This window comes from Ochotona princeps, chromosome 13 (genome assembly GCF_030435755.1).
Source record: "Ochotona princeps isolate mOchPri1 chromosome 13, mOchPri1.hap1, whole genome shotgun sequence".
In the NCBI taxonomy this organism is placed as follows: Eukaryota; Metazoa; Chordata; class Mammalia; order Lagomorpha; family Ochotonidae; genus Ochotona; species Ochotona princeps.
The window spans coordinates 56,326,595-56,470,773 of record NC_080844.1 but is presented as its reverse complement, the minus strand read 5'-3'; the positions used below and the strand labels follow the sequence as shown (position 1 = coordinate 56,470,773).

Here is a 144,179-nt window from a genome sequence, read left to right as displayed (position 1 = left end):
TGTTAGGTGACTGAGTGTTGCAAAACCCAGTCTATCCTATTGCCAGAACTGGAACCTGTTGGCTTCTGTGCACCTGCCAGAAAGCGACACAAGGAAGGACAGAAGTACAGTCCAGTTCCTTCTTGAAGGGCAATGAGAGGCACATGCTGATGTCATAGGAGTGATACTCCACGCTTTACAAGGACTAACAGACCGAGTGCACACCACTGCCGTCAAACGTCCTGTACGGCTCTTGAGACAGTCTTTCAAGGTCGTTTCACAGCAGAATCCTCCAACTATGTTGAGCAAACATTGCGTTGAAAGAAAAAAATTTCGGAACTTTCCAGGTGACTACGTTGAAGAAGGCCTTGCCTGTTTAGATCTAGGTCTCAGTGTGATTGTTAAGCAGTGTGTTCACTGGTAGCAATCCTTTGTCCTCTTTTGTTGGGAGTCTGCCAGTGCTAACTGATAAAGGGTTATTTGCACAGAAGTACAGACCAGAGGTCCTGGCGCACTAGCCTAGCAGCTAAAGTCCTTACCTTGCATGTACCGAGATGCCATATGGGCACCAGTTCGAATCCCGGCAACCCTGCTTTCCATCCAGCTCCCTGCTTGTGACCTGGGAAAGCAGTCGAGGACAGCCCAAAACCTTGGGACCCTTCAACCATGTGGGAGACCCTGAAGAAGCTCCTGGCTCTTGGCTTTGGATTGGTGCAGCTATGACTGTTGCAGTCACTTTGGGAGTAAATCAACAGATGGAAGATCTTCCTCTCTCTCTTCCTCTCCTCCTCTCTGTATATCCAACCTTCCAATAAGGATAAAATAAATCTTTAAAAAAATGCAGACCAGAGATGAAATAGAATGGAAGCTGAACTTGGGGCCTTTCTCCGCCCAGAGGCACATTCTCAAGGATGTTTTCCCCCAATTGTTGTTATTTATTGCTTCCATGTGTGAGGTGCTCTCTGACCTAGGCTTCCACGCCCTCTGACCCTGTTCAGAGGTTCACTGCCTGCCCTCTACTCCGATAGCTCACCGTACTCCATGTGTTCAAGCTAACTAGGCAGAACTGAATTATGCATCAGTTCAACAAAAATGTCTGCTTCTTACTGATTACACCAGTCGCATTGGTAGAAGATCAAATTCCACAGTGGCGGAACCAGATGAAATGCAGGTCTGGTTGGTTGATTGGATCGTGGGGAGCTGGGAAAGAAAGCCAAGGCAATGGATTGCCTTTGTTAGGCAAAACATTTCTAAATTCAGTAATCAGAATAAACTCAACCACTGAGATGTGAACTTTCTTTTTCTCCTTTTTAATTTTTGAGTGCAAAACACATGTTTCCCTCTGCGTCAGTAAGCAAGGCAAATGCTGAGTTTAAGGCAACCAGAGGACGTGAACTTGAACTGAAGTTTGAAAATATAGACTTTCCTAGATAGAATCTCAAGATTAGGAGTCAATTTGATATAGAGCTGAACATAAGTCTTTTCTCCTCTGTAGAACCAGTCACCCTTTGTTCTAGAAGCAGAAGGGAATAGTTTACATTTCCAGAGTGAAAAAAAAATCACAGTTTTCTCAGGACTTATGCTTTTTTTTTTTTTTTAATCTTGGGTCAGGGAGGACATCAGAACTTGATATGTTGGGTAGTGTGTTTTTAGAAGGTGAAGGTGAAGGTATAAGCCTTACTTGGAATTCTCTGACCCATAGTGATGGCGAGCTGGCTTGTGGGCCAGTGGCACTAGATGACTACAATCAACAGACTGTGCTTGGATCTTACAGCAACACAAAAGGGTCTGCTTCCAAATCAAAGTCTGGTGTCTTCAAACTGAGGCCCCAGGGAACCAGATAGCCCTGAGGGCAAGGTCCAGCCTCAAATGGGACATCCAGCCCAGTTGAACCAGGAGCCGGATGGAGCTTTGGGGAAACTCTGAGCCTCCTCTCTTGTGTGCTGAGAAAAGTGAGACCTGGAGAGGAAAGGTCTAATACCCCAGCTTCGTAGTTACTGTGCTTGTGGGGTGCTCTAATAAGCAGATGCCACACCAGGACACCCCAGAACGTTGAGTGTGAGAAAATGAGGAGCCAGCAGAAGATGACGATGCAAGCCTGCTGTAAGTGAGGGAGAAAAGGAAGCTGAGTGGAAGCTTCGCAGAGAGCTGGGCAGGCCAAGGAAGGAATTATAATGTTGTCAGGAGTCCTCTAGCCAAATTCAGCCAAGGGGAGTTTCTTGTCTCCCAGGAAGAGGACTGGCCTGTATCCCTGCATAGTCACACATGGGCCTGGAGCAGCCCCTGCAAGGCAGGGTCTCCATTACTGCCCAGAGTGAGTTTCAGGGGGGCAGCACTGGGGCCCTGGACCAATATGCCTCCTGCAGTTGGAGATCAGATCTACTCATGGCTGGCCCAGTGGCATTGATCTTGCTGTTGATCTTGGGCCTCATACTTTCCCTTCTCCCCTCTCATTCTCAATTCTCCTTACTCTCCTTACTCTCCGCTGGGACTTGCTGGTTTATCTTGTGATGTGACCCAAGCCTTTATTGATGGGGGGTGACTGAGCCTGTGAGAATGTGCCCTTCTCAGGTCAAGGTCATTGCACAAGTCTGGGCTCAGGCACACAGGGGCAAGAGAGCTGTGAGTGACCCCAAAATCAATTATAGAATTCTGTAGCACTCTCTGCTCATCACATGGAAGCAGCCCTCCTGTCCCTGGATTCCCAGGGTCAACAGTCCTTTGTAGTTCAATCATTCCTCTCCTTGCCTGCTGGTCCTCAGGTGGAAGGTATTCCTATTGCACTGGTGGCGTCAGTAAGCCATAGTCCAGCAGAACCTTGTCTGTGTCCTCTGACAAGAGTGGGTCCTTTGGGGAGACAAGAATCTTCAACCACATGGAGTTCAGAATTACGTGGGTAGGAAGTACAAAATTCTAGCCTAGTTCATCAGAAGTAGTGGTAAGTGGTTGGTTCCAGCTTCTTAGCTGTACTTCCTTCTTTCTGAAGGTGATGGTCTCTGATGCAATAAATACACTGAATCCCGAAGAAGGTGCCCAGTTCTCCCAGAGGGTCTCCTCTCAGCTGGCACCTCGGCTGCACCATTGGAAGATGTTGCCACATCCCTGGAGAAGGCTGCCCGGGAGATCACAGTGCTACCGCCAGGCTCCTAGCCATGGGAGAATGAGACACCAGTGTCTACCTCTCCAGACAGTCACAGCTTTCGAGATGGCTTTTCTAGGCTTCTGGGAAAATATTATGCTGTCTGCAATTTATGCTTAAAATACTCTACCATGCACAGTATGATATATAAGAGTACCTCAAAAAGTTCATGGAAATTGGAATGAAGATACATTTGTTTGGGTGCCAAAGAATTTGAAATCTTTGCATAATTCTTTTTCATAAATGCATTTTCATAAAAGTTTTTGAAGACTTTTCATGTTCAAGACACTGCAAAAGTTTTCTGCATCAAAATAAATTTATCTTTGGGTTCCATTTTCTGTGACTTCTTTGACACACCCTTGGTTAGGCGTGTGTTGCTGTCACACTGAACATATGAGGTACACTAGTCAGGAACGCACCCACACTCTAGGCATGGTGAATTTGCACTTGAATCTGTGATGGTCACCGTCAGCTGTGGAGTCTTGTGCTGGATGGCCTCCGGGTCCAGTCTGTGTCCTGCTCCATTCTGCTGCCTGGGGACCGAAGGCTGAGCATGATGAACTTGGTCAGCCTGGCCACCTTGATGCTGGCTTCCTGCAGGGACAGCTGGTGGGAAGAGACGGCAGGGTGGAAGCAGAGAAGCTGGGAAGCTATCCTTCATCCTCCCCTGCCACCCAACACATTCCTGTGGACGACAGAGCTGCAGTGGCTGTGCCCCTCTGCATGAGGCTGCACCTGCCACAGCCTCAATTGTATGGGCCTTCTGCGGTCTCTGGGCATCAGCTCTTCCTGTGCCCCTGAGGTGCCACGGAAGGGCCCCAGAGTGCCTCACTCTCCTTCCATCATTGATGATAACCTCAGCCACACTTTGACAACTCTCTCTTCTTTAAACTCTCTCTCATTACCTCTAGGGTGAGGCTTTCTACCAAAACTTACATTTTCAGTCAACACCCTAGAGATTGTTCAGAAACAATTTCTATAGTGATACATGAGTGATGTTCAAAATCTTAGAACAAATTGGCTAGAGGGGCCAGCATTGAGGTATAGTAAGTTAAGCTGCTACTGCTGCTGCGATGCCAGAATCCCATAAGGGTGTGTGTTTGAATCACAGCTATCCCATCTCCCATTCAGCTTCCTGGTAGTGCACCTGAGGAGGTAGTGAAAGATGGCCCAAGTGCTTGAATCCCTGTACCCTAATGAATTTCCTGGCTCCTGGCTGCTGCCAGGAAGATCTTTCTCTCTGTCTCTCTCCATCTATCTCTGTAACTCTGCTTTTCAAACAAAAAGAATTAATCTTTAAAAATGAATTTTCTAGAAATAGTGTACAAATACTTGCATTTTCACCTTCTAGAAAGTTCAAATCTATTCCTTCTGCATTGCCATTTTGGGCCTAATATTTAGTCTGTGGATCTTTAATCTACGACCACACAACTGACTGAAGCTTGTCAGAAGGATGCTCTTGCATTTGCCTAGAGAGAATCTTCTATGCCAGGTACTCATGGAGTCCAAGGAGAGATTGCTGGGACTTTATCAAGTGTACAGGCAGGTTGAGTGACTGTCTCTGTCAGTTTTGTTTTATTCTGTGCCTGCTTGCTTCTAAAGTATGTGTGTTAGAACTTGGCTGGGACTTCTGGACTGTGGGATGAGAAACATTTATCCCCCACCCCCATCTTCATACCTCTATTTAGAGCTATCTGAGGTTACCGCTATGGCTTAGCAAGTCTCTGTATGAATTGCCAGCATCATATATGGGCTCTGGCTTAAGTCCCAGCTGCTCCATTTCTGATCCAGCTCCCTGCTAATGGTCTGGGAAAGCAGAGGAGGATGGCTCAAATCCTAGGGCCTCTGCACCTGCATAGGGGACTCAGGAGAAGCTCCTGGCTCCTGGCTTTGATCATTGCAGGGTCATTGCCTTTGGGAAGTGAATCAATGGATGGAAGATCTCTCTGTTTCTCCTTCTGTCTGTTGTAACTCTGCCTTTCAAACAAATACATAAATCTTTTTTAAAAATTATTTGATGCTACAAACATCTGTAAAAACAATTCAACCAATCTGTGAGCCATCAAACCAACTTAAATCAAGCCACAAGAGGGAAAACATTTCTCCTTCCTGATGGAGAGAGAATTGTTTTACCCAAACACGGTATAGCCCCACACAGCAATGGCCGCCATGGCATGGCTCATTCTATTTCCTATGTGGACTGAATCTTAGCAAATGTTGGCATGGATTCCTGGCCCCAGAGCAGGTGATCTTATCTTGGCAGGGTCTAAAACAAGACTGTCCTCAGCTTCCAACTCTCACTACCCTTAAGGACCACAAGTAATATCAACACTTTGCTGCAATTGCTACTTCCAAAGGAAGATATCGTTGCAGGAATTCTTCAGAGAGCTCTTACTGCTAACATCCATGAATGGCAAGTGAGCGGGAGGGAAAGAGGCCCAATGAGACTTAGGCACCTGCTCAAGACCATTCTGTAAGTGACAGAGGTGGGACAGGAGGGAACCCATCGTGCTTCATACGCAACATGCCTCTGACTGACTATGCTGGGAAGCTTTGCCTACAGTTGTACGTTTAAGCTCAGGACTGAATCAGTCACCAAGCATTCACTGAATACTTACTGTGCTGTATGGGACAGGTGAGAAAGAGAAGATGCTGTCACTTCCCCAGAGAGCTTACTGTCTGGTTGGGAGATGCAAGTTACACCTAACATAGGAAAGATCAAGAAATGAACTCACAGAGGGTGGAGCAATTTGAGGGATGCAGGCGTAAAAACAAGGGTAATTCATTCCGATGATGGCTAAAATGTCTGCTCCAGATCCCAAAAGCCCCAAATAGTTCCCAGCCAGGCAAGTCACTCCATCTTTTGCTCACCTTCAGCTTGCCTATCATTTCAATAGGAATACTAGTAATATCTCTCTCATAGCTTAGTGAGAACTAAGGAAGAGTTCACCTGCTAAGATGCTTGAATGCAGAGTTGGACAACATGGCGAGTCCTCTGTCGGTAGCTTTAATATCCACTTACTTGGTAATCAAAGAGAAGCATCACTTTGCTCTTTATTATGTTAACACTGGCTATGGTGTTCCAAAATAGCCCGTTCTGGGGGCGGAACGTCCCTGAAGAATGCTAATTAGGTAACCAAAATGACCCGCCAAATAAATACAACCCAGAACCAGGATTAGCCAAGGGTCAGCCAATTATGGTGGGATTACTCTGTGGCTGCTTTGTCAGGGATGACTAAGCGACGCTCAGTATTTGGGGAGCAGCACTGAACCTGCTTTCCCACACACTTCCTCAGCTTCCGCCTCCCAATCTGCCAGAACGCAAGCGCAGTGCTAAAAATGACTAAAAAATACATCTTCAGAGCAACTGCCATGCTTCTATGCAGAAAAGGATTAATTGTTCTTAAGGGTTCTGTTTGCTAATTTCCTCACGAGCTCCAACAATGCTCTTAAGGTTTTGTTTAGTCATGGATCAGTCTATTTTAATGCATCTCCAGGGCGATTAGCATCTTGAGGCTAGCATGTGGCTCTGTCCCTGAGTTCTTCATGCGCTAATTAAAAAGGTGATCATCAGGCTGCCGCAGGTACTCGGAACCAGAAGGACTATGCCATCTGTCTAGCGCAGAGACAAACATCTCCATGTGAGGAAAACGGAGTAAAAATTCCAGACACTTGAAAAAGTAACTTTGGCTGAACATCTAGTATGATTTTAAACTGAAAGATGCTTCCAAATAAAGAACAAAGCCTTAATCCAGTCTAGACACTGGCAGGAGCCTATGGCTCAGAATCAACTGGAAAATTCAAGATATTAAACATAGTCCATTATCCAATCACTAATACTTAGAACAACTTAAGATTCTCTTAGCACCTGCAATAGGAACTAACCCAGATTCCTTTCATCAGTAGCATTAGCATTTCTACCGGGTATTTCATTTTCTCATTTACCCAGCATAAAACTGATAGAAATCTCTAAATAAATCAATGGAATAACTATTTCAAGCCTGCCAGAATAGATAACACTAAAAAAAAAAATAATAATAGTGTTGAATATGTGGAAAAGTTGGATCTGTTGTACTCTATTGTAGGACTGTAGAAGAGAACATACAGTTAGAACTATCCATTCTCTAGCAATCCCACCTCTGGATGTACACCCCTGAAGAACTGGGAAAGCTCAAGGAAATATTAGCATACATATGTTTACTGCAGCAATATTTGTAATAACCCAGTTGCCCGGCGACAGATTAATGATAAAGAAAATGTTACAGTTACATATGATGGACATCACTCAGACTTAAAGAAACCTTACCAAGTACAGCAGCACGGATGGACTTTGGGGACGTTATACTAGGTGAGATAAAGCAGTCATAAATGACAAGTGTCAGGTTCCATCAACAGTAGTCATCACACTCATAGAGTCAGAAAGTAGAGGGTGACAATCAGGACTGGGGAAGGGAAGATTTACCTAAGGGATTTGTGACACGAGTCTAGGATTGAGTTCACAACAATGTGAATATACATGACACTACCTTTAACTTACTATATGCTTGAAAAACATTCCAACAAAATACCCAAGAATAAAAAAAGACAATGTTGTCATGTACATACATGCAGCCTACATATGGCTCCTAAAATATCTACAATGTAGAAAACAGGAGGATATTTTCAAACAGCTCGGGAAAAACAGAATTAAAAGATGATAGTGAATAATTTTTCTTAAGAAGAAGTCAAGCTTTCTGAAAGATTGGAGTATTGTGAAAATAAATGAAGCTTGGGCTTGGCATGATAGCTGAGTGACTAAATCCTCTCCTTGCATGCACAGGGATCCCATACAGGGTCTGTTTTGTATCCTAGCTGCTCCACTTCCCTTCCAGCTTCCTGCTTGTGGCCTGGGAAGGCAGTTGAGAATAGCCCAAAGCTTTGGGACACTGCATCCATTTGGGAAATCCAGACGAAGCTCCTGGCTCCTGGTTTTGGATCAGCTCAGCTCTAGCTGTTGCTGCCACTGGGGAGTGGACCAACAGATGGAGGATCTTTCTCTCTGTCTCTCCTTTTCTCTGCAAATCTGACCTCCAAGAAAAATAAACAAATCTTAAATTATGCTTTAAAAAAATAAATGAAGCTTGTTGGGCAACTATTTTGTCCTTAACACTAGTAATACAATCATGTTGATTTTTAGAAACTTGGTGGCATGGAAGAGCCCAGAAGTGAACAGTAACACCTCTTCTTGGTCATCTCCCCTAAGCCCACTGGCCAGAGCTTCCTGTGGTGACTCACTCCTGTCTGTTTTTTCCTGGCAGTTGTTTCTCTATCTTTCATTAAAACACTCACACTACTTTCTGTTTTATCAACTTTGACCATAGTCTGTTGGCCTCCTGCCTCCATTTGCCTGCTGTACTTAATCTCCACCCACCACCCACTCCTCCCTCCACCCACCATCTTTATTCTTCTTTCTTACTGTCAAACGCTAAGTTTTCAAAAAAGCTCATAGGAAATGGGTATGGTGGAAAAAGCTATGCATGGCTTTGGGAATGTCTTTGCACCAAAAGAAACTTACCTTTCAATTCCATTTTCCATGGACCTTTTGAAGCACCCTTTGCCCTACTTCAGATTCCTCTACCAGCTATTTCTGCCCGTTCAAACACTTACCCAGCCCTCCACATCTTATGCCATCAACTGCCATCACCACTTCCTGATTCTCTGTAAGGTGGGGAGGTTGACTCACCTTCCATCCCTCCGACTATTCTCCAGTGGCCTTGACTTTCACATTGCTTTCTCAATCTGTGTATGTCAGACACCCGAACCTTCATGTTGAGAAGTGTTGTGCCAACAGTGAATAAACACACTGATGTTTATAATAGGCTCCTTATAAACACCCGAACTGTTGTCTATCAGGCCTGTTTGCCAACATATGCTCAGAAAACAGGTGCCTCTTTATGGCCTGCTTATCCCTGCAGGCAGATAACCAATTCATAGTGACCCCAAATGAGAACAAAGACAGTAAATACTTCACAGACTTCTTCCCATGATATTAAAAAAAGGTACAAAGTATAATATCTACATTGCATCTTTTCGGGATCTGAAAGATCTATAGAACTGCTTTCAAATGAGATTAAGGAAATTAAGGGGGCAAGTGGAACGAAACTGGGCCTAGTCAGAAGATGACCTTGACCCTCTCAGTTTGCCAAGCCGGCCCAGACCTCTTGGTTTGTGTCTTTTTCAGAAACATCACTGTGACCTGCATGTGCCAGGGCCTGAGCCCTCAGAAAGGTCTCTCCTGCTGCTGCCTTGATTTCATTCTGCCTTGATTTCCCCACTAAGTCACACCCAGCTTGAAGGCAGATACTCAAGACTCCGATAATCTTGCTTTCTCCCCAATACCACCCTTATTCCTTTCCATTGTAGCAGAGTTCAATTCTTCTGAAGTCTAGACCACCAGTTGATTCCCCACTTGTGCTCAGACTACAAACTGATCCAGTAGCTGTTCTCTCAGAAGCTGTTTACTACATGCACTGACACACACTAGCTTTCCAATGCCCTGTTGGACCCAAGACACTGCAGACAGCCTTGTCTTGGAAGAGACTGTGGGAGTGTGACAGCTTCATCTTGCTGTCTGGCACACTGAAGCACAGACACACCTATTTTTCTTATTTGATCAAAAGAGAAAGCTCAAGTTCAGAGTAATTTCATACCTTACTCCAGTTGTGCAAAACTTTGATGTTATTGCTTCATTCAACTTGAATCGACCTCTGTTCGATTCCAGCACAGATTCCTGGCCTAGAGGTAAGCAGGATAATGGTCCAATGATTTCTGCCTGCTAAGCTCCAGAACCTGTGACTGTGGCAAAAAGGACTGTGCCAATGGGATTGCGATTAAGCACTTTGAGATGAGAAGAGTCTACTGGGCATCCGCGTTGGCCCAGGCCCATGCCAAGCATCTTCACAAAGGGGGAAAACTTCCACATTAGTGAAGAGAAAGGAAAGTGACTGGAAGAAAAGGGTCAGAAGCCAAAGAGAGAAGGACTCAAACTGTCACTGTTGGCTCTCAAGTTGGTGGAAGCGGCCATGGACCAAAGAATTTGACTTGGGGAACTGGAAAATGCAAAGAGAAGTTTTCTCCCCTGGAATCTGCAGAAAACATCACAGTGCTGCCAATACCTTGATTTATGTGCAGGATGACCAACTTTAGACTCTGACCTACAGAACTGTCAGATAACAAATACGTGTTATTTGAAGCCGCCGAGATTATTGCCATTTGTTGAAGCAACACTAGACAATACACAGTGCTAGTTCAGACTGGAATACTTGCAAAGACTAAAGCAGCCAACTCCTCCTAACTACCAGGCACTTGAGAACTGTTTATGAACTACACATTGGGAAATGTCACCTGCCTGGGATTCTTGCACATTACATCAAAGTGGTAACTGAGTTTGTCTATATAGCTGAAAGCTTACTTGCAAAAAAAAAAAAATTTTTAATTTTAAACATTTTTTAAGATGAACATTTTTAACTTTTATGAAGATTCAATCTTTAACTCAGATGATCAATATAATCTCTCTATTTATACCCTATATGTAATATACATTCAAATATCATAAATACCTCCATCATTGTGTGTTTATATGTATTTCTTTACAGATCTATGGTCTATATATAGATATGTACATGAACACAAATATATTCTTATTTAAGCAGGATACATTAAACTTTATTAACATTCTCATGATACGTAAGGGAATTCTTGTATTAATTTTATTCAACACTATTGCCCTTAGAGATGACTGAATATCAGAAAGCTCCCACATGCTCCAGATTTTCTGGAAAGATTTCCATTTTCAACATTTTGCCCTACTTTCATAATTCTTTTCAGACGGCCTTTCCTGACTTTTGGCTCAGGCACCATGGTCCCTCCGGCTGTAAGAGCTGTTTGTTTTTCACCACAAACATCCCCCAAATACTAGCTAACTGGGAACCAGAGAGTGTGGATTTGCCTTGAATACATTAAAAAGAAAAGAAAATATTTTGCAACTTCCTGTTTGTTACTTTTCAGCCATGATAAACAATTTTCTGGGTGAATGTTTGTGTTTAGTAAACTCTGTGTTTACTGGCGTGGTGAAGTTAGGTGATCAAGGCCAGAAGAAGCCAACTGTTGCTTGTGCCGAGTAGCAGATCTGTGGCAGGGCCACAGGGAAAATCCCCAAAACCAAGAGGTTTTGTGGGTATGTGGATGTTTGGTCACAGCTTGGGTGCCTGCATCCAGAGTGCCTGGTTCAGTTCCTGGGTCCATGTGCCACTCCTACTATCTGCTTGTGTCCACTCTGGGAAGCAGTAGATGCTGGCTCAAGTACGTAGGAGACCCAGACTGGGTTGTGCCTGGTCCGGCCCTAACTATTGCCAGCATTTGCTGAGTGAACCAACAGATGGAAGAGATAGTCCTCCTTCACCCCCACTGCCACCACCTTTAGGATAAATGTATAAAACTTATAGAAATGATTTTTAAAAGAGATTTTTTTACTTCTGTGCTATGCTCTAGTGGATCTTTCATCCTATTTGAACTTAAGTAGTAAATCCTACAGCTGTCTCAAGGAACCCTTTAAAATCACATTACAGATTCCCGTCAAACCAATGCAGTCACCATCTTCCTTCTCCTTTCTAAAGGTTTTCTGAAGGTCTAGATCAACACAGGCCTCTTCACTCTAACCACAGTCATCTTCAAATGGTGTAAGGGATATAGCACCTGCTATCAGGCAGTCATGGGTGCTGAGGTCACCACTTATTCGTGTGACAGAGCTAGGGGGCACGTTTCCAGAGGTTGATGTGCCTGGATCCAGTTTTATGCATGAGGTCTCACAGCTTATGGGTCCTGAGCTTCAGAGCTATTTAATTAATTGAGGCCCTCTTCCACCTCTTCAATTGCTTTCTAATCACTCTTAGCACAAAGAGGCAGCAGCAAGCCTGGGTGTTCAGAGCCAGTCTCTGAGTTGGCTTAGCTTGGCCAGAGAGGAAGAGATGAGAGTGGGCATCTGTGAACATGTATGTGTGTGTGTGAACTTGTGGTGCTGTGTGAGCGCCAGCAGTATAGGAATGTACATGTTGGACTGAGCCTGATTGCAGGTGATTCTGTGTGTGCATGTGTGCCTCATATGTGTGCAGGCATATGCTGTGTGCATGTTTATGAGTGTGGTTGTATGTGGTTCTGCGAGGATGAACTTGTGTGGGGTTAGGCTGTGTGTGCATGAGTGCATTGTGTATACATGTAAGTGTGTGTCGATGCATGTAGCTGGATGAGGAACAGTGAGATAGAAGCACAGATGGAGAAGAGAGCTAACAGAAAAAGGCAGAGAGGTAGACAGATGGAGGGACAGCCACAGCAGGGAGTGGAAGAAACAAGAAGAGAGGAAGCCGAGAGCAAAGCGGAGCAGAGCACCCAGGAAAGGCCAGGGCACATTTATCCAGAGACGGCCCTGGGCTGGAGGCAAGCCGGCTCAGAAGCTCTGGGCGAGTGCCCCCATTTTCCTGCCTGGTCATCACAGTTTGTCCCAAGCGGCTATAGCTGTGTTCTGCTGCTGCTTGTTACCTGGCCTTAGTGCTGCTCCAACTTCTGCAGCCCTGAGGAGAAGGGTCGTCCAGTCACACTGAAACCCTATGGGCAAGGCTGTGGGTTTATGCTTTTTCCAACAACTTAGTAACACCAAACAAGAGGAGTCATACCTGGCCTTGGCTTCAACAAGGTAAACAGTGGCTGCCCCCGGCCAGTGCCACCCTCCCAGCACTGGGGATAGGGACAGATACAGGGCTAAAGGGACACAGTTTGGGTCTGAGACCAGTGGAAACCAAACTGGGTGCTGTGCAAGGAGAGGACGTGGCTCCAGCAGGAGGACTGGAGGAATCAAGTGTTCACGGAGATGGGAAGGGCAGAAGCCAGCTCCCCTAGCCCGACCTGCCTGGACCACTTGGAAATGCCTCTAGTCCCTGTCAGGCTGGGCCTCCTGGTGTGCGGAGGTAGGGATTCCTTGGATCAGAGATTTCCAAAGTGCCCTGGGGACTCCTGGAGGGCTCTGGAGCTCTCCTGGGGCCTTTGAACAGGATCAGGGAGTTGAAAATCCTGCCCGCACCAGCTTGAGTCATCCGTGTTTGCAGAGCAAAATCCCAATTCCCCTGAGCCAGACAATGCCTGCAGCCCTGTGGATTCCAAGGGTTTATGATGCATATAGTAGCAGTGCTCTTGGAAACCTGGGACAGAGGTGAACTTCAGCTGAGAAGGAAGCTCCTTTTTTGGTGTAACTGGGCTCTCATTGGCTGGCCACAGCATGGACGTGCCGACCAACTCAGGCGGCTTAAGGTAAGTGGGTGCTGCACCCCGCCCTGAAAGGCAGTCTTCTCTTTGTGCAGTGTCTGGGTTGGGCCAACCATTAGTTGACAGACTGGCCATAAACTAAGAGAGAAGCTACTTCCTTGAAATCCAAACCACCTTGTTGATTACAAATCCTGCCAGGAGACCAGAGCCAACACACTTGGGATGGCTCATTGGATAAAGGGGTCAGGTTCAAGTTCCTTAGGAGAGCAGGGACCATGCCTTCCTTGCAGCTGGCTGTGCTCCTTGTGTCAGGCCTCCCAGCTGGTGCAGCCCAGTTCTGGCCTTCCACACCCCATGGGAAGCCACCTACTTTGTCAACAAGCAGCTGTGATGCCTTGGCTTCTTGGGCAGAGTCATTTCGGGATTCCTGAGCAGCCTTTGATGTCACTAGCTGTTGTATATTCTGGAAGGATCAGAAAGTAGGCACCCAACAGAAAGACCAACTTGCTTTAGGATTTAGAAACAATGCAGAGAGTAAGAGGTCTGGGGTTTGGAGGGGTACCTGCCCGTGTCTGAAGAGGTTGGGTGGAGGCAGTGGACAATGACTGACAGGCTCACAGGGCAGGTGACTGGCTGGAAAAACATTACAATTGCACCCCATCCCATTTTGAGGATCCTGCCAACACAGATGCACTAGCATCTCTTCTTGGAAGAGGATGCTCACTGTGTAAACATCCTCCTGCTGCCATGTCTTATCAGAAAGACTTTGTTGGTGTTGGATTTTACGGGCAGTAAGCTTTGTATGCTGAGCTATTTTTCTCTCACTCTTAAAAAAGGGTCCAGGTCCGCACTCTACCGCTTGGCAGGCGCTATGCCACGGTCTCTGGTTACCTTAAATCTCTTTCTCCCAGGGTTCACACTGGAAAGTTCTTGGCTCTCTTGACTCCTAGCCAGAGAGAGCTCTTCACCATGGGACTGTGGTTTATTTCTGTCTCTAGGGACAACCACTTGAGATCTCCAGCGTGTGGGTGGTTTGCACGCGTGAGTCATGCAGATGTTACGCTCCTTCGGAAGAACGGGCCAGAGCCTCTCACCCGCAGGGCCTCCTCCCTGCAGTGACCTGGGAGGTTAGCAGCACCGCTGCCTGCCACCAGCAGCTGTGGGATGAAGAGGCACAAGTGCCAGTCCCTTGCTTCAGAAGAGAGCGAAGTCCCTTCATCACAACTGTTTCCCATGACACCTCTCCTTGCTGGGTCCCTCACTCCCATGGAGGGAGACTTTTCCCAAAGGATACCCCCTCAAAGATGAAGTGCCCTTGAACCTGTGTCTACCTTAGGTCCTGCTTCTGACACCTGATCTCCATGGTCCTGCACAGCTTGGCACCCCAGGACCATCACCTGTGACCTAGATGGCTCGCACCCACTGGTCCCATTTCCCAAGTTCTTTCCAGATCTTTCCTCGAGTGGCAGGGGCAGACCACAGAGCAGGGCACCCAACCAGAAAGTGCTCTGCCAAGTTACCCTAGCTGCAGCAGATGCACACACAAAGAAACAAGTCTCAGATCTGGATGAGAAGGGGACAGACGGAGAGAAACCCAGTCGCCTTGGGTGGACAATGGTGTCTGTGAATAGGCTCGCCCCTGCCAGACCTGGCTGTCAGCTGAAATTCCACAGTCAGGGACATTGCCCTTTGTGAAAGAGACACACAAGATTTACCAGGCTGTTAGCTGTCAGCAGTTGTTATGTAGATTCGTTTGTCGCATAGTCCAGTGTGAAGGTTGGTTCAGGCAGTGGTGGGAAGCGGGCAGGGAGGAAAGTTAGGACCTGAATAGGAGTTCAAGTGAAGTACAGATACTATGGGACAATGCCAGCGGCCACAGCCAAGGTCTGGCTTCTTCTTGTGCCTGGTGTTGGTGCTAGTATTGCTACAATTCTCTTTTTTTCCATGATGTGGTTTGTGGGTATAGGGACTGCCCCCTCCACCTCTCCTTCTTCCCTCTCCATTCTCTCCCCCCAATCTACTTCCCCCCATTTTATTACAAAGGTATAGTCCTTTAGCAACAGTCACAAGTCCAGCATTCTGCATATTCAAATGTATCATAGCATTATAGGTATAGGCGATGGTAGAAAATCTAGTATCCTATTGTCAGAGTATCTTTTACAGTTTCACCAGAAGTTTTTCTTTTATTTGAGAGTAAAGATGCATACCGCAACATATCTTGTATGCTAGTCTCCATTGTACAGTCCATCTATGTAGTCTCCATCTACAGTCCACCAATTTCAAGCTCTCCTTCCCCATTTCAGAATCACCCTCAAAGAAGGACTTAGACGCACCTGCTCTTCTACACAGACAAGTCCACTTGGCAGGGGTGGGGTGCCCAGAGTAGTTAGACAGAAGCCTGGTGGTTCCCAGGGGCTGTGGGAAGCAGTGGGCTTGAGGCTGTCCTGGAGACTGGTAACATAAAAGCATGAATACACTGAACACTGTGGAAACGTGCAGTAACAAACACCTGACAGCTTCCCACTGGGTGTCACAGTTAGCCACTCTGAGATGTATGATTCTTTGAGGTACTGGTCCTAGGAGCTGGGTGCTGGGTGCTTGGTAGAGTGTGTGTCTTTGGCCAGCTCCCAAACTGCAGAGCAAAGCTGAACAGAAGCAGGCACTACAAAGGCTGTGCAGCCCCTCAGCAACCTGCTTCCGGAACCTCCCGTTTTCTAGAATTTTCTCACACGGAGGTTGATTCCTATCTGTCTCCTCCTCTCCTCCAAACGCTACCCTCCCCCACTGCCCCATCCCCAATGGCCTGCACACTTCAGTCTCTCCTGTCCTCATCCCCCGCCTTCCAGATCCCTCTTTGGCCTCCAGGGCTGTTTGTTCCTTCCCCCGCTCTCATTTATCACGACTCTAACTCACTTCTCCGTCAGCAGAGACACCTGTGGAATTGACTGAGTTCTGGGCAGGTTGGGGTAGGGGTGGGGGAATTCCTATTCCTACAAAACCATCTCATAGAAAATTTTTTTAAAAATTAAAAAGAAGACTTGTTGCACCACTACCACCAACACCAGACATTTCCTGATGTGCCCTTTGTCCCCTCATCCCCCCAAATCAGGGCTTTTAGCCCTGACTCCTCAGTGCAATTTTGTGGGAATCCTTGTTCATACTCTTGGGTAGTGATGAAATGTATTTCAGTTCACCAAATTCAATAGTACTTTACTGGACTCTATGGGGGCATGCCAGCTGCTTGCCCCTGGCCTGGGTGAAGGAAACCCAGGGAAGGTGGGGATGTCTTCCTGGTCATGCACAGCCTGGGACTTGGTCAGGAAGCACACAACTTTCTATCGAACATACTGTTTTGTTAGAAGGGGTCTCTTTGCCCTGTTTTTGATGACTAGTGTTTTGTTTTTTTTTTAAAGATTTATTATTATTGGAAAGCCGGATATACAGAGAGGAGGAGAGACAGAGAGGAAGATCTTCCATCCGATGATTCACTCCCCAAGTGAGCCGCAGCGGGCCGGCACACGCCGATCCGAAGCCGGGAACCAGAAACCTCTTCCGGTCTCCCACGCGGGTGCAGGGTCCCAAAGCTTTGGGCCGTCCTCGACTGCTTTCCCAGGCCACAAGCAGGGAGCTGGATAGGAAGTGGAGCTGCCGGGATTGGAACCGGCGCCCATATGGGATCCCGGGGCTTTCAAGGCGAGGACTTTAGCCGCTAGGCCACGCCACCAGGCCCATGACTAGTGTTTTTTCAGTGGTGGTAGGCAGGGAGGTGTGTCTCTACTGACATTTGGGGCAGCACAACTCCTCACTGTGTGGGGGTTAGGGAAGGGGTGTCTCGGTAGTTTCAGGGTTTATCAACCCTGCTGCTATGCACCAGGTGCTGGAGGAATCCCCCAGCCCCTCACTGCAGCACCCTCCAGAATGCCCCCCCCCCCCAGCATTTTCCTTCCAGGGCAGTGTTGCTTGACCAAGGTCTGCTGGAGCCTAGGGACCGCTCTTCCATGCTTGGACACCAGATCCAGAACTGAGAGGCCAGTGTAGACATCAGGTTTGCTGTGGAATGCATGGTTTGGGCCAAGGGGGCCGTGCTGTGAACGCTGGCCATTCCCCACCAAAGGGTAATGCAGAGAGGTTTCCAGAGGAGTCCTTGAGAATTTTGTCCAACTCTGTTGGGGCACCCAGAGGACCAGCGTCTGCCTCAGAGAACTGGAGCCCTAGCTAAGGATATCTCCAGGCCGCAGAGGACCAGGGGTCTGGGAGGTACTGCTGGGTTGGGGGCTCCCCTCTGCCCATGCTTTGGGGACAGGAAGGTACTCCTGTGGCTTCCACAGTGCAGTTGGAACCTCACTCACAAGCCCTGACTGTTGAGAGGTGGGAGTCGTAGGGAGTGCTTAGGCCCCGATGGCCCCAGCCTCTCAGATTGGATAACTACTTGTGCAAGCACTGGGGGAGACTGCCCAGCCCCACCTTTTTTCTCTCTAGTTCCCTGGATCATAGGAGGGGCAGCAAAAGGGAACAGCGCCCGTAGACACAACCTGTGGGTCAACTCCTGCTGGGCTTCCCAGCCGCCAGAGCTGAGAGACATCAACACGACCTGGCCAATGGCATTTAGTCAAAGCAACAGGACAGAACTAAGCTGGGGTCATCAGCGTGGGTCTTATCGTTTATGGAATGGAGAGGCCGGAGGGGCCTGGAAGTGAAGCGTGGGGGTGCTGAAGGGGCCGTCTGCAGCGGATCTGTGGAGCGACTGAGAGAGGCCACCAGGGCAGCCTTCACTGTCTGCCAGGCCCAGAGCAATTCTGTTTAGGATCCAGGTTTAAGAGGAACTGCTCTTGCCCACTGCCTCTGCCTCTTTCTTCCCTCTGCAGCTCCCTCGGCAGGTGATGGAGCAGAAAGTCAAGATTAGAAGATCCCACCAGGCTTCCTACCTGCAAGAGTTCCCATCTGAGGGAGGAAGGAGGGCCCGCGGTTACCAGCTGGGCACTGTGGGCACACAGGCCTGTGTACTCAGGGGCAGATGGAATCCCACCCTCCCAATCCCTTCCCAGCCCTGGGATAAAGGTGCAAATTCAAGGACAGGGACAATTGGAAGGGTGCTTTGATCCCAATCCAAGTGTCACACGAGTTTACACAGGTTTTCAAAGACTCACCCCACCTTTAGAGTACTTACCCCAGCTTTGCGGCAATGTGCTCCATGCAAGCCACTTCAGGGAAGTGATGTTGGTTTGCTGAGATGGTGGCAGCACAGCGCCTGGCAGCAACTCAAGTTTTCGTATCACCACCCTCTTTTCCATTTCAGGCATTTGGGCCTCATCTGTCTCCATTTACAGGAGCAGGACATGTGCTGTCAACTTGGCATTGTCTGCCCAGTTGAAAAACACAACGTGTAATTTATTGTGATTGGTACTCACAGAATGCAATAGGAGAAAAGCAAATTCAAAATCCGTGGAGAACCTGCATGGAAACTGCCACCCTCGTGGCAACCAAAAGACCAGCTCCCAAGAGACCAGAGTGGACAGGGGTGAGGAGTACAGGAAACTGCGGTGAGCTCCCCATGTAGGATGGGGCTTCTAGATTTTCTAAGGAAGACAGAAGTGACTGAGTAAAGGCTCTTGGGAAGGTGGTTGAGATGGCCCTCAGGAATCTTTGGGGCAGAAAAGGTGCTGTGTGCAGCTCTCTCAGGCACATAGCAGCGAGCTGGAGAGAACCATCAGGGCCGGATGGACTCTGCACATAACATGGCAGGTGGCTCAGAGGAGTCCTACTGGGGTCAAGACTGGACTGAGGCAGCGGGTCAGCTCAGGTTGCTTTAACCAAATATACCATGAATGAGGTGGCTTAAACCGCAGTTGTTTCTTCAGTGGGGAAACTGAAGTTCAAAATCCGAAACTGGGCAGATTTCTTTCTGATGAAGTACTCCTTTGTGATTTACAGGCAGTCACCCTCTTCCTGCGTTTCACCTGACCCAGAGAGGAAGTCCTGGTCTTTCTTGCTCTGATCGCATTGTGGGGGCTGCATCCACAGGACCTCACCTAAGCCTGATTACCTCCCACAGCCCTGTCTCCCAACAGCATCACACAGGGGACTAGAGCTCCAACCTAGGACTTGCTGATGGGGATACAAAAGACATTTCATCCCACTGGGAAATGACCCTGAGTGCCAATGACAGACCCTCAGTTGGCTGATCTCTGAACGTCACCTTTTCCAACATCAAAATTTGTTCAAGAATAGAGATCCAGTCTACGCTATCTCCAGCCATCCAGGGCATGAAGTGGGAGTGCTGAGCGGGAGGAAAAACCCTTAGCTCTGGCGATCAATGAGGGCTTTCTAGTGAGTGTGCCTGTGTGTCTTGTTCCAAAAAGGATTTAAGGTGGCTTGCAATGATAAAAAATGTTAGCAGTTGATAAGAGAGATGAAGTAACAGGACAAAAGATGGGGCCAAGCCTTAAAATAGAAGGTGAATTAAATCCACTTGGCTTAAGTAGGGAACTGTGCCATGTTTTCTGGGAAGCTGATTCGGGTCCCTCTCGCTTCTAAATTCAGAGTTAAGTAGTGCTGGTCTCAGTGTAAGGACCTGCATTTCGATGAATTCCTTTTATGTTCCTCTTTTGTTTGGTTCCCTGACCTAGAATCCTCGTTTCAATAAGGAAAGCAAGTTCCATCACCGCCAGCTGAGTTTCCTTGTGACTGTCTTCCTCCCTGGAACTTTTAGTGCGGAACTTGGCAATCACACCAATAGCATAGGAAGTCCAAGCGTAAGAAAGAACTGGACAGCCTGAACAATACAGGAAAGGCACGTTTCAGAAAAGAAAACTCGCTCTACCTCCAGCATTCAATGGCTCTGGATCGATCCTTTTTCAGAACAGAATAAAACTTGGCCAGCATCCGGCCCTAGAGATGAAACGGTCATAAACAAGGCAGGATGATGGGGATAACTGACTTAGGTATGCAGGCCCAGGGAAACTGAGCGGCATTTTATTTGATTCTGTGATATTTTTATTTGGGGAACAAAAAGTATTTTTCTTTTTCAAGCCCAAGGCTTGTTTGCCAAGATTGTCTCTATCTAAACGTTTTGCATTAAGCAACACTTCGAGCCTTGGGCATAACGGCCATTTAGGAGTTAAAAACCAAAGCAAATCAAGCCCCGAGAGAGTCGAGGGAGAAGCTACAGAAATGGTACATCGATTCCATCCAGAGGCTTCTATTCTGCCTGGGCCAGGCCCGATGTCTTAGCCACAGATGAAGAGGATATGTTGCATTTTCTTCTAACTCAGGATCTCAGTTTTTCTCTAGAAACTTCCCTGCAGGGACTCTCTGCATTAGTTACAAATCTGACTGGGAATCAATGTAAATTTTCATTATATGCAGTTTCCACAAACTTTTGTATATTTGCTTGTTTTATAGCTTTTTAAAAGAGATTTATTTATTTTTATTAGAAAGTCAGATTTACAGAGAGCAAGATCTTCCATCTGCTGATTCATTTCCCAAGTGGTTACAACAGTCGGAGCTGAGCTGATCCAAAGCTAGCAGCCTGAAACTTTTTCTAGGTCTCCCACATTGATGCGGGGTCCCAAGGCTTTGGGCCGTCCTCCACTGCTATCCCAGGTGACAAGCAGGAAGCTGGACAGGAAGCTGGACAGGGGGCAGCCAAGATAGGAACTGATGTCCATAGGCAAGGACTTCAGCCACTAGGCTATCATGCTGGGCCCTATTTGTTTGTTTTAAAGGTTTATTTAATTAGTTGAAAGTCAGTGTTACCGAGAGAAAGAGAGGAGAATCTTCCATCCACTGGTTCACTGCCTTAGATGGCCACAAAGGCCAGTGCTGGGCAGCACAAAGGCAGGAGCCAGGAACTTCTTCCAGGTCTTTCACGTGAATGTCAGGGGCCCAAACACTTGGGCCATCTTCCACAGCTTTTCTAGGGCATTAGCAGGGAACTGGATAAAAAGTGGAGCAGTTGGGATTGTGATCAGTGACCAGATGGGATGCTGACATCACAGGCAGCAGATTAATCCACTATGCCACAACACCAGCACCTTTCCATGCAAATTTTGAAGACATCACATATACATGAACCTTTTTTTGTTTTGCATCGGGCCTCGGACAATGGTTCAACTGACTAAATCTTCATCTTGCAGGTGCCTGGATCCCATATGGGCACCAGTTCATGTCCCAGCTGCTCCACTTCCCATTCAGTTCCCTGCCTGAGAGAGCAGTGGAGGACAACCCAAAGCCTTGGGACCCTGCATTGCATATGAGACCCAGAAGAAGTTCCTGACTCCTGGCTTTGGTTCAGCTCAGCTCTGGCCATTGCAGCCATTTGGGGAGTGAACCAATGGATGGAAGATCTTTCTCTCTGTCTTTCCTTCTCTCTATAAAAAAAAAAATCTGTTTTTCCAATTAAAATAAATAAATCTTTAAAATTTTTTGCATCAAAATAAACATATCTTTTAAATTTTTTTACCTAATAACATATCTAATTTTTCAGAAACTCTTTTAAGTACCCTTATAGCTTAAAAAAAATTATAACTGTAAAAAAACCACCCCTAAATGCTACTACCTGGGAAGAATGACCACAAAGATGGGAAGGATTTTTCTCCCAAATTGTTTTTGGAGTATCAAGAGCTTTTTGCCATGCTGTGAGACAGCTTCTTAAAGTCACGATTAAAGCTATAATTACAATTGATTGTTTGGATTACTCTGCCCACTCATCTGTTACTAGACATGAGACTCTTTCCAGTTATTACTTTGCCATGGTAAGTACCTGGCTTGTTAACTTTCTACCTAGCACTTTGTTCAAATTTCTGAAAATCTCCTAAAGATATCCAAGTAGGACAGCACGGGGCCGTGGGAGATGCCCTTGGCAATTCTGGAGTACTGATAGCAAACTGCTCAAAGTGGATATAATTTTATATATATATATATATATATATATATATATATATAATTATATATATATATATATATATATCCAGGTATATATATTATATAATAACCAGGTGTATGTTAAGGGGCTGTCCACTGCTTAGGTTTGATAGCACCCAAAAGTAATGGGGAAAAAATGGCTTCATAAGATGGTTAGAAATTCCTGCATCATACTGGAAAGTTGATCAGGAAAAGCTCAGCTTTTCATTATTGTAATTATGATACAAATCATTATACTTGTCTTAATCAAGATACAGCTGTGAAGAGCTGAAAAATTCTAGAATTTTAATCTAGGGTAGAAAATGGAGAGAATCTTAGAGAAATCACATGCCAACTTGAGGATGGTGATGTTGAAGTCCAACGAAGCGAATTCCTGAAACTCATGGAGCTACCAGTCACAGAGCTGGCACTGCTATCCACCACTCTTGAGTCCTAGCCATACAGAGACATTTCTCTGAGGAGACTCAATAATAATGTGATCCTTTTAAGTGTTTCCTACCAGGGATATCCTGAACTCGGGTACTAAGAGATGGCTGCCTCAGCACTGTCCATTAATGGTTAACTAGGAGACCAGGAGCTTACACAGAGGATGCTGCAGTTATGTGCGTCTCCAACAGGCACAGGTGAAAACAAAGGTGCTCACCACAAAAACGGGAGAAAAACAAGCATCGGTTGCTTTCTGGAGCTTTTGACCTAGTGATCCAAGTTTGGATTTAATGTTCCTTCTCAGGACTTCTGGAATGAATAAGCAGTGGGAAGTAGAGAGAGGGGGCTATAAATCAGACTCAGCTGGACAATTTTACACACTTGGCTGACAGCTTGAATTCATGTCCCCAGTGATCCACTGTTCACTTATAGCGGACCCTGTAGCAGCCACCTGAAGGCTACCTCAAATCCACTTCCCACTCCACCTGCATGCATCACAAAGATCCTTGCCAGGGTGAGGAGCTGCAGGCAGCACTGGGGTGGGCTCAGCACTGGAACAGAATTTCATGACTGTATGCGAGGGCTTTTCTTATCAGGGACTCGTAATCAGAGTATGAAGTCTCCTCTTTCATGGAAGAATACTTTGTTTGCTTTTTCTTTTGCTTTCTGTTTTAGATGAAGTGACTTTCTGGGCAAGATGAGTGCCATTGGAGGCAAAAATCTTGCCAGTAAGAAACAAAACCTAACAGCAACAAACTGCTCCATCATACACACGCCCCACACAAGTTGTCCCACTTCAAAAGGATCCAGCAACCAGCCTGACCCCTACTGCTCCCAGTTGCCTCAGGCATGTGCAAAGACAGCTTCCAGAGAGGTCCGCTCCCTTCAATTACTCCTCCACACCAGTGCTCCATCAAAAGCAGCTGTACCCTGAGCTATCCTTGCTGATTTAGGTGGAGGTAACCTGGAAGACAGTGAGACTCCTACACTGTTAGATTCTGTGGGTGAGGAGGCCTGGAAGTTGGGAGAGGCCTGGTAACAACCATCAAATCACAGGGGGACTCAGAGAGACAGAGGGTCTTGCCCAGAGACAGCCGGTGACATAAAAGACAGAGCTGGGAACTGGATGAATTTGTGACTGGCAGTCTCAACTCTCTTCCTTTTCATTCATGAAGTGTCTGATTGTAGAACTGGAGCTTGTTCTGCAGTTTGCCGCTATAGTGGCACTTGGTATTTGTGGTAATTGGCTGTGGGGGCTCAGAGATGGAGGGGGAAGATGTCCAAAGCCTTCACCCAAGCTCACACCCGCTGCCCCTGTGCATTCTGGGTCCGGGATTTATCACTTTATCTCTCAACAGATCTTTATTGTGCCCTACTGTATGTGCTGCATGGTTCCAGCACTAGGAGCTACAAGAAGGGAGAAAATAGAAACTCCTGCTCTTGTCTTCCCCTCTAGTAAGGAAACAGATAATAAACTAAGTGAATTACAGAGCAGGTTAGAAAACAGCAAGCAGCAAAGAGGCAGGGTGGGAGGAAAGGAAGGGAGAGGGCTGGTGTCTTCAGTTGGGCTGCCGAAGTGGGAGCACACCCAGTGGTTTCAGGTGGTGGATGTACTTACTACTACTCATACGCAATTGATCACCACTTAAAAAATACATTCAGCAAATATCACACTACACCCCCATAAACAAGCACAAATGCTACATGTCATTCAGAACAACATAAATACACATGAGCTGCATGGCAAGACACACTGGGAGGGAAGAAAAAACAATGCAGTGGTTTTTGTAGGGGCGGTGGAAGTCCCTAGAACTGAGGTAACAACTTGTAAAAAAAGATTTATTTGAAGCCAGAGTTAGACAAAAGAGAATAAGGTAGAGATAGAGAGATAGATGATAAACAGATCTTCAGTTTGCTGGTTCACTCCCCAGCTGGTCACAAAAGCCAAAGGGGGCCAGACGGAGGCCAGGATCCGGAAACCTCCTTCCTGGTCTCCCACATGGGTACTGGGGTTCAAACACCTGAATATCTTCCACTGCTTTCCTAGGCACATTATCAAGGAGCTGGATCAGAAATGGAGCAGCTGGAACTCCAACTGAGATGCATGGGTTGCCAGTGTTGCAAACAGTAGCTTAATGTGCTGGGCCACAACTCCAGTTCTTGTGGTAAGGAATTAAACTGCAGATTTGATTTTGCAATTGGAAACCAGGGATAAATGTTTTGATCTTTTATAATGAAGTATGATTTTTAAAAATAGAGTGGCCAGAGAAAACCCCCTTCGTAGGGTGACATTTAAGCACAATCTTATATCTGCAATGTTTAAATAGACGCCTTGACCTTCTGCCTCTTGTAAAGTCCCAATAGCCATAATCGGGATGGACAAGCCTGCTAGAACTGTTTACTCTGCACCCTTCTAAGTTCTTTAAGTGCGTGAGATTCATCTAATCTCCTAGCTCTATGAAACGAGTGCTGTTTGTTGGCCCATTTTACAGAGTAGAAAACAGACGTAGACAAGTGCAGTGAGTCTGAGGCCATGCAGTTAGCAACCCAGGCTGATGCCAGAGCCCTCCATTGTCTCTGATTCCCCAAAAAGAAAAACACCCACACGAAAACCCGGAGCACGTGTTTCCCAGCTGAGCGTTCCTGTGACGCATGAAGGATGGCAGCGCTTCCATATTTCTGTCTCCAGGACTGGGTGACCAAATGCTGTCCAAGCATCTGTCAGCTATGAAACATCCATCCTGGAGACTGTGGCGCCAGGTGGAAAGCCAGACCCGAGGAACATATCTTTGCTTTTTCTGAAACATATTTAAGGCTGAACAGGAGGAGAAGGTAGAGTGAGAAGCCCATTTCCAGGGAGGTCAGAGAGCAGCAGGCCCAGGGTGGGGAAGCAAGAAGCAAGGAGGGTGTGACTTGGAAGGGACCAGCAGGAAGGACGAGGCACAGTATGGCTACAGACTGGGATCCTGCAAATCTCCTTAAGAGCTTGCTGATCAGAAACTGCCCCATTCTGAAGTCATTCCCGGAGCCGCGGAGATGTGGGAGTGGGAACGTGCCCCCACTCCTGGCGCTCTGTCCTGGCTTGGGGTTATGCTGGGTCATCTAAGTCATCAGCAAACCCCAGGAGAACCTGCAGTCAGTTTTTGGATCCACGCTGAGCTGACTTCCTGCTTGTTGCCTTTGGACACACGTCACACGGGCCAGGTGGGAAACCACAGCAGACAGCAAGACAATCTGACAACGGGGGAAAGGATGAACTGGGAGGAGGGAGGCGCATTTGTTCCGTGATTTACCCGGAATGTGGGACTTCAGCCTGGCTTCCTTTATCCTGGTTTCCTTGTCCATAAATGGATAATAGAATCCTTTTGCCATCGTTGCAGCTATTACAGGATGAAGTGAGCTGGGTAGACCGCTGGGCCTCTTGGGAGCCTCTCACTGCTTCCAAATGCCTGTTCTGTCCTTCAGCTCTGAGCGTTTTGCTTGCAAAGCACCCTGATTTGCAGGAGCTTGTTGGGGCTACTAACAAAGCTGCTTTTCCTGCAAACAAAGACCCAGAAGATTCTGAGGGCTCAAAACTTTTTCTGTACCCCAGGGGTCTTCAGTCAACTACAGCCCCTTGTCTAAAGTGGGGAGATGGAATATAATTTCCACTGCGGGTTTTCCCTGGGCTCAAGGGCACCAGGACTGTACCTGCAATCACACCTTGCTTGGCCTCTTGCCCTCACTCCTTGTCCTGTCCCACTCAGTCACCCCTCTCTCCTCAGTTTCTGCAAATGTAACCCTAGACAATATACAAAGTCATTGTCAGAATCTGCCAGCTGGGAGGTGTTTACTATTGGAGATGTCGTTGAACAGATAGGAAACATCTTACAGCTCTGAATTCTTGGGCTCAGGACCCAACAAGGAGCCAAAAAGAAGCCCGAAGTAGCAATCAGCTCCTGTGGTCACCACAGCCCAGCAGAGCAGGCTCCTCCATGACCAAGTCCACTGGGAACTGTCATCTTCCCCAGCCTCTGGGGGCCTCCGTGGGTTTGGCCAGCTCAGGCTGCGCTGTACTCCACCCTGGGTTGCCAGTGTATTCCCACGGCACTCCCTGCATGACCTTTCTCAGGGCTCTGGTAGTGAGGCAAAGTCCCGAGTGTCAGACAAGGGCCTGTGCTATTACACACAGCTGAGAGCTGCCGGAGGAAGGCACAGGCTTTCGGACACTGTCAAAGGGACAAACCATGAACTCGGATTTTGGATGAGCAAAAAATAGAAACGTAAACCATTTCATTGTCTCACCAGATTCAGTATTTTGAACAAGGAACACACACAGGCCTGACTCCATCAGCCCTCCAGATGTGGTTTTGTTTCTATCTCGATGAATCACCACATTCCAGGGACATCCATGGTCCAGCGAACCTAGGGAGGGGTGGGCCCATCGGTGTGCTCAGATCTCAGGATACAAAATGAAATCAATTTAGATACATTAATAGCCAAATTTACCTAACAGGATCCAGCAGCTTTGCTTTTCTGATAACTGAGTTCTTCACGCTCTATCAAGAAATCACACTTGAGCCTGCACACTTGGGTATGCAAAGCTTCCATCAGTCAGTGTGGACATACAGGGCCTCAGACTTCAGTAAGACAAGGAAGCCTTGGCTGGTGTAGTGGCTTAACAGTCTAATCCTCCACCTGCAAATGCCAGCATCCCCATGGGTGCCAGTTCATGTCTCAGCTATTCCACTGCTGATGCAACTTATGGCCTCAACTTATGGCCACAGCTCTCAACTTATGGCCTGGTAAAACAGTGGAGGATGGCCCCAAGCATTGGTACCCTGTGCCCACGTGAGAAACCTGGAAGAGACTCTTGGCTCCTGGCTTTGGATCAGCTCAGGTCTGGCCATTGTGGCCATTTGCATAGTGAGCCAGTAAATGGAAGATCTTCTGCTCGGAATCTCCTCTCTGTACACCTGCCTTTCCAATAAAAATAAAAAATAAAAGAGAGTAGCCTTACTCTGGCCTAGATCCAACTAAGACCTGCAGAAGCTATAAGAGCAGGGGTGGAGAGCAGACCCTAGAGACACTTGGGTAGGGAAGCTAGACAATAGTTCAGTTGTCCCAAATCCTGGCTGGACATGTGTGTAGGGATCTGCAGGAGCACAATCATCTGGAGTTGGAAATCACAAGGGGGCATGGTGCCATAGCCTAGTGGTTAAAGTCCTCACCTTGCATAAGCCAGGATCCCATATGGGCATCGATTTATATCCTGGCTGCTCCACTTCCCATCCAGCTTCCTGCTTGTGGTCTGAGAAAGCAGTAGAGGACGGTCCAAAGCCTTGGGACCCTGTCCCGCATGGGAGACCTGAAAGAAGCTCCTGGCTCCTGATTTCAGAGCAGTTCAGCTCTCACCATTGCAGCCAATTGGGGAGTAGATTGGTGGATGGAGAATTTTTTCTGTTTATCCTTCTCTCTGTAAATCTGCCTTTCCAATAAAAGTAAATAAATCTTTTTTAAAAAAAAGGAATAGAAAAGAAATCACCAGGTGCATCACCCCAGGCCAGCCCAGGTGGCGTCCAGGCCTGTGCACTAAGGAGCCTATCAAAGACAGGCTTGGGGTAAGTGAGGGTGAGCGAGTTTACAGGGGCAGCAGAGTATGGGACCTGGCAGACACTGCTGCTGCTGCTGCAAGAAGTTGTCCCTGAAGCCCAGAAGAAAGCTCAGATGCCAGCCTTAGAAGCAATCAGTTGGCAGGGCTGGAAGCACAGAGCACAGGTGGGGAGCACCTTGGATCCCTGCTGGAAGCAAGCCTTTCTGAAGGAGTGCAGGTGGGGAGCACCTTGGATCCCTACTGGAAGCAAACCTTTCTGAGGGAGCAAGACAGAGAGTAAGCGGACCCACGCTCAGACTCAGCTCCCCTGACTTCCAATCCAACAGCTCCGTTAAAGCAAAGGCCAGAAAATCCCGGCCCTCACAGAAAAATACCCCTGTTCCCTGTCAGCCTCCCTCAAGGGGTCAGAAAGCGTCATGTGGGTCCTGCCGGGAGGAGGAGGGCAGAGGCAACGGGCTGGATGTACATGGAACATCTCTGGACACTGAACCCGGAAAAGAGTGCCAAACACTCAGCGTGGGCAAACTAAATCAAAACCGAGCCTTGTCCATTACAGAGAAGTCAAAACAGCACAACCAACCTACACATGCAGATGTCAGAAGCTCCAGGTTCTGCTGGAATCCTTGGATGGCAAATATTGACAGAAGTTGGCCAGCCTCTGGGGGAGTCTGGTCAGTGTTTTGGTTATCTGGGAACTCAGAAGGGCTGGAGCGGAAAGAGTACAGTTGTGAGAGGTCAGGAGACCCATCTGGGTTCTTGTCCCACCTCTGTACCAACCATCAGTGTGTCCTTTGGTAAACTCTGATTCAGTGCCCACGCTTTCTCTCTGGTTTCCTCATTGTCGAGAGCAGTGGTTGGGCTAAGAGAGCTCCAGGAGCCTTTCCAGCTCTGACGACTCATGACTTGATGGTATAAATGGGGGGCACCGTGGCTAACATCATCTGATGTTAATTTGGAGTCCAACATCAATCTGGTAAATGTTTGCAGGCTCAGGAGGTTGGCCTGGCGTGCTTTCATGTGATCCCAATTGACTCCTTTCAAACCCTGAGTCTACACGAGGCTATTAGCCTTGGAGAGCCATCGGAATCTCCAGGGAGGCCAGAGGGTCCAGAATTCAGTGCCACTGACAATAAGGATTGGTGCGGATCTGGCTGGATCTTGCACTGAAGAGCTCATGGAGTGTTTTCTTTCCTTTTAGCAGGACAGGGCTCAAGTTCAAACCCAGAGCTAGAAACTCCAAATGAGTACACAAGTGTTTTAATTGGAAGTCTCGAAAGAGCAATTAAAACTCATCCAAACGATGCTCCAGACCTCAGACCATCCTGGCAGAGACCCGAGTCCCAGCTGTGGGAGGGGCTGCCCGGGCCTGATTTGGAGACACTGGAGAGGGGCAGGACAGCTCTTACATGGAAATGCTCTTGGCGGTAGCAGCATCTGACCCCATCTGAGACATCAGAAGGAAAGGGGGGTAGGGGCAAAGTATTCCTGTGCAGGGGATATCATAGCAGCTGTGGCAGGGGCTGTGCCTTCCTGTAGACTGGCCAGTGTGATCCCAGAGGGAACTCAGCTTTGCAGAAACACTGCTCACAAAAATATTTAACTCACAAAAGAAAGCTGGAAGTCTTCACTCTTCTAATTGGTTCTGACATTCCTTTGTGTAAAAAGGGCTTTCCCAACAGGCGGTTCCCAGGCAGAAAAGGACTCAGTAAGGAACAGGTGTCTGTATTCCTGATGCACAAAAGGCAGATTGACAACCATGGACATGGCTGGTTCAGGCACCGGGCCGACACTGCATGGTGATAAGGGTGATTAGCTCCCTCCAACACTCGCTAGGTAAGGCTGCCCCTTTCACGTGCACAAACATGGCATGGGGAAGACTTCCTCAGCTGTAACAGAATATATGGTGCACAGACTATGCCAGAGTTAAAAGTGGGTCTGTGGAACACTTAGACGCCTGGTTAAATGTACTCTGACTTATCCACGGTGACGGTGGTGTAGAATGATCTAGTCTATTAGCACTCTATTACCACGGCAAAAACAAAAACAAAAAAAACCTGAAACTGGGCAATGAACAAAGGAAAGAGTTTAATTCAGCTCACAGTTTTGGAACGGAAAGTCAAAGCTCAAATGGTCTGACAATGTCCCCCTTGGCTACACCGTGTCTCTTCAGTATCACCATGGAGGTTGTGTGACAGAGATCACCTGGTGAGACAGGAAGCCAAAGAGAGGAGAGGGACCCTCTTGGTCCTTTCAAACAACCTTCTTGTGAGCACCAAATAGGGTTCCACAAGAACCATGCTGAGTCCTTCTGAGGACAGCGTCCCCAGCGATCTGAGGAACTGCCCTTAATACCCACCTCTTAAAGGTCCCACCGTGTCTTTACATGATCACACTGGGAACCTGGTCCTAATACATAAACCCTTGGCCGACTCACAAATCCAATCCTTAGCAATCAGACAACTCAAACTGTACTAATAAAATAATTCCTGTCAAGCATACACTTTTGCTACCTTGTACTAGTTCTACAGTTTCATTATAGAACCACACATTTTCAGAATGAAAATATTAGTGTTTTCCCCTCTTAAAAAAGGATTGTGGTAAAACCATCCAGCATTAGGGCTCTCGTTATGGCACAGTGGTTTGAGTCCTGTGTGCTCTGCTTCTGATCCAGCTCACTGCTAATGTGCCTGGGAAGGCATGGGAAATGGCCGGAGCATCATGGACTTAGATGAACTATGTGTTTTCCCTTGGCAGGTGAGGATACTGCAATGAGGGTACTCTCACATAGAGATAAGGGTCTGGTGAAGAGGGGGCCAAGGAAAACAAGGACAGAGAGTGACCCCAGTGACTGGGATGGATGGAGCTACTTGATGGTGGCTGATGGTGGCTTCCCAGGCTGTTCTCCAAGTTCTTCATAGAGTTACGCTTCTGAATCAGGTGCCGTGGAGAACAAAGGTGGAGAGGCAGAACTTGAGAACTGGGCAGGCACAGGTGAACAGCAAGAGATCAGGAGCCAGAAGAACAGTGGGGAGGAAGGGATGGTCCACTGGGGAGAGTGGCAAAGGGTGTGGGCCTCACACATGGGTGGGGATATATATTTCGTTCTGCTATCCAAGGAAAAGGAGTTTCAGGAGGCTGAAATAGGCACTGCCCTGGTCCTGAAACTGCTGCCAACCATCTGGGGAGGAAAGGAACACACACACACACACACAGAATCCATGTGAAGGAGACAGACCAGCAATAAACTGACGCATTCAAGGACTGGCAGCAGCCCCCAGAAGCAAGGAGGAGTCAGGGGAGGATTTCTGCTTAGGAGCTTCAGAGAAGACACAGTCTTATTGACAGCTGGATTTCAGACGCCCAGCCTCCAGGCACCTGAGAGAATGAATATGCATTGCTGTAAGCCACCCGGTTGGTAGTGATTGGTTGTGGCAATACCAGCAGACTGCTACATCGTCTCTCCAGAAAGTGACTACAGGCAGCAACTTTGCCAGCGTCTGCTGTGAGTGTTGAAGAGGCTCCTAAAAATGGCTCAAGAGGGGCACTTACCCCAGGTTGGCCCCCACCTAGCAGCCCTCAGAGGCTCCCTGTAGGGTTCAGTCCTGCCTGGCCCCACCTGACCTGTACACATCCTGCTTTCCCCAATTCTGAGCTACTGGCTCTACCCCTGGGCTGCAGGAGGGGAAGAGACACACTGCGAAAATTCACTGCCTTGTGATTGCAGATGATACCCCTTACAAGACGGTCAAGCATGAGTACATGAGATTTTTCACTCTTCTTCCAAGTGGCAGGCCAAAGATAAAGATCTCTCTGTTCTTCTCCCATCTGTGTCCTTGAACCTGAATGTACTTCGCGGTTTGTTCACAGCCGCCCTGGCGGGTATGCTGAGTGTGAGTGTGTGTAGGTTTTGGTAATCCCTGTTGTTCATAAGTGCACTGGTCAGGGTTCAGCTGGACAAGGGGTGGGTGGGATTCCTGCTCCACTTTGCAGTGTCTATGAAATGTACAAATTTCCTCTTGTGGGGGGACAAATGGCTCATCTTGTGACTCATAATTAAAGTTGAAAGAGTTTTTCTTAGAATGGGACTCAAAACCACTTGCCACTGTATGTCTGCTCTGCAGAAAGCATCCTGTGTTGACCACTGCCCAGTGACTAGGGATTTTGTGATGCAGCGGTCTGCCAAACTGGAAGGAGTTTTAATGACCTTTGACAGAAATATCAAGGTGCAGACTCCCTGCAGGCCCTTCCTCATCCTCCCACCTCCCTTGTCCCAACCAGGGAGACAGAACGCTCTGCTCTCTTTCCTCTTTACTTGTCCTCTGCTATCTTCTCCTTCAATTGATTTCTAGCCATACAGTCTCTAACCCAGTATGAACTGCAGTTAAAACCATGGGTTTCAGTGGCTGATCCATCCAAATACCCATCCATCCATCCCTCTATCCATGCCATATTTACTGAGCAAATTTTTACATGTCTACTACAATGCATTATGGCTATGGAGAATATTAGGTCAAGATAATCGGAGAGAGTATAGTCTAGCCAGAGAGATAAAACTTGAGTGTGAATAGCTAGCTTCGAAGTAGCCTTCATCATTGGAATATAGACTAGTATTCCTTCTAGAAAAATGTTGGAAAAATTGGATGAAAAATCATTCATAGAGTACATGGCCAGTCTTACAGGTAAAGACGATTTTTGGCTCAGTAATTCGGAAATTTAGTGGAGAGAGTGTTAAGGAGATCTGAGCTCCTGAGCTGGAGGTGGGATGCAATTTGATTAACAGGTACTCATAAAATGCATTGCGAACATTTTCACTAGAACCTGGAACAAGTATTGGGGAAGAATAGGAGATTCTTTCATCACTTGATCTAGCACAGTCAGAGCTAGACAGGCGGTCAATGGCTGGGGCTTAGAGACTTGAACCTTTATCAGCAGGATGTATTTAAAGCCTTTGCATTTCTGTTTTTTTTTTCCAATCTAAACTTATTATTTGTTTAATTTGAGAGCAAGAATGAGAGAGAGAGAGAGAGTCCAAATGTCCACAAGGCTGGCCAGGCTGAAGCCAGAAGCCAGGACTCAATCCGGGTCTTGCACATGGACAGTAGAGACCTATTTACTTAAACCATCACCTGACGCCTCCCAGGATACACATCAGCAGAAGAGAAGCCAGGACTGGAACCCAGACTCTGCAGCACTAGAACTGTGTGTCCCAGGGGTATCTTAACAAGCAGGCAAGATGCCCACCCCTGTATTGCAGTTTTACAGGCAAAGGGTCCCTCAGTTTCTCTTTCCCAACAATTTAAAGAGAAAAACGTGGGTCTCTCTACTCAAATTAGTGCAGATATCTCCTCTCCCTGCTTGGAGACAAGCGGTCCCTTAGAAGCAAATGGCCGTTTAATCCTTGGACAAACTTAATCAGAAACTGAAGACAAGTCAGAGAATGGCCTGAAGGCCTCTGGGCCTTCATCCAGCCTGGTGGCCCTGAGACATGTTCCTTTTTATTTATTTTGCTATATGCTGTCGTTGGTTCCTCATGTTGCCTACTGGTGTTCCAACTGAATAGTCAAGGTAATTCAGAATGTTATATAATATGCTTATTTGAAGTGAATATACAGGCTTGGAATAGACTTGCTATAAATAGACATTCTCCTTCAGTAAAACTCAGTTTTTTTTTTTTTCAATCAAACACACGTTGTGCACCAACCGTATATTAAACACTCGTGGCACTAACAGATCAAGAGTCCCTGTAATGATACATGGGGAGACAGTTCTCTGGGAACAAAGCAGTACCTTTTGACCCTGAGAGCTGCTCCACAGTCTACAGCGTGAGCTTCAGGGTAAGTTCCCTTCAATGCCACACCAGGGAACTCCAGGGCATCAGCTGAGTGCTCTTCTTGAACAGTAGTGTGTATACTAAAGCTCAGAACAGCTGTTTCCAAAGGGTTTGACCTCCAGCATTTGACCTATGCTGTGGAGCTTCAAATATTTGGAGGTATTTTCTGTCTCCAGTCTTGCCTGTATAAAATGGGAAAGACTCTGGAGCCAGACCCAGAGCAGCTCTAGGTTTTGGTAGGTCCCTTGTATGAGCATTGCCTCCAACATCACAAGTGTAGCAGGGGGTTCATACCACCCAGGGCTAGGATGGACCTCAGAGAATCTGTCTGTATCAAAGCCCTCGTTTTGGGGATAAGAAACTGATTGACTGTCCACAGCTGTGGAGTCCTGGATTCTGGAAGTTGGAAGGCACTGCTGGCCTCTGGTTATCTAGTTTCACCTCCAACCCAGAGAGGAAAATGCTTTGCATGCCCCCTCTTTGCCCATGATCACCCAGCCTCTGCTGACAATATTCCAGCGATGGGGGGCGGGGGGTGAGTGCCTGGCTGTTCCTGTCCTGGAGCTCATTATTGTAAAGCTCTTCTGTATAAACAGAGGAAATTTGCCTTCCTGTTGCTTCCATTGACAGCTGCGTTCCACAGCTATCACAATCCAACCTGTTCTCTTCTGGCCCCTAAGGGTCACCCGGCCCGTGGCATCCCTTTATCTGATGGGGCCACTGGCACTGTTCCGGCTTTGTTTTTCTTGGACAATAAGGTTCAAACTGACTTCTGGGGGTATGCTTGTATTTATTAATGATAGCTACTACCTTCCACAAGCCCCACCTGCTCCCTCCTGCCCTGGCGAGGTGCACAAACTCTCAGAAGAACATCTTGAAAAGGCAGGCAGTGAAAAAAGCTCGAATGTGTTTCTGTCATCATAGCTGCTTAGAATTAATCACACTGTCATTATGAAGGCTGGATGAGTGGTTGTCAATTTTTTTTTTCCAGGGGTGGGAGATGCTTAGGAAAAAGGAATATTTAAAGTTAACTAAATGGGCCTGGCGGCGTGGCCTAGCGGCTGAGGTCCTCGCCTTGAACGCGCCGGGATCCCATATGGGCGCCGGTTCCAATCCCGGCAGCTCCACTTCCCATCCAGCTCCCTGCTTGTGGCCTGGGAAAAGCAGTCGAGAACGGCCCAATGCTTTGGGACCCTGCACCCACATGGGAGACCTGGAAGAGGTTCCTGGCTCCTGGCTTCGGATCGGCACAGCACTGGCCGTTGCGCTCACTTGGAGAGTGAATCATCGGACGGAAGATCTTCCTCTCTGTCTCTCCTCCTCTCTGTATATCTGACTTTGTAATAAAAATAAATAATATCCTTAAAACATAATAATAAAGTTAACTAAAAAGTCACGAGAGGGATAAACGTAGGCCTAAAGGACCTTATGAGAGTTCTGCATGGTTTCGAGATTGCAAACGTTGCCTTGCTTAATGGAGTTACAGTGGGGTTCCCACGAAAGCTATCGAGGACATTCTGAACTATATACCTCCTGTGGGGTGTTCACAGCCTTGTCCCATGAAGCTCTTGTTCTCTTGACTTCGAGGGCCTGCAGGTGAGGGAGGAGAAATGTAGGTGCTCGAATCCTTCCTTCAGGTGAGGCAAGGGTCCCAGGGAGGCACCCTGCTGTGAAGTCACCCATGCTGATGCCGGAGCATCTACGAGTGCTTCAGTTTTCTGTTCACCTATCAATGTTTCTTCTTGGTGCCATTGGGCTTTGTGTCTCAATGTACAGGAGACAAAGCCAGATCTTTTGTGGTCCTGACGAGGCATTCATTCAGCATGTTCCCAGTTCCAACTGGCTTCCTGGGGCCTAACCTTTGTTGCTGCACAGGCTAGCCAAGGGCAGCCACTGACCCAGCATTTGGAGGGGTGCTTTCAAGGAGGACCTGCCACCAGTGAGCCTGTACCATGGGGTTCCTCAGAGGCAAACAGGCTGCTCCAGGGGCAGACTCAGAGCCTGTAGGACATTCATGCAGCCACCCTTTCTATATTCCCAAGTTCTCACCTCAACTGACCAGCACCAATGAGATTTCAGGACTCTGGTAAGCTTGTCTTATCTTAACTTGCCCTGGCAGGTTGACTGTCGGGACCACAAGCTTCCCAGAGGCCATATTTCTATCTTTTAGTTCTCCCAGGTGCTCCCTTGCCTTACTGCTTCTTCACACGCACAGGTTAACTGAGACCACCACATCCAGGGACATCTTCAACTTGCTGCCCGGCAAAGCCCTGCTCCTCCAAAGACACAACTTTGCCCATTGAAAATCTGTCATTGTAGCAGGACTGGAGGTGATAGCAAACCAGTAGCGATTTCCCAATGAAATGTGAGCTCCCGTTCATGGACTTGCTGCTAATTTTAGACAAACAAAGTCTTAGTGGGCTTGGTTTTGAAAAACAGGCTGATGATGCTTCAAATTGAGTTATATTGTACCTGCATATGCAAAGGAGAGGGACATCAAAGAGAGTGCCTGGAGCTGGCGAAGAGAAAGAGATGCCCAGCACACACATTCAAAACAGCTGGCGTTTCTGGGGGCTTGATGTCTGTCTCTTTAGTGAGGAAAATTAGTGACTTTCATGAGAGCTGAAGGCCGCTTTGTTAAGCCAACTGGAGGACTGTGAGTTTATTTTGGAAAGCTTTTTCACAGAGGGCCGAAGGGATAGGCTGATCTAATTTGACACTCTTTACAACTGAAAACATTTTTAAATAAACAAAAGCTGCCCTAGGTAAGAAGTGAAAGCTGGCCTGAATGCATGCAGAATCAGATTTAGAGCATCGCTTAGGAAGTGCAGATTCATTACTTCTGACCTAGAGTAATAGAAAGCAGAGCGGGAGAGGGAAACCTCTTTGGGATTTGCTCAAGTGAAAATGACGTTTGTAATTAACACGTCATTGGTCTCCTGATGGACTTCGAAGTGTTTTGAATTTATGCTCAGATGCGATGCTGGCTCTGTTTCCCATGGTCTGTAGGTACCTTATCACCATCTAAAATCTATCAGACTCTAAGTCGATGACCTCAGCAAGGATGGAGGCAGAGGGCCAGGTGGGTCTGCAGTCAGCTGATCTGGGCTGGATCCTGGGTGTGCAGCCCTGGCGGTTGACATCAGCTGCCTCACTGAACTGCTCCTGGGTCCTGTTTCCCTTTGGCAAATGGGGACAACGCCAGGCCTCATTTCCTGGTGATACTGTGAAGGTGACAGAACACACATGGCCACTTCCAACAGGACTAGGCACTAACATAAAAAAATGAACTGCGATCCAGGGATTTCTGAGAAAAAGTGGTACAACAAGTCTCTGATTCACCAACCAGTGTCTGTCCTAACCTCTCTTTGCTCTATGTCACTCTTTCCTGGAGGAAATCAGAGGACAAGGACACCTCCTGCTGTGCCCAGTTTAAACCCTAAGTAAATAACAGATTTAATCTCATAGGAAGCAAGTGCATTTTGTTATGGGTACAGAAACATTTTATCAGTCTCCAGACAAAGTAAACAGCAGATGGAAGGACATCATTTTTTCCAGCTTTTCTGATGTGGAGGATGAGAGCAATGTGCAGGAGATTGCGGGTCATCCAAGGCCCCTGGGGGTACAGCATCAGGCTGCCGTCCAGCCCCGAGAGAGAGCCCTGGACGGGGATTCTGGGTGCCTGGGTTCTAAGCCCAGGTCTGTCACCATCTTAGTCGGCTCAGGACCAACAAAACCCCACAGACGGGGTGTTACATGCTGAAGCAGAATTTGGCATCCTAAACTCACGCAGGCAATTTAAACACCAAAGTCTTCAGTTAAGGGTTGACGGAGCAAAGGCAGAGACTTGATGCAACTGTGATGTCTGGGTGGTGGGCCTCGTGGAAGCTCCCTAAGTCATGGGGGTGGTCTCAAGGGTGGGCTGCACAAGCCAAGTCTGGCCCAGGTTCCCTCTCAGCTTCCTGGCTTGCTTCATGAAGCCCTCACCCTTGCACACCTTCTGCCTCCAACAGACTCCAGGCTATTGGGGCCCCGAGCCCATGGATAGCCAAAATTCTCAAAGTGTAAAGCAAGACAGGCCTCTTTCCCTTCCTAAGTAGCTCCCCCAAGGTGTTTTAGTTAAAGTAACACAAAGTTGGCTAACATAGTGGACAGTTTATAAACTCTAGAGTGCAGAGTTCGGGGCTTTGGGAAGTGTAAGGTCAAGGCACCAGCAGGCTCAGGGTGTGGTAGGGGCCTGGTCTTAGTTGGCACTTTTTGTGGCAAAGCATCCCAAGCAAGTTCCCTAGGGTATCTTCTGGAAGGGGAGAAGGGGAATTAGCCCACTCATGGCTGTGGAAGCCCCATGGCTAACTTCCCGACGAACCCCCCTCTTGATTCTATTGCATTTAGGATTTTGTTTTCCGCCTGTGAGTCTTGACGGAACATACATATTCACACCACAGCAGCCACTGACAACACAACTGTTGATAAGTCACAAGCTCTGTGGACCTTATTCCCACTAGAGACACAGTGGCTCTACTGGCTGGTACCTCCTACTGAGTCCACAAGCCAGCTCTTACAGGCTGTAGTCCCCGCTCCAGGAGATAACTAAAAGAATTACCTGACAGCACTGGCCACATCTAACAAAACCAGGTTCATTAAGAGACCTCAGGCAGGAGGTGTTTTATCTCCCAGATAGGGATATTCAGGGAAAAAGCCTCTTCCAGCCAGCTCTGGGGAGAAGTGAGGCCAGGCCGCCATGCCCTCCCAGACACACACTGGGCAGGTGCTGTTCAGTATCAGGCTGACAGGCAAGGTGGTTAAATGAGGGGTCCTCTGCTTAGTGAAGAAATAGCTTTCAGTGAGGCCTGCGGTGTTTATCCAGATGGCCTATGAAACCTAGCCAGTGCCCAATCAGAGTGTAGGAAGGTCTTTGCAGGGGGTTCTGGAACTTTCCCTATTTAGTTCCAAACTGCATGTCCTTGTCTGTATGCTGCAAGCAGGCCAGCTGTCTCTCAGTGGGAGTGTGTTTCTTCTTGAAGTAAGTTTATGTGATGCTGTCACACTACTCTACTTGAAAGTCAAGTCCACTTACCTTAGCCAGAAGCACTTAACAACCAAGCACCAGTCTCTGCCGCTATAATGTGTGTGGCTTAATTGCTCACTGGTCAAGGTGTAGATGTCATTTCAACGTGCTACATAAACAGAATAAAAGCTGGGCAACAGAGTCTCCCCCCCGCACCTCCATTAAAAACATTATTTGAAAGGCAGAGTTGGAGAGAAAAAGGCAGATATCTTCCATCTGTTAGTTTACTCCCCAAATGGCAACAATGGCCAGGGCTGGGCCAGGGTGAACGCAGGAGCTTCATCTGGGTCTCCAGCATAGGTGCAGGGCTCAGACACTTGGACCATCTTCCACTGCGTTCTCCCAGTCAACAGCAGGGGGCTAGATTAGCAGTGGAACAACTAGCACATGAACTGGTGCCCACATGGGATACTGGCGTTGCACATGATAGCTTTATTTGCTGTGCTACAATGCCCGCCCTGGAAGCAGAACTTTCCATCTGTGTTAGTTTTCTGTGCTGCAACAACAAATTGCCATCAGCCATAAGGCTTGCAAGCAGCACAGTCTTATGAGCTTGGTCCTGGAGGTCAGAGATCCAGAATGTACTCAGGGAGTTGACATCAAGGTGTGGGCAGGAGAGGTACCTTCTGGAGACTTTAGGGGGAATCTGCTTCTCGTCTTTCCCAGCTTCTACACAGAGGCTATGTTGCTCCCTGGCTTGGGGTGCCTTCCAGCTGCAGCGCCACACCCACCTCTGCCGTGAACACAACTCTTTCTCTCAGTCCTTTAAGGACTTCGTGATCGCCTGGGGTCTCTCCTGATACCACAGGATAATCGGCCCCTCTTAAGGTCCTTGACTTTGCCATTTACCAAGTCCTTCTGCCATTGCAGGGGAAAATGTTCTCAGGCTCTGGAGGATGAAAGTGGACATATTGGGTGGGGGCGGGGTGCACTATTCCATCTCCCACACAGCCAGAATAGCTGAGGGCTGCTGTGCCTGGGGGCAGGCGGGCGGGGAGGGGGGGGAGGTCTGCAGGGAAGTCACGCTCCCCTTTGATCGTTTTAGCTTTCTGTGTAAGTTGGGAACCAGAGTTTCTAGACTGTATCTGGAGCAAGCCTATCATTCCACTTCTTTCTTGCAAAACCATACAGCTGATTGTGCACTTTTCCAAGCATTAACTCAACTGACATTACAGTGACAAGGGAATATGCATGTATATAAATATTATCTATCATCATTTATAAGTCATGAAGTATACCCAGGAGACAAAAGGAAACCCTTCTTTTAAGTAAAACTAAATCTTGAATTCAGCTCATCCCTTCACCTTCACAGTTTCTTGCCAGAGTCTGGGTCTTTTGAGTAAGAGTTCGGGGAGGGTGATGATGCACAAGGCAGTGATACAAAAACATCCAAAGCAACATAGAAGGTAAGAAAGGGCTTTTCACCAACATGCTGTATCTACGTGGGTTCTGCCCACTTATGCCACTGTCCGCCTTGGCACACAGTGAACAAAACCAGGAGTTTCCTTAAGCGGAGGTCACTAGTAAACATCCCTCCAAAAACCAACCAGCAGCCCTTGCCAACCACCAAAACCAAGAGCGACAGAGCTATTCTTGTGGGTTGGGGACAATCCATATTTTTAGACAGAATATTTCCCGTTGAGGGCCTATGTTTGTCTTTAAGATTCCTTTCCTTCCTCCCTGCCTCCCCACCCACAGATCCCAGGCTCAGAGGGATGTTGTAAAAGAAGGAGGTGGGCTGGATAAATGCTCATCAGTTTCCTAGGACATTCTCACTCTGGGGGTGGGTGAGAAACAGCAGCCTGATGGAGATCAGGAGCTGATGTTCACTTATGATAATGTTTGAGGTTAGGAAAAAGCCAATTAATAGTCTATTGACAAAGACCAATGGTATGCCATTGTTTGAACCTCTAATCTGGCTACCATATGCTATCTCTGAAGGACAAATGAAAAGATCTTATTTTCAGAACAAGCTTGACTAACACTGCCAATGTGCCATAAAACGAGAGGGGCTAAAAGTAGTAGTTATATCTGAAAATAATGTTTAATAAAATGTGAGTTTCAGCAACTTTTTTCCTACAAGTATTGAAGGTGTACAAGTTGATTTGATGCACATGTATCTTGTGAAATAATCATCTTAATAAAGCTAATTAATTTATGTACATCACCTCATATAATTTACCTTCCCACCCTTTTTTGTGTGAGAACACTTAGTATCTGCTGTCTTAGTAAATTGTAGGTCTTTAGTACAGTACTGTTACCTATGGTCACCATGCTATATTTCAGTTCTCTATAACTTACTTAACTGCACAGTGAAATCTACAGCCCTTGACCAACATCTGCCTTCCCACTTTCTCCTTAGCCCCAGGTAACCTCCTTCTGCTCTCAGCTTCCATGAATTCGGCTATTTTTGAATCCACCTGTAAGACAGACCATAATATCCTAAAAGCCCAGTGCCAGGTTTTCCTTTTATTTTTTAAAATTTTCAATTAATTAATTTGATGATATAGTTCCATAGGCTCTGGGATTCCCCCTCTCCCCTCCTCTCCCCTACCCCCCATTGATTTCCTCTATATCATCACAATAGTAAAGTCCTTCAAAAACAGTCGTAAGTCCATCATTCTGCTATTTAAGCGTATCCTGACATTGTAGGTATGGACAATGGCAGAGCCCTACATCCTACTGTCAAGATATATTTAGCAACTTTATTGGGAGTCCTTTTATTTGGATGTAGAGATGCATGCTACATTGTGTCTTCACATCTCGATATGATAGTCTCTATTATACTGTTCCTCTAGATGACTGTGTGTACCTACATGTTTACTACATATCTATTAATCATATGATATTCATCCGATTGGGATTGGCTTAGTTCAGTAAGCATAATGGTCTCTAGTTGGGATTATTTTGTTGCAAGTGGTAGAATTTCATTTAAATGGTTGAATAGTATTCCATAGAGTAAATATACCGCAGTTTCTTTATCTACTCCTCTTTCAGTGGGCATCTGGCTTGTTCCCATCTTTACTATTGTAGATGGTCCTGCTGTAAATACAAGAGTACAGGTCATTTTCTTATATGCAGATTTCATTTCCTTGGGATATAGTCCCACTAGTGGGGTAGCTGGGTCATATGGCAGATCAGTTTTCAGTTGTCTTAGCACTCTCCACACTGACTTCCATAGTGGTGTGCTAACTACAATCCCACCAACAGTGAAGGAGGGTGCCTTTCTCTCCACATCTACACCAGCATTTCCTTCTTTTTAAATGCCAAATAATATTTTTTTTCGTAGAGATGCTTTATTCTGCTTATTCATTCACCCGTTGATGGACATGTAGATTTTTTTTCTCTCTCTTGGCTATCTTGTTTGACGTAATTCAACACCTTTTATGATTAAAAAAAAAACTTCTTAACAAATTAGACACAGAAGGAATGTGCCTCACCCAACGAAGGCTGGGTGTACCAAGTCCATGGTTAGCAGCAAACTCAACAGTGAGCAGATGGTTGAACCTTCTTTCCCTAAGATTAGGAAAAAAGCAGGAATGCTGACTTGCCTCTTCCATTTCCCATAGTACCGGAAGTCCTAACCAGAGTAACCAGGCAGGAAAGAAGAAACCCAAGTTGTCTAAACTGGAAAGAAGGAATGCTGTATCAGTTTGCAGATGACATAAATGGTCTTAAATCCAGAAAACTCTGAAGAATTTGAATAAATTAATTCAAAGTCAGCATTGCAGTATAGAGGGCCAAATTCCACCTGGGAAACCCTCAGTCAATATTAGAGTGTCTGGTTCAAGTACCAGCTACTCCACTTCTTCCTTTCTTTTCTTTCTTTTCTTTTTTTAAAAAGCAGATATTTCGATATTTTATTGAAAAGTAGATATACAGAGAGAAAGAACTTCCATCCACTGGTTCACTCCTCAATTGGCTGCCACAGCCAATGTTGAGCTGATCCCAAGCCAGGAGTCACAAATTTCTTCTGGGTTTCCCACACAAGTGCAGGGTCCCAAGGCTTTGGATCATCCCCGACTGCTTTCTCAGGCCACAGATAGGGAGCTGGATGGGAAGTGGGATAGCCAGGATACAAACTGGTGCCCATGTGGAATCCCTACAGATGCAAGGCAAGGATTTAGCCACTAGATTATTGCACTGGACCCCAGCTACTCTGTTTCTGATCCTGCTTCCTGATAATGCATGTGGAAGGCAGCAGATCACAAGCACCTGGATTCCAGCTGGAGTTCCTGGCTCCTGGCTTTGGCCTGGTCCAGCCCTGGATATGGTAGGCATTTGCGGAGTGAACTAGTGTTCACTCTCTCTCTCTCTGTTTTTCTCTTTGTTTCTGTCTCTTCCTGTCAATCTGCTTTTCAAATAAATCTTTAAAATAACAACAACAACGACAAAAGAGCTAATCAATGAATTGAGTAAAGTGGCAGGATGCTTGAAACTTTTAAAAGAATTATTCTGAACTGGAAAGAGAATATAACTATTACTCCTGATTCACAAACACTTAACACAAAAGAAACACACAATTTTCTTAAAGAATATACAGTTAAAATCCTTTGGTAATAATGATAGTGGCTGTAAGGTGAGGACACATCTAAATTGATAGCATTTTGGTGGTGAAATCTAAGTTGTATTATCAGTAAGCAAGCACTACCCAGTTAGAATTCAATATTGATTTTTTAAAAATTACAAATATTTGTGTAGAGTTAACTTATGTAGTTTTTCTATTGGTTTCCTAAGGTTGCTGTAACAAAGTACCACAAACTGGATGGTTCAAGGCAGAGATTTCTCTTCTGGGGAGCCCGGCTTCATACTGAGGCTCTGAGGACAAATTCCTTCTGCTTCTCTCTCCCTGACTTCTCACAGTTGTGGCACCCGGTGGCATTCTCTGCTCAGGGCGGCAGGTCCCCAGGCTCTGCCTTTCTCTGCAGTCTCCTCTTTTATGTTATGCATCTCCAGATGTTCACGCAGTATTCTCCCCTTTCAGATCTGTGTCCCATTTTCTCTCTTTCATGACACTCATTAGATCAGAATCTACCCTAAGTATGAATTCCTTTTAATTAATTACATCTGCAAAGACTCCATTTCCAAGTGAAGTGATATGCTGAGGTTCTAGGTGGACATGCTCTTTGGAGAGACACGACTCAATGCAATACGGTTTCCCTTTCACAGGCTCAGCTACAAAATGAAAATCACTCCTCATTCATTTCTGGTTTTAGTGGAATGGGTGCAATACTAATCATTCTCCAGTTAAACTCATTCTCTAGTCTTACTGTAAGGTACAGTAAGATCTAGAAGCCAAACTTTTGGAATTACTTAGATATAATCTGAAGATTATTCAACAAGGAATTTTTTTCTGTGTTATCTTTTCAGACTAGCAATGAAAAATGCATTTGGAAATACCAGTGCCTAGGAGGGGTTAGAGAGGAAAGAACGAAGATTAGGCACAACATAGGACATTTGTATAACATAGTAATAGTAGATACGCTGGTAAAAATCCCTGAAACATCTAATGCCCAGAGTGGCCCTAATGAAGCCTGAGCATGGTGGAAGATGAGGATGTGTCAGTGCAGACTCCCTGCTGATAAGCAACGCACTGCTCCACCGTGGGATGCTGAGCGGGACCGAGGCTGTGTGTGCCTGGCAGAAGGAGGTATGTAACAGCCCAGCATTTTCTGCTCTATTTTTCTGTGACCCTAAAATTCTCTTAAAAAAAAAAAGTAAAGTCTGTTTCAAAATATTCGGTAAAGGTGTGTGGCACTAGATGTTCTACCTGTTGTTTGACTACAAGGGAATGAGATTAGAACATAATAGCAGGGGAAAATGTAGGAAAACTTGCAATACATGGAAATTAAGCAACACGCTAATAAATAATACATGGGCCAAACAAGAAAGCAAAGGAGAAGCAGAGAAGAGTTTGAGGTGAACAACAGTGAGGATACTACACACCAGCATTAACGGGATGCAACTGATCCAGTGCCTAGAGGAACACGCATAGCCGCACATGCCTATTACATTTAAAAAAAAGAGAAAGATGTCAAATCAATAACCTAAATTATATGTTAAGAAACTGAAAAATTAATTTACCCCAAAATAAGAAAGGAAATAGTAAGTGAATAGTAATATTAGTGAAACCATAATGAGATGGGAAACAGAGAAAATAAAAATTTGGTTTTTTGAAACTATTAACAAACCTGACAAGCCTTACCTAGACCAAGAAGTAAAAAGAATGATTCAAACTACTTGAATCAAAAAATTAGGAACAGGCATTTAACATTCTGGCTGACAGTATGGTACCTCATCTGCCTGAGATGTCTGCTTTCCCTCCTGGAGTGCCGGGGTTCGAGTCCTGGTCCAGCCCTTGATTCCAATTTCTGATAATGCACACTGTGGGAGGCAACAGTTGATTTTCAGTTGGGTTTCTGTCTCCAACTTCATGCACCTGGATCTAGTTTCTGCCTTCTGGTGTCAACCCAGCTCAGCCTGGCTTTTTGGGGCATTTTGGGAGTGGACCAGGAGATGGGATATCTGTCTGTCTTCCTCAGCAGCATTGCCTTTCAAAATAAATAAAATAAGTAGAAACATTATTATTGACTTCATAGAAACAAGAAGGATGATTAGAGAAAACTACAAAACAACTATAGGTTAGCAAATTAGGTAATTCAAATGAAATGAACAAGTTTCCAGAAATTCCCTGATTTCCTAAGATCTCCACAATGAAGTACCACAAAACAACAGAAATATATTCCTGCAGACTTCTGGAGGCAGCAAGTCTGAAGAAAGGTGCCAGTAGGGCTGTGTTCCCTCTAAACACTCTGGTGAAGGATTTTTTTTTTTTTACGTTTCTTATCTTCACTTCATTACATTTGCAAAGAAATTTCCCAATCAGATCCCATGCACAGGTGCCACATGGACATGAACTGTGGGGATACACTACTGAACTCAAACCAGCAAATCGAGTCAAGAGGAAATAAACATCTGAATACATCTATAACAAGCAAAGAGACTGAATTTGTAATAATAATAGTAAAAAAAAAAAAGATCAACAAGAAAGTCTAGGCTTGGGTAGTGTCATTCTTAAATTTACCAAACACTTGAAAAAGAATAGCAATTCTTCACAGTATTTTTCAAAAAATAGAACACTTCTCAACTCATTTTATAAGGCCAATATTATCATATATCAAACCCAACCAATACACAGAAAACACAGCCCACTATCTTTCATGCATATGCATAGAAAAGTACCCAAACTATTATAAGCAAACCAAACCCAGCAACAAAAATAAAACAAGTGGGATTTATCTTAGGAGTGCAAAGTGGATTCTCCATCTAAAACTTAATGTGTATCAATAGAATTAAAAAATTACAGGATCATCTCAACACAGAAAATGCGTTCAACAAGATCCAACATTTCTTCATGATAAAGCTAAACAAAGGAAACAGGAAACTTCTTCAACCACCAAGAACATTTTCTATCATCAGGGATCTACATCAAAACAAGAGGAGGAGAATTCTGCTAGTAAAAACAGTATTAGCTACAAGGCTTTTCATGGATGCTGTCATCAGGTTAAGTGGGCTCCTTTCTATTCTTCGTTTGAGTGGTTTTTATCCTGAACGGTACTAGATTTTGTCAAATGAGTTCCTACATCTATTAATATGTTTACATAATGTTTGGTCTTTATTCCATTGACATGGTATATCACATTAATTGATGTTCAGATGTTAAACCAATGCTGCCTTCCTGGGATGAATATCTGTTAGCCATTATTCTGATGTCAATAGTTATACTGAGGTTGACTTCCAGCACCAATCAGCCAAAGTCACTTCACATTCCACAAGTGAAGAATCATACTGTGTGGATTTCAAGGTTGCTGAACACAGAGCTTTTATGTCTTCTTATGGAATCAGGATGGGTCCTCTTCCTGGAACATCAGAGTGTTCACCAACCAGCAAATTCCACTGATGTCAGGTTTGATTGGGATTTCAATACATAGGTATGACTTATTGAACGTAGGTCAGGTGATTAAGCTGTTTGAAGCCCCTGGATGTTGGCAGGTCAGAATGAAATTTAGCTGGTGGAGTTGAGGATGCTGGCAACCTGTCCCTCCTGGGGATGACGAAAGCCTTATGACCGGAAACTGGAGAAAAGGAAGTTTCATTTCATCACACCTGAAATGAAGCTTCCATTACTCTGATCTGGGGCAGGGAGAGAGAGGAAGTGGGTCATACCTCATGTGCCACAGACTGTTTCTCTTTTTTTAAATCAATATTTAGTAATTTGCTTTAAGAACTATTTCATGAGCTGTGTGTCCTTCAGGAGAATTCTCAGAGGCTTTAAACAGTTACTTAAAGATACTTTTCACCAGTTATGGTTGCTCACTGAAAAGAGAATTTAGCGGGTTATTCAGGATGATCTCTTAATCCCCAGCACTGATCCTTCTTATAGAATGTATGACTTCAATTCTTGGCTTTAGGACTTCAAATGGTTGTGAACAGTTCAGGCGGGCTAACATGCAAAGAAAGACTGAAAAAAGGACCTATCAGGTATGTAGGCTGAGAATTGATACTGAAGAAAATGATAAAACATGAAATAATGAGTTTTGACTAGAGGAGGTTGAGGTTGTGAAGAACAAACATACCTGCCCCATTGGGCAAGAGATAAGAGAATGACCACCATGCAGAGCCTGGTCATAGACACAACCCATGCGGACCCTCCTGGCAGTGCTCAGACGATAGCAGACACTTTTCCATTAAGTATGCAGAACTCCATTTAAGCTTCTAAAAAGGCTAGCTCCCTATCTTTACATGACTGATCTCACAAGCAGCTAAAATGCAGCTTATCATCCCATTCATTGTAGTAGAATTTCACAGATACCACTTGTAAATTTTCTGTAAAACCAGGCCCGGCGGCGTGGCCTAGCAGCTAAAGTCCTCGCCTTGAACGCCCCGGGATCCCATATGGGCGCCGGTTCTAATCCCGGCAGCTCCACTTCCCATCCAGCTCCCTGCTTGTGGCCTGGGAAAGCAGTCGAGGACGGCCCAAAGCCTTGGGACACTGCACCCACGTGGGAGACTCAGAAGAGGTTCCTGGTTACCGGCTTCGGATTGGCGCGCACCAGCCCGTTGCAGCTCACTTGGGGAGTGAATCATCGGATGGAAGATCTTCCTCTCTGTCTCTCCTCCTCTCTGTATATCCGGCTTTCCAATAATAATAAATCTTTTAAAAAAAATTTCTGTAAAACCATCTAATTTTTTAAAAATTTAGTTGAAAGGCAGTAGGAGACTGAGGGGCAATGTAGGGGGGGAAAGGAAAGAGAAAAAGAGAGAGAAAGAATGAATCTTCTATTTGCTGGTTCACTCCTAAGTACCTACAACACGCAGAGCTGGACCAGGACCAAATCAGGAGGCAGAACTCCATCTGAGTCTCACATGTAGGTGGCAGAGGTCCAAGCACTTGGACCATTACTTGCTGTCTCCCAGGAAACTGGACAAGAAGCCAAGGTATGGTGATTCAAACAAACCCTCTGATATTGGATGCAGGCATTACACGTGGTGGCTTAATCCACCACACAGAAAATTACTGCCTCAACACAAATGATCCAAATGAAGTCAGTGTTGTACATTTTACCTACAACACTGAGCACAGCCAACAACCCAGGCTCATCTTACAGATGGTAAGGTGCAAGAAGACCAAGGACTGCTAATGCCATGTGGGTAGTTTGTTCTTCCTCTAGGAAATTAAACAAATGAAAGCAGTTATCCTATTTTCTACTTGATTTCTGCAAGGCTGCCTTAGCTGTATCCCTGACTGAAGACAAGGGGGCAGGTTATCGGGTCTCATGAGCTCCTTGTAATGCTTGGATTCCTAAGTCACGTCAGTTTCCTGAACATGGGTAAGACATTGTTTGCCCCTTTCCAGGATAGTGAGATAAACTATACTTCAAATATTTATCCTTCTTATCTTGCCTAGTCTATTAAGGGACTCAGTGAAGTCATTTCAAATGAAATGCCAAATATAGAACAATTCCAATATAAAAGCATAGATGTTATGCAGAATGACTGTTTTCCAATTAAAATACCAAACATATCAGGGGAAATGAGTGCATCTCACGAGCTGGGAAGAGTTCAGCCATGCTAAGGGATCCACCCACTCTGCCACTGACAACTGAGATTCTTCAATAAGAGGAAATAACAGCAGACACATTGTACAGTGATACTATCTGTTAGCTTTTCTTAGCAACTAAATATGCGTGACATATTTTTAAATCATAATTCTCAAAGCTTAAAGCATTTATTACAGTAGTTGTTAAAGTACCCCAAGTTCTGGAATGTGACTGAGGTATCTTAGAGGAAGTCAGAAATTACAACTGGAAACACACACATACAAATGATATGTAAGGGATCTCAGAAAGCTCATGGAAATGCATGTTACCTCGTCATCCCATTGTTGTGAATTTTGATACATCTATATAAAATTGTATAAAATTGTGGCATGCATGTATAATTTAGTACATACAACTTGAATGTGTGCACATCTTATAAGAGATACAACGTTCAAAAGTCAGATAGCTTCTTTTTTATTAAATATTATTTTTGATGATTACATAATTGAGAAGTGTGAATGCCCGCGTGGACAACACATTAGGGTGGGAAGGGTTTGAAGCATAGGGGAAAGTTAATGAGACCATTGTTTCCATATTTTCTTTTTTTTCTTCCTGTGCCCGGAGTTGGGAAGAGGAGGGGAGGAGCTGCACTCAGCATCCAGACTGCATCAGTACCCAGGGGTGGGGGATGACAGTTCAAGTATTTGGGTCAACTGCATGAGAAACATGGATCAAGTTCCTGGTTCCTGGCTTTGGCCTGGCCTATCCCAGCCCCTGCTGTTGACAGGTATGTAGGTTGCTTCAACTTTTGTGCACATGTACAAGTGTTTCACTAGTTTCTACAAGTCTATAAAGTTAGAAACATGGCTGGGTAAGAAAAATCGTGGATCTGGTGTTTCTCCTTCACCTTTCCACTTTGAGTGTAGCTGGTAGAACCACCTTGGAAAACAGCGGCCAACCAGACCTCTGCACTCCAGATAGATGCAGTTACAATGTCTTTCTTATCACCCATGCTCAGTTGCGGGGCCTCTTTACAGCAGTAACCCTTTTTGTTTTCTCAGTCCTTGTTTTGTCTCTCAGCTTACAACACAAAGTTTAGGGCCTTCTTTGATTCAATCACCCATTTGACCTAGAATAATGCATTAAACAGCTGCTTCGTAGACGGCTCAGTGAATTTACACTGCATTTCCTGATTTCATGGGATTGCTCATCTTTCCCTTGCCATGCATCTCTTCTGTGATTGCATGTCCACATTCTTTGCCAATTTTCCAGCTGGGATATCCTTCTCTTAGATTCTAAAAGTTCTCCATGTGTAACCGTTTGTCCATGCTATGCTTGGAAAATACTTTCTTCTCCAGTTTTTTTCTTAGTGTTCAATTTTCATGTAGCCTTATCTGTACATGTCAATCTTTCTAGTCACTGCTTTGGGGGTTCAGATCATTCTGTTATTCTCAACTCCAGCACTGGAGATGTCCCATTAGCTTCTTTTGACATTTTTGTAGTTTCAAGTCATAATTACTTTGCAAATTTTGTGTGTATAATCTCAACTACAGATCTAATTTCTGTCCTTCTCAAATGTTTCTAATATTATTTGACTGAGTATATAGCCCTGCCCAAATATGATTTTTAGGAAATTCCTACGGCGATGATGATTGTATCATCTGAAGTATCTGCATCCAGTTTTCCAAAACACTAAATATTATGCTCTTCATTTCCCTACAAGTTGAAAGAAAGTGTGGATTATAGGTCTCCAGGTTGTAAAACTATGTCCTGGTGTACATAAAACAGGAAACACAGAAGCATGGCTTTAGATAGAAAATATTTAATCTATTTCCTGAAAAAGTGTACAAAGCTTTAGAAGAGAGACATCAGGTTCCCTCCAACACAGCACAAGTGCACTCTTGCCGAGTACGACCATATGGATTATACTTCGTTTGAGTTGGCAAAAAAGGCCCTGCAGTCTCATTCCAAACAGTTTTCTGCTCACAAATGCATTTGAAAAAGTCAGTGAAGAATACAATCTTGAAATAAATGCAGAAACAGTGTTGTATAAAAATATATTATCCTGTCTACATAGAACACTTTAAAAACGCACACTGAGTAAATTCTTGCAGGACCAGACCATGTTGAGAAACTTCAGTCTACAAACTTGTAAATTTTAGGTTTCTGTTGCAGTCTCAATCATTAATTGAATGAAAAAAGAGATAAGTCTTTGGGATAACAGGTATGAAGTCAACACAGGCGAGTAACTAGTGTCAAACACAAACCCACACACTTCAGCCACACAGACGCTGAAGAGCAGCTGTCTGTAAAACTTGACACATCTATGAAATGCTACAGTTAGAGACACTGACATAGACACACTGCAAGCACACAGCAAACTGACTTGTCTGCAACCCACATGTAAAGTCATGATAGCAATTACCTTCCTAGACTGGATTTGAATGTATCCTAAAAGTAAGAATTCAAACTTCTTTTTCTTTCATATTAGCCTGTGTAACACATAATGAGGAAGGAATGTCTTACAACAGAAAGAAATCAAACTGAAGCCACCAATTCATTGAAGATCATATCTTCCTTTGGAAACAGATATTATTAGGAAGTCTAGGGAAAAAAAGAGCCTGCCACAACCAAACAATTGTGCCCTATTTCCTCAGTGAAGCTTGCAAATGTTGAGAATAGCAAACTTAATGATTCATGACCAAATGGTAACTTACCTCTAGCACTAATTCTTCATTTAAAATAACTTATTGCCATAGGAGAAGGGAAAGGCACCTCCATGACTGAGGGAATTTTGTTATTAGAAAAATAGTAATAATGCCATGATCACTTTTCTTAAATTTCCTTACGAATTTCAGGGAAAGGATTTTACCACAAAGTTAACAAATGCCTTACTGTACCATATTACTACTTAATCAGCAAACTATTTCTTAATGGAAAGATGTTTGCTTTCTATACCTAATGTTCATGATTCATAATTCATTTCTGCTTCTTTATTTTTAATGTGCCTAATGCTGAAGTAATAGGTTGACCCCAGCAAAAAAAAAAAAAAAAAAAAGTGCTGTAGTATGGCTGAGTCATGGGGTGTGTGTGTTTCTGGGGCAGGGGTGGTGATCTACATACCAGTGTTATTTACAAAGCAAGGAAGCAGAAGACTCGACATTTCTGGAGATCATTTTGGCTAATAAAACACAATTTAAAAAAATACAAATAAGCTTGCTAGGGCCCTAGACACTCCTATGCTAAGAATTCAGTTATTCTTCACAGCAAGCTCTAAATTACCTTGAGGAACAACCAAAGACACCACTGTTAAAAATGAATGGTAGGTAGCTATTTCCTCAAGATTCTGCTTGTTAGGAAAAACCGGATGATATCTGAAAGAAAAAGTAGTATGTAAAATCTTTTTTGGAAATCAACAATTATATAGGCTTTTCCAAGAGGAGATAAAGGGAAGTCATATAATTAATTTATTTAAATAAAAAAAACCAATTATGGCTAAGACTTTTGGGGTTCTTTGGAGTAAGAAGTTATTATGTAAAACCAGTGAAGACTTAGGTTTTAAGAAATGACTTTGAGGGCTAACACAGAGTACTGAGCTGCCATGCAGGCCTGCCACGCCTGTGTGATGCTGAGCTGGCATACTGCGGACTCCCTCTGTGCCTTTTCCCTCACTGATCAAATCAGCAAAAACCGTATCTTCCTTGTAAGGTTACTGTGAGGATTAAAGAAGTTAACACCTATAAAACACTTGGGGAAGTCATGACAAAGAATAAGAGCTCTTACTCCAGTGCGAGGCTTAAGAAAGTGCCCACAGAAGCTGGGTACTCTTAATTCAGCATTGTTTTCCTTTATATATTACAGTAGGGTTAAGACCTAGCAGACCTGTACCTGAATAAAAGATTCTCGACTCACAACTCACTTGAATCATCTGACAAAAATAAGCCTTGGCTGCCACTAGACACCAGGCCTCCATTTCTGATCTTCCGATGTCACCAATTATCCCAAAGCTGCTCCCTCATCTATAAAATCGACACTTCTCTGCCCGACTTAGACGGTTACTGTAAGGACAGCATGAAAGCACCTGGAGGACCGTGTAAAGCACCATTAGAAGGAGCCTTCTAGGTTAAGATTTCAGTATTCTGGTATAAGCTGTTGGGCTGTGTCATAGGAATGTGGTTTAGACTGTATAAGCCTGGACTTTCTCAAGACAAGTTTACTACTCACAGTTCTTTCTAGAAGTTTTAATAACACTGTGAGTATGCTTCTTTATAAATATATTATTCATAAAATAGCAATATGATACATCACAAAACTGTCTTTCTATTCTTATATGCATGGAAAATATTAATGTATCAGACAGCTGATAGAGAACTGTTCACCTACAGAAAATTGCAATTGCAAAGAAAATGTCAAGTCATTTGTACCTAGGGCTATGAATTTTATTAACTAACTAAACCAATAACCAACAGTTTTGTTAATTACTAACTGCCAAATGACTTGTTAAGGCAAGTAAGTAAGCCTCATTTACAGTTAGAATCCAAACCCAGGCTCTAAACCACTGCATCACATCACATCACACAACAGAAATATTACAAGAAAAAATGCCATAATAACTTCTGACTTTACCAGGTCACATAATTAAGGAAAAAGTCAGTAGATTAAGGACACAAAAAAGTGTCTGATTTTCGGTAATAAAAAGTGACTTTAGGAAAGTTATTAGATAAATGCTTATGACTCCATTTTAAGTATTAAAAAAAATAGAGAAGTAGAATTAAAACTAAAGTCCAGCACCATGGCATGACAGGTAAAGGGGCTGCCTGTGGGCACTTGTTTCAGCCCCAGCAGTTCTACTTCCAATCTAGCTCCCTGCTAATGTAACTGAAAAAGCAGTGGAAGATGGCCCCAAATGCTTGGGTCGCTGCTACCCATGTGGGGGACCCAGAAGAAGCTCCTGGCTCCTGGCTTTGGACCAGCCCAAGAAGCCTGGCCACTGTAACCATTTGCAGAGAGAATCAGTTCAAGGATCAATCGTTTCTCTTTCAATTAATAATCTTTTTTTTTTCTTTTAAAATTAAAACATGCATATGTATATGCTTTTGGTTAACTGTATATTATTGAAATTTACTCAGTTTTGAGTACTGTTCTCGACATCAAGCCAACAATGATGGACAGACTGAAGTCTGGCTAAAAAGAAGGTGTAGTAGAAAAGAACATTATACAGGTAAGTATTATCAGCATCTTCCCTAATATTTCAGATGTTGGAAAGTAAGCAAAGGACCATTTGGATTAAAAGTATACTGTCCATAAAAATAAACCTGTGAATAGTTCCTGAACTGGTCTTTGCATTGTGTATGCATGCACATCTGCGCACAGACACACCCACACACAGTCATCCACACACATCAAACTGGCTGCATTTGAAGTTGTTTTTTTCTGAAGACCTGATAACAGTACATCTAAATATAATTCAAATAGTAAAGGGAAAACAATTCTTTCAGTCATTGAATTTTGCCAAAGTTACACTTTCAGGTGATTAAACTGGAAGGTTTTCTTTAGGGAGTAGCCTAAATATTTGCTCGAAAAAGCAAAATTCTTTACAGGGATACTATTAATCCCGAGTATAAATTCACACACACACACACACACACACACAGACAATTGTAAAATATCACAACAGGAGGAAAAAAGTGACAAATCAGCAGAATAATTTAGGGCAAAGATTCTAGGTATTGTGTCAAAGTGTGTATAATGCCACCTTTCTGAGTTTAAGGTGACCTACAGTAAAGTCTCACTCTGTTTAAACTATCACTGGCCACAACAGTTCAGGAGAGAAGAAAAGCACAAATTAAAAATATATACACAAGCTCTTACAGAAAACAGAAGCCAGACACGGACCCAGAAGCTTGAAAAACAGTGCAGCACTTCCTCTTAGGTTAATCATAGATTATAGGAACCTATTTACATTGCTTTAGTGTGATTTAGACCAAGATCACACTCATCTGTCATGAATACTTTCAATGTAAGGAAACCAACAGTGGCAGTGGGTAGGAAAATTAAGTCAATACAACTATACACTGAAAGACAAGAAATGAATAAACCTAACAATTAACCCGAAACATACAATGAATAGCTTCTAAGAATATTTTTCAACTTCTAACGTACATGCAAATATATAATACATATTGGTTTGTTTGTACATTACACTGAAGAATAGATTATTAGTTAGTTCTAAATTAGCAAGCTGAAATTCAGTACACTACTTTTAGACAGTAAAACTACTTTTGTCCTGAGACAGAAATTTGCATTCTTTTAACTGGACATGAGAAGGGTAAATCAAATGAGATTAACTAAGGCCTAGTCTCCATAAAAGAGATATAAGTGTTATATATTCTTTTATGACAAAACATTTTTTCCTGGCTGTTTGTTGAGAGAAAAAGTTTATGAGGTAATTGCTTATACATATAATTTATAATTTTACATTGATACTTGTGTCAAAAAAAAAACCAGTATTGTCAGACTACAGGGTAAATCAAAGCTGTGACTTACACGTTTAGTTTAGAGAATTAATTTTAGAATAAAATAAGTGAATACTATGTTTCAAAACTATATTTCAAAAAAATATAATGAAAGGGGCAGATGATGTAAAAAGATCACACTTCACATTCAGCACTGGTTTTGAAGGTGGGGAAGCACACCACACTGTCTATAAATATTTATTAAATAAATAAACATGGCTCACCTGGTGTTTTGAAAATCTTGTAGGCTGGCTAAATCACAAGTATGTTCAACCAGTTTCAGCAAAAAGAGAAACAGGTTTTTAAATAATTACAAGGATAAATTATAATAGAAAAAAACTTCAGTGACTATTTCTTTTGGGATTAAAAAAAAAAGAATGTCACAAAATCACTATATATTTCAGTCTTAATAGATTCAAGAGTAATATATTAGGATATATTATACTTATTGTAGTATTTTGGTATTATAGTATTTTAGCACAATAGTATAAATATATTTAACCTTGAAATTTTTCATTTAAGGAGTTAAAAAAGTGATTTTAAAAAACACAGTAAGTGGGGCCTGGCGCAATAGTTCTCACCTTGAACGCGCCAGGCTCCCAAATGAGCGCCGGTTCTAATCCCGGTAGCTCCACTTCCCATCCAGCTTCCTGCCTGTGGCCTGGGAGGGCAGTCAAGGACGGCCCAGAGCATTGGAACCCTGCACCCACATGGGAGACCTGGAAAGAAGTTCCTGGCTCCTGGCTTCAGATCGGCACAGCACCAGCCGTTGCGGCCACTTGGGGAGTGAATCATCGGACGGAAGATCTTCCTCTCTGTCTCTCCTCCTCTCTGTACATCTGTCTTTCCAATAAAAATAAATAAATCTTTAAAAAAAAAACACACAGTAAGTGATCAAAATTTCAATTCTGAACACGAGAACCACAAAAAACAAAACGCAAACTAGCAAATCTGCATTGAACATAGAAGTGAAATGTAACTCACACAACATATGTATACCCATTTACGTGAAATTCAGCTGTGCAATAAATTCTTTCACACACACAGTAATACGTCCCAATGTGTCTTTCTTTGTGGAAGTCATAATATTTCTGAAAAATCATTCACTAACTATGTATTCACTCGAAAAAGTTTAAAGAAGTGAGTCTATATGCCCTTAGAGATTTTATGTTCAACTTTTCTGTATTAAGTTACAAGATATTAATAATAGTGTATTAATACAAATAATTTACCATAAAAATAGATAAAAATTATCTTTAAAAATATCTCAGTGGAAATAAATCACATAATAAAGATCATATTTAACAGCTGTCTATTCTTTAGCTTCTACTTCTTCTACAGTGTGGGGCAGAAAAGAAACCTTACGCGTTGAATGGCAGATGTCCTTATACAAACATAGGGGCTAAGTTACTGTAAAATCTATACATTCAGGTGTGCCAACAGTTATTAATAAGGTAGCAAAAGTAGGTTAAATGCCTAGTATTACTACTATTGGTAATTACTGCAAATTTTCTTGATAATCTTCCCTGCTCTAGTGTGGACTTCAGTCTCGTGCCAAATAGCAGCACAGATTACAACACTATGGTTCCCATGATGGTCACTGGGTTAACCAGCACACAACCAGAATGAAGGAACTGGTTTATAATAACAAAAGCAAATAAGGAGCATTGCTTTATTTTAGTATCACTTGCTAGGACCGGGGAATGGGTGTCTTGATAGCCAGAGGCAGAAACATCCGTGTTTTCTCATAAGTTACAGTGACGGCGAGGGCACAAGTAGGGGCGTGGGGGAGCCTGCGGTCAGCGGTTGTTAGCTAGCTTCCTAAAATACGTATCTGAGCTCTACAGGCGCTACACAGCCTTGCTGTGTGTCGCTTATGTGCACAGGCTGCCTGAACAGAATTCCCTTCATCATGCAAGCACTGCTGTCCGCACTACAGTAATAAAGCAGAACGCTGACAGACAGAACAGCCTCAAGTGACAAGCAATGGCCGGGAACTTGCAATGAAATTGTTGGTTGATTGGAAATGTTTTCTATGTCTCCAGATGGTATCTGTCCTTGCAGAAGCCATTCGTTGCCTAGAAAATAAAGAAGTAAATTAGTAAGACTGTAGGAAATTAGAAAACATCTCATGGAGATCGGAGTCATTCAATCAACAAATATTTACGGAAAACTCCCAAGTGTGAGGCTTTCTGCTCTGTAGAAAGGACATCAATATAAACAGGACATAAAGTCCAACAGTGAGAAATTCCCAACTTGATGATTTTAAAAGCATTTATTGCAATTCTTCCCTTTGTTTGAACACTATAAAATAAATTGTATTTCTACAAAATCAAGCTAAATATTGCAAATAAGATCACAGATTCCTGAAGATCAGTTTTAGAAATAACAATGCTTGAAAAAAATAACTACTCTTATCAAATAGATAAATCTATAGGGATATTAGATAGAAAGTACAATAGACATTACATAGAGAATAGAAGTAAATTTCCTAGCTCTACAATGACCCTGTAGTTAAGTTAATGAATTACTGAACATTCAAAAGTAATAATCAAAAAGCCAGTGACTGGGGCTGGTGCCATGGGCTAATCCTCCACCTGCAAATGCTGGTTTCCCACATGGACATTTGTTTGTGTTCATCCAGCTCCCTGCTCGAGGTCAGCCAGGGATGGCCCAAAACCTTGGGACCCAGCACCCGCATGGGAGATGAGCAGGAAGCTCCTGGATCCTGGCCTTGGACTGGCTTCAGCTCCAGCTGTTGAGCCATTAGGAGAGTGAACTGGCAGATGGAAGTTCTTTCTCCCAGTCTATTCTTCTCTCTGTAATCTGCCCTTCTAATAAAGATAAATAACTCTTTAAAAATAAATACATATAATAATACAAACAGATTTTTTTTACAAACAGCTACAGTGTATACATAATTTCCATAGGTTAGCACCATCTAAAAACAGATGTTTTTCCAGTTCATTTTAATATGTAAAACTCTTCTTAGACTTAAATACACAAATTATCTACAAAAGTCTGATAAACTACTTACAGTGTTTAAGTGTTTTAGTACCAACTTTCCTTAAATTTCTTCGTTGCCTTCAAGGCTTCTCCCAGAAGGAACGCATGGCGCAGGGGAAGCGCATGTGTGACCTGACCTTGAGCCTGTGCAATGCTAGGGTTCACACGAGCACCATGTGGGAAGCGCAGGACACAATCCTGCTATTTTAACAGAGGGATCATGGAACATCGTGTAAATATTTCCAAATGCTTGGACCAGCAAAACCTAGACTGTCTCCTGAGCAGTGATGAAACAGCCACTACAGCTTAGCTCCTAGTTCTTTCCTCGGTTCTTAGGATGGGTCAACCGCAGACTCAGTTCCTGCCTCTCTCTTTTCAGTTTACTGCTTAGAGAATTCTGTTGTCTGAAAGGCAAACTTGAGCAAGATATTTTCAATAGGACTGAGAGGAAGGGTCAAGGCAACAGCCCAAGTGCAGTACTTCTACGGAGGAGTTTTTAACCAATTCTCTAAAAACTCTCTTTAAAATTCTTTGGCATGCTTAGCTTTTTTTTTGTTTCATTTAATGCTTAATTTTGCTAGTGAGAACATCAGTAGAGAACGTCTCAGATTTTAAATCAAAGTTAAGAAAATAATAAACTGTTATTCTAATGTCCAAACCAAGAAATAAAACATTAAAAATGCTTTAGTTATTTCTCATATATAGAACAGTAGGTTTGTGGAAGTGTCACTGCTGTTGCTTTTTTTTTGGCGGGGGGAGGACAAGACTTAGAAACTTTCACATATTCTAACTAAGATTATACTGAACAAAATTCAGTTAAAAATAAGTGTTTCTGTTGCTATATATAGCTAAGCAAGAGAAAATGTTCAGTTGCAAGTATACAAACTGTAAGAAATAATTTTCAAAAATGTTAATTATCTGTTTTTTTCCTGGAAGTGAATTTGTCTATATAATAAGAACAGAGCTATTATCTTGGATAAGTGATAAAACAGCTAAATATTTTCTTTATAGATTTCTTCATCTGCTTTTAATATACTATTCGTACCTTACTCCAAGGACTCATTCATGTGTATATATGACAAAGCCCAGTTAACATAAACATGCTACTTGTCAATACATACTTTTAAAACTTAATATACTACTCATGACACACACGTATGCAGTGTTTTCAGACAATACTTAAGCTGGTGGCCTAGGATATGCTGTGAACCTAGAGGGCTGAGTGGTCACAGGGCTAGCCCCAAACCTCGGAGCGCTGCCTGGTCAGCTTCACCCGCACGCAAAGTAAGAGGGGTTGGTCTTCTCATGAGCTCAGTCACTCACCCAAACCAGCCTTCTAATCTCCCAGAGCAGTTCCTCATGGTTTATCTACTACCTCTTTGGCCTGCTGGTTTGGATATGAAGTTGAGAGTTCCAAGCCAGCAGCTGCTGCTTCTGAGAATGTATGAAGGTAAGAAGGCATGAGCCAGGACTGGAGTCACGTAGAGAACCAAAGTGTGTGAGAGGGCACGAAGGAGGAGCTGGGGAGGAAATGGGAGACTGACTGAGATCGGGTGAAAGAGCGTGGGAGACGAGGGCAGAGGAAGACCATTAGACAGGCAGTTACACTCTGGAGTTCTGGACTGGAAAACTGCTGTCCACTATGTGCAGAGGGCTGGAAGGCTCAGCTACAGGCAAGCAGTATACAGACTTCCTAGCATCAGTTCATGAAAGAAGGGGCCTATTCACACTGCGATCCAAACATGGAGAAGGAAGGAAAAAAGCAATGAATAAAGGTGACTGGAAAGAGGAGAGTCCCCTCTGTTTCTCCAGATCTTTCACTTTGGGAATAAGAAGGCACTAAAGATCAAGGTTAAAATAGGGGATCAAGTACACAAAGCCCACATTCCAAGAAACAGTGCTAAGAGCTGACAAGTAAATTTTGGTGAGTTAACACTGGAGAAAGCGCTCTCCCACCCATTGTTTCATGCCCCATGGCCGCAAAGGCCAGAGCTGAGCCAAGCTGCAGCCAGGTGCTCCCTTCAGGTCTCCTGTGTAACACGGTGCAGGCCCAAGGACCTAGGCCATCTTCCACTGCTTTCCTAGCTACATTAGCAGGGAGTGGGATTAAGCTAGGTGTTATCATGGTTCTTTAAAAAAAGGGGAGGGGGAGAATCTTGAAAACAAAAGAAAAGTGTCAACGTGGCATTAGATCTCAATTTGTTTTTTCACATAATCTTCAAATTTTGCTCAATTATAGAGTAAACATGTTGCATAACAAATCGCAAAAATTACTAAAGTAAGCATCAGGAATTTATGAATTATTACTCTTGTGAAACTAATACTCATACCTTCAGCTGTCAGAAACCAGCAGCTGGGCACTCCTTCTGTTAGCTTTGCTCCCGATGGAAGGCCCAGGCTCAGCTTGAAGCGAAGGGTCTGGCCAGGACACGCTGTCACAGGGGAAAGCTTGACGCTTGCCGCTGATTTAGGCAGCTTGGGTAATGTCCTCTGTTGCTCTCTTGGGACTGGACCATCCACTACAGTATTTTCAGATCTGAAGATGGGGAGCTAAAAATAAGACAATCTGTTATTGAAACACTCCATAGTAATTGTGGAGTAAGGAAGCTTATATTCAGACCTCAGAGGAATAATGTAAGTTTTGTATCAAAGAAACCAATTGCCATTCTTCTTATAGTTTGAATGTGCTTACTTAGCATATTAAAATAAACCCTCAGGAAAAATAAACCCTCAAGATTATTTTGTAGGTAAAGAAACTATTTCATCTTAGCTAAAAGCTTATCAACACTTAGGAATGAGACAGAACTAAATTAACTGTCCAACATGTCTACACGTGATGGGAATTAAAGCTGTAAACGCAGTAGACACATACTATCTTACGTAAGTATGTTATCCATCTTACGCCAGGGATCTATGTGAAGAAATGATGCTTGTGGTGATCATCTGAACTCGTTATTTTAAAACACATATCATGCAAATTATCAGAATTTTCAGGGGGAAAAAAAACTCTTGCATTTTTTTTCAGTTTCACTAAGAGGCAACTTTTAAGATAGTTCTCCTTGAAAATTAGAGACCTTGTACTTATTTTAAAAAATTGATTGTAACATAAGTTTCTCCCAATGTTACTTTAGCTCTTAAGCTTTCGTTGGGTAATTATCTCATAATGGATGCAGCACAGTGAAAACAAAGCCCTTACATGAATCCAAGGATCACTGCAAAGACACAAAAAGCTCTACAACCCATCCCAGCATACACATTACGGGTGTGCACTGAGCTTCATGCCGTCTGCACACTGCTGAGTCCTCTGCCTTCGTTCTTCCTGAAGGCTCATCAAATTCTCTCCAACTCTCAGCAAATACAGATGGAACTTGTATTTTAAAAATAACAAGATATCCTTTAGAAAGTCCAACAGCTACAGTCATTAGAGAGAACAAATGGAGGCATCTACATCCTACTCTGTTAAGTCAATCAACTTTTGTCACTGAAGATGTCCTAACCTAAAATCCCTCCACCAGGAATCTTAGCATCAGTCTTAAAACCTCGGGATTTGGGCTCAGCACGGTAGCCTAGTGGCTAAGGTCCTCGCCTTACACATGCTGGGATCCTACATGGGTGCCAGTTCGTGTCCTGGTGGCCCCACTTCCCATCTGGCTCCCTCTTGTGGCCTGGGAAAGCAGTCGAGGACTGCCTAAGGCCTTGGGACCCTGCATCTGTGTGGGAGACCCAGAAAAGGCTCCTGGCTCCAGATCGGCTCAGCTCCAGCTGTGTTGGCCACTTGGGGAGTGAATCAACGGACAGAAGATCTTCCTGTCTCTCCTCCTCTCTATATATCTGACTTACCAATAAAGATAAACAAATCTTTAAAAAGAAAAAAAAACAACACTCAGGCTTTAAGATCTCTTACCACAGAAGTCGTCTTTGTTTCCAAATCCATCACTTTAATTTGATGATTACTGGTGTCTGCTACATAGAGTAACTGACCATTCTCTCCAACACACAGGCCTCCTGGCTCATTAAAAGTTGATTCGGTGAAACTGGAACCTGTAACATTATTTGTGTCTCCAGTTCCTGCTAACGTTGCACAACTTTTTGTTTTAGGATCCACAACTTTAATCTGAAGAACAAAAACATAAAGCTGAAGATCGCATCTTTGTGTATAACAGTATAAAGTATCAAGCAAAGCAGAGTTTCTGACTGTCATTAATATTCTTAACAAAATTTAAAAAAATGAGGTAGTTCTACTTTTTCTTTTAATGTCAAACATGAAAACTACAATCTAAGGGGAGATAAACCTATCCTAAGTGCTTAAAAACTAAAATCAGATAAATTTTCTTTTCTTTTTTCTTCTTATTTTTTGCAGTTAAATTTTGTCTTTCAGAAACAATCTTTGAGAAATGTCTTTAATCAGGAAAAGTTAAATTTTATTGTTTTTCTTTACCATTGGGATCCATTTCCAGAAATGAAATGACTTTATTTTCAAGAGCATCAAGTATTGTTCAAGGATCTGCAACCTTTGTACAACTTACTGATCGCCAGTCACGGCCCAGTTATATTAAAGCTATGGCATCTTATCAGGAAGGATTAACATTGACTAATTAAAAAAAAAAAAAAGAAAAATGCAATGAAAAGCAAAAGTGCTGAATAAACAAGAATTGTAAATACTGCTGAAAATTAAATTATTTGCTGACAGTAACTGCAACAGTTGAAAAAAATGTTCATTTGTTAGCTGACGTTAATTTCTCGGAGACCTGCAGTCTCCTTATCTACTGAACATGTCACAGTTCACAGCTTTGGTGACAGCCATGGTGGACGGTGCTTTTCCTGGAAAAGCATCACCTCCTCGCAAAGAGCAAGTGGACATGTACTGTCAAGGACCGCTGCTCCTCTGTATTTTGAAGTGGCACTTGTAGGAGAGCCACAATTTCTTCAGTACTTGAAACAGTGCACACAAAGGGCCACATGTTCCATACTTCTGTCAAGCCTTACCTTGTGATTATAGGAGTCTGCCACGTACAGTAAATTTCTTTTCTTGTCCCACGCAACTCCAAGTGGGTGCTGAAGTTTTGCATTGACTCCTACTCCATCAGCATCACCAAAAGCAAATAAATTCTATTATTTTTTTTTGAAAAAGAAAAGGAACAGCAATTATCAAGAATCCATGGTGCTTTGTAAGAGAAAATTACAATTAAAATGAGTCAATATGCTATTGAAGTTAAAGGGGGAAACCCAATCTACACAAGAAAAGCAAGGTATATAAATAGAGCTTGCTTGATTTAAACTAGTAAGAGGGCACAGAATTTTGAGCCTGTGTTAATCTGTGTAGCTTTACTGACAACAGTCACATACCTGGCCAGGAACAGGTTGGGTTGGCTGGACCTGTGCTTTTTCCAATTCACTGCCAAGTATCAAACTTATATTTGTTTCTTCTCATCAGTAATCAATATTTTATCCTTTCTCCCTGAAGCCTTAACACTTACATATAATTAAGCAGAGTCAGCTTACTCTTGCAAGATGGCTGTGCTACTTATATTTGTTTATATTCACATATTCTTTTGCTTGATTTTCATTTCAATTCATGGATAGGCCAGGAATGGTCTCTCCTAAACTGTCTTAACTCTCCACAATTGAAGAAACTGCCAACTTGGTTAGTGGACACTCTGTGATGTGCTCACCATGGGATCTCTTTCTCCTCCCACCAGGTGCTTCACAGCTCCATCTTTGAGAGAGACGGTTCTCACGGTGCTGCTCTCACTGTCGGCCACAAAGAGGCAGCTCCAGGGCTCCTCGGGGGCCAGGGAGAGGCCAGAAGGCTGGGCAAAGCCCGCCTTGTGAGGGTAGGCATTGTTCCGATTCTCTTCATTCCCACTTCCAGCAAATCGAACACAGGTTCCCTTTTTTAACTCGCTGAAAGACAAGTTCATAGATGAGGTCAACATGTGATCCGCTGTGTCCAATGCAGTTATTAAACCCATGAATGTAAATGACTGAATCAATGGTGATAGGCACTGTCATAAAAAACCAAAAACCAAAAAACAAAACTAGTGGTCTTGACCTAGCATTCACTATAGTTTTCCTAATTACTGAATTATTTAGCCACTATATAGGATCTGTTGATTTTTCTCTGAAATACATAAAACTAAAACTACTCTCAAAGACCAGACAGGAAGTCCCTGACAGGATGACAATTTTAAGGTAAGAACAATGATGAGATTACTGATGAGGCAGTTCCCTACCTTAACTTCTTGACTCCTAAGCCTCATGTGATGTTAGTTTCCAAAACAGAACTAAAAAACTAAAAAGATCATTTAGTTCTTTAGAGTGTACAGTATAAACTTTCATTCAAAATGTTTTGTGTTCTTATTTATAAGTAGAGAATAGTAAAAAGAAGTGAAAAAAAATTGCTTTTGAAAGATAGCACCCACACATGACAATTTTAAGAGAACCAGACAGGAAATTATGTTGCTTTAACTGAATGAAACCAGTTTCTCATCCAAACAAGGAAAATCCCATTTAAACAGCCATTGCAATGATTCCTTTTGTAATTCACAGAAAGTTCTACATTTTGGTTTCTGTGCCTATACCAGAAGGACTGCAAAGTTAGTATATTGTGTTCATGAAAGGGAAGAAGTTGACTCAGGACGCAAATCATTGCTCACTACGGCACAACATGCAAAAATCTGTAAGGACTGTCACTTCCTTGTTGATCTGTAGCCAACTCTAAGTTGGCAGGCAGCAGGAGATAGAGGCAAAAGGATGTACAACGTGTTCAGTATCACCATATTCAAGAAACTCACATATAAAATAAGCAAGACCAGAGATATATCTAATAACATGCAAGCCAAACAAATTTGGAGTCTCAACATTTTAAGAAAGCAACACTCTTAATCCAGTAACCAGTGGGGAAGTCAGTCACTTTTGACAAGTCACTTATGATTTGTAAAACGTTAGGGGTCGTTACCATCTCGAGACTAACACTAAATGAAGCATCCTGGCAGGCAAGAGTGACCATTTTCCAATGATGAAGGAGTGACAGCTCTACTTACCAGGAAATTGAAGGAGCCCTTGACCATGATGTCTGAACAGTCACTGCCCAGAACAACCGATTCCAGCAAGCTTTGTCAACTGTTTGCTTTTTATGGTTATGCCCCAAGTAAAATGGTCCTGGTTTAAAAACCTCGCTGCTCAGGCAACTGCCATCTCTTGCCTGGAGAACAGCAATACCTTCACAGCATCTCTGTCTAGCAGAGTCCCACCACTTTGAGTGCTGCCAGCACACTAGCAAAAACAAAAATATGATGTTGCTTCCTAGCTTAAAACTTCCAGCAAATGCTTCTAGAGTATCCAAATTTCATTTTTAAAATCTGCTTTAAAACTTATTTTATTTTAGTGAAAGACAAAATTACACAGAGCTCTTCTACTCACTGGTTCACTCCCCTAATAGCTGCAATGGCTGGGACTGAACCAGACTAAAGCCAGAAGCCAAGAGCTTGATCTGGTCTTCCACACGGGTGTCCCAGCCGAAGGTCTGGGGCCTTTCCCCGCTGCTTTCCCAGGTGCATTAGCAGGGAGCTGGACTGGAAGTGGAGCAGCCAGGACTGGAACTGGTACTCACATGGATGTCAATTTTGCAGACAGTGGCTTAACTTGATATGTCATAATACCAGTCCCCAAATTTCTGAAAAAAGACTCACAAGACACTGTGTTGTCTTGGTTGGGGTGACATGGTTAAGTGTAATCTCTTCCTTGGAAAATCTCCTACTCTTCCTGTCTAACTCATTTTTCTCTATCTGGTCTTGGTTTAGAATATCTCTTTGGGGTGCCTTCCCTGAATCTCAACTCTTACTGTTTCTCTTACATCTATCAGGGACAATTTCAGTGTAAAGGACTACTGCAGAGGTTCTTTCCACACCCACTATTTTTAAATCAGATTCTTCCTCTGCAAGCTCACCAAGGACAACAGCCATACATACTCACTTCATCCTTAACACAGTGAGCCTATCAATTCATCACTACCATCTAGCACAGAGCTGAACACGTCTGATGTCGAATCCACATTTCCCAGATGCATGATTAAAGGTTGTAAAATGCATTCCAACTATCTGGAGTGGCTGATATTCTGAATTCTCTATGCAACTGCTTCTTTCTACTGAGAAAGGTAACTGAGATGACCAATATTTAATTCCTATGCTGATTTATAGCCCTTAAGGTCTATGACTTTCATTCACTCTGCAAACCTTTACTGAGCTGCACTACTCTATACCATCTTCTGACTAAATACAGGGGGCAGAGAAATGGCACAGGGGCCCTCCAGAGGCAGTCAGGGAGTATGATATAGTTAAAGATAAGTGCAAAGAAGAAGAGGAAGAGAGAAAGAGAGGAAGAAAGAAAGAGGGCAGGAAGGAGAACCGGGGAGCGAGGGGCAGGTGAACATCTCAGTGCAGTGAGGACAGTGAGGTCACAGAGAAGAGTATGGCCAGTTCCGCCTGGGGTGACAGGGAGAGCAGGAGAGGCTGCTGGCAGCGGTGTGAGGAACTCCAGAGTATTGCTTTGACACCTTCGTAGCCCCTCCAGGGGAGCAAAGCTCTCGACATTAACCACCTGTGCCGTACTCTATGCTGAGCTCTTCATGTACATCCTGTCTCAAAAAAGTCTGAGTTATCTGAGATTTCGAAAACTCTAGTGACTCTCCTATGCTCACAAAAATTCAGTCTCAAAATCTGAACTACCAACCACTCAGCGTTTCAAACAAGTGACTGGAGACACCAAAGTTACGCCTTGAGAGATTAGGGCCCACCAAGTACTTGCCGTTCTGTTTCTGGGTGCTTGACAAGACTGCTCTTTCCAAGTTCCTTGTAAGAGTGGCTTTCAGAGAGACCAGCTGCTGAAGTATAGGACACACAGGAGCTCTAAGAGTCAGTCAGTGACACTACCTCTCCCTCTTCCTCCACCAGGATGACTGGCAAAGCCCTGGGTGGTGGCTGCTTGGTCAGCACACATGCCTGATGGGAAGAAATAAGCCTGTCTGATGCACTGGGAACCTGGGTAGCTTGTTACGGAAGTATAACTTAGCATACCATAACTAAATAGAGGGTATCAGCAGGATAAGAGACATGGGCAATAGCATTGGGGCATAGCCATTTAAGTCACTGCCTGCAACACCAATATCCCTTATGGGCACCAGTTCAAATCTCAGCTGCTGCACTTCCAAACTTGTTCCCTGCTAACATTTGTGGGAAAAGCAGTGGAAGATGCCTCAAGTATTTGGATCCCTGCACCCATACAGGAGATCGGGACAACGCTCCTAGCTTTGGCTTGCATCAGCCAAGCTGCTGAGGTCGTCTGGTCATGAACTGGTGGACATGGGATCGCTGTCTGCCCCTCTCCATCTCTCTCTGTAAATCTGCCTCTCAAATCAATAAAAAGAATTTTTTTAAATGAAAGAAAAGAACAAAAAGAAAGCAAAGAAAAAGAGACATGGCCACTTACTTTTTCTTTGGCAGTTTGCAAGAGTCCAGTAGGAGTGCCCATATCTGATGCATTCCTGCCATGGCTATCCAGAGAATGTCATCTTTTTGGCCCTCTGAACCTTTGTAAAAAATAAATAGCAATTAATATATATGTAGTAGGCCAAGAGGAATGCTCCAACTGCTTTATAAATCTAAACCTAGGAAAGATAACAATATGTTTATAAACCATCTGACGTAAGACCATTTGCAGTATTTTTAGTTGTTTAGAAAATTTTCTAATGTATCGCAGTGGTGATTTTATAAGAATACAAAGTACACACATCAGCAATACATCTCTCTGTATCTCTGGGCACAATATTTTTAAACATTTTGTTTCTTACTTTGCGTGGCATAAGAAAAAGTTTGACATAAAATCAAAGAAACTCCTTGACAGTCAAATACTGAGCTCTAACCACCTAAGATATATGCTTTGGTAACACGTTCTTTGGATAATTTCTGTGAAAAACTTTATCTTACATGAGTTTAAGGAAGTATATTGCTGCCACAGTATTAATTTTTAGACTCAGACCCAAACCAAAAATTATTTAAAAATCCATGTTGAGGACTAGGAGTGCCATTTGGGTTACTGCCACTTGCTTTGTTGGCATTCCATATTGGATGCCTGTTCTGCTCACTGCTCCATTTCCAACCCAGGTTCCTGCTAATGCACCTGGGGATACAATGGAACAAGGTCCAGGCACATCGGCCCTGGCCACCCAGTGGGAGAACCACATGAGAGTTCCATGTTCCTGGCACTGGCCAGGTCCACCCCAGCTGTTGTGGACATTTGAGGAATAAATCAGCACATGGGCAATTTCTCTCTGCCTTCCTTTCAAATAAAATTAAACTTTTTGAAAATGCTGACACATCATTGTTTGGGGTGACTGTTTGGCTCCATGTATTTCATATCAGAGTGCCTGGGTTTCATCCCTGTCTCCACATAGGACGTCAGTTTCAGGCCAAGGCAGACAGACCCTGGGAAGTAGCAGCTATTAACAGTTCAAGTAGTTGGACCATTGTTACCATGTGTTAGCCCATACTCACACAGAACTATGGTGTCAGGCACTTGGTATTTTTATTTTTATTTTTGAGGGTATGCTTGGACTCACCATGGCCGCGTGGGCCATAAATCAGACCTAGAATTGTAGCTGAGTACCTCAATGTACTTCCTCCACCCTCATAATTATGAGCCGGATGTTCGTTCCATGTACTCTAGGATATAACCAATTGCTGTGACCAAATTCACTTGAATTTTACCACGCCTAACCTAGCTAGACATTAAGTCAATGGTTACAGGACATAACCATTTAATACTCAAATGCATACAACTCATAACCATATTCTCTGATTATATCAGCAATCCCCCTACCCCCCAACGTAAGTCATGTTAATAAATTCCTATTAATTTCTAGGAATCATCTGTGTAAGCTTGGTGCCTTGCCAAACCCCCAAAATTAGACTCTTACACAATATTAGAAGCTTCTTAAGACATGAAACTAATTCAATTATAACTTTGTCTAAAACCCGTTCTAGCCTAGCTCTCAATTAGGGATGATACAATTTACTGCAAAATTTTTTGAAAAATTAGGCTTAGTGAATTAAAATTTTTAATTTTTTATTTTATGGTTACTAAATAACCCCCATAATACTGACATAGCATTCAACAGATTATTTCTCTCTTGACGGGCTAGACCCGTCATCTTTAACTATGGCCCTGGCTAAAACCTGTTCTAGCCTACCTCTCAGTTACAGGATGATACAATTTATTGCAAATTTTTTCAAAAAATTAGGCTTAGCGAACTAAAATTTTTTAATTTTTAATTTTATGGTTACTAATTTATCCCCAATACTGACATAGCACTTAAATTCAAAAAACCTTTGCTTTTAACCTGGTTCATGTAGCTATAAAGCAAGGCATTGCAAATGCCTAGATGAGTTTTTTAACTCCATAAACACAATAGGTTTGGTCCTAGCCTTTTCGTTAGTTGGTAGTTGGCTTACACATGCAAGAATCCCCAAGCCAGTGAAAATGCCCTCTAGCTCAGACACTGGTCAAGAGGAGCAGATATTAAGTGCACATTGGTGGCTCATAATATCTTGTTTAACCACACCCCTTGGCTCCTGACTGTGACTGACAGAGGACCAGCCAATGACAGAGGACCAGCCAACGACAGAGGACCATTCAACTATGGGAGCTCTGTCCATATGAACTGCCTCTCAGACAAAAAAAAAAAAAAAAAAAAAAAAAAAAAAATTCATCATTTAATTGCTTGTGAAACTTCCAAAAATACATATAGCTAACTTACAGAACAACTGGAGTTCAATATATAACAGTACAGGACTATCCACTAAAAATCAGTCTCAATCTTTTTTTAGAGATAACACTACAACACAAGCTCTATTTATTAAATTAATGCAGTTATTAAAATATTTCCTTTTTAAAAAATGTACTGAGAAACTACTTTTAAAACATAACTGAGACATCTGATTTGGTCATATTTTATGCTGTATTTACAGTTGAGACTTACAATGCTTTAGTTAATGGTTGTGTGTAAGATACACATTTAGCAGAAATCGTACTTGGGATTGGTCTCCTTTCCCAGGCCAGCCACGTGCGCTAGGATCCACCTGCAGATTCTGGGTGATGGCAGCAAGCACAGCTCCGAGTCAGCAACCAGTAAGTCCCTCCCTCGGCCCCCAGTTAGTTCCCAGGGTGGGCTGGCTCTGTTCTGACAGGTGCTGTGTTACCAAGGTTTGGTGCGCAGTAGGTGAGCTATACTAACCAATCTTCAGCTGCTGTATTAGACATATTTTTGACTCATGATATTTCGAAGTGAAGATGACAAATTCAAGGATCATCTGTATTGCTTTAAGTAGCCTGCGTTCAGAACAAATTTTTCCCCTTATATTATTTTCAAATGTGTTTTAATTTAACAGAGTAAATGATGATGACGACTCGATGAAATGCAATTGCTGTGAGCCAAACATTAACAAAAATCACAAAGGTCACAAATTCTAATTATTAGGAAATGAAATGATTATGTACATAGAAATTCTTTAAAATTCTTCAGAGGAAATATTACAATTCATGAGTGATTTCAGTAAGGCCATATATATATATTGTAAGGTTGGTGAACAAGAATGAATCCTACTTCTATACCAGCAAACAGAAAACACAATTTATCATGCCATTAAAAAACCATCAATACCCAAAGGTCAATCCAGCCAAAGATGTATACAAGCCCTCTGCCCTGAGTAGCACTACTGAGGCAAACAACCACAGGTTTTTCTGTAACTTATCCTCATTGAAAGGTGGCCTGTGGCCAATGACAGACCCAGACAGAAAAGAGAGGCGGCTGATCAGGAAAGCTGAGATGAAAGGGCTCCATTCTTCCAGCTTCTCAAGTCATTCTTAATTCCCCCATTCTGTACCACACCATACAGCATTCATCAGCAATTCCAGCTGGCTGTCCATGATTTGGTCATCTGTTACCTCCTTGGCCTTGGCCATCAGGCATTACCGTAAGGACACCCCTCCCTGATGGGTCACTCTATTCCCATTGGGAATGTAGCCTCTTTCACATGCATATCCTAGTACAGGAAAAGTTGGTGAGGTAAGCAAATTTATCTGTAATATTAGGAACTGTTTTGTTTTGTTTTTTAAAGATTTGATTGTCATTTATTTAAAAGGCAGAACATCAAATGAAGGACAAAGAGAACTTCATTTGCTGGTTCACTCCCTAAATGATGGTCAGCTGGGGATGGAACAGGCCAAAGCCAGGAGCTTCTTTCTGGTTTCCCACATGGTGCAGCAGCACACACATTTGGGATTTCCCAGACACATTAGCAGGGAGCTGCATTGGAAGAGGAATAACTGGGACTCAAACTGGCACCCATTTGGCCCTAAAGGCAGAGGCTTGACCTGCTCAGCCACAACACAAGCCCCAATAACCAACCCCCACCCTTTTAAAAGCATGTTTCTAAGCCTCAGCCTTGTCAAAGAGGAGCTAGGCTGGCTTATTTCTGACTGAAAAGACCAAATTTGGCCTCCGTTATCTAGTTCTCTAAGCAGGTCAACGTAGCTTAGCTTCACAGGAGTAAAATACAAGTATATGTTTATCTTTGGTCTCCGTGTACCTACTTCCCTTAGAAGCCTGAGGAATGAGAAAACATGCAGCAGCTATCTTAGGCCAGGATTCAGCTGCTGGGAACTGTAAACTTACTGGGCATGGCCGGGATGATAACCATTCAGAACATTTCCTATGGTTAAGGCCCTGAGCCAAGCACTTTACACAGCTTACTTCCTTTCTTGTAAAAGCCATTAAAACTATTAGTATCTTCAATATGTAAAGAAGCTGAAATTTGAAGAATGCAGGTAGTTCACTGAAATTCACACTGCTAAACCTGGAGACTCCACGACTCCAAGGCAAATCTGACTCCAGATCACAGGTGCTCTGGCTGGGAAGAACGAACCAAGGAAGGGAGCGAGCACACCGTCCAGTTCTCTGCTCAGACCCTTCTCTTTCTTCCTCAGCCTCTAACCCACCGACCTGGCTCTGGCATCAAGTACCCATCGGCATCAGAAGTAGGAATTTGATCAAATGTGCCCACCGCTTCCCACTGTAGGATTCGGAGGTCACCCCGCTGCCATCTTTCTGCAGCCCTGGGAGTGTGCCACGATGGCTGGATGACACCCTCAAAGCGTATCTTCCAGTCCCTTGACTTCCCTTTTGGTCTGGTTCAGATTGTTGGTGTCTCTCCATACATTTTAAAAAATATTTATTCCTTTACTTGAAAGGCAGTTACAGAGAAGACAGAGATGGTCTATCTGCTGGTTCTTCCCATATGGTCCAATGGCCAGATCTGGGCCAGCACAAAGGCAGGAGCTTCTGCTGGGTCTTCCCCGTGGGTGCAGGGGCTCAAATACCTGGGCCACCCTCTGCTGTTTTCCCAAAGAGCAGGGAGTTGGACTGCAAGCGGAGCAGCCAGGAATCAAACTGGCACCTTTCTGGGATGTCGGAGTTATAGTCAGAGGCTTCACTGGCTATATCACAATACCCCTCTTTCGTGACCTTTATGAAAAAGTTCTATTTTACAACAAAAATGATAACTGCAAGCACTTAAATAGTATTTTCTACGTGTCAGCCACTGTTGGTTAATTCTCGTAGTTACTGTTTGCATCATTAGTTTAGATCAGGAAATGGAGACAAGCAGAAGCCAGAGACCTGTGCAGTGTCCCACAGCTGCCGAGACACGGAGCCCCGCCAGTGTGCTCTCACAGTGCATGCTCACAGCAACCCCCGGAAGGGTTCACCCTGCCTGCTCATCCACTGAGAGCTGCACATGTGTTCTTGCAAACAAAATGGGTTTCAAAAAGTAAACAGAGAACAAAAAACGTGGCTTAGCATTCACAATGTCCACCAAACCAGGAGTCAGTTTCAAAAAAGAGGAACAAGATCCACAAATGAAATGTGAATATTACTTGAAATTGTGCTTTAAAATATTTTACTATTTTAAGCAACTGCGAACCCAGAAAACTCTTAATGGCATTGGCAAAAATCTCCTTTAAGGTAAACAAACTTGCTTCCAATCTCTAACCTTTTACGGGGCAAAGCCTTAAGTCACTGGGAGAAGCAGAAAGGCGTAAGAAAGGACCAACTATAGCAAATCAAAAACTCTGCCCCTAGGGGAGGCAGGGAACCCAGTCCTGACACAAGCAGAGGTCTCCCTCTGCTGGGAGAGGCTGGACACCACCCAAAGCAGTCAGACAAGCCAGAGTTCAGCTGTTGATCAATGAAAAAGCTTCCCACCTCACTCAGCGACTTCCGAAACCAAGGCTGGACCAAAACCCTCCTCAAGGTAAGGCTGGTATTAAGTAGCAAGAGCAGTAGCCCATTCTGCAGATTACAAGACCAGAGCACAAAGGGGAGCTGTGGAAGAAACCTGTTCATCTTCCAGGAAAAAAGCCCCTAGACTGGAGATGAATGCCTTCAGGAGGCCCATCAGCTGACCAGACACAGATAAGGAAAGAGTCACCCTGAAGATAAACCGATACAAATTAGCAAATTGATGGGGGGGGTGGAAAGAGAGAGCAGAATGAAATAAAAATAACATAGTATGTAAAAGTTGATGGTTATTACATTAAATAATGTAGCACATGGCTAACCAATGTCTCAGAAACAGAAGAGGGAAGGCAGCAGGAAAAAAAAAATTTGAAGAGATAATAAGTGAAGATTTCTTGAAATCTTGTGGCCTGGGAAAGCAGTCGAGGACAGCCCAAAGCCTTGGGACCCTGGATCCGTGTGGGAGACCAGAAGAAACTCCTGGCTCCTGGCTCCTGGCTTTAGATCAGTTCAGCTCTGGCCATTGCGGCTACTTGGGGAGTGAACCAGTGGACAGAAGATCTTCTTCTCTGTCTCTCCTCCCTGTAAATCTGACTTTTCAATAAAGAAAAATATTAAATCTTAAAAAAAGAGAAAAGAATGCAGGATATCAAACCATGGAGTCAAGAACTCCATGCAGGCTAAATGCTAGACATATCAGGCACATGGCTGAAAATCAGACAAAATCCTGAAGACAAGCAGAGAAAAAACATAGTTTACAGGCAAAAGAATGAGGAGGGGGAAAATCAAAGCAGATCTCTTCTGAAAACAATTCAAAGCCAGAGAACCGAGTGATATTCCTAGTCTCAGAAGGGTGGACAGAGCCCAGACACAGATCAAGTAAAAATAGCTTTAAAACTGAAGGCTGATACTTTCAGATCAGAAAAAATGCTAACATGAATTACCGCTAGCAGACCTGAGTTACAAAGGACATACGTAAAGTTCTTCAGGCAGAAGCAGTGATTCCCACGGCCACAGGGGAATCTAAGAAAACAGCTACTTTGGAAAAGTCTGACAATTTTTTTGAGGAAAATTACAAATATTGCTATTTTATGACAAAACAATCTCATTTCTAGGCATTCTCCTTAAGGGAAACACACAGATATTACCATGAAAAAAAACTCTTACAGACACGTGCTTACAGTAGCTTCACTACTCATGAACACCACGATGCAGAAATACGCGAAATATCTAATCCCCCTCAAGTGAACATCATGTCGACCACAAGTTAACAATAAGTGAGAACACAATGCGGATACAGGGAACAAGAGGAATGCATCTCCAAGCAGTATGGTCACAGGAGCCAGCCAGGACAGCTAGAGTGCCCTGCTCCCTCGGAGGAGGTGGGGCTGGGGCTGGAGAAGGCACACGGGATCCGGACAGCCTTGGGGGCCATGGGCATGCTCTGTAGTTTCACCACGGATGGCTATAAGACTGTAAGTCTGTCAAGATCACAGAACTACCAGCAAATGCCTGAAGAGGGTAACTCTTACTTGATATGCATCACTTTTCAATCTAATTAAAAACATCCATACCAAGACAATTTTTACAATCTTCCGTCAAATTTTGGATGTAAACATACAACTGTTCCCCCCACCAAAAAAAAAATGCACTAAACATACTAAATAAAATGCCTTTTTTTGGTCACCTGATTATTTTTGAAGCCCAAGCACGCCATGGTATTTTACAACACATTAGTGGAAGTCATAGAAGCACATTACCAAGCACACAAGGACTGACATTGTCGGTGATCAGATTGGCAGGTTAAATAGTGAGATGCCAACTATTAAAAGTTATATAAGAAAAGCTAAATTTCTACCTAGGAACAATATAGATTAAAAAGCCAAGGAAGACTAATGGACATCAGGCACATTATCCTTTCTATAAGTGACTCTAAATCAGGTAAAGCCTGCGTGCTTAGAGACTGGCAGCGGTTTTGATTGTTACGACAAAACATCTTTGGGATTAGTGTTTGGCATGAGTTGAGTTGACACAGACCTGCTCCATTTTAGATGCACATGCTAAAGAAAACTTAACTCACTGAACTTAGCAATTATTTTTGATGTATGATAAAGTGCTAACCATAGGAGTGACAACAAAAAATGTGAAATTCAGTTTTGTAAACATCTTGTTATACCAATTATTTTTATGTCTTTATTACTGCAACGGCGTAGTTAGGCCAACCACTCAGGCATCATTTTTTACTTTTACTGTTTAATACTGTCATGTTTAGTTGATCTCTCAATGCTTATTTTGTCGTGACCACTACTGTACTTGCTAAAAGACCATACTGCAGGTTTCTCACATTCCACTTGCCTTTCTCCCTCTGGCCGTGATCTTTGAGCGGAGCAGTGTAGGTGCCGTGTGGGATGCCATCCCACACAACAGTGCTGGCTTTGAGTTCTAGCCCTGCTGTAGATTCCACTTTCCTCCCTGCCCCATCTTTTTTTTTTTTTTAAAGATTTATTTGTTTGTATTGGAAAGACAGGTTTATACAGAGAAGGAGAAGATACAGAGAGAAAGATCTTCCATCTGCTGATTCTCTAACTGGCTGCAAGGGTCAGGGTTGAACCAATCTGAAGCCAGGAGACCTTTCAGGATCTCCCACATGGACTCAGGGTCCCAAGGCTTTGGGTCATCCTCCTCAACTGCTTTCCCAGGCCACAAGCCAGGAGCTGGATGGGAAGAGGAGCAGCGGGGAAACGAACTGCTGCTCATATGGGATCCCGGGAGTGCAAGGTGAGGAGTCAGCCTCTAGGCTACTATGCCAAGCCCCCAGCTGCCTTCTAGTGAGCATCCTGGTGGACAGCAGGTGATAGCTTCAGTACTCTGATCCCTTGCTGCCCACGTGTAAGGGTCAGATGAGTTCCTGGCTCCTGGAGTCAGCCTGGCCCAAGCCCAGCCCCAGCTGTTGTGGGAGTAAACAAGCAGAGAGATTTCTGTCTCTCTGCCTTACAAATACAAATAAGTTTCTTAAAAAGACTGATATGTGTCCATGCTGCAAGGTGCGGCTATGGTCTATTTACTCTGCAGAGTGGCCCATTATTGTAAAAATAAGCACAAAAATATCACAGTACTTCCTGTTGATCCAACCCTCTTTTCCATTCATAACTATGGTAGAATTTCAGAAACATTCCATGGAAAACTTAAAATACTAAAATATTTAACTGTTTAAAAGGAAAACAATTTGCTCAGATAAGTGTCCTTCAAATTGTCCTTAATTCTTACTCTATTTTTTTTAGCTTTTATTCTATTTGCATCTGAAAGACAGAGATAAAAAGGAGAGACAGAGATCCTCCTCAGCTGGTTCACCCCCACAAACAGCCACAACAGTTGGAGCTGAGCTGATCCAAAGCCAGGAGTCCCAAGTTTCTCCAAGCCTCCCATTTGGGCGCAGAAGCCCAAGGACTTAGGCAATCATCCACTATTCTCCCATGCCAGAAGCAGGGAGCAGAATAGGAAATGGAGCAGCCAGGACACAAGCTGGCACCCATATGGAATGCCAATGCAGCAGGTGAAGGCTTAGCTTGCCAGCCTACAGCACCAGCTCCATTACCTCTTGGATCATTATATAATTTAAATCTAAATGTAATTGATATTAAATGATAGTGCATAATTAATATATAACAATTATAGATAACATTATATATAATATAGTATTAATGATAATATGTGATTATGTTATATATATCCATATATATATACTATTATATGATTTAAATTTAAATTTAAATACCAATTAAGCCTCTTGGACTGTACTTTGGGAAGTCTCAATAAAGGCAGGTACATAAACCAAGCCGTTGATACATAAGATGCAGAAAAGACAATGGGAAAGAGTTACAGAGTTTCGCACAGGATCAGGCCTTGCACAGTAGGTTAGGTCCCACCACTTGAGACACACTTGGTATCTGAGTGATGGTTAAGTCCAAGCTATGACGTCGCTTCTGATTCGGCTTCCTGCTTATATGCCTGGGAGACAGTACACGATGGCTCAAGTGCCTGAGTCTCCACTACTTCAGCGAGAGACCCAGATAGAGTTCCAGGCTCCTAACTTTGGCCTCGCCCAGACCTTTTGTTACTGGGAAAGAAACCAAAGAACAGAAGCTCTCCCTGCCTGTCCCCCTCTCCCTCACTCGCTTTGCCTTTCAAATTAATCTTTCAAAGAAAGTGCTTCATAAAAGCCAAGTGGATTTCAGCCCTCAGATTTCTTCTCAGTGAAAATCTTACCACATGTCAGGAAAAATCTATTAGCAGTTGCTCAAATAATTGAAAAGCTTTTTCCCCCCTTATCAGAATACTGGCTAAATGAATATTTATATTTCTTGATGTGTTTTAAGTTTCATTGTCATTATAAGCGTAATCCACTAGGCTGGAAAAATTTTTACTTGCTCAATAACATACAAACACCAAAACAGCTGCTGTTTTGAGTTTTCTTTTTTTAATGTAAAGGCATTTTTAAATGTTTCTTACATAGGTGAGAAGATTGCAGACTCATGCGGGTCTCTGGATGGGAAAAAAAGGAGTTGCAGGGAGGTGGGTGAAGAATAAAGACCTCCCCACTCACCCCAGTGCTGCAGGGGAAGGCAGATGCTGCGCCATTCCCCGTTGCCAGTTCCCATCAGCACCAGGGGTCAGAGGCGGCCCCTGCTCTCGTCTCGAGGTTGCTACTGAAGCAGTCTCGATTATTCTAACCCGGTGTTGGCTTCCTTGTGCCAGGGGTAAGATACCACTTCCCATCCTATGTCTGCCTTGATCTGCCCGTAAGCCTGGATGCTTGGTGGAGGGTCTGGCCTGTAGCAATGCTCACTTCCCATCCGTGCCTGCTTTGATCTGCCTGTGAGGGCCTGGCCTGTAGCACTGCTCAGTGTGCTCTTCCTTCCGTCTTTCAGTGAGGCACTCAAGGTTCTCTGTTGAATCAGACAGAACAGCTGGCCATTTTGATTCAACAGAGTTATATTTTTTCAAACTAGAGAATTAAAGTTCATGAAAAACCTTTTGAAATTTTGAAACTGTTACTCTTTCAATTTAAGAATTTTCAAAGCTGCATTAATTGTAAGATCCAGCTAGGATGAAATTTGAGTGCTCTGAACACTGTCTCATGTTTGCATGCCGCATGGTGCTGAATACCGGAATACGGTGCATCTTGTGTGTATTACTAATGTCTTTGTTCTTACACATTTAAATCCCAAGCCATAGATGCCAAAGTATAAAACACTAGAATGACTCCAAGTGAATATGACATGAACATTTAAACTTTCTGCATTTATGAAGCACAGTTTATTTACATTCAATAGAAAAGTGTACTCACCTGATGTTCCAAATGTTATATCCCAGGGGGAGCTAATGGGCTGCTGCTCCCCTTCTGCGCCCCCTTCTCTATCTGTTCCTTGAATTCCAATGCCAGCTACAGTGCTCACCTTTTCAGCTTCTAGGTCAACCTATGGGAATTTAAAGGAACTTTTATGCAATGCAAATTAACTTTGCTTTTTCCTTTTAGTATGTGAGGACTTCCAATAGAACATATAAAGGATCTACAACACGGTGCTTTAAAAGGGCTAACTACAGGGTAAAAAACAAAACACTATGTATATTTGCTTAAAAAAATAAATTCTATCTGAGGGCTAGAGTTGTAATATAGCAAGTTAAGCTGCAGCCTCCAGGGCCAGCATCACATATTGGGGCCCTGGGTTTGTACCAAGCTATTCTGTTTCCAATCTAGTTTCTTGCCAATGTGCCCAGAAGGAAAAGACGGCCCAGTAATTGAACCTTTGCCACCCAAATGGGAGATCAAGATGGAATTCCAGGGTCCTAAGTATAACCTGGACCAACCTTAAGATATTACAGCTATTTATAAGGGGTGAACCAGCAGATGGGAAATACTTTTTCTGCCTTCCCGCTCTCAAACAAATCCCAAAACAAATTATCTAAAAATTATTTTTTAAACATAAATTTGTGTATGAGTTGTTTCAGAAAAACAAAAACTTTAATAGTAGTTGGTTACCTTTGTAGAACTGCAACTGATGGTCAGAAGACTTTTTAACTTCTATTTAGTAACTGACTGCTTTTAAAAAACCAGAATATGGGCTTGGCATGGCAGCCTAACAACTAAATCCTCGCCTTGCATGCACTAGGATCCCACATGGCTTCTGGTTCATGTCCCACTGCTCCATTTCCCTTCCTGCTCCCTGCTTGTGGCCTGGGAAAGCAGTAGAAAATAGCCCAGAGCCTTGGGATCCTGCAACTGCATTGGAGACCCAGAAGCAGCTCTGGGCTCCTGACTTTGGATCAGCTCAGCTCTGGCCATTGCGGCTACTTGGGGAGTGAACCAGCAGATGTAAGCTCTTTCTCTAACTCTCCTTCTCTCCGTAAATCTGACATTCCAATCAAAATAAATAACTTCAAAGAAACCGCACTAGAATATGTATTACTTTTATATGAAGATAAAACAAAGCATAAGAGCTGAAAGGAGGCAGAGGTTTCAAAACAGTTAACTGAAAAAGGACAAAGACTGACTTTGCAAACTCCTAGCAGGAAAACGCCTCAAAGTTTGGAGTTTTTGGGTGATTAGGCACGTGGCTTTGAAGTCAGTGATTGAAAAAAAAAAACCTCAGCAGCTTTTTCCCTGTGGCCATTGCATACTGACTACACAGACCGCTCCTTCAAGGAAAGCAAGGACCTCTGAAAAAGGATGCACTGACATGCTTGCCACCCTTAAACTTCAAAGATTAAGCACAGCAAATGGCAGTATTTCTGATAAAAAGTACTAAAACTTTAAAATGAGCAATTACCTTTCTTATGAGGTGGTTTTCCGTATCTGCCACATATATGATGTTATTCGATATGGCTACACCTTGTGGAGAATTAAAAGTTGCCTCTGAAAATATCCCATCCTTTCTTCCAGGGTTGGGTCCTAAAAGACAAGTTAGTTATAAGACAAAATTTTTCCAGCCTAAAAGTCATCTTAACAAAACAAGAACTGTAATGTAGTGCTGGGATTTTAATGAAACATTATCTTTTAACAAACTGAAATGCTTTCAAATGACAGAATTCTCTCAAGAATGAGTTTCACTGTTAATAGGCTTTAAAAGTATAATAGTTACTAATGTATTTAAAAATAGTATCATGTATCTGAAGAAATGACAAAAGCATCTTAATTGCCTAGCCTAGAAAAAATTAAAAATAGGGGGCGCCGTTGTGGCATATCGGGTTAAGCTGTTGCCTGGGGCACAGGCATCCCATATGGTACTGGTCTGTGTTCCAGCTGCTGCATTTTTGATCCAGCTCCTTCTTAAAGTGTCTAGGAAAGCAACAGGGAACGGCCCAAGTGCTTGGGCTCCTGCACCAACACAGGATATTTGGAAGAAGCTCTTGGCTCCTGACTTAAACCGGGCCCTGCCCTGGTCATTGTAACCGTCTGAGGAGTGAACCAACAGATGGAAAAGCTCTGTTTTCTCTCTGTGTAACTCTACCTTTCAAATAAAGACAGAGTTTTCAAAAAAAGCTTTAAAAAGTTAATGATTTTCTAACAATTTTGGAAGATACTCTTCTTCAACAATACAATGGAAATGGTGATCCCTTTCCTAGGAAAACACACATGCCTGAAAACGCAAGCCGACTTAGATCGTGCTGGCCATTCAAGCGTTCCCTGAATCCCTAAGCTCCAGCTTAAAGATTCTCCTCTAGGACCACCCGGCACCATATCCCATCCTGCTTATACACGCTGAGAGAAACAGTCATCCCATTTCTCAGCATGCAGTTACTCCTAGGGATCAGGGAACAAGTCCCTCACAGCCTTGACGTCAATATCTGCAAGCTGCTTTGCAGAACTCTGCTGTCTCAGAACAGCTGCCAAACGCAGACAGTACGATTCAGAGCCAAGACCACAACAGTCTTGCTGTAAAGCCCAGCTCTGCTTCTCTCCAGTTGATCATTTGGGCATGTTCTTTGTGTCTTAGTTTTCCTTTTGTAAAACAGAACAAAAAAAATATTATCTAACTGTAGCACTGAGAACAAAAATAAGTAACTACAGGCAAAATACTTACAATGAGCCAGGCATATATGATTGTTAATATTACTAATGACAATAATAATATGGGACCAGTACTATGGAACAGCTGGCACAACAGCTGCCGGCAACACTGGCTCCCCATGTGGGCACCTGTTCAAGACCTGGCTGCTCTACTTTCGAACCCGCTCCCAGCTAACGTGCCAGGCAAAGCAGCAGGACATGGCCAAGTACTTGGGCCCCTGCCCCCACACAGAAGAACACCTGGCAGAAGCTCTAAGTTCGTGGGTTCAGCCTGCACAATGCCGGCCACTGAGACCTTTTGGAGAGTAAACCAAAAGAAAAGAAGATCTACGTCTTGTGACCCCACTGTCAACCAAAACCATGTCTCAAGTCATAGTCAATCAGTGCTTTCTCAGAACGTTTGGCTGAAGAATTCTTTTAATAAAGCAGAAAATTTATATTATTTTGAAAATCATTTAGTCTATTAAAAGTCTTTTAAATACTTCATTTCAAGCTGCTATATACTTTGTAATAGCTACATATTACAAATCAAAATACCAAACAGCCAAAATAAACACCAGAAGAGATACACACATCCTTAAAAAAAGAAAAACAACCCACAACATGAGACATAAATAATTCAAGAGCTAAGGAAAATTGCTTGGCATTCCAGAAACAGCATCAAGGCGTAGGAATATGATTAGCTTATTCACAATGGAAATCCAAATACCCCTACATTAGTACTAATGCTGGCATGTTAGGAATGACTGCAGACATAACTTACTTTTTTCTTTCACTGATAATTTTTTAAAATATCAGGCCACTCTGGATAAGCGGGATTAGTAAGAATGCACTTCACAGATTTTACTGGTAATGTAAATAAAGTAAGAGGCATTTTTGGATCAAAGATCAGAAAAATAACAGAGTAGAACAACCTCTCCTGGGACTGGTACCGTGGTACAGGAGGCTAAGACTCCACCAGCAGTACAGGATTCTCACACGGTCAACACTTCAAGCCCTAACTGCTCCAATTCTAATTCAGCTCCCTGTTAATGTGCCAGAGAAAGTCATGGTAGATGGCCCAATGTGGGAGACCCAGAAGCTGTTCCTGGCTTCTGGCTTTGGGGCAGCCCAGCTCCAGCTGTTGTGGCCACTGAGCTTGTTGAACTGCCTTTCTACAGTTTTTATTTAAAATTTTCAATTTTAATGTGACTATTTACTGAGTTACTTTTAAAAAACTATGTAAAACATATTATATAGCATGATTAGAAGTAAACTTTACCTCCGATGCTGTATTGAATCTGTCCATTCTTCAAAACAACCAAGATTCTATGATGGCCCGTGTCTGCTATTACCAATTGGTTAGTAACTTGGTCCACAGTTACTTTGCCAGGAAAAAGCAATGGTGAAGACGGCAAGGAATCTTTATAGAGTTTTATTCCAATTTTATGATCTCTGATTTGACCCCTCTCTTTGTAATACTTTAAAGCTATTGAAATATATAAAAATAATTTATCTTTGTGTCCTTCTCCAATTAAAGAAAACAACATGTTTCCACGGGGTCCAAGGATGACTAGCGTTGGCCAGCAGGAAACTTCTAATTCTTGCCAAAGGCTGGCATCTGCATCGTTAACCACCGGGTGGTTGATATTGTAACGTAGAACAGCACTCTTAATGTTATCCAGGACTTTTTCATTTGGAAACTTAGCCGAGTGAACGCCGACTATCTGAAGACCATCTGAAAGGGAAAAACTGGTTACACTCCATATTATGAAACTGCAAAAATGTGAGTATCATCATCATTCATTGGGTTTTCAGTCATTAACAAACATAAACAGTCTACAGAATATTTTAAAAACAAAGTATCTCAAGAGTAGGCATTGGCCTGGTGATGATCAGTTATGTCCTTGTTCCACACTGCAGGAATGCTTGCAGCTAACTGCTAGCTCTGGCTCAAGAAACCGGGTCCCTGCCACTCACGGGCAGAACTGGATGCAGTTCCCAGCTCTTAGCCTGAGTCCCTGTCCAGCCCAGGGCATTGTAGGCATCTGGAGAGTAAGCAAGCAGAACAGGGCTGTCTCTCTGCCCCCTCAAGGTCAAAGAAAAAAAGAGGGAGTGGCAGAGGATGACACTATGACTCAATTGGCTAATCCTCCCCTTTGTAAGCACTGTGACCCCTGGGATCCCATATGGGTACTGGTTCATGTCCAGGCTATTCCACTTCCCATCCAGCCCCCTGCTTGTGGTCTGGGAAAGCAGCAGAGGATGGCCCAAAGCCTTGGGACCCTGCACCCACGTGGGAGACTCTGAAAGAAGCTCCTGGCTTCAGATCAGCTCAGTTCCAGCCACTGTGGCCATGGGGGAGTGAACCAGTGGATGGATGATCTTTCTGATTCTCCTCTCTACAAATCTGCCTTTCCAATAAAAATAAACTTCTTTAAAAAAAAAAAAAGGAAGAGTAGAACTAAGTGTCTTTAACTGCATGAAACACATGCATAAACAATAAATTTAAATCTTATGGCAATCTTGATCACCACATACAATCATATTCAAATTTATGTTTTTTCTGCAGTATAAAACTGATTGTGACCTTTATTTAGGTAAGGGGTGGGGAAACTTATTTTTGCCAAGAGCCATTTGGATACTTATAACATCATTTGTTGGCCACACAAAACCATCAACTTAAACATTAGCCTTTTGTAGATTTATTGACTTTTGAGCCCCACCTTCAGTTGCCTTGGCAGGGCCACACCAAGTAAATTCACGGGCCTTATAAAGCCCTTGGGCCAGACATTCCCCATCCAATTTTGACTAAGCTATAAAAAAAGAAAATGCTTATTTTTTTTAAGTTGAAACAATTCCCACCTTGAATAAGTCTCCAAAATTCAAAGTGACTATGAGGAACCTTACTGATATATTTGTCACATTATTCTTTTACATTTTTTCTGATCTGACCTTACACTACAGATTTAATGACTGCAAGCCAGATATTTCCATAATATAAGGATTTGTATTTGTTTAAAATTCTTATTATATACTAATAGAATAAAGCTGCTTATAAACTCTACAACTGCTAAAAACAGAAACAACATATTTATTTATTTATTTATTTTCAAGAGATCACTACAGAGACAAAACTACAAGAAGTATCAGGCTGGGTTCAAAGAATTCAATATTGACAACCAAGTTAACAGAGGTAATAACAGCTAAACAAATATGAATCTCCCAACATTTCCGTAAAAAAAAAAAAAACACTCAAACCAGCATAAAAAAATATAACCATACAAAATAGAAAATGTAATTCCACAGCAGCCCATCATTCTATTACAGCGAGTAGCTCTAAAGAAAGCAGATGCACAGCACATACATACAGACACCTAGGTGTGAGGCCTGAGAAAGTAAACATAATCAGGTAGACTGTAGGAGGAAGATTAGAAAACTGAGAAGAGAAAGCCACATTAAGGGAGATCCCAGTTCAGTCCCGTCCCTTCCTGTAGCTTTGCTCTAAGAGTAGACCCAAGTTTTAGAGCCATTTTAAGTGGTTTAAGCACCGACAGAAATCCCATAACTGGGAACATGGGAAGTGGGAGAGTACGGCGGAAACCAAGGGGGGGGGGACAGATCTGAGAAAGCAATTCGCCATTCTGCACAGAAACACCCAAATTACACACATGCGCAATAGACCCAAAGAAGTATGAGAATTCAGGACTGAATCACTGAGCTGACAGGAGAGTAGATGGAGAATGAGACAGGACTTCTAATTTGAACTGAGAGGACTGAACGTGTGCTAAAACACATCCATTTCCGCTCTCAGGTGGCTGGAAGAGAATCCATAGTATCCACTGTAACTTCCAACAACTAGGATACAGCCCAAAATTACCTGACACTCAAAAAACATTGTAATGGGCTCATCATGGTGACTCAATTGGCTAATCCTCCCCTTGCAAGCACCAGGATTTCATATGGATGCCAGTTCATGTCCAGGTTGCTCTACTTCCCTTCCAGCTCCCTGCTTATGGCTTGGGGAAACAGCGGAGGTTGGCCCAAAGCCTTGGTACCCTGTATCCACACGGGAAACCCAGAAGAAGCTCCTGGCTCCTGGCTACGGATCAGCTTAGTTCTGGCCATCACAGCTATTTGGAAAGTGAACCAGCAAAGGGAAAATCTGTCTGTCTCTCCTTCTCTCTGTAAATCTGCCTTTCCAGTAAAAATAAACAAATTTTTACCAAAAAAAATGCATTGTCATGTGACCTATTATAAAAAACATTTTAAGCACCAACACTGAAACAAAGATGACACGTGAATTAGTAGACAATGGTTTTAAAGCAGCTATAGTAACTAAAATTCATAAGATTAAGAAAACTATTTAAGAGATGAATGAAAACATAGGAAACATCAACAAAAAAATGGAAACCATAGGAAAAAATCAAAAGTTCAGAACGGAGATACCTGCATACCATATTTATAATAAACTTACTGAATGAGGTTAATCATAAAAGAATCAATGAACTTAAAGTGTAATAATGATCTATATAAAGAACACAAAGGGAGGACAGCAGGAGACAATGTAAGGACTTGCATTCTCTCCTTGTGGGGAGACTAGGACGGAATTCCTGGCTTCTGGCTCACGCCTGACCCAGACCTGGTGGTTGTGGCTCTGTGAGGGTATACCAGCAGATGGAAATCTCTACTTCTCCCTACCCTTCCTCCTTTCAAATAAATAAACCTTCAAAACAACAAGCCAAATGAAAACCAGAACACCAAGGTGGAAGGCCTCCTCACTCAGCTTTTTCAACTTGTGGGCCAAGTATTAAGTTGCACCTTCTATCGCATCATTGCCTTTGGATGCCACCGGCTCAGGCTTGCAAGTTCTGGTGTGCCTGTGCTACCCTTACAGTCTGTATGTATTGGTCCCTCAAAGTTTCCTGGGTTGGAGGTGTGGCTCTTAGTGGGCAGTGCTGCTCTGAGACCATGAACACTAATGGTGCAGATGCATTCAAGACATGTTAGGCAGTAATGGGGAAAGACAACCAGCTGCAAGAAAGCAAAATGATTCCAGTGACAGTTGAAGGAATGCTCCTGTAACAACCTAGGTATGTCTGCTTTTGTCAACACATATTGAACTTACCTTCTGAGTAATATAAAAATCTTTCGGTTTTAAGCTGCCAGGATTTTCATATAGTAGGATATTATTGAAGCAATGCTTCTTTGAAACTACAAATGGTATGATTATTTTTATGTCTGAAATGCTGAAAAATGTATTTAACAATATCTAATAGTCAAATACAAAAAACAGATTGGTCAGTCACTACTCTACACTTCACTAAAAACAAAACAAAACAAAACAAAACATATCAAGAGGTATGTTAGGAAACCAACTCCTTGAAGAGGGCAGGCAAAAAAACAATTTAAAAAGGACTCTGCCCTACAGCTTTCGTTGATGTCCATGATATAAACACCGCCACTAAGGGCCACCTGTAAGTGGTTATAAAACGCCTGATGTTGAACAAATGGCTCTCATGAGCCGTGGGAGCCAGTTCTAACACACAGACTACATCCTCTCAAATGAAGCACAATTTTGCTCTTACAATATTCATTTTAGAATCAGAGATGAAACCACACCTCTGTGTCAATATTTACCCATAAACCATTTTTATGTCAAGGTTCAGAAGACTATATTTGTAGTCGGGAAACTACCACCACCAACCACCTCTGCAACTCTCCCATCTTACAACTCAGATGCCGTGTTCACGGAACAAGAAGCCTTCATTGTTCCCTTCCCACGACGCCTTGACCCCCGACCTGCCTCCATGAACGCGCCCACTCTAAGGACCTCGCCTAGTGGCATTAGGTAGTCCTTTGACACTAGTATATTTCACTCAGTTCATCTACACTGGCAGAATTTCCTTCCTAATGTTCCTCAGCCCCTCTGGCTTTGTTCCCTTTATTTTCTTTAATCTTTTTCTGTTATTCAGGCCCAGTATTTTCAGGTCCTTATCTCCATGTCGGCTGATTCTTTTTTCTGCCTATTCAAATCTGCCTTTGAATCTCTAGTGAAATTTTCACTTCAGTATAATTTTGTCTTCAGAATTATGGATTTTTAAGCTTTCATTTCATTGTTATTTTCATTTTGCTCATATACTTTTTTTTTAAGATTTATTTTTTTTTGGAAACCCAGATATAGACAGGAGGAAAAACAGAGAGGAAGATCTCCTGCTGTTGATACACTCTCCAAGTGACTGCAAGGGCCAGAGCTGAGCCGATCTGAAGCCAGGAGGTTGGAGCCTCTTCCGGGTCTCCCATGTGGGTGCAGGGTCCCAAGGCTTTGGGCCGTGCTCTACTGCTTTCCCAGGCCACAGGCGGGGAGCTGGTGGGAAGCGGGGCCACTGGGATTAGAACCAGCGCCCATATGGGATTCTGGCGTGTGCAAGATGAGGACTTTAGCCACTAGGCTACCGTGCTGGGCCTGTTTTCACTTCATCAGTTATTTCTCTCTGTCTCCTACTCTGCCATAAGGGCTTCTTCAAGTAAGTTTCAACTATGCTCTAACCCTGCAGACGTTCCTGTATGCCTGGTGACTTTTTGTTACTGTTGAAAACAGGACATTTGCATCTCAAGATATGAGCCCACCCTTTCCTCTCCAGGTTTATTGTGTTTTGCTTCACTGACTGACCTTGGCGTCTCAGTCAAGAACCCACTCTGAGGAGTACACTGAGCGGTGTGCGGGGCCCCTAGGATTGCAGTGACTTGCCAAGGTCCCGGAGCATGCTGTTGCTTCAGTGTCCTAGTCTTCACTGGTTGGCTCCCACGAGAGAAAAATGAACGGAGATAAAACAGAAAAGACCTTTAACTTGTTTCACTTCATCAGGAGGGAGAGAGCTACAGCCACAGGGGAAGGTGATTGCCACTGACCGCCTCCGCCTCCGTTTCTGGGATCACGGGAAACACTCCTTGATCAGAGTAGCATCCCTGGTGTTGGAAAACAGGGTCCTTTTGCCCACCCTGGCTTCACAAGCTGCATGCACGCAGGCCCAGAAATATGTGTTCCAAAGCCTGCCAGAGAGCTGGAGCTGGGCGGCGGCCACTGTGCTAAGAGCTGACTTTGATTGAAATTAAACACATTGCACAGTGAGTGTGCCCCTTGAAAGTGGAAAGCCTGCAGCATAAGCTCCAGAGTTCCGAGGCCGCTACATGAGATGAACTCTGGTGTGCCAGTCTAGGCAGATTCCTGCTGCTGCCCACTGCTCCATCTTCTCAGCGTCCTAATCTCTATTTTAAAAAGCATTTTACTTTCTAAAAGTGCATCTATATGTGGAGGAAAAAAAAAACCCCACTAAGATGTATTCATTAATTTTAAAGGCAGGGAGGGAAAAAGGAAGAGATCCTCCATTTGCCAGTTCATTCCCTAAGTAGCTGCATGGCAAGGCTGGGCCAGGTCAAAGCCAGGAGCGTCCTCTTGAACTCACAGGTGGCAGGAATGTAAGCACCTGGGCCACCCTCTGCTGCTTTCTCAGAAAAATATTTTAAAATTTTTGTAGCAATGTGCTATAAATGCTTTTAATAGTAAACTAGCGGATTGCAAACATCCATTCCAGGATGTCACTCAGTTTGCCTCTGGTGTGTACTTGACCGATTCAGTTAACCAAATGGCCTTTAAAAGGTGATCTTAGGTATGGAAACATGGTATGCTTAACATAACATGTACCACCTTTCTAAAACACAAACGTTTACACCCTTCTACTAAAAAACAAACCAAAATCTGCTCTCTGGGGCCTGGGCCTGGCCTGTGTTCTGGTGTGGAGGGTGACGTTCCAGCGGTGACACCCTCATGGGTGTTGGTTTGTGTCCTGGAAGCTACGTTTGCGATCCAGCTGCCTGCTAATGGTCTGGGAGCAGCACATCTTGATACGATGCAATTCACAACCTGCTTCTTACCTAACTCCCATGCCTGTCTTCTTTTACCTTCACAAGCCCTTATCATCTTGCCACATTAAATGACTTTCCTGTTGCTGGAGCAAGCTCCTGCTCCTCTGTGATTTCACTCTGGCTTGCCTAACGCTTCCTCAGCACGCAGTATTCCTTCTGCCTCGTTTTCATCTTCAGCTGAACTGCTCATTGCTTTTCAAGCACCAGTCCCATTGTCTACTTCACTGAGAAATCTTTTCCAGTGTTTCTAGGCCCGTGGAGTTACTTATTGCCACAGATTCCATCGTGTTTTTCAGTTCGCTTTGCTATGCAGTTCCTCAGCAGCTAGCAGCCTGTACACAACTCATGCTCAGTAACAGCACAGTGCGAACAGGAAGCACAGACACCCAAAACCAAGCAGATAACAGGACACCCATACATTAATTAAATAAACCATAAATTAATTTTTAAAAACAGAATTTGGCTACTGAGAATATTCAATTTCTCCTCAGATGTCTGGATTGGCAATTTTAACATAAAATTTACTATAACTTAAATTTATTTTTATTTAAAAAGTAGAGAGTGAGTGATCTTCTGTTTGCTGGTTCATTCCCCAAATGTCTATCACAGCCAGGACTGGGTCAGACGGCCACCAGCAGCCTGGAACTCTGTCTGCAACTCCCACGTGTGTGGCACAAACCTGGCTCCTCGACCTCTCATAGCTGCACCCAAGGAGCACGCCAGCAGGCAGCTGGGCCTGGAAGAGGGACTGGCACCTGAACCCACACTCCAACGTGGGACGTGATGTGAGCATCCTAACGTCGCACCAAGACACAACCTGTTTTCATTCTCAAGCAGGTGAAGTTGCACTACAGATCTCACATCACTCCTTAAAAACCAACATTCAGGATATACTTAATTCTTCGCACATATATAAGGGTTCTCCAAAAAGCAGATGGAAAATCTATATTATTTTTTTATTCACATTTTCATGGACTTTCCAAAGTACATGTGCATAGTCTGTTATTACCATCTCTATTTCTCACTAGATCAGTGATGTTATCTTTCTGTATCCACTCCAAATACAGGGCTCCAATTCACTGGAATTTAATTAAGGAGAATCTTTAGTTTAATTTACTCCCTTGCTACTATTGTAAAAAAGTAAACAAGAAAAAAGATCTAAACACTAAGTGAAATCTCTTATATTTTCAGACTTTGTACTACTATAAAATAAGGACTGTGGATACACTATGGAAAACGTCAGCTATAAATCATTTTTAAATGATGAAGGGTCAAATAAAAAGCTGCTATAATATTTTGCATTGTAGTATATAGCTCATTTGATATTAACAAGAGTTTAATTTCCTACTAGAACTTTAAATCTTTATATCAAGGGAGAAGAGTACAAAATTAGGATGTGTTTCATTTTCTTCTTCATAAAACACATTTGAATACATTTAAAAACATGACAAAATCTTTTAAAATACCTATTCACGTAAAAATGAATTCTATCCTCTCCTCAGAGAAAGCCATATCCGAAATGCTGGTTCTCTAGGGAGCAGACTGAGGCTCAAGGCTGCTTGAAAAGACACACGGAGTCTCTCAACACGCCAGCCAGACTCCTCACAACACGCTGAAGCCCCGCCAAGCTCCACTGGGCCACGCGCAGCCGAGGCAGCTGCTCTCACAGGGCCTGCGCCAGGAGAACCCGGCAGACACTGGAGGGCACGTACCTTTATCAGAGAAGGTGTGTTCCAACGCATGGAGATCAGGCAACACGTGAATACAGTTGATGCAGCAGTAGGTAAAGAAATCGAGCACGACCACTTTTCCACACAGATCCTTGTAAACAGAAAGAGGCTCTTCTGTGTTCAACCACTCTAACCCTGCAAGTTACACAAAATAAACTGCAATCATTAAAAGGAAAAAAGGAACAAATGTGAACATGTGGGGTTAGTGTCAGGGTTCAACAGGCTAATCCTCCACCTTTAAGCACTGGCATCCCATACGGGAACTGGTTCTAGTCTCAGCTGCTCCTCTTCTGAACCAGCTCCCGGGGAAGACAGTGGGGAAGGCCCAGGTCCTCGGGACCCTAAATGCACATGAACCAGGGATCAGCTCAGCTCTGGCCTTTGCAGCCATCCAGCCATTATTTCTGTAAATCTAACTTTCTAATAAAAATAAGTTTCCTTTTTTTAAAAAATGTGAATTTTTGGTTTTTGTAAGACTAGTGCGTACAGTCAAGAGTGTATGGAGATTCTGGTACATTAACAGGTTGTGATGAATTACATTATCGAAGAGCACATTTTTCAAGCAATAAATAAAAGACATGATATTTCCTCACAGACTGTAATAAAACAGATCTTTGTGATCGTCAGAAAGACAAGGCTAGAGATGAAAAGGTCAATGGAAGAAAAGAGGGGCCAGCACACAGGCAGGAAGAGCCAGAGCACAGAGGACAGGAAGCTGTGTTAGCACATAGTCTGCAAATACAGCAAGAGAAGGCTGCTGAATTCTTTCGGAAATGGTGTCATACTGTATGTGTGAAAAGATATTTTAAAAGAAAGGCAAAAAAACAAGAAGACATTTCAAATATTCAGAGAACCTACTTGCATACAGAGTTAGGCATCAAGAATGAAAAGTCAAACTTGAAAAAACAATAAGACAACTGCAAAAAGAAAGAAACATATGCATGGGCAAGCATACACGATGCCTAAGCCAGCTCTGTAAAAGGCACATGTCCTGAATTCAGATGAGATGCTCTATGCAAGATGTTTGAAATGCAAAATTCAGAAAACAGTTACTGGTGTAGAGTTCATGAAAGCAACAATATCGAAGAACATGTTCCCTCTTTCCAAAGTATCATAATCTCATTAATCTGTACTCCCACAATTACAATTACCTGAGTATCACAATTTTAACTCCACTTACACAGATTTTATTAAACTAATATTAAACATATAGCATCTTTATTTAACCAGTTTTCAAAAAATATATTAAATTTATTACCACTGCTTGTGAGTAAGTGCAGATTCTAAAATTAATTATGCCTTAAAACAGCTATTTGGAAGTAATTTGTAGTAACCGAAAGCCAAAACCATGTGGATGGAGTATACACAGTAGTTCTCCACTCACAGGGGACAAACTCCAAGATCCCTATTGATGGTACAAACAACCACAGTACCAAATCCTGCCATTTACATTTAGTTAAGCACGTTTCAGGAACTGTGGCTGTAAATTTCAGCAGTTTAGGGTACAACTGCAAAACTAGCATGGGTTTCTTGCTGTTCACCATTCAAGGACACAAGACCCAGGAGGTGACTTCTCCCCTTAGGTGAGAACTTTGACCGTTTTGCTTGCAGCAGCACGGTCCAGATTCGCTTGGCATGTCTGAACTGTTAGCAACATGACCCCGGTGCTTCACTTGCATACAAGCACTGGGGCATCTAGAAAGCTGATCCGATGCTGTAACAGCTCTTAGAGTACCTGCTGAAAGCAGTGAGTCACATCCCGGGCACCCCTGCAGCAGAAAGGCACCAGAGAGGCACGGCGCTTCCTTGAACCACACAGACCCAAGCACAATCTAAAACATACAGGCGGCCTGTTTCTGGAACTGACAACACTACAGGAACAACTAATGCCTCATAATAGTAACTACAGCTCCTCAGCTGGGACGAAACTCTGTAAACAACTATTCTACCACACAGTACAAACTAGCGAGGAATCAAGCTGCAGTCCTTACTTCTCTCTTCTGGACAAAGTCAACCACATACCAACCAAGGCATGATACAGAATGCAGCCCTAAGCAGCGCACACTCAGATTTCACACTTACTTGAAAAATGTGTTTGTGAACTTGTCTTCTCTGAGCAAATGACATTTCAGCTCCTGTGCTGGCTGCTTACCAGACTTAATGATACAGTGTATTTTAAAACAACACTACTGAATACAATAAACTACCAACACTTTGTAAGCTTTCTTACGAATTAACCACTCTTAACATTACTGTCACATAGTAACACTGAAAGATAACTGCATTTCTACAAGTGAGAAAGTAAGGCTTGAGCAAATCAAGTCATATACATTAACAAATGGATAAACTCAATCCCAGGTCTGCCAGTCTGTCAGAATGAAAATCATTAAGCTGCTCTGCCTGCAGCACACATACGTCTTCTAAAAAGAAAAAAGAAAAAAAGACAACACAGTTTAGAGGACAGCTATTGCATATGACTTTGCAACTGCAAGGTACTGACTTTGCTTGAAATGCAGAGCCAGAGAAACAGGGACCCTCCATGCCCTGATTCACTCCCCCAATGGCCACAGCTGAATCAGGAGCTTCTTCTGGGTCTCCCATGTGGCTGCAGGGGCCCAAGGACTTGGGCCAGCCTCTATCGCTTTCCCAGGCCATAAGGAGGGAGCTAGATGGGAAGTGGAAACAGTCAGGACACAAACCAGTGCCCAAAGGGGATGTTGGCACTGCAGTTGGAGGCTTAGCCTAGTTCGCCACCATACTGGTCTTACACTCACTTCTAAAACTTCTGACCTTAATAATCAGGTCCAGCACAAAATCTGACTATGCCAATACAAAGCCTGATAATGAGTATTGCTTATGAGTCAAGGAAGTCATGTCGCATGGTAATGAAAATACACTCACTGTAAATGTGAAATGATTAGAAAACAATCGTCCCGCATCCTAGCCAGAGGTCCGCTGACCAACAGCCGTGTAACTGACAACCTACTTACCAAGTCTTTTTATTATTTCATTCTGATATTACCAAGTCTTTAAAAGTGTATACATTCTGCATTGGCTGGTGCAGTAATGGGCTGAACCTGACCATGCATGGCTGGTGTACACGTCAGGTCTGAGGTCACCAGAGGCAAGGTTCCTTGAGGGGACTTCACTGCTGGACTGCTGGACTCAGGCCCTGGCCATAGTAAAAATCGCAAGATACACTGTCCAACCTTAGAATGCATGTATCAGGACTGGGCCTCCTCAGTTACTGATGCCAGAGGCACGCAGGGCTAGGACAGCTGGCTCATCGAGGCAAGCAGGACAGTTTGGACAACTCCCCTGGCCAAGCTTTGCAGCATGCTTCTGGGCCTGTGGGTGGGCTCAGTGGATTCGGTTAGCCACTAGACCTTGGAAAGCCGGTCTCAACCCTGGAGCAATGAAGCCAACAACTTCTCAGAACTAACAAAACCACTCAAGTAACACCCTCGGAACACTCCTCCCCACAGTGTGGTCTCTAAGACATCATCAAACAAGCTGATCCCCAGGTGTTGATGTGGGTTAACCACAAGCAGCGGCCTCTCCTTCCCTTTCCCTCCTTTAGACACAGGAGAAAAAAATATTTTGGAAACATGTCCCACCCACCTTCCTCCATATCAACCCTCCAACCCTCGTTAGAGACCCCCACGGGCATTGCTCTCAACTATGTAACCAATATAAATAAATAAATAAATAAATAAATAAATAAATAAATAAAAGCATGCACATATTTTCGTTTCTTTGATGGGTTAAGTATGATGCACTGAATTCTGCTACAATTCCACAAAAGTTCTAAAGTAAGACAAACAAAAAAAAGCACTTGTTAAGGTCGGTGCAAAAAGCTTGGAGAAAGACCCACGGGGCACTCTGCTGTCAGAGCAGCTTCTGTAATACCTTCCACGAGATCAGTGAACCCGGCCACAGCCAACCCATTAACTATACATGTGATGTCAGTGTCACGCCGGGACACTAGCCAGCACCCCCAGGCAAAACAATGGCCAAGCCCGACCAGGGCCCAGCTCTTGGGGGGCTGTTACACCCTCCTGTGCCAAACGCTCACACAGCAGGGGTGCGAATCTAGGAGACTGGCTATCATTGATTCCGACTTTTCAAATGCATCATCACTTGTCACGACTTGGAAGGCAGAGCGCTGGAACTGAACTCGGGCAGTGACTTACGGGGGCGGTCCTGGGCAAGGCATTTCACTAACGCCATTTCCTCAACTCCAAAAACAGGTTTTAGCCAAAGCACCCCAGCTAGGAAGCTGCCGGGGACCCTCGGGTAGAGCAGGCGAGCCGGGGCTCAGGTGGGCGCCACCCCGCCGAGGAAGCGCCGAGGTCCCGGGAGGGGAAACCCCCGCACACCCCGAAAGCAGACCTCTCACCTTCCGGGAACTCGGGCACTGACAGGTCCTGCTCCCAGCCGTCCACCTTCTGCAGATACTGGTAGACCAGGCTGTCCTTCTCCTGCTGCGTGACGGCGTCCAGCAGGGCGTACTCGAGCGACGTCTGCGCGGGCAGCAGGCCCGCCAGACTGCAGCCCCGGGCCGCGGGCGCCGCCATGTTCTCTCCCGGCTCCCTGAGGCGGCCGCGGGAGACACAGGAAGCGTCTACAAGCCTTTGGTTTCCAGACGGCACATTCACCTCACCCGCCGCCTGACTCACTCCAGGCCACAGACTTTTTTTTTTTTTTTAGGCATGCGTTCAAACGCCAAAGTCCAAGTAACCGCCAGTCCCGGGCACGTAATTAAAACCCACTCCGCCCCTTCTCGGTGCTCTCGCCGCCGCGAAGCATGGACATTCACGGTGGCAGATTCGACATGGCAAAGGCGTCAGGGACCGCGTTCTAGACGCGCGAAGGGAACGCTTCCGGCCCCGCACTTTGGAAACTAGCACAAGTTAGAACAGAAAAAAGTTAAAATAAGTCCGTGGAATTTCAGTGGCACACTATTTAGAAACGTTTTACAGCCCCCCCCCCCGCCCCCCACCACGCCGCCATTCAGAAGTCCGTCAGCCGATTCGACACAGCACTAGCAGCTGTCAGCTTTTCCCGCCAAGAAGAGAAACGGAACCGGAGGTAGGAATATCCCCCAGGGAGAAGGGGATTCCCTGCTAGTGTTTTGGCTTGTACATGAGGAACTATTGGTCACCCCGGGAGTGCGGAAAGTGCGGGCGCGAATGACTTGTCAGCCGAGTGGGGAAGGGGCCCCTGAGGGGAGCGGACGCAGCTGGGGCTGCTCCTCGGGGCGTCGTGGCAGGTGGGCGGCGGTGTGGGGACTTGGGGGCGTGCCCCCGAGTCGTCAGAAAGCTGCAGTGCCTAACCTGGAGAGGAGTAGGGCCCTACTGCCCGACTTGGTGCCAAGCTTCCACATCCCAAGGAGAAAGCCCAGCCGGGAGTTGGGGGTGGGGTGCGGTGTGGTGGGCATGTGACAGATCCCCCGGGATTTTCAAAGCTGGCCGCCTTAGGGATGGGCTACCCCTGTGGTCTGGGGAACGGAGTGTGACCTGAGCTGTGTTCGTTCTGCAGGATCTGTGCATTGCTGCTGGAGGAAGACGCTGCCTCAGCCATTGATTAGACGGGCGTTTGTTTCTGATGGATCACACACCCCTTTGACCACGGTGTGATTGGTTTTACTCGTGATCATTTAGTGTTGGGAACCCTTGCGAAGCCGGTTGTCCCTGCACCATGATTAGATCTGCGACTTCCTTGGACAGTTGTCCACTTGAAACAGAACTGGCATTTTTTTCTACCAGTTTTCCACATCTGTATCCAAGGTTAAACTGTTGAACCTACACTGCTAGTGCTTAGTTGGTCGGGCAGTAGTGGTTTTTTTGGAATAAACTCCTGAAAAAGGCTGGATACCTGGATGACGTTTCATAGCAGCCACAGCGGCACATGACACAGATGCTACCTCTGTGAATGGTTCTTAGTTTTATTGTGGCATAAGGAGAGTTCCCATTCCCAGAGCTTTACATCCCCATGGAGTTAGTGGATACTTTGTTACCTTTGCTTCCCAGCAAAATAATTCCACTTAAAAACTTTGCAACAAGGAATAAACTGTGTTGATTGAAGATTAGGGCTTCTTTAATGATTAAAAACAAAAAACCGAAAAACCTCCTGCCATGTTGGAAGACACTTCTTCGGAAGAAGACATCTGGGAATACAAATCTAAAAGAAAACCAAAACAGGTACATCCCAATGACTGCTCTGAAAATAGTCTAAAATCCACTGAAGAAGCAACAGATGGAAAAGATCAGGCAAAACAAAACAGAAACAAAAAAGGAACCAGGGGAGCTCCAGGGAAGAAGAGGGGCGGTGCTCGGAACCCTGGAGTACCAGGCTGGGAGACGTGTGCCACCTGCAGTCAGGAAGCCCGGGGTGGCGGGGATGAAGACGGCATCCCGCAGTCCCAGGACAAGCAGAGCACACCACGAAAGCGCTGTCGGACTCCCCAGAGCAAACAGGTGTCCCCAAAGATACGCCCAGTTTACAGTGGGTACTGTCCAAACTGCCAGATGCCCTTTTCCTCGCTGCTAGGCCAGACACCTCGGTGGCATGTCTTTGAATGTTTGGATTCTCCTCCCGCCTCTGAAACAGGTAATGAATCTTACGGAAAAGGTGATGATCTCTCTGTAGGCCCAAAGGCCTGTGATTGGTCAGACCTGTCACCTCACTGAACTGAACAAGTAACAAACAAGCCAAAAGATGCAACCTTGCACCAGTCAGTGGTGTGACTGGGAAATTGCAAACCTGAAACAGTTTAAATATATTTTATTGTTTCATAAAAATGTCTAAGCATAATTATTTTTCATAAGGATTAATCCAACTCTTACTATGTTACATACTTTTTTTTAAGATTTATTTTTATGTCAAAGGCAGAGTTACAGAGAGAAGACATAAAGAGAGATCTTCCATCGCTGGTTCATTCTCCAAATGGCCTTAACAGCCAGAGCTGAGTCAAAGAAGAAGCCAGGGGCTTCTGAGTCTCACATGGGGGTATAGGGACCCAGGGCCTTGAGCCAGCCTCCCTCCGCTGTTTTCTCAAGCCATAAACAGGGAGCTGATTTGGCAGTGGAGTAGCCAGGACATGAATTGGTACCCAAATGGGATCTCAGTGGTGCAGGCTGAGGCTTAGCCTACTCCGCCTGGTCACAGACCCCAGTGTTGGATCTTTTTATTATTTTTCCTTACTTGACTGTGACATGATTTTGTAAGGTAGGCGATATTTTCACTCGGTAGGTGAGGGTTCTTAAAAGTTAAATAACTTGCCTAATTTCTGACCTTTTATGGAACTATATAGAAAGCTAAAATTTGGTTTCTGTGTGTGATTTTGTTGTCATCAGGCTAATGTACAAGAAAAGGAACTGGATAGGAATCTTAGGTGATTAATGTTCTAATGAGAATAACACCAATATGTTTTCATTATGTTTAACATGATGTGTAATAGATGTTGGATTTCACATGTAGAGAATGCCACTTGGAGTATGTGGAGAGTGGGTTGTGATTTGTATATTTTGAAGCTATTTCATTTTTGTGAGGAGATATTATTTGGAAAACAATTTTTAAATATACTTGATTTTAAAATAGCTATTCTTGCAAAACCATCTTAGATCAAAGTTCGCTAATGTTTTAAAACTTAGTTATTTGAAGGAGAGGCTCATCCCACCCCTACCTTTCACCTCCCTGCCAAATGCCCACACCAGCCAGAACTGGACAGAAACTGAGAATCCAGTCAGAGACCCGCATACTTGAGTCATCAGCTGCCACCAGGCAGGGTTTACATTAACAGGACGTCAGAAATGGAAGCAGAACAGGGACCCACACTAGTCCCTCCCGTGTGACAAGCGGGCATCCCAAGCAGCAGGGTGGCAGCTGTGCCAGATGCCCCAAGCAAGTGTTGGTATTTTGTGCTGATCTTTGCATTGGCCAGTTAAAAATCATTATTGTCATGAGGCCCCCAATGTAGGACTGATGATTCTTCACTGTGAGTGAATTTATAGAGCGGATACTGTCCAAGCTTATACTTGCTCTTCTTTCTGATTTTCAGAGTGTCCTGAGGGTCTCCTGTGCACCTCAACAATTCCTTCCCACTACAAGAGATACACTCACTTCCTGCTCGCCCAGAGTAGGGCGAGTCGGAGTCCTCCCAGCAGCCCCTCCCACGGGGCAGATGGCAGTTTCAGGGAGACTAATTCGGGCGTTCTTTGTCGGCTTGAGGAAAGACTGTGTCAGAAACAAAGTGGGAACTTAAAAAGTGTTTCAGACGATCCCTTGGTGATGACACAGAGTCTGAAAAAATCTCAGTCTCCAACTGAAACCAAAGGAAAGATCTATTATGAAAATGCTCAGAAGCCCCAACAGGTGCTACAGTTTACAGAGGCTGTTAAGACAAACACACTGGTAGGAGATGCCTTGCCTCTTGAGGATGAGATGTTAGACAGCCAGAACGACTCAAAACACTTGAACTTGCCGTTGCCAGAAGATGACTGTAGCAACTGTGAGATTTCCTATTCTCCACTTCAGAGTGATGAAGACACTTATGATATGGATGAAAAGCTGGATGACTCACAGCAGGAACTGTTTTTTACTGAAAGCTCTAAAGATGGCAGCCTAGAGGAAGAAGACAGCAGCTTGGCTTCCTTTGGAAAACTCCGTGGGCCCATCCTCCAGGACCAAGAGGATAGCTTCCCTACAGGAGGTAGCTTCTTAACTCAGAATAGGTACAATGGAGAATTGTACAGGTCCAGTGTTCCAAACAGTTCGTCTCAGCTTATCTCCCCAAATAACGAGAGTATTATCTCGCATGATGGATCAGCAAGTCATGATTCCCTTACTCAGTTATTTCCACCTGCATTAACAGAAGAACTCGCCGCCTCTAATTATCAAGCCACTAAAAAAACACCCAGGAAGCCAGAATTTCACTCAACAGACAAACAGAAAGAGGTAATTGACAAGTCAGCTGTTCACAATCAAGTTTCTCCAGCAAAACTTCAGCGTAAAGACTCCAAACCTTCCAGAAACCAGGAAGGAGACAATCTGCCTTTGGATCCCAGGCAAAGCAGAGCAAGAGCGTTATCAGGTGAGACCCTCGGTGCTGAGAACAACCCCAAGTCAGAGTGTTTGTGCAGGAAGGCATTAGACAGAATGCCAGGCAGTAAAGTCACGGCCTTAACTACAGAAACGGCTCCTAGCACACCTCCTGCTGCCAAGTCTTTTAAAATATCACCCTCTTCTTCTAAGTGCGATGCAAGACAGCCTACGAAGGCAATGAAGCAAATGGATATAGGTGTGTATTTTGGACTACCACCCAAAAAACAAGAAGAGAAATCGCCAAAGAAACAGGCGTTAGACGTGGAGGACTTAAATCAAGCTCAAAATCACAGTGGAAGGAAATCCCGGCAGTGCAAGAGGAAAGCAGAAAAGTCTTTAAGTGACTTGGAATTTGATACAAAGAATTTAAGTGAGAGTCCACTCCCTGTGGAGCTTCCGAGATCACAGCGGCAAAGAAAGAGGCTTAGGAAGTCCAGTTCACAGCAGGAAGGAGGCCATCAGAAGGGGTCAGACCACTCTGTTAGCAATACACCATCCCGAAAAGTCAACTTAAGCAAAGGTGAAGTCGTTATTAGATCAGCTCGTGGCGGGCCACTTAGAAGAAACTTAGATGTCTCAGAGTCATTTGATGCAAGAAAAAAGAAATGCCCATTTTATAAGAAAATACCTGGTAAGTTGAAATGTGAATGCTCAAATATATCAAAAAAGACAGTTTTGTTTTTTAAACATATTCATTGCTTCTGGTATGTGTTTGATGTTTGTACCAAATGTGTTTGTTTTTCATGGTGCTTCAAGGGCCTCTGTCATGAGTTATCTTGAAAACACTCGTGGAAGATCGTATTATGTAAAAGCTATATAAAGATGTTAAGACGTTTTATGCAAAGTTAACCTCTAAAAAAATTAGTAATCACGTTACAGAGTGGGAAAGACAGAGATCCTCAGACCTCATTCCCCAGAGGGCCACAGTAACGTGGACGAAGCCAGGCCAAAGCCAGGAGCTTCAGGCGGGGCTCCCACGTGGGTGACATGGACCTCAGCCCGAGCTTCAGGTGGGCTCCCACGTGGGTGACATGGGCCTCAGCCCCAGGAGCATTACAGGAGCATCCTCTGTGGCCCTTCCCAGGCCAGCAGCAGGGAGCCGGATTGGAAGTGGAGCAACCAGGTCACAAGCTTGTGTGCATATGAGATGCTGGTGTTGCAGCCATGGCCTTCCTCAACTTTTTTTTTTAATTTATTCATTAATTACATTGTATTATGTGGCACAGTTTGGCCATCCTCAACTTTTAACTCCATCTCCCACAAACTTTTTGTAATACCTCATAGGGTTTATTGGCCTGATTTTTTTTTTTTTTGCTCCATTCAATTAATGCAATTGTTACTAAACATATCCTGTGTACAAGTTACAGATTAGTAAGAAAGCAGGATTTAGTTTGAAAAAGAATAAGGGAAAATATCTCTTTAAAAGGAAGCCGGGGTCTAAGTACTTATGAGAAATAAAGTACCGAATACGTGCAACCTCCAAAAAGAGAAATATGCACATTTCTGTGCATATAAGTACATAGATTGTGAATTCCAAACATTCTGAAACTGTATCATAAGTTAAATTTTTGTTTATTCATCTTCTTGCAGTTTCTTGTGCCTTCACAGATGAGCTTGTGGGAAAAATGTGTAGTATGTTTCATTTTTTTAAAAAAAAAATAATAACTTCTGAAAAATAAAATAGAGCTGAACTATTTTTTAAAAGTGCTTTTTGTTCAATATATATACTTGGTCAGAATATTTTTTACAGAGAATAGCATTTATATATGTCATTGCATCAGTTTTTAAGAATTATTTTGATTTATTTAAAGAGAACATTTATTTGAAAGGCAGAGTTAGGTTTTGCAGACATCAGCTTACACCGTTGTAGCACACTGCAGTCCCCTTGAATTATTTTTCGGTACTTTAAATGAATCTGACACTGGTATGCTGTGTTACTGATCGCTTCCATCCTTGTCATCATTCTTGGTATTTCTTCCCTGAACACATTTTAGGATAGGATTTCCTGGCCTTTTTTCATCATGGCTCCTCTGGTGAAATGCCATAGGAATGTTTTTTCCTTTCCAGTACCCCTACTTCCACCCTGCAATGAAATTCAAGGACTATAGGGATCTTTTATTATTCTGTGACCTTTGGAGAGCCACAGACTTTTGTGATATGTAAGATTACTCCAACTCAGTCACTTTTGCCACCCTAAACGCATATACGTATTGTCCCCATTGGGAAGGTTTGAGAAGAAAGTTTATCTTCTCTTTTTTTCTGTTCGCCATAAGGATTTTTAGCTATCTGGCATATATCATGAAACTATTGGATAAAGCAAACAATTGGTTTGTAGCATTAGGATTTTGATTTGCAGGGGGAGGGGCAGTTATTTATAAACACAGAATCTCTATTTGTGTTGTTTGGAAGAAACTGAAGTTATTTCCATCTCTGGTATGACTGTTTGCTAAATTTGTTAATGCGCTTTTTAGTAGATTAGAATGAAATTGCAAATGAGATGTAAAGAAGATGGAGGGCTCATTCATCACAGTCTAACTGAGGTCTCGTTGGCGCCCGCTCATCTTGCTGTGTTGCTGTCTTTGTTGCTGTCTTTGTTGCAGGAACCACCTTCACAGTGGATGCCTTTCAGTACGGCACAGTTGAAGGTTGCTCAGCCTATTTTCTCACACATTTTCATTCCGATCATTATGCTGGATTGTCTAAAAACTCCACATTTCCAGTGTACTGTAGCGAGGTAGGTTTTAGTGTTTTAAATGATGACTTGGTACGGTGGTGCAGACCTGTAGGCACGTTGCTTCAAAAGGAGTGATTAAAACTGTAGGATCTGTTGTTCTGCTGCGGAAGATACATCAAGGTTCTAAAATAACATGATGTCTTCTGTTAGCTTTTAAGAAACATGTTTTAGTAGATGGAATAAATTGGTGTACTAAACAACTCCAGGTTCATCCTGTAACTTTCTTTGAGTGCTCAAACAGATGTGCAGGGTGAAATACCTAGCTTTTACAGAGCTTGGAGCCTCCAGGGAAAACATTACACATGGCAGCACAATGAGATGGGTGTTGCAGCTGAATTACGCATGGAGTGCCTGGGAGTTGGAAGAAGGGAGTGCCTTACTCTCACCCAAGCTAACATTAGGAAAAGTCTTGTGGGAAAAGAGATGTTTTGAACAGTTAACTAAAAAGTGCACATTTTAATTCCTCATATTAAGGGTTTTAGCTAGCATTTGGTTAAATCCTCACAGCATCCTCCCTTTATTAATGAAGCAGCTGGGGTCTGGAGAGGTTAAGTGACATCTTCCAAGTCCTAATAAGTGGCAGAGCCTGAGTTTGAATCCACATCCTTCTGCCTCCAGATGAGAATAGAGTTTATGTGAGGGTGGTATAGGCCTTTCAAGGCATTCCAGGTAATTCAGAATGCTGAGAACTTCAGACAGAAGAGAGTGGGAGAGAAGCCCCCAGGAAGGAGCCGGGACCTGATCTAGAGGGGTCTTGTATATCACACTGGGAAGGGTGGACTTTCTGGTTAGGTAGAGGCCATGGTTGAATTAGGAAGTTGTTCTGGTATCGTGTGGGGTTTATATGAATGTAAGTGGGCCAACAGGGAGATGCTGCAGTTCTAAACTGGGTATGAGAGAGTGTTGGTGTCAACAATAAACATATCCTGCTCTTCAGATAACTGGCAATTTGTTGAAGAACAAGCTTCATGTGCAAGAACACTATATCCATACATTGCCAATGGACACCGAATGTGTAGTTAATGGTGTGAAAGTTGTTCTGCTTGATGCCAATCAGTAAGTATTAAAACTGTCTTAATGATCATTCTTTAAATGTCCAAAAGGAAAACTCCACACACTGCATGGTTATGTGAGAACTTTTTCTCGTTACAATTAATATGCTTGATATATCTTAAACTTGAGTAAGACATTTCTACCTTTGAAACAAAAAGTTCCCAATTATAGAATAAGAAATTAAATAGAGATATTCTCTCAATGTTATCTAACCCTTTTGGTCCAGTTTAAATTGCTTCCTTCAGCATATGGGAGCTTACCTTATTACTTTAAAAATGACACGCTGCTCTGATCCTCACAAGCTCATCATTTAGCATTTTCTTTATATAAATTAACAGCTGTTTAATTATGAGAGAATTGCACACACATACACCAACTGAGAAATCTTTCTGGCTTGGATATTTAAGATTTGAGAGGCACTTTTTTTTTTCTGGAAAATGATGCTGTTAAAATTAGGCTTGGGCTGCTCACACTCAACAGCCAATTCACCAGAGACCTGAGTTGATGCAAAGAAGCAGATTTATTCAAAAGTTTGGCACTCTTGGGAGAAAAGCAGACATCTTCAGACTCAAAAGGGCTTTTCCCAATTTGTAAGTTAGCAGGAGGATTTTTGGAAGGAGCAGAAATGGGAGGTAAAGGGAGAGTCAGGAGCCAGGGGAGCCAGGGCTGAGGCTGGCTGCATGTTGACCTCCAGCTGGGCGAGAAGGAGATGCTGGAGTCCCAGTGGGGACTCTGAGTTTGCAGTCTTAGCTCTGATCCTGCCATCTTGCCTGACTAGTCATATTTGTCAATTCCAGCTGCCTATCTCAAGGCTAATTTCTCTAATTTTCAGGAAGGATTGTTGTTCTGTTGCCTTTAAAAGACATTTTTAGTCACAAGATGAGCAGTTAGGCTTTGTTAATCAGAATGTGAGAGAGCCCAGCACGATAGCCTTATGGCTAAGTCCTCACCTTGCATGCGCCACGATCCCATTTGTGTGCCGGTTTATGTCCTGGCTGCTTCACTTCCCTTCCTGCTCCCTGCTTGTGGGCTGGGAAGGCAATAGAGGGTGGCCCAAAGTCTTGGGACCCAGTACCTGTGTGAGAGTCTTGGAAAAAGCTCCAGGCTGCTGGCTTCAGATCAACTCAGCTCTAGCTATTACAGCCACTTGGGTAGTGAACCAGCAGATGGAAGATCTTTCCATTTTCTCTAACTCCTCTCTGTAGAGCTGCCTTTCCAATTAAAAAATCTTAAAAAAAAAAGTGAAAGAAAGGAAGGTATATTTATTATGATTACAGAAATTCTTTGCATTTCCCTCCTTTTTTATTGATTGTCAGTACTTAATGATACCAAAGTACATTTATCAGCTGTGCTTCTTTCTGCTTTGTGTAGAATGTCAGCCTCCTCTACCAAAGAGATGAGAGATGGTTTGACCAAAATGTGAGACTAAATCTAGGTTTGCTAAAATACAGGCCATTGCTATTTAGGTTGCCTTTAAGTTTTTGCAGGCTGTTTTTTCTTTACCTGCCAGTGTGAGTTCTGATTCACTTTTTATTAATTTGAGAGATCAGAAGACAGAGATTCCACCCACTGGCTTATTTGCCAAGTGCTCATAAGAGCCAAGAGCTACGCTAGCGACCAAAGCTGGGAACCGGGAACTCGATTCCCGTCTGCCATATGGGTTACAGGTGTGCAGTGTCATAAGCTGTCTCCTGCTGCTTCCCAGGGTTTACGCCAGCATGAAGCAGGAGTCAGGAGCTAGAGCCAATAACAAAGGTGGGTACCTCGACACAGAACATGGGTAAGACCACTGGCCTAAAGGCCCTCCCCGAGTCCTCATTTTTTTTTTAAACAAAAAAGATTTATTTTATTTTTATTGGAAAGGCAGATTTACAGAAAGAAGGAGAGAGATCTTCCATCTACTGGTTCACTCCCCAAATGGCCACAACCGCCGGAGAAGAACCAATCCAAAGCCAATAGCCAGGAACTTTTTCTAGGTCTACCATGCAGGTACAAGGTCCCAAGGCCTTGGGCCATCCTTCATTGCTTTCCTGGACCATAAGCAGGGAGCTGGATGGGAAATGGAGCAGCTGGGACATGAACCAGTGCCCATTTGGGATACAGACACTTTCATGAGGAGAATTAGCCAATTGAGTCATTTTGCTGGGCCAGGAAAGGCAGATTTAGAGAGAAGAGGGGGACAAAGAAAGATTTTTCCATCTTTGCCTGTACTGGTTCACTCCTGAAATGGCCACAACGTTTGTACCTTAGCCATTCCAGAGCCAGGAGCCAGGAGCTTCTTCCAGATCTCCCACATGGGTGCCAGGTCCCAAGGCTTTGGGCCACCCTCCACTGCCTTCCCAGGCCATAACCAGGAAGCTGGATTGGAAGTGGAATAGCTGAGACCAGTGTCCTATGGGATTCTGGTGCTTCAAGAGGTAAATTAACCATTTGAGCTACTGCACTGACATCTGAATTCTGACTTTTTTTTTCAGTTTGTTAAGGAATAAAGCATGATGTAGTTGGCATAACCTATCTGATCAAGTTAGTTCTACAGAGCCTTGCCTCAAGCGTGCCAAACACTGTTGTCAGGTACACAGTATTCATATCTCAAGGGCTCAGCTCATTTCCCAAAGGCTGGTCCTAAAAACAGGCTTTCTGCCACTGGGAGCTTGAACAGCTCAGGCCTACGAGGTCATTCCTTTCTTTAGCCCCAAGTCTTCCTGTTTTTTGATGATGTCGGTTTCCTTAAAGCATTGGATTTCCTCTGTAGTCCAGTGCTGTGTCACTGTGGTCAGCTGATACAGTGAGCTAGCTTGTTGAGTTACATGTTCTGTGTTAAGAGTATTCCTTTAAAATGTTTCTGTCCAGCTGCCCAGGGGCCACCATGATCCTTTTTCATCTTCCCAACGGGACTGTCATGTTACACACTGGAGACTTCCGAGCAGACCCCAGCATGGAACGTTCCCCTCTTCTTGCGGGCCAGAAGGTCCACACACTCTACTTGGACACCACGTAAGAGAGCCTTTGGGCCATCCGAGTCTCATCGATGCTGTGGACTCCGTAATGCGTGAATTAGCATTCACTTGGGTAATCTGAATGATTGCTCCTGCCTCTTCACACTTCACAGCTATTTGTTAAATGAATGCTGTTCGAAGAAAAAACTTTGCTTAAGGGCAGATTTGCAACTACAGAACTTCAGTGACTGCAGTTAAATTATTTTGCAATTTTTAAAAAAGATCTATTTATTTTTATTGGAAAGGCAGATTTACAGAGAGAAGGAGGCAGAAAGATCCTTGGTTCGCTGGTTCACTTCCCAAGAGGGCCAGCACTGAGCTGATCCAAAGCCAGGAGCCAGGAGCTTCTTTTGAGTCTCCCACTTGGGCACAGAGTCACAAGGCCTTGGGCTGTCCTCCACTGCTTTCCCAGGCCACAGGCATGGAGCTGAGAGGGAAGGGGGACAGCTGGGACACCAACCAGCACCCACAAGGGATCCCTGTGCATGCAGTGCAAGAACTTTAACTAGTAGGCTACTGCACGAGGTCTTGTGATTTATTTTTAAAAGTACATTTATATGAGAATCTTAATTACTGACATAAGGAAGAAGGCTTTGAAGGACATTTAGGTAAACGCCCATTTAAGTGAACCTTAAGGGAAGTATCTGTGTCGAATATAGCTGTGAAGAGAAGAAAGGGGCCAGCATTTGGTTCGGATTCTCAGAATTTAAAATTAATTTGTTCTTTTCTTAGAAAAGATAATTTGTTTTATATTTTTAATTTTTATTTTTGAAATTTATTGTACAATTCTGTAGTCTTGTATTCCCCTTCCCCCAATTTCCACCCCCCAATTGATTTTTCCTATAATGTCACAACTCTTCATAAGCAGTTACAGTTCCATCTGTCCGCTGTGTAAGTGTGCCCCGACGTTGCTGGTATGGACACGTCAGACCGTCCATCATCCCATTGTCTAGATATGTCCAACACTTTCACTGGGAGTCCATCTTTTGTTTGGAAGCAGAGATGCATGTTGCATTGTGTCTTCACTTCTAGATATGATAGTCTCCAGTACTCCGCCACTATACATTCCAATTTGCATGACAGATTCCTTATATTAGAGAGAACATATGGCATTTCTCTTTTTGTGATTGACTTATTTCACTGAGCATAATGGTCTCTAGTAGGGACCATCTAGTAGCAAGTTATATAATTTCATTCTTTTTAATGACTGAATAATATTCCATGGAGTACATATACCACAGTTTCGTTAGCCACTCCTCTTTGGATGGGCATCTGGGTTGTTCCATGTCTTTGCTATTGTAGATTGTGCTGCTGTAAATATAGGATTACAGATCCCTTTCTCATATGTAGTTTTAATTTCTTTTGGATATATTCCTAAGAGTGGGATAGCTGGGTCAGAAAAGATAATTTGTAAATAGTAGTTTTGAGTTCCTAAATACTACACATGTTGTGATATAAGCCATTATATTATAATGTTATGCATATATTTGTTTATTTCCAAGTTTACTAAAGCATAATTGATGGATAAATATAATATTTACTTATGATATACAATGTAGTTACATTAAAATACCATATATTATTATAATAGTATAGAAATAATTCTGTTAGCTGTTTCAATCTGTTTCAAAGAGAAGTGGCTTTGATGGATTGGTATTTCCACATCCAGTTTTCTACACTATATCTAATTTTTCTGGGATTTTTGGGTTTTTATTTTTTTTAGATTTATCTATTTTTATTAGAGAAACAGAATCACAGAGAAGGAGAGACAGAGGGAGAAAGATCCTGCATCCCCTGGCTCACTCCTCCAACCACTACAACAGCTGGAGCTGAGCTGATCCAAAGTGAGGAGCCAGGACCCTCCCACCGGTCTCCTGCAACAGTGCAGGGTCCCAAGGCTTTGGACCATCCTCTGATGCTTTCCCAGGCCACAGGCAGGGATCTGGATGGGAAATGGAGCAGCCGGGACACAAACCAGTACTCACATGGGATCCTGGAGCACTTGCAAGCAGAGGATTAGCCAATGAACCCATCGTGCCAGGCTCACTATTTTTATATGTAATTTAAATAGTAAATAAATTATGTAATAAGAAGTTTAAAAACTTGCAATTTGATACTTTAAAAAATTGTATCAAATATATATGTATGAGATAAATATGTATGTGATACTACATATGATTCTAAATTTCATCATGGCTTTTTACAGGAGAAAGGACTAAGTTTTTCTTCTCTCCTAGTGGTTCAAAGGGTTTCAAAAACAATGTTAAAACTTAAGAAACATGTGTTTCATTAGTGTTTGTAGTGTGTTGCTTTTAGTGAAGAAGTGATTGTTTCATCATAAGTATTTATAAATAGTAACTTAGGATTAATTTTTCATTGTGTGTTACCTTGTCAAGTTAGACCTAAGTGGATCTGTTATTGACACTAAATGTATTTCCGTATCTGCAAGAAGAAACTGTCATCCATGTTCTAATTGTTTGATCTAAAACCACTTTATTAAATTTGTGTTTAGTTTCCGTAATTTCTTTTTAACAACAGAACTCTTTAGTCCAAATATAATTTCTATCAGTAATATTTTCTGCGTTAGTGATTGAGCCTTGTGGTGTAGCACGTGAAGCGACCAGCTACAACACCAGTGTATCATGTGGGCACCAGTTCTTGTCCTGGTCACTCTGATTCTAATCCAGCTTCCTGCTGTGGCCTGAAAACAGATGGCCCAAACGCTTGGGTCTCCACAAGGGAGAGCCAGCTGAAGGTCCCGGCTCCTGGTTTTGACCTGGCTTAGTCCTGGTCATTATTGCCACTTGGGAAACAAACCAGCCGATGAAAGACTTCTTTTGTCTTTCCATCTTTCCCTCTTTCTCACTCCCTTTAGCTTTTTCAAATAAGTCTTTTTCAAATAATTTTTTCAAATGACAATTTGAGATTTGTAATTCATAACTGCAATAGCTATCTGGTCAGAAATATTCCTGGAGGAAACAAGTCTTTAAAATGCCATTTCTTTATTTGAGGTTGATGAAAAGAAAAGTGATGTTGGAAGCCGATAATTCCATCACAAATTAGCACTAACTAGGAACAAGTGTTTTTACCGCAGGCAGTATGACAGCTGTCATGGTTTCAGTGTACGAGATTTGCTAAAGCCCATTTTCTAAATAGGATCCCATGTATAGCTTTCTGGTTCTTTGAATGAGTACATTTGCACGCTACAGGTACTGCAGCCCAGAGTACACCTTTCCATCTCAGCAAGAGGTTATCCAGTTTGCCATCAGCACTGCCTTTGAGGCTGTAACTCTAAACCCACGTGTTCTCGTGGTCTGTGGCACCTATTCGATCGGAAAAGAGAAAGTCTTCCTAGGTAAGTGATAGCTGTATCTAATTTACATTAATATGTTATAAAGAGCAGATGCTTTTAGCATAAAGATCCTTTCAGTTGCATTTGACACTTATTCCATGAAGCAATTCAACATTGTTTTTGAAACCAAAGGAAAAGCTAATAGAGTTTGATTCATTTGAACTTTGAACGGCTTAGCCTAATGGAAAAATTTGATAAGTGTGTTTACCTTAACCTTTAGAAGATGTTTATAGCATAAGTATCCAAATTAAATCGTTTTAAGTAAACTTTAACAAATGATTAATGCATAGTTTTATTGCTATATTCTTTGAAAATAATCATTTCATTACTTTAAAGAACAGCTTGAATTTTTTGTTTATAAATGATATCTGGATGTGTAACTCAGTTTGAGCAGTGTTGGACTGCTTCTTCACAAACTTTGGCTTTAAAAAAAGTGCTAACATGCTGTTAAACGTGGAGATAACAAGTTGGGCTTCTCTCATCTGAAAATCTGAAATCCAAAATGCTCCAACTTCTGAAAGTTGGTGTTCTTTGGGCAACTGATTTGCTCTGAGTTTCAGAGAATTTGGGATTTTAAGTTTTTTAAATTAAAGCTGCTCAACTGATAAAGTCCGTGCAGATACTGCAAATCCCAAAACCTCTGAAAGCTGAAACACTGCAGGTGACAGGTGCTCAACTGGAGAGGAGCTCAACTATCAGGGCCTGATTGTCCCACACCCAGCTCTTCCTGGCCACCGCTCCTTTGTGGACATCTTTTGAAGTTGTTAAATAGTAAGTAGCAGGGCTTTGAAATCAATTATTTAGCTTTGTTATAGTTTATTCCACACAGAATTGTTCAGCCTGTTTGAGATACGATAAAAGCAGAAATGTTTTGAATTTATTTTTACTTGGAAAAGTCTCATTGTAAAACTTAATCTAGTGGTGATTTTATTATTTTTACTCAAGTTTTCATGTTACTGTTTTTAACCTTTTTCTTTGCCTCTAGCCATTGCTGATGTTTTAGGTTCAAAAGTGGGCATGTCCCAAGAAAAATACAAAACACTGCAGTGCCTCAAGTCACCAGAAATTAATTCCCTTATCACTACAGATATGTGCAGTTCTTTGGTTCACGTTCTCCCCATGATGCAAATCAATTTTAAGGTAAGCTTTCAAAAGCTTTTGTGTACTCTCAAGTTTTATTGAAATAAACAGACAGTAGCAGATTAACAGCGGAAGGGTATGCAGGTGCTTCAAGTCCGCAGAGGCCAGTCATAGGAGTATGACTACCCGGTGAGGACCAACTACCCCTGTGATACCCTGGACAGAGTATGTAGTAGCCTTTTCTGTAAAGAAGAGGGAGAAAGGAATTCAACAGGTTTGAGGGGTGGTTCATGATTCCGGGTGTGTAAGTGGGCCTGGTTCTCATACAATAGTGAATGACTTAGTTTGGGTATTGAATGGGCCTAGAGGACCATAATAGAACAGTAATAACTTGTGACAGAATCTGTGCAAATGTGGTTCTGTTCTTTTCTCTTCCTTCCTTTAGAATGAGTTTAGCTGGTGAAATCTCAGTAAGGACACCAAAGGTAGCTATTTTCTTAGGCAGGTTGGATCTTTATGTAGATAAAGGAAAATTGGAGTAATGCTTCTTCCAGCATCTGTTCTTCCACAGAGTCTCTTCGTTGAAAATAGTCAGGGTGCCATATTTTGGGGTATTGTTTTCTGAGCCCCTCCCCAATTATAAACTGGAATCCCATTTGGCATTCATCCAACTTAGAGGAAATCAATTGGAGTCACATCTATAGTAAAGTCTGCCTTACAAAATCTTTCCATTTTCCTGTGTGTAACTTTATAGAGTACTGCATGTGCCACAAAGAATCAGAAACTAGGGAACCTGCATGCCAAAGGGGATGAAAGTAGAAAAGCATGCATCGGGACCTAGTCATTAGGACTTCACAGTGTTAAGACAATCTTCTTTTTTCCAGATGAATGGGGAAATGAGTAGCAGTCCCCTTGGAGGTCTTACTTTCCTTTAGGGCTATTTTGCTCTGTGTTAGAGCTTCTATAAGACTGATATACAGAAAATTGTGAGAATTAAATACAATGATAAAACTGTATCTGTAGAAAATATTTTAGCTTTGATTCCAAGATACACACTTCCTGTTTTGTTCATAGTACAATTTTATAGAGAATTTTTTTAACATCTTGGGGGTATTGATGACTGTCTCATAAGTAATAATCCATGTTGTATAAAGGAAGCAAATTTTTTAGATCACTTCCTTGAATAAGGAAATTCTCTGGTATAACTAACTACTCCTTTGATCATGTGATGAAAACGAACTTTTTATGACTTATTTTTCATGAGTACACAATTCATAAAAATAGCCAATACAGAATTTTGTCCATTCATGTTTAAGATAATCTTACAAATCAATTTAAATTTGGGACGTATCCAATTTTTGTGGAAGTTAATGAAATGTTGATTAATCCTAACAATGATACTGTTACCCAAAGGGAAGTATTTTCTCTTATTTTGTTTCCCTTATTTTGTCTTATTATGTTTTTCTCTTATTTTTAGTTTGCAGTTTTATTTCCTACTAAATTGGTTTGTTCCATTTAAACAAGTTATTGGAGTGCGAGAGTCAAGTTATTGGTGAAAAGAAAAACAGAACTTTCAGGAATGTCCAAAAGTACTGTATGCTGCAGAGGAGGGAATGGCGATTAGAACTTCTCTGTGACCTGTACCAAAACTGAGTGAAGTGATGCTAGGGGGAGCCAAATGTCAGAGAGCTGTGGAATGAATCAAAACCCAGTTCACCAAGGAAGACACACAATGGCCAATAAGTATATGAAAAGAGACTCAATGTTGTTCTCTATAAGGAAGCTGCAATTGAAACCATAGAAAGATGTGGTTTGCCAGAGCTAACCACAGGATAAAGACAGTAGCAATTGGTGAGGATATGGAGAAATTGGCACCCTTGTTCATAAAATGAAGCAACTGCTATGGAAAGCAATTTGATAATTCCTTAAAAGTTGAATGTAGAGTGACTCTATGCTGTCCCATTCCAGTCCTGGATGTACCCCCAAGAGAACTGAAAACACAAATGCACACAACAACTCCTTCAAGAATGTGTATAGCAGCATTATCTATAATAGCCAAAAGTTATAAATCATCCAAATGCCCATCTATCAGATTATGAATAAATATATAAAACCTAGCGTATCTATAAGATAGAATATGATTTGGCTGGAAAAAGGAATGAAGTGCTAATCTAGACTACACTATGAATAGACTGTGCTCATCATGCCCAGTGAAAGAAGCCAGGTAAAAAAGGCTATGTGTTTTACCATTCCGTTGGTCTGAAATATCTAGAATATTGAATTCTGTAAAGACACGAAGTAGTCTAGTCAAAGGAGAGAACTAGGGAGTGAATGCCAGTGGGTACAGGGTTTCTTTTGTAGCAGTGTAAATGTTCTAGAATTAGTGTGGTATTAACACAACTTTGTGAATATGCTAAAAACCTTTGAATTGCACTTGAAAAACAATAAAAGTTGACAGTTAACTTGCTTTGTAGAACAGAGAAGAGTGAATGGAAAGTGAGGAGATAGAGGCCGAGGCAGAGGACCCGATGGGAGGTGCAGGAAGGGCATTTGCTGGTTTAATCATCAGGGATGGAAAGGAGAAATTTAAGATAGATGAGATAAAGGAACAACTGATGCAGTGAGACTTCTGGGCAGGATCAGAAAGTCATTCCAGCACAGGAGGAGACCACCTGCTCTTGCGTGGATTCCCACGGGGCCTGCAGCAGTGCAGACGCTGCTTCCTGCTGCTCAGGCCTTCTAAAGGTCGTGTATTTACAAACTTAAACTTACCAAAGATTCCAATTTCTAGACAACTGCAAGTTCAGATTGGTTTTAATGGATGAAATGTTTTTTGTTTGTTTTTTGTTTTGTTTTGCTTTGCTTTAAAGCTTAGGACCTTGACAAGGGATCAATCTGGAGTCATTACCTTATTAATTTTTGTTGCTGTTATTTTATTGGAGAAAGTGAGAGCGAGATTGCCTCACTCCCCAGATGCTGGCAAGGAGCTGGGAATTTGAGCTAGGTCTTTCATGTGTTTAGCAGTTACCCAACACTTGGTCCCACACCACTGCCTCACAGATCTGCAGTAGCAGGAAACAGAATCTGAGTGGGACCAGTGCTAGAACTTAGACGCTCTGATATGGCATGCGGGTATTCCAAGCAGCATCTTAACCACTCTACCAAATACCTCATTAGGCCTGTCGTTACCACTTGGAAGACGTAAACTCCAAAATGAGTCCTTTGTGAAAAGGACTCTTTAGGGCTCTTTAGGGCTCCTGTGAGCCTGCGGTGTTGTAGGTAACAAGAGGTAGAAGATGCTAAGAAATAGCAGTGGGGTGGGTTTTGTGGCACAGAGTGAAAAGCTACTGCATAGGATGCCCACATTCCAGAGCGCCAGCTTGGGCAGCAGCGGGTGATGGCTCAAGTTTTGGATTTCTGCCACCTACATGGGAGACCTGGGTGAAGTGCCTGGCTCCTTGTTTCCATCTGCTGCAGTCTGGGATGTTTGTGGCTATTTGAAAAGTGAATCAGCGGCTTAAAAATCATTGTCTCTGTGTGTGCGTGCATGTGTGTCTTAGTATCAGTTTCAACTAAAAAAAACATTTTGGAAGAGAAGGAGGACATTTCCGTAACAACAAAGACCTGGAAGCCAGGAGTTTGTTGACCATCTGCCCCCTAAGTGGAGGTATATTGCGTGCAAGCTTCCAGAAGGTGAAAGTGTGTCCTCTTGTCTCCGCTTCGGACACTGCTACTCGACCCAATACTAGAACAGATGTTTACTGGCATTGCCTTCATTTGTCCTTCCTCCTCCTCCATTAATTTGACCATGACTTGGTGGCATCTTAAAAAGATCTTGTGTTTTAAAAACTTGGAAGTTGACGGTTACCATAATGCTGAAGTTTAGTAATTGTAGACAATTTTCTGCCAGCCAAAACTGTTGTATTATACCAGCGGTGATGAACTTTTGCAAAGACATAAGCCTAATGCAGTTTGAAGACTGTGCAAAGCAGGCTTGCAATGTGGCAGTAATACCATTCTTGCTTTCTAGTTCAACATGCCAAATTTACAGTGTTCTATGTCATTGACTGCCGCCTCTGATAAAAGCCTAATGGATTGAATTTGGGAAAATAAAACAATCTATCGATCACTGTTTATAAACTGGAAAAAAAATTCAAGTGACCTTTCAAGAGCATTTTTTTCCAACAGTGGTTCAGTCACACAGAGGCAGGTCATACATAAAGAATTTTGTGTTGATTATAACATTCTTAATGAATTTTCTCAGGAGGATAGCTCTCCAATTGTAGTATGGATTACTTGTGGCTTGGTAGTTTTCTCTGTAGGTTTGGCTTATATGATGCCATCCTAAGGTTTTGTTTGTGGTGTTAACCTGTGCCATGTGATGTTTTCGTGGTGCCTGCTTTGTCTCATAAAAAGGCAGAAATCTCCTGTAATTATGGATGTTTGTGCAGGACCAATAGGAATGGTGACATGTGTTGACACGTTGGAGTCAGTTGCAGCGTTACGCTTACCTTAAACCTTAATTTCTTGTTACTTCCTGTCTTTGTGAGGACAAGAGGAGGAAAAATAGTAATTAAGCAGATGATTAAACAAATCACATTACATTGGCTAGGTCCTAGTGTGACCAGGGCAAAAACTTGAAAATCCACGGGGCCAGGAAATTTATTACAATAGGAACCTTTTTGGTGGGCATAGTAGTTGGTTAAAACAAACAAAGACTTTTATGGTAACTATTTATATATTGACTTCAGATTAATAAAATGTTATCTAACACAAATTCAAAGATTTTTATGCATTTATCAATTAAATGAATTTTATTGTTAAAGCCTTTGAAACTGTTTTTAGCTTAAGATGTAAAGTATTATTTTTGTAACCTTTGTGCCATTAAAAAAAAAGATTTACTTATTTATTGAAAGAGAGGAATGACAGAGAAAGTGAGAAAGAAAGATCAGAATGAGAGAGAGATTTTTCGCTCCCCAAATGGCCCCACAAGCCAGGTCTGGGCTAAGCTGAAGAAGAGCCAGCAACTCTTTGGCATGTGGCAAAAGGTCTCCCTTACGTGTGACAGAAGCCCAGGTGGTTGGCCCATCCTCCACTGCTGTCCCAGGCATATTAGCAGGAGGGAACTGATTGGGAGGCAGAGCAGCCAGGACGCTGACTGGCATTGAGATGTGGGGTGCCAGCGTCGCAAGGGACAGCGAAACCCATCACACCAGTCTGCCAGCCTGCTGTGCCATTACTGTCTTCACCTGGGTTTGTCTTTCAGTGATTGAACTTTTGGTCATTTATTTTTTAAGAATATTATCCAAAGTGATTACTAGGATTCTAGTTTGATGAAATTCTTTTGTACTCAAGATTTAGTCGGAGGGTATATTACTTTCAGTTGTCACAGCATGAAGAGTGAGTTTTAAAATTAATCTTTGTTTTAGGAGAAAGAAGTAATCTTCTGAGAATGATATTATACATTTATTCAGATGTGTACCTGTGTTGAGTTGTTTAATTTTTAACATTGCTTGCATAGTTGAGAGGGATGCATATCCACATGGGTCTGGCATTAGGTCAGGGAGAGTTGAGGTATGGAGGGAGGGAGGTGGGACAAATGCTTTAATTTATTTTAATAAAAATTATTTCTGTCTTCCTATCTATCTCTCTGTCTTCTACTGGTGGATACATAGGGTTGTGTTTGCATGGCTGTTTGCCCATATGGGTAACAGTGTCTCTATAGAGTAGGATTTGGAGAGGAGAGATTTTTTTAGCAGTTTTCACTATTATAATTTTATGCATAATTGCTTGTTTTGGCAGTCACCTCATCATACTTTTTTTTTCCAGATTAAAGCTTATTTAATTTCAGATAAGGAGAGAAAACATATAATGTTTAACAGTGAAAGATTCCCTGTGACTGAGTTAGCATAACATAACAAATCGTTCCATTTCACTCCACAACAACCTATCTCGATTGAGCATTAAAATCATGCACTTTTTGTTTTCTAGGGATTACAGAGTCATTTGAAGAAGTTTGGTGAGAAATATGATGAGATTTTGGCTTTTCGACCTACAGGATGGACTCATTCTAACAAGTTAACTAGAATAACTGATGTTATTCCCCAGATCAAAGGAAATATTTCAATATATGGTATAATAACTAATATTTCTCATTTCGAATGTTTATGACTAAAAAATTTTTTTTGAAATGCTACAAAATGAGGCCCAAGAAAAATGTGCACTCAGAAGTTTAACGTCTGTCTACAAGTCTTTGTCTCGTCCATTATGAACCGACACAGAAGAGCCTGAGTGGCAGGCAGGTCATTCATCTGAGTGACCCGTGACAGAGGAAATTGTAGTCTTAGCTGGAAGGAGGGCTGCTGGGATGGTGTCCTTCAAGTCCAGATGATGCTTTGATATCAAGAGCAGGCAGAGAAAGGACAGGATAGAGGCACAGCAAAAGACACAAACCCAGCTAAGCGCTTCCTCCCTCAGGAACTTCTCTGTTTCCCCGAGTTAGCCTAGTACAAGATGGCTAGTGGGAACATGGTCACTCTGTCACTGCCAGGAGCCTGTCCTCACCTCGTCCAAAAGCCACAGTTTACTTTGTCTGGGGTACCTGATATTCAACAAAAACACTAGGGGATTGTGTGTATTTGATTTTTTTTTTCTTCATTGCTTTTTGTGTATGCTGAGGTTGGGGACTAAAATCTGCCTGCCCATGATGAAAGTCAAGTTTTCTGCTTATGACACCTCACATTGTACTCATATTTCTTTCTGATTTTTCCTAAACTACATGCCTGAGTGTAGTATCTAAAGGAAAGATTTTTTTTAAAGAAGAGAATTCTGATTGAATAGATCTGTTTAAGCTGAATGTTATTAAGTGTATATATAGAAAAAATTATATACTTTTAAGCTTGTTTTATTTTTACTTGATAAAAGATATCAACAATATATTTTCTTTATGAAAGTTATCCACGCTATTTAGTAAAGCACTAAAGAATTTTTGACCAAAATCAAGATTGCATTTCTCTTTTGTGCTTTTGAATTTTTTTAATTAATTTGATTTTAAGTTCACTGTGTCTTTTCTTTGATGTTGCAGGAATTCCTTATAGTGAACATAGCAGCTACTTAGAAATGAAACGATTTGTCCAGTGGCTGAAACCCCAGAAAATCATACCTACTGTAAATGTTGGCAGTTGGAAGTCTAGGCGAACAATGGAGCAATATTTTAAGGAATGGAAATTGGAAGCTGGATATTGACGGTACCCCAGAGGACTCACTGATAGTTAAGTACCTTAGGTGTGACTTGCTAGTAATCGTATTGACAGGGATGTGAAGTATACTTTGTGTGAAACATCTCATGAAAATTACTTTATTTCTCATTGGCATTCTAACAACATGTTCATGATGCTGAATGCCCCTCACCATCATCAAAGGTAACAGACTGGCATCCCTAGAACCCATGACTTCCTACCCCAGTGGATGCAGCTGTGCTCTGCAAAAAGCCTTAGGGGAGGACAAAGGCAAGTTCAGGGACCAAAAGGAGTCATGGCAATGGATGAACTAGATCGACAGAAATATATATATATATATATATGTATGTGTATATACAGGTATATACACATATATATGGAGTTACGTATCTTTAAAAGTATGAAATAAAACTTTTATATTATATCCATAAATAAAAGTTAATAACGTTTTCTATAGTGACTCTTTGTGTTGTTTTTCTTGTTTTTTAAGGGATTTTTGTTTTTTGGTAAGTCTGAGTGGAAAATATTGTCTCTGTAACTCAGACTTACCAAAAACTTGACACTAGTTTAAAAGATGCTGTGATCTGGATTTCAATCCTAATTGCTCTTTGCAGGTAAATACAAAAATACAAAAATAATTAACTTTGTATCCTGTGACCTTTGTTTAATCACTTGATTTCTACATAGACTATTATGTTACCTGTGAACAAAACACTTACTCATTCACAATCTGTATATATTTTAGTTCTTTTCTTACTGAATTAGAGGGGACTTCCCTATAGTGTTGAAAAGGAATAGAGAGAGGAGACATCCTTGTGTTATTCCTGATGTTGCTGGGAAAGACTAATTTCCCATTAAATATGATGTTAGCTGCATGAATTTTGTAGGTTTTTTAAAATAATGTGAAAGTTCACCCATATTCCTAGTTAACTCAATTTTTATCATGAGTAAATTATTGCATGGTTGTCAAATGGTTCTTCTATGTCTGTTAATGATCATTTGAGTTTTCTTCTTTGGCCTTTAAAAACAAAAAAGATTGTTTATTTGGAAGGCAAAATGACAGAGAGGGAGACATCCCATCTGCTGATTCACTTTCCAAATACCTACAGTAAGGAAGTCAAGGCCAGGCCAGGCTGAAGCCAGGAGCCAGCAGTTCCATCTGGATCTCCCCATGGGTGGCAGGAACCCCAGTACTTGGTCCATCGTCTGCTGCCTGCCAGGCATATTAGCATAAACCTGAGTGGTAAGCAGGGCACAAACCAGGCATTCTGATATTTCTGATGCTGGAATCCCAAAAGGCAAATTTAACCCTCTGACCACAAGTCCCATCTCTTCTTTGGCTCTTTGGTGTGAGCATTGCATTGATTGATTTTCATACCATCTTTGCTTACAAAGGATAAATGTACAGCTCATCACACATTCTGGATTCCATTTACTAACATTTACTGATTTTCGCATTTGTGTCTATGAGACGTACTGGTCTATAGTTTTCTTACAATACTTTTGTTTGATATAGATATTAGAATAGTATTGTCCTCATGGAAAAAAATTAAGAAGTTTACCCTCTTTTTTTTTCTTATAAAGTAATTTATTTGTATGAAAAGCAGAGTGACAGAAAAAAGGAGACACATGCAGAGAGAGAGAAAAATATCTTCACTCTGCCAATTTGCTGTAACAACTGGGGCTGGGCCCAATGGCAGTTGAGGGCACTGAACTCCAATGGTCTCCCACATGGTAGCAGGGCACTAGGTACTTGGGCTGTCTGCTGCTGCTTCCCCAGGTACAGAGGAGCTGGATCCAGAGAGGAGAGCCGGGCCTCCAGCCATCTACCTGGGTGCACAGGTGGTGGCTTAATGTGCACCATAATGGCCACTTCCCTCTTCCTTTATTTTTGGAAACAGACTGAGGAGGGTTGGTATAATTTCTTCCTTAAATGTTTGGTACACCTCACCAGTAAACCCACCTGAGCCTGGTACTTCTTCCTTTATTTTTGGAAACAGACTGAGGAGGGTTGGTATAATTTCTTCCTTAAATGTTTGGTACACCTCACCAGTAAACCCACCTGAGCCTGGTACTTCTGTGTTAGAAAAGTTATTACTGGTTCAATGTAAGCTGCTATAGATTGCCTGTTTTCTCTCATTCTATCATTAAGCAAGTTGTCCCATTTCATCTAGATTATCATTTTTTTTTCTTTTGTTTTAGGATCTATAGTTATGTCATTCATATAGTTTTTATAGTATCTCAATGATTCAATATTTGATTTTAAGATGATTCAAAGAGCTTAGTAGTCATGCAATAACAAAAGTAGACAAGTTTGTCTAAATCGTGTTTGTCTGCATGTTAAGACATCAGATAACTACATATTTTGGTTGTAGTGTTACCGTGGTTTGAAATGACACTATAATTTGTTCATGGATCTTTCTCTCTCCAACATAGATTAACTAGTTCACCCAAGGTGGAAATGTTCTTATGAAGGGTCTGGTGCAATGGCTCAAAAAGCTAATCCTCCCCATTCAAGCACCAGGTTCTCATATGGCCACTAGTTCGTGTCACAGCTGTTCCACTTCCCATCCAGCTCCCTACTTACTGCTTGGGAAAGCAGCAGAGGATGGCCCAAACCCTTGGTACCCTGTACTCACATGGGAGACCCGGAAGAAGCTCCTGGATCCTAGTTTCAGATTGGCTCAGCTCTGCCATTGCTGCCAACCAGAGAGTGAAACAGAAGATGAAAGATCTTTCTCTGTTCTCTCTGTGTCTCCTTCTCACTGTAAGTCTGCATTTAATAAAAATAGATAAATAAATCTTTTAAAAAATGTTCCTATTTAGCCTGAATAAGGAATCAGTACAATGAACATAATGCATGCTTGTATATATATATTCTTGCATTTACCCTAGTAATGAAATTAATTTAGGGGTACTTTATTGTCAAATAGAAACATCCACAAGGGGCCCTGCGCAGTATCCTAGTGGCTAGGGTTCTTACCTTGCACATGCCGGGGTCCCATATGCATGCCGGTTCTAATCCCGGCAGCCCTGCTTCCCATCCAGCTCCCTGCTTGTGGCCTGGGGATGCAGTAGAGCATGGCCTGAGGCCTTGGGATCCTGCACCTGCGCGGAAGAACCAGAAGCTCTTGGCTCCTGGCTTCAGATCAGCTGTTGTGGCCACTTGGGAGTGAATCAGCAGACGAAAGATCTTCCTCTCTGTCTCTCCTACTCTCTGTCTTTCCTGTATATGTATCTGACATCCCAATAAAAATAAAGAAATTTAAAGATAAATACATAATTAAACAGCCACAGAAACTTTTGATAATGACTTTAGTCATTATAGGTGTAATATTCTCCATGAATTTTGTTTTTATGACCCTAGATTTTCATTTGTGTGAAGGTGAAAGTTGTAGGAGCTGCATTTAGGTGGAGAAAAAACCTTCTGGGTTGGAGGATGGTAGTATTTATGTTCTCAGTTAATTTTAATTATCAGTTTAAATTATTTTAACTTGCCTTGAAAACCTTATATCTTAAAAATTTTGTAATCTGTTAAACACTTAAGATAGTCTATCAGGTTTTATCTACATAGGTTGCGTAGTTCAGTGATTCAGGGTCAATTTTATTTATTAAATGAGCAATTTTTCTTTTTTTATGATGCTGAGGGAAATTTTTTTTTAATTATTTTTTAATCATCTTACTTAGTTGATTAGGGTACAAAGGGTCAAGGGCTACAGGGTGAAAGTGGGTAGTACCATTGTTTCCACACTAATATTATCATTTTTCCCTGTATCTGGGGTCAGGGGAGAAACAAAGGGAAAAGCCCCACACAGCCTCCCACCCATCCCAGATCCCGAAAGGGAGGCGCACTCCCAGAGTCCTGCTCAAACAGTTTTGATAGTTCATCAGTTCTGGATTGCTGCCAATCTCGCAGTTCCAATTGCAATGAAACCTATTCAGAGTCCACAGACTGACAGTATCTTCATGGTTGGGGTTCTAAGATCAGCAGTTCAGTTGGAGGGATCTCCAAAGAAACTTCATCTGAGATGATCCCAGACCTGATTTTTGCGTGAGTTTGCTAGAACAGGATCCAACACCATCCATCGCGCCAATCAGCTTATGCACATGTTGATCATTGCTGTTGCTGGGTCAGTTCTGTTTCCAGCCCTGTCTTCCTCGTGAACCAACGGGTGTTGTAGTCCAGCCTGATCCTATCCATTTCATACTCGGTCCTCACGCAAACCAGTGAAAGCTGCAGCCTGGTTGGGGTGACTCCTCATCACCCCCACCAGTTCTGCCTCCTACCATGGTTCTCATGCTTGCCAGTATGCAGCGTGTCCAGTCTGTCCCACATCCCATTAGCTCTTGTACATGTCAATGGGCATCGAAGCCTAGTTCAACCCTAGTTCAACCCAACCCTGCCCGTCCTGGTTTTCGTGCTGTCCAGTGAGAGTGGTAACCCCGGGGGAGGTGCCCACTATCTCCCTATTAGGCCGCTCTCACTCCCGAATTATGCACTCTCAAGGTGGTTCTGGCATTTGACTTGACAGAATTAGCTCCCCGTGCCAGCCTCTGCCAGCTAATGCTGCGGCTAAGCCCAACCAACGCTCACCCACTCTAGTTTTTGCTTGCACCAGTTGAAACAGTCAGCCCACCGTGGCCCCTCCTTTATCTAGCTCACATGAGGCCCACAGGTATTATAGCCCTGCCTAGTCTGATCTGCCCCCATCCTGACTCACGCTTTCCAATGGAAGTAGTTGTCCAGCAGGGGAGCCTGTGCTGTTTGGGAGCTGCAACCACATCTGGTATGGCTCATCGCACCTTGGCATTCCGTAATGTGTACTGGTATGTGTCGCAACCGAACCTGGCTCGACCCACACTCTGTTCTGGTGCTTGGATTTGCCAGCGGGTGATGTGAGTAAATTCAGCCTGGTCTGCCCCGAACCCATGCCAAGTGTATGCCAGTGGGATAATTTCCATTTCTTATTCTGGGCTGTTTCCTATTGTGCTTCTTGCGCTTACCTGCAGGGACTGTGTCCTGCCAGAGGAGTTGCCCAGGCTCCTCCATCAGAAACTCTCCAAGTGCCAGATTTCACGAATACCAGTGGGTCCATGAGCCAGCCCTACTCAGTTCACCTCCTGTCCTAGCAGGAACAATGGCTTTTCCTGACTGGCCTTCAACCCAACCTGGTTCTTACTGTAGGATGTTTCAACCCAGCCACGGCTCTTCCATACCCACATACAGCTCACACATGGTTCAGTAAGGGCTGAGACCCAGCCTAGTCTGTCACACATCTACCCTGGTAATCCAGAGCACCAGATAGTGTTGGCGTCTGGCCTGGCTTGGTGCTTCCATTTCAGTCCACACTTGTGCTAAGTGAGATTACAACTGTATCCTGATCAGAACGCAGTCCCCATTCCAGCCCATGCGCTCCTTGGTGGGAAACTCAACCAGCTAGGCTATCCCCTTAGCTCCTCAACCAGGCCTATTCCTAGACTTAGATCACGTGTAGGCCAGTGGTTGCTCTGACTCAGCTTGGCAGAGGCCCTCACCTGTCCTGGCCCCCGCCTTAGATGCTGTGGCTTAGCGTCCCTGGCTCACGCAGATCAGTAGGTACAAGGGCCTACTTGGCATGACCTGTGCTCCAACCTGATTTCTGTTGTTTCTTGTGAGTTAAGGTTTGTTCGGCCCTGCCCATTCTACCCCCTTCCAGTGGCAGCCCAGCCCACCCCACATCCTGTTTTAGGATGCACATGGTGCTGCTGCCTTGGCCTGCCCTGACTTTTGTGGGTTCCTTTTCCCGTGAGTGATGGCAGGTGCCATGGTCACACCTAGCTTAGTCCATCGCAACCCCAGCTTGCGAGCTAACCAGGGGGACTTGTATTTCTACAGGGTTGGGCCCACACAACCCTACAGAGTCTACCCCCAGACCAAGTTCTCTCATGTGCTGGATAGTGCCTTGACCCTGCCAAAGGTCACTCCACCACTCCACCACTCCACCACCCAGTCAGGTAATTGTCCCTAACCCTGCTAAAGAGGACCCCATCCATAGCTTTGGTGTGGACTGGTGTGTGGCGATCAGTGATGTTCTATGCTATTAGCCCATCTCTGGATTCCTAATTGGGCTGGTGAATTTGTCTGACCCAAATTATCTTCTTGATACTTCCCTCCAAACCACCAGGTCTCAGTCCCCACACATGCCTGAAATTGTCATGACCCTGTAACTGGGAATCACCCAAAATTCACTTCTCACCTACACTAAAACTGGCCTTAGTGATGGGTGTCCCCATGCAGCAACTACATATCTTAAAAACCCCAGAGTTCACCACCAGGTGGCCAGCAGGCAAAGCCTGGCACCACTTGGTGCATTGGCCACCCAAGGCCAAGGACTCCACTGCCTTCCGGCAGTGTCTTCGGTGTGAATCCCCAGCATGGGGTCCGACCCGACAGGGGCACCCCCCACAGCTGCCACACTGTGGGGAGCTGCAGTTTCCCCCAACCCCAAGGCCTGAACTCCTCCCAAACTCACCCAGCCACAAGATCTTAGCGGCAGGGCGGAGCGAGGAATTTTAACCCAGTTCCCAAGTTCCCCCATGGCAGACTTACCCTGAGGGAAGAGCTCTCTTGGGTACTGGGGGAGGCCGAGGACTTGTTCACTGCCACAGCTGCCACACTGCAGGAAGCTGCAGTTGCCCCCAACCCCAAGGCTAAATGAGCAATTTTTTGAAGAATTGTCTTTTTTTATTTTAAATGTTTATTTTGAAAATCCAAACATTTATTTTAATTTTTGTCTTTTTTGTTTTGGAATATGGAACTACCAAGAGACTGTGGCAGGGGTATTCCATTCACTGGTTCATTCCTCGAATGCCCGCAACCAGGAAGGACCTGATTGAAGCTAGGAGCTCACAACTCTGTACCTCCCTTGTGGGTGGCGAGGTCTCAAGTGTGTGAACCAGCACCTGCTGCTGCTTAGCAGGAAGCAGGATCAGAAGCAAAGTGAGGACTGGACCCCAGGCACTCTGATTTGGGACGTGGGCAGACCCAGCAGAGTTGTAATCGCTGCACCTACTGCCTGCTCCCAATTCCCCCAGCAATATTATTTTAACGGCAGCCTCCTCAAAAGAAAATACTTATCTGATCATCTTGATACATTAAAGCATCTATTGCTGACGTCCAGTTCAGGGTAGAAAAAATTTGGAGAATAAGCTTTTGTTTTTGTCATGATCTGTCACTTTAGCTTGTGACTCAAACTGGTCACTGAATGTGTGCGTCCTCCCTCCGGAAACTTACACTGCATTCAATCAGTCAACTGCTTTATGTCCTCTACTGCTCTTGGTGTTATAGGGAAGTTGGATAAGAATTATCCAATCTAACATGCATTTATTGAGTGTTTTTTTTATTAGGGGATCCACGCACAGTTAAGCATGAAGCAATGAAAAACATGTTGCTAGGTTTCATGTCAGTCAATCTGCCCATGAGGGGTGCGGTTCTTTAGTTAAAAAAAGAAAGTGTTATCAGAGCATTTGCAAGAAGTTCCTTCTGTGAAGGAAGGGTCCAGAGGGATGATGACTTATGCTGTGGGTGGTGACAGCTGAACAGAGCTGTCACAGCTTGGGTGGAGGCACAAAGGCTAGCCAAGGCCTGGAGGTGTGCGAGCGTAGGTGTGAAAAGGAGCTGTGGATTGCTGGTGTTGACACGCAAAGCTCAACTCAAAAGAACAGGCAACAAGAATAGCAAAATGTGTCAAATTCCATACTCAGCAGTTTGTAAGGTGTTCTTCAAGATTGGGGCAGTCCACATAGATTTAAGTGTTAGAAATAAGGAATGGACAATAGAAAAATGGAAGAAAGATGGATAGTTATAGATGCACAATACAAACAGGGTATGTGTTGTAATTTGACTAGACAACTGGCCTAAGCCTTGAACCTTGAGAAATTATTGAAATTGTGGGATCTTTGTAAGGTGTTGAAGTTTAAGACAGGCACTTTTTGTCTTTGAGAAACTTAGATTTGGGAAGGGGTTGGATAGAAGTTAATATGTGTAAAATAGTTAAGAGAAGTTTGCATTGTTTTGTATTCGAGCAGGTTGAATTTGTATGATTTAGTTGGTGAAACAGAGTACACAGGAAACTAATTTAGAAACAAAAACCAGTATTAAAGCAATTCATAGTTGATCGCCGTATTGACCGTTAAACTTGTTCACTAGGTATTACCTAAGTGCAACCCTATGTTTCAGACTTAAGTTGGTAAGTTTAAATCCCCTCAGAACTACAGTAGATTATGTAGGGATTTTATAACACTGCTTGCTTTCTGCAAGTATGGTAGACTTCGATTTCAATGAAAGATTAGTAAACCCAAATTGTATCTGCATTAGCAGTTCTGTTACTTCAAAATAGAAAGCAAGAACTTACAATCATGAAATGGCATCAAAGCAGGATTGTAATATACTTTTAGATAATGTTATTTAGCTGTTTTTATGTTCACTTGAAAGGACGATTAAAGACTTCCTGTTGAGGCTCCAAGTTCAGACAATGTATCACTTGGGATAAGCAGATAAATTGTAACTGAACTAAAAGCTATAGTATGTAGAAGGAGAATAAAAGTCAAATATGCTGTTTTTTGCTAGCTCAGCCAATTTTTATTAGTGCCTTTTATTCATCAGAACAGTACCAAACTCTACTTGGAAAAACATTTAACAGTTTTTATTGAGATATAAGTCATATACCCTGCTAGTCACCCATTTGAAATGTACAATTCATCAGTTCATAATATAGTTACGCAGTTATACAACCATTACCACAATCTCTTTTAGAACATTTCTGTCATTCAAAAACAAAAACTATAATTGTAAACAATCACTTCAACTTTCCTCTAGGCCCTAGCAACAACTAATCTTTCTGTTTCTATTGATTTTCCTATTTTGGACATTTCTTTATAGACAGAGTGATATATGATCTTTTGTAATTGGCTTTTTCACTTAGCGTAGTTTTTTCAAGGTCCATCCAAATTCTATCAAGTATCATTACTCTATTCCTTTTGATGGCCAAATAATACATTGACTTGAAACTAACATCTTGGATATGCGGGTTGTTTCTGCCTTTTAACTGGTAGGGATGGTGGTTCTGTTATCACTGTAGCATTGAGCTTTTGTGTGGATGCATATTTTCATTTATCTTGGATGTATAGTTCAGAGTAAAATTGCTTGGTTATCTGATAACAGTGGTTAAACTTGTGGAGGCATTGACAAGTGGCTTTCCCAAGTGATGCACCATGTTACCTGCCAACCATCAATAGAAGTGAGTTCCTTTTCTCAAATCCTCACCAAGAATTGCTCTTGCTTTTTATTAAAGCTATATTCATCAGTGTGAAGTGGTAACTTATTTCCATTGGCATTTTCCATAATGACTAATGATAAGCATTTTCACTAACTCTGCAAATAAAAGACAATAAACATTTTCAGGAGGGTCAATTAAATGGTCATTCTGAAATATATAACCCTAAACAAAAATTAGATTTTGGCTTTGAACTAGAAGATAAGTGAGTCTTAATAATGTCAAGATCACCATTTTGAAGATTTATTTATTTTTGTTGGGAAAGTAGATCAGATTTACAGAGAGAAGGAGAGACAGAAAGATCTTTCATCTGCTGGTTCACTCCCCAAATGACTGCAGTGGCCAAATTTGAGTCAATTTGAAGCCAGGAGCCAGGAGCATCCTCCTGGTCTCCATTCGGAGTACAGGGTTCCAAGGCTTTGGACCATCCTCTGCTGCTTTCCCAGGCAATAAGCAGAGAGTAAGATAGGAAGTGGAGCAGCTGAGACATGAACCAGTGCCCAAATGGGATCCTAGCGCTTGCAAGATGAGGATTTAGCCATCGAGCATTGGTGCCAGGCCCAAGACCCCCGTTTTAGTTCACAGGGAATCATCTGGATCAGTGACAGGAGGAAGTTAGAAGTGCACAGCAGCATTGCAGATGTCCTGAAGTGGTTGGGTGCAGTGAAGGGGAGACCCTCACTTCCTGTTGCAGAAGGGAAGCCCGATGAACTTCACAGTCCTAAGCTGGAAGGGAAGACAGGATAGGAGGGCTTCAAGGATCAGCAGAGAGTGCCAGCTGAGCTTTCACAGTGCTGTTCTTAAACATGTCCACGATGTGGATGTGAAGAAATAAAATATAAATCATCTATTTTTTAAAGATTTATTTATTATTTTTATTGGAAAGGCGGATATACAGAGAGGAGGAGAGACAGTGAGGAAGATCTTCGTCCGATGATTCATTCCCCAAGCGACCACAAAGACTGGAGCTGAGCCAATCCAAAGCCAGGAGCCAGGAGCCAGGAGCCTCTTCCAGGTTTCTAGGTCTCCCATGCGGGTGCAGGGTGCCAAAGCTTTGGGCCGTCTTCAACTGCTTTCCCAGGCACAAGCAGGGAACTGGATGGAAAGTGGAGCCACCGGGATTAGAACCGGCGCCCATGTGGGATCCTGGCACGTTCAAGGCAGGACTTTAACCGCTACGTTATCATGCCAGGCCCTCTTCCTCTAATTTTTAAATCCTGAAACTGTAACATGCTATCATAAACTCTCTGAAAGCTGGATAACGAAATAGACAACTTAGCTGAGCCCTTTTAGCCCTAAATGCTATAGTTACATAATTCCTGGTTAAGCTCAAGTTTGCTTTTTAAAAAAAAAAAAACAAACAGATATAGTGAAAGCATCATCTTTTAAACAACCCAATTATTCACATGTCATGAGAAAAGAGAATCGGCCAGGAAACTTATCTTTTTGTTTCAAAGTTGTTGACTTTTATATTAGAACCCTATACTTATTCCAGGTTCTGTCCTAATAATTTATTCACAGGTATTAAAATATTTAACAAGCTTCTGACAAAGAACAGGTGGAATAAGTCAGGAGTCATTAGAAGTTGAGCACAAAGGAGATTTTTTTGTTGTTGTCACCATTTGAAGTCCCTGGGTGAGAGGAAGCAGATGGATTTGGTCACATTATCCTTGTGCAAACAGTTGAGAAAATCGTTGAATACTTTTTGCTATCCCTGTGCTTCTAGGCTGGGAAAAGCACTTAGTTTATCATGCTAGCCTTTTCAGCTTTTCAATCTGCAATGATAGAAGCTTTATGATATCTTTCAAATATAGTAGAAGACAAAGTTTATTGACAGCCCATCAGGTAACTGAGTTTATTCAGGAGACCTTTACTGAGTGCTAATTACATATAAAACATGGTGCTGAATAGTAAACCTGGTCTGGGGCTCTTTAAGGGGGAGGGATAGAATTTGAGGTAGATTTTAAACAAAAGTACAAATGAGATAAAATCTAAGAGTAACAATTATACCTGAAAAATACTATCAGTGGTGGCTGTGGATAAAAGCTTCTCAAAGAATTGGACAGCATAGCTGTCTGCAAGAAATAATCCAGTTTCCAGCGAAGAAGTTCAGGCAGTGAGATGAGTCATTGAAAAAAAACCCAGAAAGACGGAGATCTAGTAGAACATAGAAGGATGTTAACATGAAACCCTAGTGTGCTGCAGGAGGAACAGAATGGTGGAGGCAGAGGCAGTGTCAACGCAGGAACTGAAAGAGGAGGAGGAAGAGCCTTGTTAAAGCTGAGCCACCTCACTGTCCGCTCCTGGCCTTCAGTCACATTCAGAGGAACAATAATTGGACACTGACCTATTAAAAGTCATTTTAATCTTTTCTGTAGCCTCACAGAAATGTCAAAGGGGAAGTCTCATTTTCAATGCATATAAGAAGGTTAAAAGTTACTGTGAAAGGAAAGCAAGCTTCAGCTTTTATGTTAATGCAACTTTAATTAAATTTGTGGATAACGCATGTTTATTTTCTCCTTTATATCCTAAGAATTATTAACCTAATAGTGAAGATATTTAGAAAGAAGTGGGTTCCCCTCACGTGGGGGGGGGAGGGACTTAAGGTGGGAGCAGGAGAAATCCCAAGGCCTATGGAACTGTATCATAAAATGATAATAATAAAGAATATTTCAGAGAGGAAAAAAAATGAGTTCCCAAGCATAAAAAGATAATAGGGGAGACACCAATAGATGAGGGATTTCAATCAGATTTTGGAAGACAGAATAAAAATAAGTTGGGCAAAAAATGTTTTGGAATTTGATATGATTAAGAGCTATAATAAATTGAAGGGTGTGTGTGTTGTGTGTGAGGTTATTATTACATAACCATGTATGGGGAAACAGGATATTATTTGAGGCAAGCTAAAAGCTGCACAAAAAAAAGGAAATTAATCATGGTAAACTGCTTGTTCTGTAATGAATAGAGTGGATGATTATGTGGTGGTTAATGTGTCCATTATCAAAATTAATCATCTAGTGCAAGGACTAGAGGAAGTGAGAGAAGTGGCAGAGGAAGAGCAAATCAGTTCCCTGCTGAATACTCTCCCATGGCTCCCCATTCTCATTTGGACAAATGCAATTTCTTGCCCTGGTTTTACTAGCTTTGTGTTGCCCGGGCCCTGTCTTGGATCCTGCCTGATCTCGGATCCTCCAACTCTCCTGTTTTCACTTCTGGTGAGTGACACTAACTTCTTCCTCTCCATTAAACAAGTTCTTTTCCTCCTCAGAACGTTTGCCATTGACCTTTTGTCTGTGAAAAAAATGTTCATTTGGCAGAAAAGTAAGAGGAGTCTGACGTATCTTCTCATCTTCTTCCAAAGAATTTAGCACAGCATGTGGCTGTCGAAATGAAAGCTCTATTTCAAGTTCTTCTTACAGCAGGTGTGTCCATGTAAGCAGAGGGTGCAGGAAGTTAGCTGTGCTCTCATGGAGTTGGCAATAAGCACCTCTTCTCTCCTTCATCTCCATGTTTGAGGCCCAGATGTGGTAGAGCCATCTGGGACCTTCCAGATGAGGGCTGGAGAAAAAAAGAAGATAGAGTGTGGATTCCTGAATGGATCTAACCTCAGAGTCAACAAAGAGATCTTCCACCTGCTGGATCACTCTCTAGAGGCCACAACAGCCAGAACTAAGCAGATCCAAAGCCAGAAGCCAGGAGCCTTCTCCGGGTATCCATGTGGGCTCAGGGGCCCAAGGACCTGAGCCATCCTCTGCTGCTCTCCCAGGTCACAAGCAAGGAGCTGGATTTAAGTTTCATTACTGTGGTGACCTTATCTGTCTTCTTAATTGCTAAATCCCTAATGCCTGGAACAGTGGCTTATATGCAGTGGGTAAGCAGCATATCTTTATTCAGTGGTTAATTGCATCATACTGGGAAATTCACACATAAAATAGATAAATCAGTTAAAAGCAGTGTATACTTTCAGGAAGAGCAACAATTAAAATAATTTTTAAATGGCTTCATCTGGGGGGTGGGGCAAGACTCAAGTCGAGTCATGTGCCACAGGGTGCCCTTGTTTTTTGTTACAAACTTTTTGTTATTATTTGCCTTCTTAGCATGTACATATGTTGGAAAAGATCAAATTTTTTTTTTTTTTTTTTTTTTTTTTTTTTTTTAAGATTTTATTCATTTTATTACAGGCAGATATACATAGAGGAGGAGAGACAGAGAGGAAGATCTTCCATCCGATGTTTCACTCCCCAAGTGAGCCGCAACGGACCGATGCGCGCCGATCCGATGCCGGGAACCAGGAACCTCTTCCGGGTCTCCCACGCGGGTGCAGTGTCCCAAAGCTTTGGGCCGTCCTCAACTGCTTTCCCAGGCCACAAGCAGGGAGCTGGATGGGAAGTGGAGCTGCCGGGATTAGAACCGGCGCCCATATGGGATCCCGGGGCTTTCAAGGCGAGGACTTTAGCCGCTAGGCCACGCCGCCGGGCCCGGAAAAGATCAAATTTAAAAATAAGTTTTAAAAATGTGCATTTAGCCTCACAGTTGAGACACCCTTGTCCCACATAAGAGTACCTCTGTTTGATATCCGGTTCTGACTCCTGACTTTGCTTGTTGCCGATACATACCCTGCCAGCTTCCGGCTTAGGTCCTGAAGCTGTACTAACTGACATGGAGGTTGGGAGCATGAATCAGAAGATCAGAGTTCTCTGTTTCTCAGATCATTAAAACTAAGGGTGGGGAAGCCATGTAGTCATTAAAGTGACAAGGTAGAAATATGCTTAATAACATGAAAACACTTGAAAAAAGATAGCTATGTTATGAAAATTTTAAAAGGAAGTTACGTAACTTCAATGTATAGAAAAAAGTCCCATCTGTACACATGTATGCAACATCAAAAGCAGAAAAGATGTTATGTTACGGCTCATGCATATGTCAACAAATTCTTATCTTTTACAAAAATAGAAATCCTATTTTTAGTAACAGAACCAGTGTCTCCTACCTAACAATGCTGAATGAATATTTTTTATATCCATTCAGGTTTTTAGCGGGCAGTTTGGATATCCTTCCCAGGGATCCTGCAGGTTTTGGCCCAGCCCTCCTCTTAACCATGTAATGGTGAGTTTGGTTCTTTTCTTAAGAACAGTGAGGAAAGCACTCAGCTTGGGTCCCATGCAAGGACCCGAGGCCCAAGAGCATCCTCTGGTGCCTTTGCGGCCACAAGCAGGGAGCTGGACGGGAAGTAGAGCACCCAGGGTTTTCTCAGCACATACTTATTCCCTGAAAACAGCTTTGATTCCTGCTTGTCTTTCTTCCTTCAAGACATGGTTTGTCTTTCTGTTGCAACCCCAGGATATTACTTTTCCTTCATCATCAGTCAGCACTGTTTCTGGCTTCTGCTGGAACAGCATGAAATCTCCCTTGTTCATGTTTCCCATACTGTCTGTTATGATTTTTCTCTAAGTAATTCTTGGAAGTAATGCATGATTTGGCAAATTACACAGGAATATTAAAGGCATGATTGTTTTGCAGCAGAGTGTACCATGTTCAAAGAAAAAAAATTTAGATTTGTTTATCACTTTTGTCACTAGAACATTTATTCAGATACTGTCCCGGACCCCTTCTGAGTGAAAGGCACGACCAGGCCCTAGTTCAGCGCCTGGCACAGAGGAGCTATTCGGTTTGTCTGCGAATTAAGTAGAAACCCTGAGTGACCCTGATACACCAGGTTTGGGAAGGGGGTTCGATGGAGTTATGTCCCACACCTAAAGGTCCCTAAAATGTGGCCATGACTGGGAGGCGGGGATCTGTGCCATAGCTGCTCACACATGGGCAGGTGAAGTGGGAGTTGCAGGTGGTGAGCATCAAAGGGGAAAACACTCACTCCCCAGCATGGCACTTTCAGGATGAAACCCTTTTGGTCAGAAAGACTATCAGCCAAAGAAGAGAATGTTGCCAACTTCTATTAAACAAGGTGAAATTCGCAAAAAGGAACAGCAATATATCTTAGTCTGTGCTATTCTTAGAGAATATCTGAGTTTGTGTCCTTTATAAATAATAGAAATTTATTTCTCATAGTTCTGGAAGCTGAGTAATCCAACAACAGGTTGGACACAAAGGTCCAGCATCTTCGTGTCCAAAATGGTGCCTGACTGCCAAGTCTGCACATATGGAAGGGATGCAAAGGCCGAAGGTCAGGCTGTTGTGCAGTCCCCTTTCTAAGAGCCTTAAATCTCATCGCTAAGGAGGAGGCCTAATGACCTCACAGCCTCCTAACAGTCCCACATCATGATTTCTGTTGCATTGCAAACTAAGTTTCCATACAAATTTTAAAGGTGGCACGAACATTCAGTCTACAATGAATGCTATCACCATTTCAAGATGATCAGCATGTTGAGAGAAGGTAATGTCATCACACAGGGTGTAATTAATTTAGGGCTCTCTGAGAAGACAGACCTCTTGGAAAGCAAGTACAATAAGGAAAATCTCTGATGTAGTATCGAAAGGTCATAATTTAGGCTCAGCGCTACCAGTAACTTTGTAATCTTGGGCAGATGAGTTCACTTTTCTGGGGTTTGACCTCCTCTCCTAGAATTGTTAGGAAGGAAATTAGAAATGAGCTCATGTGTGCAAGAGGGACCTAAAGAAAAGAGGGAACTGCTAAAGAATAAGGAACTTAGCAGCTTTAACGGCCCCAGGAGCACACCTTGGAAGCTGCCCGGTATTTTACGCTACAAAGTCCTGCCCATACCCTAATAACTTTACAGGTGGACGGTCCCCCAAGAGAATCCTCTCTGCCCAGTGCCAAGTAGGTTATTTAGTATAACACTGGGCAGTAAAACCTTGGGAGGAATTTTACCTACTTTACACCCAGCAAACCCTTTGTCCAGGAGGAGTGGGAGGAAGGGAAGAATTGGAGCCCATTCCTGTATTAGCCTCAGTCTGAATGGATTATGTGTGCACTCAGCTCTCAGTTCTTTCTGAGTCGCCAGCCTGGCCTATCAGGTGAATTCTCACCATAAAACTGTCACATTGCTTTCCCAGGTCTGAATGTGTAGATACTGTCTCACAGATTCTATCTGGAAAGGTGCCCATCTATTCTTACAGATTTCTTACCTTATTAAACCTCCTCACCTTACTTACCACTCCCTCTGTCTCACCTCTGAATTCTTTTTTTTTTTTAAAGATTTATTCATTTTTTTATTACAGCCAGATGTATACAGAGGAGGAGAGACAGAGAGGAAGATCTTCCGTCCGATGATTCACTCCCCAAGTGAGCCGCAACGGGCCGGTGCGCGCCGATCCGAAGCCAGGAACCTGGAACCTCTTCCGGGTCTCCCATGCGGGTGCAGGATCCCAAGGCTCTGGGCCGTCCTCGACTGCTTTCCCAGGCCACAAGCAGGGAGCTGGATGGGAAGTGGAGCTGCCGGGATTAGAACCGGCGCCCATATGGGATCCCGGGGCTTTCAAGGTGAGGACTTTAGCCGCTAGGCCACGCCGCCGGGCCCCCTCTGAATTCTTTCTTATGCGAACACTAGAACTCTTCCACCCATCTGCACTAACACAATGAGAAAACTAATTGATCTGTAGCCCAGTTGTTATTGTTTCCCAGTGTTTTGTACATTTCCAGGCTTGGACATTTTCTTTTTTTCTTACATTTAAAAATATTTTATTTTGTTTTATGATTTAGTTCCATAGATTCTGGGGTTGCCCATGCCCTCCCCCGATTGTCCACAACCCCCCCCTCCATTGATTTTCCTTCTAGCTTTACAGTGGATGTCCTTCACGAACAGTCACAAGTCCATCATGCTGTTGTTGAAGTGTTTCTCAACAATATAGGCATGGACATTGTCGGAGCGTACATCATCTTACGGTTAGGAGAGTTTCAATTATTTCACTGGGAGTCCATCTCTGGTCTGTATGCATAGAGACATACAGCACTTATCTCCATATCTGAACACATCAGTCCCCACTGCACTTCCATTATGTACCCCCTAACTAACAGAATCCATGAGCACAAGGGGCTGAGAATTTTCATTTTGTGGAACACAACTACCACAATGGATGTGTTGCAAAGTAGCCAAGCATGTCAGGTAAGAAAATGCTATGATCTAATTTATTTTTGAATGTTTAATTTTTCATATTTGTAAACAGCAGCCCTTTCTCCAGCTTAGGTTTGGGGCCTTGGAGGTAAAGCAATGCAAGGATTAGCCGCTCATAGTCGTTTCAATGGCCATGTTGTTGTAGAAACGAATATGAGATGATGAGCCCACAGCCACAGTTGGCCTTCAGTAAGTGAAAGAATTAGCAAATAATGCACGTGTGAAATAGCACTTTAGTCCCTTTGCCTTCACCGGGCATAGAGAACCCGTAGGAGCCAAACAAATTCACAAATGCAGATTGTTTTTATTTTGATAAAGAATATGTACTGCAAATAATCTACAAAATCTATATTATGTCAATTACCAAATGATAACTTATACTTCAGCACCATAGTTTTCAAATTTAATTGAGTCCATGAGCAAGGTTGGCAGGTTATGGAACCTCATTGGTGATCTCTCCTGGATGATAAGACACTGAGCTAGCCACACCTCTTCTGCATGAAGAGTAGCCATGGGTCTAAGAAGCTTCAGTGGAAAGCGTATAGCTGAAGCTTTGATGTGGTGCTGAGAACATGTGGGAGGCCAGGGACTCATTCCTCCTTGTAGGAGAGCCCAGTGCCTGCCATTCCCTCCTGTGCACTCAGGATCCCCTCTCTGGGCTGAGGGTAGCGAGGTTCACAGGAGGAGCATGGCTTACTTTCCTAGTCATCAAGGCAATACAGATGTCTGGCTCCCAGTAGAAGCACAGAGCTATTCTGCTAGTGGACAACACAACAGCTTCATCAATTCCCATTCTCCCTCATCTGCTGGGACTGCTCTCCCAGGATAGCACCTTTGACTATAAGGAGGGAGGTCCAAATACAGCCCAGATTCAAACCTCAGCATTAATCATTCGCCCCTTTTTGCAGCTCGTTTCTTCCCATTCCAACCACTAAATGTCCAAAAGACAATGAGCATGTTCCTCTGTTTATCCCTTGAGGGGTCCATGAAGACATTCTTTTTTCATCATTTCCTGGCTGGAGGGTGGGGGAGAAAAGGATGCTGTGAATCAACTGCCATCTCATAGTTCAGAGCCCAGCAACGAGAGTCTCAGGGCAGCTGGTCTGCTTCACTGATAGCAGAATGACGGACCATGCTTGTAAATGGCTGATCTGCGTTTGCAGCCTCGCCAATTAGCTATGTTACCCTCACATTCTCCAATGGCTGCTTCAAGAGCTCTGCTCCTCCCCTGGACCCTGGTTACCGGCCATAGCACAGGCATAGCATAGGTTCCTGGAGGTCTCCTCCATGGCTGCTTGAGAGTCCTGTGAAAGCTTCACCCTTAGCTCCTGTGTGTGGTAACCCTGAGCTTGGTGTGACTCTAGGCTGCGATTGTTTGTCTCTTATTGTCATAGCAGGGGGTGGGAATGGGGGTATGCCTTGGGGAGGAGTGTCCCCTTACTAAAATCTAAGCAATGCTGTGCTATTGAATTTTGCCATTGTTTTGCAATGTGCCCATCAAAGTCATGTTAAAAATAAGACAGCTTATTTTCAACTAGTGCCAGCCTCTGGAAAAGAGAGCTTGGTAATGACAGGAGAAAAGAATGTCTTTTTGAATGAGCAAAAGAGAAAGGGGGGGGGGGTGGAGAGGGAAGAAGTAGGAAGAGGAAGGGCAGGGAGGGAGAGCTGCAGGAGGAGGCGGCGGCGGCAGTCAGATGATGAAATCAGGCCATTTTTTGAAATAAAGCATTTGCCTGTTTCTCCTCCCCTGACACTGCAGAAGGTTGGGTTACATCCCATGGGCTTCTTTCTGAGCCTAGACAGAAGTTACCCTGCTGACATGTTGGCAAGTGGGTGAGAACAGCTACGATAGCTCTTCTTCCTTCTAGTGTTTCTCAGTACAGGATCTGGAGGCCTCTCTCACGATTACCAAGGACTCCAGTATATGAAAACAACAACAGAAACAAGCAAGAAAAAAGACAAATTCCTGGGCTTAAATCAGTATCCCCAGGGTGGGGTTCAGAAATGTGCAATCTTTAGGATGGTTTTGTTTTGTGCTGGCTTCTGTTTTTAAGAGGGAAGGGTCCAGATGATTTTGGTGTCAAAAAAAAATTGGGAATCATTGCTTTCATTTGTAGACCTCAGATAAATGATACAATTTAACAGTTTTTTTTTTTAAGCCCTTGATTCATCAAGCAAGAAGTGTGGGCGTTGCTTAGTTCTAAACACATTGAAATATGCGTGCACAAATATTGAAAGAGAAAAGGGTGGCTGAATTGCCATGCCACACAGCCAGATGTCATAAAAGATAGCAGTAAAATGATCCACTGCAAAAAAAGAATTCGGAACCTCACCCGCTGGTAGCTGTAGAATGTACATGTGGACACAGAAAAAGATGACACACCTGGAAATAAAGTTTGAATAAGGAAGTAGTATAGCGCTAGTTTAGCAGTGAATTTTTATAGCACAACCTGCATCTGTCCACACTGAAAGCGATTGTTTTTTTATATCTAAAAAAGTTATACTTACAAGGATGGACTTACAATGAAACTGTTCACTATATCTTGACAATAGGATGCTGGACTCTCTGCCATTGTCCATGCCCTCAATGATGGACATATGACTGAGTATGAAAAACTATATGTTAGTAATGATATAGAATAACTTGGTGGGAATTGGGGAGGGGATAAGGGAATATGGAGCTGTATCATAAAATGATAGCAATAATAATAAAATGTAAAAAAAAGTTATACTTATTTATATTAAGAGTCAAAGTTACAGAGAAATGGAAAGAGAAAGAGTTTTCCATGTAGTGGTTCTCACACCAGATGGTCATAAGAGCCAGGGCTGGACCAGGTGAAGTCAGGAGCTTCATCTGTCTCTCACAGTGTCTTCCACTGTTTTGCCCAGGTCAATAACAGGGAGCTGGATCAGAAGTGGAGCAGCTGAAATAGAAACTGGTGCCATACTGGAACCTGGATACACTCTTACTATCGCTGGCCCTATGAGTTTCAGTGAATCCTAAGGACCCAGGACTGTGGCTGACTTTGTATAGTAGAGTAGTCTGACATGGCAAAGCACTGGAATCTAGTGGCCAGTGACTCCCCCGCATAGTGCAAACCTGTGTGGGCTTCATGCCCAGACAGTAAGTGACCCAGCAAGCAGAGAGATGCTAGCTAGTGTATGTGGAGGACCACCTTGTCATCAAATGTACACCTGAACACCTGGCATCCGAGAATAATACAAGGCTAAAAACCAGCAAGCAACAACTCAAGAAACCTCTCTGCTTTTCATTTTTATATTCTTTCAGGAGCCATTTGTTGGACTTCCTATTTCATGGATAGGAATAGAATGAAGAAATTCTCACATGTATATTTAAGCTTAAAACCAAACTAAGACTATAAAAAATAATTGTTTTAAATAAGCAAGGTGAAAGACTGAAAATCCAAAGTAATTTGATAGTAATTTGCTTGCCGTCCAAAATTCAAGCTTTTTAGTAGTTATCAATAAGTCACTTTGGATTAGGTAAACATTCCATGGAGACAATTCCATAGGAAATAATTCTTCCTGTCTTCTTAGCAAAGGTTTATATTGACAAACGAGGAGGTTCTTCCATTTTGATTCCATCCTAAAAGATTTGGCCAAACACTGCTTACCAACTGACCATATGTACTCCTATTTGTTTCACGTTTTGGTTTTTCTGAGAGAAGGCAAAAGAGAAAGATCCACTGGCAAAGGGGGAGGATCAGAAGCGGGTTAGGAGAGGGAAGCAGGTGCAGATGTCTTTCTATGGAGAAAAGCCTAAAGCATTTGAAGTGCTCAGTGCAAACTAGTGTGAATGTAGCGTGGGAGCCCACGCGTGGTGATTCTGTGGGTAGTGGTGCTGCCACACAGAGCCTGGCTGACAAGGATATGGGTTTCATGCAAAGGGGACTGGAATGCTGCTAGAGTTCTCTGGGAATGACGCAACCCAATTATTCAGTGTATCTACTTGTTTCTCAAAGTTGTCAGTAAGTAAAGAAGAAAATATAATTATACGTATTTTATTGTTACCTTGATTTTTAGGGTGTTGGCCAACTCTTTGTTACCACTAATTAATTGAGTAGATCTGCTATTATTTTGAAATAAAGAACTGTTTCAAGCAACTACAATCTTTTGGGGCTAACTAAAAGTTCAGCAAGCAGGTGGCACAGGATCCCAAGTCACAAGGCTGTTGGGTGATTGATTTATGTGAGTGCAGGCCATGCTGATTTCAATCTGGGAAGGAGATGTACAGACAATAGATATAAATCATCAATAGCTATAAAACAGCATTAAAGAGGATACATGAGGGAAAAAATCACAACAGCAAATGTTATCATAAAACAGCTACTGAATTTCAGAGCTGTTGACTACACATCTTTTGGGATAATTTGTCCCCAAAATTGCTGACACCCAGACACCTAATAAGTGAAAGTTTTCCGCAGAGGCTAGACCCTAATTCATCCAGTGTGGAAACAGTCAATGATAACAATACTGTAGGATGTGATTTCAGCATTGTACCCTCTCCAAAGGATTACAGATATCCTGAAGACACTTTTGGTGTCCTTCAATAAGCTACTGGGATGTTACCATCCGAGAACTGTTTTAAGATTTCCTCGAACTTATTTATGTTTTTAAGCCATACCTCCAGGAGGGATGAGGAATTCCTTAATTTTATAGGTATTTAGACCTTTGTTTATCTTACATCCACTTCTTTAAAATTGTACTTTAACATGTCAGTACTCTTCTGCTCTCAGTTTCTACCCAAGCTTGGTGACTTAGGACTGACCCCACCTGGCGAATGCTGAATGGAGACAGGAGGACAACACTACCTCTGTGCTCCCAGGAGAGGGTTTGCTAAAGAAGGGCATTGCCCAGACACGCAGCAGAGGAGCCATTGGGCTTCTGGGGAGAAAGGAAAACGAAATGTTAAGAAAACCTTCCAGGGCCTGGCAGTGTGGCCTAGCGGCTAAAGTCCTCGCCTTGAACGCCCCGGGATCCCAAATGGGTGCCGGTTCTAATCCCGGCAGCTCCACTTCCCATCCAGCTCCCTGCTTGTGGCCTGGGAAAGCAGTTGAGGACGGCCCAGAGCCTTGGGACCCTGCACCCGTGTGGGAGACCTGGAAGAGGTTCCTGGTTCCCGGCATCGGATCGGAGCACACCGGCCCGTTGCGGCTCACTTGGGGAGTGAAACATCGGATGGAAGATCTTCCTCTCTGTCTCTCCTCCTCTCTGTATATCTGGCTTTCCAATAATAATAAATCTTTAAAAAAAAAAGAAAAAAGAAAAAAGAAAACCTTCCAGAAAAGCAGTTTAGCATAGTCAGAGGTCCTGAGTCAAACAGCTTTGGCCAGAATTCTTGTCCTTGTGTATCATGTCCTTTAACCTCCCAATGCCTTGATTTTTCTTACAAAGTGGGCTGATCATTAGGCCTTGTCATACATATATAATAAATAAGATTCTCACATGTTGGGTGCTTAACACAGAGAAGGTGTGGTCAGCACGCTGACATGTCTGCTGTGTTGCTCCCCAGCCACATTCCTAGGCCCTTCCAAAGTGTCATCCTGAGCAACCCTGACACAGCAATGCCCTCCCTCCTGCCACCCCCTCACCCCTCCCCCCCCCCCCCCCAGCGCTGCAGATTCAGCTTGGACCCCTCTCCAAGAAATCTCAAAACCATGGCGATTGAGACTGGCTGAAGGATTCTGGACATGACAGTTAGTACAAGCTTCAGTTCGTACATCCCTTCCTGACGACACTTCACATTTCCTCAGCATTTGTTTTTAGTTATGATACTTTAAGTTCAAAGTTTCAGAAAACAATAAGAACAACTTCCCTGTACCCAAGAGCTGGATCCCAGAACTGTCTAGATGGTTTCTCAAGTGTATTGGCTGCACTGAGAATTTTCTCTTAGTCACTGTCAGAAGTCCGTGAGCTCTGCTGCTATCTCTCCCTACCAACCAGGCATTCCACTTTTGGGAAAGTCAATGTGATGTGTCAATGTGGAGATTTCAATTCAGATCCCCCCTCCAAAAAAATAAAAGGAAAAGAACGGGAGAGAGAGAGAGAGAGAGAGAGAGAGAAAGAAAGAAACTGTTTAGCACAGATGCCTGAGAGGCCATTGATGTTTGCAGTTTTCAGAGATGAATCATCCATCTTGCCTTCGTCTTAGGGTTCTTAGTGCTTCTGAGACTGATTTATTTTGGTTTAGCCACAAAGATCAGAGCTAATTTGTATGTTAGCTGTCGATGCTTTCCTGGTCTGTACTAGAACTTTTGGTATGGTTCGCTTTAGGCTCCTGAGGATGAGTCGTCATCAGGTGAAGTCTTCTCTGGGCCGCAAGAACACACCTTTACTAGCTCTTCCTGCAACTCCCCTCCTGCTGGGCATCCTGCCACCATACACGCAGGGCTCTAGTGCCAGGACGATGTGAATTACAATCTTAATTGCTTTACTACCTCAGGGATTTTTTTTGGTAAGGAATCAAGCAGCTCTGTTGAAATTCATATTTAGCTTTGTAAATTTCCAGTGCCAGAATGCCCCCACATCACCAGGTTCCACAAGAATTACTGGCAAAGCTCTCTCTCATGACGGTTTTTCTTGGCCTTTGAAATATTAACCCTTGATGATTTTAATCCACTAAGAATTAGGTGTGTGCTGTATGCCTTCGAGTGAGGAATTAGTGAAGGAGTTGGGTGAGCTGGATCTTCCCTGTGGTGAAGGGAGCAAGTGTGGCCATTCTGTTTTAAAAGCCAAGACTGAATCTTGTAGTGCACCTAGCCCTATTTTGTTCTGACTCCAAATTGGGACAATACAAATGAAAACCAATCCTTTCATGGATTAAAATAAATAATGGATGATAATCTTGCTTGCCTAGTGCTTTATTATTTACAAATCTCTGTCTCATTCATCTCACCTAGCCAAATCCAGACCTCTGTGTGCATAAGGCCCTATTCAGAGCTTTGGGAAACCATTTCTGTTTCCAGAAGCAGCTGGGAAAGTGCCTGGAAACCATCTGGGGTGGAAAAACCCTCCTGTATTCCCCCTACTGCCCAATCCTTCTATCTCCACAAATGCCACTACTTCTGCTTTTGTATGTGTGACTCAGGCTTGCCACCTCCTGCCCTTCCACCGTGGGAAATGTTCAGGGAACCAGAGGAAGAAAATTAACCCCAATCCTTGTGCCGTATTTCAGCAGCAGCCCGTGAAGCCATCAAAACACCTGTAACCTTCCTAAATGCTTCTTGCTGATTCCCACAACAGATCTGCGAGTTAGGAGTCCTCAGATTCGCTG

General features: G+C 43.3%; 2 protein-coding genes across 3 annotated transcripts; one reads left to right on the top strand and one right to left on the bottom strand.

Annotated features, from left to right (window-relative positions):
* Positions 1-57,206: 57,206 nt before the first annotated feature.
* On the bottom strand, positions 57,207-96,688 carry NHLRC2 (NHL repeat containing 2). Its single transcript, XM_004579808.4, has 11 exons — positions 96,323-96,688; positions 91,906-92,058; positions 83,550-84,005; positions 81,048-81,169; positions 79,568-79,697; positions 68,358-68,457; positions 64,544-64,775; positions 63,858-63,980; positions 62,776-62,985; positions 61,202-61,421; positions 57,207-57,943 (listed from the first exon to the last, which is right to left on the bottom strand). The coding sequence occupies exons 1-11, from the start codon at positions 96,498-96,500 to the stop codon at positions 57,687-57,689; spliced, it is 2,181 nt and encodes a 726-aa protein (XP_004579865.2). The 5' UTR covers positions 96,501-96,688; the 3' UTR covers positions 57,207-57,686.
* Positions 96,689-96,927: 239 nt separating this feature from the next.
* Positions 96,928-119,813, top strand: DCLRE1A (DNA cross-link repair 1A). 2 transcript variants are annotated; one of them, XM_058671628.1, is made up of 10 exons: positions 96,928-97,014; positions 97,465-98,535; positions 99,986-101,659; positions 103,629-103,762; positions 104,700-104,818; positions 107,666-107,809; positions 111,021-111,166; positions 112,149-112,303; positions 118,235-118,376; positions 119,328-119,813. In XM_058671628.1, exons 2-10 carry the CDS (start codon positions 98,061-98,063, stop codon positions 119,486-119,488), a joined length of 3,150 nt encoding a protein of 1,049 aa, XP_058527611.1. In that variant the 5' UTR covers positions 96,928-97,014; positions 97,465-98,060; the 3' UTR covers positions 119,489-119,813. The 2 variants fall into 2 exon arrangements, with proteins under 2 accessions (XP_058527611.1, XP_004579866.2); XM_004579809.2 differs by lacking the exon at positions 96,928-97,014 and adding an exon at positions 97,051-97,195.
* Positions 119,814-144,179: the final 24,366 nt, after the last annotated feature.

Bases quoted from the DNA above. Each gene is read 5' to 3' on its own strand.
- DCLRE1A (XM_058671628.1), top strand. From the start codon at position 98,061: ATGTTGGAAGACACTTCTTCGGAAGAAGACATCTGGGAATACAAATCT. The intron at 104,819-107,665 runs GTAAGTATTAAA...GTTTCTGTCCAG, and splicing joins GTTCTGCTTGATGCCAATCA to CTGCCCAGGGGCCACCATGA. The intron at 112,304-118,234 runs GTAAGCTTTCAA...TTTGTTTTCTAG, and splicing joins TGATGCAAATCAATTTTAAG to GGATTACAGAGTCATTTGAA.
- NHLRC2 (XM_004579808.4), bottom strand. From the start codon at position 96,500: ATGGCGGCGCCCGCGGCCCGGGGCTGCAGTCTGGCGGGCCTGCTGCCC. The intron at 64,776-68,357 runs GTAAGTGGCCAT...CTTGTCTTTCAG, and splicing joins TGCAAACTGCCAAAGAAAAA to CGAGTTAAAAAAGGGAACCT. The intron at 63,981-64,543 runs GTGAGCACATCA...AAAAAATAATAG, and splicing joins GAGGAGAAAGAGATCCCATG to AATTTATTTGCTTTTGGTGA.